This window comes from Camelus dromedarius, chromosome 8 (genome assembly GCF_036321535.1).
Source record: "Camelus dromedarius isolate mCamDro1 chromosome 8, mCamDro1.pat, whole genome shotgun sequence".
In the NCBI taxonomy this organism is placed as follows: domain Eukaryota; kingdom Metazoa; phylum Chordata; class Mammalia; order Artiodactyla; family Camelidae; genus Camelus; species Camelus dromedarius.
Window position 1 is genome coordinate 81,231,024 of NC_087443.1, and position 143,804 is coordinate 81,374,827.

Sequence of the window (143,804 nt, forward strand, 5' to 3'; positions counted from 1 at the left end):
AGGCTTCAATGAGCCCCCTCACATTTGCATTTAAATAGCGGCATCAAGCGCTTCGCGTGCCACACACCAGTGGGCTCCCAGATGTCACGCTGGAGTCAGTCAGATGGCCAGTGCCCAGCTGTCCTCCCCACGTCGTGCCGGAGCAGGCAGTGACCTTAAAGAGACAGCGCCCGCAGCCCCTGGAGCCCCCCTAGGGGAGCGGCGTGCAGGGCGCAGGACCACGGCCGCGCTTGGCCGCTGACCCGCGGCACCATCCGAGGTTGGGCCAGGAGGCACAGGCGCACAGCGCCCGCACCCAGGCCTGGCCCAGCCTGGCCTCCCTGCTGGCCGCTCAGTGCCCCGGCCACCGCGCGCGTCCAGCCCTCCGCCCGCGCCCACTACCCACCCGCGGGAAGGGTGGGGAGAGCTGTTCCGCGCGCTCCAGGCGTGAACTTTCCCCAGCAACTCCCCAGTCCCGGGTCCTCCACTGCTGCGTGGTGCAAGGCCTGGAGAGTGGGAGCCGGGCTGGTGCCGGCCTCCGAGCCATCCAGAAACTTCGGCCAAGTTGGGGTCCCAGGGCGTAAGGCCAGCCGCAGAGTCAGCGCTGGCCCAACGGCCAGGGCACTCTGTGAATGCCCCTTCTTGCTCGCGGCCGAGCCCGGGGAGCCAGCCGCCCTCTCTACCAGCCTTCCAAAGAGTAATAAACTGCATTCATTTCCGGCGTTGAGAAGCCCGAGCCGGGGGTTCCTGGAAGCCGATCACCATGAGGGATCCGGGGCGCGCGGGCGCGGCCAGGGGCGGCTCCCTCGAAGGCCCAGTGTCCTGAGGCCCAGGCTGCGCGGCCATGCCACTCTGAGTCCTCGGGAAGGGGTGGAAGCCTGCGCGCCGAAGGCCGGCGGTCCGCGTTCCCGCCGCCAGTGCTGAGTTGCAGGCGCGGCCCGCCCCCACGTCCTCCGCGCCCGGGGGTCACGCTCAGACCGCGCTGGTGACCTGGCCTCCAGCCCCGCTCCGGCCCGAGGTCCAGGTCTGGCGCCGCATGCAAGCAGAGCCCGGGAAGAGAACCCCAAAGCGGAGACCAGACTGACCTTGGGCCCCGGCGAGGAAGAGGCCGTAGGGGCTGGGAGAGCCAGAGAATAGGGTAATCCCGGGAGGGCACACCCAGAAAGTACAGCAAACTGCCGGATGGGGTGGAACAGCAATGCGCTCGCAAAGCCTGCTCACCGCGGGTCAGTGCTGTGGTCCCTGAGTGCGCCCGGGCTTTGCCTTGCGCCGCCGGTACACGCTCGCCTGTGGGCCTGGGGACACCAAGAAAGGCAGGGCTCCGCACTCAGGCTGCCCCAAACTGTTAAACTATGCACAAAGGGAGCCAGGCCAGAGTCTACTGAGTTTTCCAGGCCCAGAGAAGACTCCTTCGCCCTCTGTGTACAGAGACGGAAGCCGCGGGGCCCTCAGGAGGCGTGTGGCGGCTGAACCCAAGCCAGGACTCGCGTCCCGCCTGCCCTCAGAGGCAAGTAACTGGGCATCTCGCCCCGGACACACGAGGCGCTCCTATGGGCTCCTCTCCCCTGCGCTGGAAGGTGGGGGGCCTGGCTGGATTCACAGCTAAGAAGCGAACACTGAAGGGTCTCAGACTCCTTTCTCAGCACCTTCCCCCCACCCCAACGCCGGTCATTCCTTAAGGCTAAGGTTCCTGAAGCCCGACTCCCCGAGTGCCGAAAAAGGCTCAGTTCTCCAAGTGAAAACGTGCAGGCGCCTCCTGCCGAGGCGGCCAAGTTTGACAAACAGCGCCTCCTGGGGTGAGGAGAGCAGAGTGCCGCAGCGCAGCCGAGAGCCGAGCCGCCGAGGCTCCCACCTACCCCCGGGCAGGTGGCGGCCGTGGCTCCCCGCCCGGCTTCAACAGCTGGGCCGCGGCTCCTGCGCGTCGGGCGCACCTAGGCCTCGCTGACCTCGTGACCCCAGGGGCGCGCGGAAACGTCCACCGGCCGCCTGGTCCTAATTGTCGCTCACGTGTGTCTGCGAGAGTCAGGCCCAGCCGGGCACTGGGAACAAGGCCCAGGCGGCGAGCACCGCGCCCACACCCTTGCTGGAGAGAAACGCCCGCTCCAAGTGCCGGGCCCCGCGGGGGGCAGCGGGCGCCACCCGGAACTCGCTCGATCGTCTCCCTGGAAAACCTAGCTCCACGCGGGGCCGAAAATGCCGGGCGCACCTCGGCGTGCAGCCAGCGAAAGTAGAAAGGAAGTGGTTGATTATTGTCTCCTTGTCCTAACTTTTCTCTGGTCCTTTCAGTCACTTTGGCTAACCCCACGTCCTGAGTCAGCCCTGGGGGCTCCTCAGCCAGAGCGAGACTCCAGAATCAAACACTTGCTTTCTCCGAGCCGGGCTTCTCCCAACGCACCTTGCAACCTTAAAGGCTGCCTCTCCGCCAAAAGCTGGGAAGGCTACCCGAGCTGGGAAAGACGGCTGATGCGTGGCGGGGTACCTCGGATACGAAAACGCACAGTGGTTTAACGAGCTGCGTTCAGCGGCGCCCCAAGGCAATCCGGCAGGATGAGCCAGAGCCGGCGCCCGGGACGCGGATTCCGCGCCCGCCCGCCCCCGCCGGTTTACAGAGCAAACTTTCCCCGGAGTTGTTTCTACATGGAACGGCGCACGGAGTGCGCCAATCAACACCTAAACACACCCAAACTGTAGAAACACGGATCGATCAGATAATTTCAAATATTATAATTGGCTTTAATTAAACACACTGCGTTCTAATTAACTCTGAAATTTTAGCATGCTTTGGGACACTGGTGTCTGATTTGATATTGTCAGTCCAGATGTCCTAATAAAATTCAATCCTCCACTCAAGACTTCAATATTCACTAAGAACAAAATGCAAATTAAATGTAAAACCTAAAGTATCGCCAAAGGTATAATCAAGAAAGGTGTCTCAAAACTTCTCACTTTTTATTACGCAGTAGTTTAAAAATGCAGATTACATCCTAACAAGACCTCTCCAGCACACCATAAATCTTAACTCTTTCCTGGACGGAGATGGAGTGCCCTGTCACTGGCTTAAAGGTAAAGGAGGGGGACAGCCAGACCCCACAATGGAACTGAACATCCTCATCCGGAAGCTAACGGAGCGCAAAAGTTTGCCAATGAAATTCTGGTTTTAAACATGGGTTTGCTAATACGGGCAAAGGAGTTGGGGTGGTAGAGAGCCAAGGGGCGGAGGCAAACGGGATGGCAAGGGATTGACATCCTTCTCTGCCGCGACTCTTGCCCACTCCTTGGTCACACCTTAACGCAGCTTGTACACATCCCTTCCCCCGCGCAAAAGTGGGGAGGTGGGTGGCAGAGGCCAGGCCTGGTCAGTCCGCTTGGGGAATTATCTCAGCTGCGGGGTCTGGGATGTCGAAGCTGGGAGGGAAGAGAGAGCACACTGCCCTTGGACAGAAATGTGTCAAGCCCTCCTCCCCTCCTGCTTGCACAAACCATTTCGCCCACATTCTCGAGACTTCTAAGGGATCCGAGCCGACGGACCGGGTCGGGAGGCGTGTGGCGGCAGGACTGCCCCTCCCGGGAAGCCCGGCGCAGGCTACGCAGGGGGTGAGCCTTTGGCGACACATTTGGCCGAGACTTGATTCTTTACCAATGGGAGGGTCTGATAAATTTACAGTAAAGAATGAGCCCCGTTAAAAGGATGCTATTCTCACATTAAACGTTTATGTTTTCCATACTAATGGAGTCACTTAAAGCTGTTATTAATTTAACTTTTTAAAAAGGCCACACTGTGGAAATTTGCATTTTCTTTAGGATATTGAAATGAAGAGAAAACTCCTGGGCGGCGAGGCTGCCCAGGGCATAGCTGGGGGCCATGCAGAAATAAAAACAGATAAAGAAAAGAAGAAAGAAAGAAACCCGCTTCTCTTCTAGACTATTAATAAGCAATTTGTCCCGCTGAAATTTACATTGCAAAGCACAGTGCACCGGCAACCGTGGCGGCAGAGCGGGCTTGGGCTTGGGCGGTGCATCTCGCGCGGGGCGCGAGCGGCCTCTGGGCCGTCCCGGCCGCCCTCGGGAGTGATCGGTGGGCAGCTTTGAACTTGAGTCCTTGCTGACAAACGGCCGACCCTCACGCGTATCTGCACCCCGGTGCCATGCCTGGGCCGCGCTCCTGGAGAGCCAGAACTGGGGCTGCGCCGTCGCCACCAGGTCAGGGCCGAAGCCAGACTGGGGTCTCTCGAGGAGAACCCCTAGGCTCCCGGGACATCCCGGATTCACGGACCCCCATCTTCCCCCAAATACTGCCCAGGCCTTAAATTTACAATGCCAACAATAAGCTTAAAATTTTTGCCATTGAGCCGTGCGGCCCCGATCCAAGTCCACTGCTAGTGAGGAGCCTTGCGCTCCACGCCCGCCCCGCGCCCCCGCCCGCTCCCCCGCCCGCGCGCGGCCCGGCGGAGCGCGGCTCCCGAGCCTAGCGTGGGGCCAGGGCGCCATCTACGGGCGCCGCGCGGCTCCGTGCGCCGCCGCCTCCTCCCTCTCCCGTTCCAGAGCCCGCTCCTCCTCCCGCCGCCGCCGCCCGCGCTCGCCCCGCGTCCGCACCGCGACGCCTGCCACTTATCACAATTACCCGGCGCTCCCCGTGCCATTTTGCTTATGAAACATTGATTGTTAGATATTCGAACTTTTAAGCACTATATTAAAACTTTGAAATGAAGGCGCTCTTCTGCTTGCGATTTTTAGGCACCCGATTAAAAGACATGAAATGTAAAGATAATGCAATTTGATTTGTTAGTCTAACTCCGATTTGAGACTTGATGTCCCCAAAGACCAGGCAAGCTTTTCCCCTTTATTTTTATTAAAACATCAATCTACGCTGGAGCTGGGTGAACTCGGTTTCACCTGGAGAACATAAAATTCTCCATACCAGAGAAATAAGCACCTTTCATAAATCAGCGGTATTCCTGACACATCGATCAATTTTTGGTTGTTAATCCGAAAGGAGGAGTTTTAATTGCTTCCTGCGTTCTCTTCCAGGCACCTCGGCGTTTCGACCCCTCCCTCCTTCCCTCCAAGGGTCTCACTTTGTATTGGGGGGAGGGGCGGGTTTTGAAAAATCCGGGGTCCTTCCAGTAAATCCCAGAACCCCCAATCTCTGCCCGCGCCCGTGCGCGCCTCCTTCGCGCCGAGGGCCCCCAGCACGCGCTCACCTCCCCTCAGCCCAGCCAGGAAGGCCTCGAGGAGAGGCCACCCGGAGCCCCCGAGGCCGCCCAGGCAGTGCTCGCCGGCCGCCAAGACGCTGGCCAGGGCGCGGCGCAAAAGTTCACTGCGAGGCCAGTCCCGGAGTGCCGCCCACGGTCCCGGGCTCCCGCGTCCCCCAGCTCCGCCGCGCGCCTCCGCCGCAGCCCCGGCCCGCGCTCCCGCAAGGCAAGGGGAACGCACCCCGGCTCGGGGATCCCGCAATGCGCGCACGAGCCCCCTGCACCCACCGCCCGGCGGCCCGCGAAGCGCGAAGTTCAACTTTCCTGGCCCTTGGCCTCCGATGGGGACGGGCTGGGGCGAGGAGCCCCCGACGGGACCCCGAGCAGCCCCCACGCGCTTACCTCCGCCACTCATTCGACGGGCGTCGCGGGGCGCCCTGGCCGCGAGGTGTCGGCGGCGCAGGGCGGCGGGCCGGGAGGGCGTGCGGCGCGGCGCCTTCCCACGTTCCCACCTCCCGCCCTCCCGGGAGAGCCCACGGGCCCGGCCGCGAGCGCGCCAGTGCGCACGCGCCGCGCTGCCTTCCACCGCGGGAGGCGGCGGCGCGGCAGGGGCCGGGCGGGGGCGCGAGGAGGTGCCCGCAGGCGGCCCCGGGGCCGCAGCTGTGCCCCGCGCTCGCCGCCGGGGGCAGGGACCCCCGGGGCGCCCCCTGGCCGGACGCGGGAACCCTCCGTGGGGAGACCCTTTGGCCGGACCGGAGCCCCGCTCGTAACCTGCGTCTCTAACCTGCTTTGGCCAAAAGCGCGCCAGGGCCGGGACACCTGTCCTGAAGCGAGTCCCAGGCCCTGGGAGACCTAAAACCGTCGGTGTGGACGCGTGCACCCTTCCAAGTGGAGGATGGCGCGGGGTCCCTCGGGCCTTTCTGATAATATTGGAGAGGGGACAACTTCCTTGGAGGCTAGATGCTACTAAAAATCTGGTGAGAAGCATTCTTCTGCCTGGTGGTCACAATGAACTGGAGGAGGCAAGAGATATTCCACAAAGGGGGAGAGGGGCCAAGATTCTCCACCGTCAAAGAAAATGCCTGGCCCTCTCCAAGTGAGCTCTGAGCTCAGGGCATCTTCAGCTGACGTGCTTCTGCACCTCTTGGAGAATGAGGCCAGGCAGCCCTGACCATGCTACTTCTGCCTTTGGCATCACCTGGCAAATGACCTGACATGGCCCCTTTGCCATGGACATCTGGAGCTGCTCTGTAGGCAAGAAATGGGGTCAGGCGGGCGTGCTCGCATCCCAGACCCTTTGGCTGGCTCTGGGGTTGGAAGGAGCTGACCTGTAAGGAAAACTCCAGTCCTTCCCTCCCCTCCCACATGGCTGCTTGTTTCTATAATATGCCCCTTGGCCAAAAACCGGGACCTGTCTCCTACTAATTCTTATCTACCTGCTTCCTCAAAACAGAAGTGAAGTGCAATGCAGATACCTAAATAAACACAACTTTCACAGCGCCGAGGCTGTCTCCAAGCACCAGTGCGCTGGAATGTGACCCTCACCCTCCATCATTTATTGCTTTTTCTCGCTTGTTTCTTGCTCCTAGATTTGTTTTGTACTCTTTATTTCAACCTTTTATAGTGAAAGTTGAATGTGCTGAATCATGAAATCTTACTGGAAGGAAAAAGTTATTTTGGGCCATTTATTTAGTAAAAAGCACTCTAGAGAACGCAACCCAGAAACGTGCTTTATTGTGATAGCTTAATGTAAGAAAAGAACTAAATAATATTTCCCCCTTGTCATCTTCACTTGGGAATCATTTTCAGTGTGAGCCAGCATGAAACCATTTAAGCAAATATGCAGTATTTTAAGATATAAAATTACCCATGTTTTTCGTTGCAGCTCATGTGTGTTAGATGTTATGTGCCAGGACCCAAGACAGATAGGCACACACACAGAAAAGTTGGAGGATATGTCCTGGTCACACTGCAACTCCAGCCCTAGTGCCAGACTCCAGAGCTCTGGTCTTCACAAGGTGCCACCACGTGTAGCTTCAGAGGCAAAGGGGGCTGGATTCCAGTATCTTGAACTCACTTTGCAAATGTGGAGCATTGAAATGGCCTTTGCTCAATCAGCATGGCCAGATGGGCTGTGGAATGACATGGAAGAGGCTGAGGGGATAAATCCCATCCTCCAATGATGGCTAGGAGATCCTTCATTGTCCAACCCTCCTCCACACTGTTTCACACCGAGTTCCCACGCCACTGCTCTACAGTCTTGCCTGTTCCCTGCACCCCCGAAGGCTGCCATCGCTGGGCTCCTGTCTCCAAATGTGCCCATGAGCCTCCGCTGCCCCGAAGTACCTGCTGCACCTCTCTCTTCCTGAGCTGCTGCTACAGAATGGAGCCTGGACCTCCCCTTGGTGGTCCCGGAGGGGAGATACAGATAGACAGTTCAGGAATGAGAGACGGATGAAGAGCATTTGGCCACGGAGGTAATGATTCTGGCGTCAGGGGCCTGGGAGAGGAATGGCGTTGGTTAGGTGGGTGCCTGGGGGTAAAGACCTGATCTGATGGGATGGTTGGAGGAAGCCCATCATTTTTATGGGCAAGAGAAACTCAGAGAGCTCAGCCATTGACAGGCCTCATTAACCCACAGCCTCGTTTTCACGTACAAGTAACAGCACAGAGGTCTCCTTAAGTAGAAACGATCAACTACTTTCTCTGCACCTGACTTACCTGTATACAGTCATTGCTGCCCCCTTCACTGCCCTCCCTTCTCCCTCAAATATTCTTTGGGCTGGGCGAGGCTGTGTGTGCGGTGGTGAGCAAGGCCCTGCCCACATGCAGCTGGAGGTTCAGTGTGACAATTAGACAAGTGAGAGTGTGACAGGAAACAGCTTGGTGATGTTTGCATCGGCATAGCCTTCCATAGATCTGACAGTTAAACCCAATTCTCCCAGGCACATAAAAATCAATGTCCATTTCATCTGTCCTGGTCCACATATGTGTGTTTTGTCACTGGCCCCTGTACCTAGAAACGCAAATTCACAAACGTCAATATTCAAACCCGTTCCAATATTTACTTTAGTCTCTTCACCCATAACAAGCAATGTGCCTTATGGCCACTGCTAACCAGCCGGCATGGCAAGTGGGGGACAAGGCGGAGACTTAAATGTACCCAGATAGTACAAGCTAGTCCAAGGGTATGGGGGGTGCAGGGGCTCTGTCCCCAAAACTTTGCAGAGGTGAAACTCGGCCACCCAACCCAGAAGTCAGAACTTGATCCTGGCTGTTCTCGGAGCACCACTCGTTTCAGGGATTGTTTGTTTCATTTGCAGGTGTGACACGTGTCTTCACGCGGATTTCCCCCGAGAGAAACTCCTGAAGCCAGGGCCCACCTGTTCCATCATCTGGTTTATTAGTTCGTAGCATGGAGCTGGGGAGACATGGGGACTCAGTAAATCCTTCCTCAATTAATACTGATGTGATTCCATTGTAGAGCCTTCATATTGTGGAAAGATTCAAACGCACACATATCTTGATAGAACGGGAAGATAGAAACTACTCTCAGAACATTGTCCACTCCTCTTCCTTTCTTACAGGGGAAAATACGTTAATTAAAAAGGCAGCTGCCTTGGTCAAAGATGCTGTGATGCTTTGGGACATCTTTGCCCTTGCCTCTCACTGGAGTGACCTGGGCGAGGGTGACAAAGAAGACAACCCACTGTCTGTATAGGACCACCAGGAAAAGGACCCCTTGTGGGCATTGGGGTGGGGGGAGTGAGGACCCTCAGGGCTGAGTCCTGCCTGGGCAGCGGTGAGCAGCTAGCTGCCCGCAGGACAGTAAGCCAGCCAGGGATGACAGGAACTGCTTTCCAGTGCACTTCCTTCTGGGATGTTGGTTTTGGGATGAGACCCGCTTCTCCAAATTGGGGAGATGCACCTTGGGCTCTTGGGGCAGACCTCCCCAGGAGACCGAAGTCAACTGTGGAGACTGTTTTCAAAGTGTAAAGGGAGGCAATACACCCCTTGCCAAGACATCTCTGCTCCCCCAGCTCCACTGCTGGGGTTTAAGGGAACATAACATGATTCTGTCTAATTGTGATTCATGGGGGAATTCCCAGGGTGGGAGGTGAAGTTTCCAATGAAAGGTGTGGGGACAGCAGAGCGGTCCCTCACTAACTGTCCCGACTCCCCCAGCTCTGGGGCCACTGGAGATGCAGCTGTGGGGTGAGGGGTCCCACTCAGGTGCTGGAATGTAGGAGGAAGAATGTGACAGCTGGCCTCCCAGGGACTGAGCAAATCTGAATCACAGACCAGTGGCAGGATCCCATCAAGCGGACAGAAAACGGTCCCCATTTGCCTCGTCATGGAACAAAGGAGTGGCACGCAAGCGTGGGAACCCTTGAGAGTTAGCTTGGGGCTGGCGGAGCAGCTGGGCTGGCCTTGGTGGGGGCGGAGGATCAGGGTGGGGTGGTAATTAGGGGGACCATGAGAAGAGTCTCCTCTCAATAAAACTCAGGGTCCCCACTGCACGTGTTCTAGAACAGGGCCACAGCCAAGGAGCAGCATAAGAACAAGGAGACTCCTGAATGTGATCACAGCAGATGTAAACCTGCTAAAGAATATTTTCTCTGCGGACATTGAATCCATTTTGCTTGTTTACCAAGTGTATCTCCGCAATGTCTTTTCATACCATGAATTCTACTAAAAAGAAAATAAGCCATTAAAAAAATGTAAATCACGTACTACTTGTATTTAATTTTTAAACTATCAGAAGAACTTTCTAACGTTCCAGTCCTGTGTTCTCATCTCTGACAAGACTGACAGGCATGGGATACTATGGAAGTCAGTTCCTCACCGGGTTGGTAATGGCACAGCCCTGGTGTGGGGGCAGAAGTCTAGAGAGGTCCCGGAGGTTTCAGTCCTGTGGTAATCCAGGTACTGCTGGGAAGAGACTTTGCAGACGGAATTAAGATTCCTAAACAGCTGACTTTGGGAGATTATCCTGGACTCTCAGGGTGTAATCACATGAGCCCTTAAGAGCAGATGGGGAAGGAAGCAAGCCAGCGGGACGCAGCAGGAAGGGAGCCAGAGGAGAGACGGGGCAGAAGAGAGGCCAGAGAGAATCAAAGCATGAACGAACTGGGTCTGCTATTGTTGGAAGGGCCACATGGAAAGCAGGAAGCGGGCGCAGGCAGCTTCTGAGCAAAGCTGACCCCAGCTGACAGCCAGCAAGGAAACAGGACTTCAGTCCTACAACCCCAGGAACTGAATTTAGCCCCAAATCAGAATTATCTTGGATGAGGACCCCAGGTTCCAGATGAGAACACAGCCAGGCTGACAGCTTCATTTATTTAGCCTTATGAGATCCCAGCAGAGGACCCAGTCGAGCCCACCCAGGCATCTGACCTGCAGAACTGTGAGACAGTAAGTGGGGTTGTCCAGATTTGTTGTGATTTGTTACAGCAACAACAATGAATACACCCACCTTTGAAGGTGGATGCTCCTCACACAGTGTATCAGTGGTTGCCATGGTAATGCTGCTAACAAACCTTCCCCAACTCAGCATCTTAAACAATAGCCATGCTCCTCACATGTCCCTGTAGGTCAGCTGGGGCAGCTCTGCTGATGTCAGCCCAGCTGGTTGGTTCTGGCCAGGTGTGGCTTCACCACATGGGGCAGGAGCAGTGGACTCTCCCAGCAACTCTGGGGATGGGCTGCCTTGTTCTCTGTGGGCTCCCTGTTCTCTGTGGCCACAGGCTAGTGTAGATCTGTTCTGAGGGGTGGAGGCCAGGTGGGCATCACCAGCGCCAGGGAAGAAGGCTAACCCAGCCTCCCAGCCACAGAGTGTGGGGAGATGCACATCGTCCCCACTGGGATGCCACAGGTGACGGGGAGGTGGTGACGCAAACCATGGGAAGGAAGAAGCAAACCACAGACACAGGGCTGAATATAAGGTTGCACTTGGATTTTCTGCTGCATGGAGGATCAGCACCCCTAACCCCTGTGGTGCTCAAAGGTCAACTGTACTCTTCTCTATTGTTCCTGCTAAGTACAGCCCAAAACTTGGGATCTTACATGTAAAACAAATATGAAAAGACTGTAAAAGGTGCAAGGAGAAGAAAGACCATCTGGAGATCTTGAGACCCACGGAGCCACATAGTGGTGATTTTCTTCAATTTTTTTTTTGCCTCATATATCTCAGACTTGGAGCTGAAGTTATTGGTGGTCCATAAATACCAATGGTGTGGACTTTTTAAGATGCTGATCCCTCTAACTAAAGGACTGGGAAAGGGGCAGCCTAGTAAGGCAGAGAACTTTTGGACAATCACTGCTCTATTCCAACCAAATACCATGGAAAGCTGTGCCCCATCTCACCCACACCAGCAAGGGCCAAGTGGGGAGCCTAAACTCTCACCCTCAAGAAGCTGTAAGAAGACACCTCAATGGAATGGTGTCAGAAGAGGTTCCCAGTAGGAACAGGGCCCATCCCAATGTGGAGGCCATGTGGAGAGCAGTATGAGGCACTTCTAACCCTCTGAGCTAGGAAGTATCAGTGGGGACTTCATGGGCAGCCAGAACTCCTACCTCCACCTGGAAGTAATGAGTGCCAGTGGCGGCTGAGAGGTAAACCTGGACATCCAGCCCCCACCTGGCAGTAATGAGGTGTGATACCTTCCTCTTCCGTTGCCAGAGCAGTATATGAGGAAGCCGACCAAAACAGAAAGTTTAAAAAAGATTCAGAGTCTTATGACATAACAACCAAATGTCCAGGTTTCAATCGAAAATCACTTGTCATACTAAGAACCAGGAATATCTCAAGCTGATTGAAAAGAGACAATCAATAGTTGCCAACACTGAGATGAGATGCTATAATTATCTGACAGAGATGTACAGTAGCCATCATAAGAGTGCTTCAATAAGCAATTACAAATATGCTCGAAACAAATGAAAAAATGGAAAGTATCAGAAAAGAAATCAAAGGTTTTAGAAAAGAAACTGAAGATACAAAGAACCAAATGAAACTTATTGAAATGAAAATTTGGTAACTGAAATTTAAACCTCAATTGATGGGCTCGATAGCATAACTGAGGAGCCAGATGAAAGACTCAGTAAGCTAAATCAAAGCAACAAAGGAAACAGATTTTAAGAAATAAACAGAGCCTCGGGAACATGTGGAATTATAACTAAAGGTCTAACGTTTGTGTTACTGGAGTCCCCAAGATGAAGAGAATGAGGACAGAGTTGGAAAAGCACTTGGCAAAAGACATAAACTTACAGATTCAACAAAATGAGTGAATCCCAAACAGGATAGACCCAAGGAAATACACACCAAGACACATGACCGTCAAACCTTTGAAAGCTCAAACAAAGAGAAGCACACTGAAAGCAGTGAGAGAAAGACACCTTACCCACAGGGGAAAAGTAAATTTTAATGACAATGGATTTCTCACCAGAAACTATACAAGCCAGAATGTAATGGCAAAAAAATTATTTTAAGTGTTGAAAGAAAAGAACTGTCAATCCAGAATCCTATATTCAGAAAAAAATATCCTTCAGGAATAAAAGGGAGATCAAGACATTCTCAGATGAAAGACACTAAAAAGAATGTCTTGCCTTATACCTACCCCCAAAAATGATTAAAGGAAGTTCTCTAAGTGAGAAAGAAACAGTAAGAGAAGGAACTTTGGAACATACAAAGAGATAAACATAAAAACACAATAGTTCACTCAAAATGGAATTCTAAAAAGTGTTCAAGTCCCAAAAAACAAAAGTCCAAATCCAGACAGCTTCACAAGTGAATCCTACAAAACACTTAAAGAAGAGTTAACACCTATCCTTCTCAAACTGTCCCAAAAAATTGAAGAGGAAGGAATGCTTCTGAACTCATTCTACAAGGCCAGCATCACTCTGATACCAAAACCAAAGATACCACACAAAAAAAGAAAAAATTATAGGCCATTATCACTGATTAACATAGATGCAAAAAGCCTCAACAAAATAGAGGTAGCAAACTGAATTCAACTACACATTGAAAGGATCACATACCGTAATCAAGTAGGATTTGTCCCAGGGATACAAAGAAGGTTCAATATCCAAAAAGCAATCAGTGTGACACACCACGTTAACAAGTTGAAGAATGAAAATCATTAGTTATCTCAATGGATGCAGAAAAAGCTTTTGACACAGTTCAACATTCACTTAGGATAGAAAGTGGGCATAGAGGGAACATACCTCAACATAAAAAAGGCCATAGATGACAAACCTACAGCCAAAATCATACTCAACAGGAAAAGCTGAAAGCACTTCCTCAAAGTTCAAGAAAAAGACAAGTATGCCCACTCTTACCCCCTTTTTTTAACACAGTATTGGAAATCCTAGCCATAGCAATCAGGTAAGGGAAAAAAAGAAATACAAATTTGAGGAAAGAAGCAAAACTGTCCCTGTTTGCAGATGACATGACAGTATATATTGAAAATCCTAAAGCCACTACCAAAAAATATATAGAATTAATAAATGAATTCAGCAAAGTTGCAGGATACAAAATTAAGACACAGAAATCTGTTGCATTTTCACACGCTAATAACAAACCATCAGAAAGAGAAATTAAGAAACAATCCCATTTACACTTGCATCAAAAAGAATAAAATACCTAGGAATAAATCTAACTAAAGAGGTAAAAGACTCTGAAAACTATAAGACATTGATGAAAAAAAGATGAAGATGACACAAACAAATGGGAAGGTATACCATGCCCATGGACTGGAAGAATTAATGTTGTTAAAATGACCATGCTACCAAAGGCAATCTACAAATTCAATGCAATCTCTATCAAAATGGCATTTTTCACAGAAGTAGAACAAATAATTCTAAAATTTATGTGAAAACATAATAGACCCTGTATAGTCAAAGCAATCTTGAGAAAAAAGAACAAAGCTGGAGGTCTCATACTACCTTCCTGATTTCAAACTATATTGCAAAACTACAGTAGTCAAAACAGTATGACTGACACAAATACACATAGACCAATGATACAGAATAGAGAGCCCAGAAATAAACCCACACAATTATGGTCAAGTAACCTAAGACAAAGGGGGCAAGAATACACAATGGAGAAAAGACAGCATCTTCAATAAATGGTGTTGGAAAACCTGGACAGCTACATACAAAAGACTCAAACTGGACTGTATTCTTATATCATATACAAAAATAAATTCAAAATAGATTAAAGACTTAAATGTAAGACCCGAAACCATAAAAATCCTAGAAGAAAACACAGACAGTATGCTCTTTGACATGGGTCTTAGCAATACTTTTTGGGATCTTTCTCTTCAGGCAAGGGAAACAAATGCAAAAATAAACAAATGGAACTAAAGTAAAAAGCTCTTTCACAGTGAAGGAAACAACAAAACAAAATGGCAGCCTACTGAATGACAGAAATATTTGCAAATGATATATGCAATAAGGGGTTAATATCCAAAATTACAAAGAACTCATACAATTAAACATCAAAAAACACAACCTGACTAAAACATGGGCAAAGTATCTGAATAGACATTTTCCCAAAGACATAGAGACGGCCAATCAACACATGAAAAGATATTCAACATCACTAATTATCAAAGAAATGTGAATCAAAACCACCTTGAGATACCACCTCCCACCTGTCAGAATGGCTGTTGTTAAAAAGAAAGCAAATGGCAAGTTTTGGTGAGGATGTGGAGAAAAGGGAACCCTTCTGCATTGTTGGTGGGGATGTAAACTGGTGCAACCATTATGGAAAGCAGTATGGGGATTCCTCAAAAAAACAAAAATAGGACTACCATATGATCCACAATTTCACTTCTGGATATTTATCAGAAGAAAATGAAAACATTACTTTGAAAAGATATGTGCACCCCAGTGTGCACTGCAGCATTATTTATTACAGCCAAGATATGGAAGTAACATAAGTGTCCACTGAAAGACAAATGGACAAAGAAGATGGATATATACACAATGGAATATTAGGAATATTGCTCATTCATAAAAAAGTGAAATCTTGCCATTTGTAACAATATGGATGGATCTAGAGGATATTGTCCTAAGTGAAATAAGTCAGACAGAGAAAGACAAATACCATATGATCTCATTTACACATGGAATCTAAAAAACAAAAGGAAAGCAGAATCGTAGATAGAGAACAAACAGGCGACTGCCAGAGGGGAGGGAAGTGGGGAGCGCAAAACAGGTGAAAGGTGTTAAAAGGTGCAAACTTCCAGCAATAAAATAAATAAGCCACAGGGATATAATAAACAGCATAAGTAAATATAGTCAATAATATTTTAGTAAATTTGTATGAGGACAGAAGGTTACTAGACTTATTGTGGTCATCATTTCATAATGTATGCAAGTGTCAAATCACTATGTAGTAAATCTAAAACTAACATAATATTGTACATCAACTGTATTTCAATAAAATATAAAAAATTAAAATTAACTAACCTATTAATTAAAAGTGTTTAAGTAACCCACAGGAAGATAGAAAAAATAAAAAGCAGAGGGAATAAACTGAAAACAAAATTAAAATGGCAAACTTAAGCCCTGCTATATCAAAAATGACATTAAATGTAAATGGTCTAAGTACACCAGTAAAAAGGCAGAGATTGGCACGTTAGAAAACATGACTCAACAATATGCTGTCTACAGGAAACTCACTTCAAATACAATGATACAGGTAGGTTGAAAGTAGAAGGATGGGAAAAAGATGGATTGTGTGAAAATTAATCAAAAAGAAAGCAGGACTGCCTATATTAATATCAGATAAAGTATATTTCAGAGCAAAGAAAATCACCAGAGATAGAGAGGGACATTATATAGCGATAAAAGAAGACACAGCAACTGATGAAAGAAGACACAGTAATGATGGATGTGTCTGCACCAAAGAAACATCTGCATAACATGTAAAGCAAAGACTGATAAAAACTGAAAGGAGAAATAGGCAAATCTATAATTGCACTTGGAGAGTTTCTCAATGATTAATAGGGCACTTCAACAGAAAATGAGCAAAGGTGATTTTGGACATGGAAGAACTCAACTACACCATCAATCAACAATTCAATCCAATTAGGATCTAATTGACATTTATAGAACATTCCATTCAACAATGGCATTATACACATTCTTTCCAAGTATCCATGAAACATATACCAATAGAGACCCTATATTCTGGAACATAAGACAGAGCTCAACAAATTTAAAGGAATCAAAAACCTACGGTGTTTTGCCTGACCACAAATGAATGAAACTAATATTCAGTAAGAAAATAATCTTCCTACACTTGGAAACGAAACAATGCACTTCTAAATAATCTCATGAGCCAAATAATGTTTTCAGTGAAATTTTAAAAGTAATGCATTGACCTAAATGAAAATGAAAAAAAATTATGTATTAAAATGTGTGGAACACAGCTAAAGCATTGCTGGGGAAAAAAATGCATCGCATTAAATACACACATTAGAAAAGATGCTGGACCAAGCGAATATTCACAGGCAACCGCGAATGGAGGTCTCACATCTCATACAAAAGTGAATTCAAAATGGATCCTGGACTTAGAGTAAGATGGAAACCTACAAAACTTTTAGAAATAAACATGGAGAAAATCTTGGAGATCTAGGGTAGTAAAAACATTCTTAGACTTGTCACAAAAGCACAACCCATAAGTAGAAAAAAATAGGTAAACTGGATTTTTTATATATGTTGGGAAAGGCAGTCTCTTACTTGTAGTCTTTCAACTCCCCGGCCCACTTGGCCACATAAGAATGGGCCTCGGCAACAGGCACATGAAAAAATGCTTGGTATTGCTAATTATCAGAGAAATGCAAATCAAAACTACAATAAAGTATCACCTCACACCAGGCAGAATGGCCATCATCAAAAAGTCTACAAATAATAAATGCTGGAGCGGAAGTGGAGAAAAGGGAACCATTCTACACAGCTGGTGGGAATGTATTTCGGTGCAGCCGTTATGGAAAACAGAATGGAGATTCTTCAAAAAACTAAAAATAGACCTACCATATGATGCAGCAGTCCCACTCCTGGGCATGTACCCAGAGGGAACTCTAATTCAAAAAGATACACACACCCCAGTGTTCATATCAGCACTGTTTACAACAGCCAAGACATGGAAACAACCCAAATGCCCATCAACAGATGACTGGATAATACAGATGTGGTGTGTATACACACACACACACACACACACACACACACACACATACATACATACATACATACATATACATACACTACTCAGCCATAACAGGAATAAAATAATGCCATTTGCAGCAACATGGATGGACCTGCAAATGATCATTCTAAGTGAAGTAAGCCAGAAAGAGAAAGAAAAATACCATATGATATCGCTTATATGTGGAATCTAAAAAAAAAGACAAAAAAGAACTTATTTACAAAACAGAAACAGACTCACAGACATAGAAAACAAACTCATGGTTACCAAGGGTGAAAGGGCGTGGGAAAAGATAAATTGGGAGTTCGAGATTTGCAGATACTAACTACTACATATAAAATAGATAAACAAGTTTCTTCTCTATAGCACGGAACTATATGCAATCTATTGTAGTAACCTTAATGAAAAAGAATATGAAAACGAATATATATATGTTCATGTACGACTGAAGCATTATGCAGAACACCAGAAACGGACACAACGGTGTAAACTGATTATACTTCAATTTTTTTTTAAATGGGCCTTGGACCTGGAACACTTCCTCATCAAGAGACAAAGGGCCTGCACAACCTTGCCAGACTTGCCACCCTGTGTTTCGGACTCAGTGTGTGCTCCTGTGTTCTGCTTAGTTACCTGGCCAGCCCCACTATGGTACTGTCCCCTGCAGGGAGGGGACAGGGCCCTTCCGATGCAGCACAAGAGGGCCGCGTGCAGCCAGTGGCCCTGCATCTGCTGCCGGGAGGAGCCTGCTGGCGTGGGACTGACACCTGCTCCTAAAGCAGATCTGGCTGAGTCTCTTCTCTGTGTCAGAAAAACGCTGTTCCGTGCAGGGCTCATCTGTGCTGTGTCGTCCTTGGTGCCTCTGAGATCAGGATGCACTGGGCAGAGGTGCTCAGACTTCTCCTCCGGGTGGCGGTGCCACTTGCTGGACAAAATGTTTTAAAACTTGGTTTAAGCACTCATCTATTGAAACATCTGCACTGTTTCCTGGTTTTGGCTATTATGAGTGACGCTGCTACCAACATCCATGTGCAGGGTTCTGTGTGAGCATGAGTTTCTGCTCTGCAAAAGATCCTGGTAAGAAAAGGAAAGGATAAGTGACAGACTAGGAGGAAATATTTGCAGACTGAAAATCTGACAAAGGACTAGTTTCTAGACCATACACAGAACCCTCAGAACTCAACAGTAAAAATGCACACCATCTAATGAGAAGATAAACTAAAGCTGTGAAGAAACGTTTCACCAAAGAGGGTCTACAGACAGCAAATGGTCCCATGAAAAGATTGCGACCTCATAGTCATTAGAGAAATGCACATTAAAGCCTCAGGGAGATACCATAACCTCCTATCAGAATGGCCAACGTGACAACCAGTGGCGCACCGAGTGCTGGCGCGCACGCGGGAAAACCGCGTCGCTCACACGCGCAGGTGGGAAGGCGGCACAGCAGCACGCGGCCGCTGCAGGAGACAGTTGGGCGGTTTCTTTAGAAACCCAACATGCACGCGCTCTGCAGGTGGCAGTTGCACCCCGGGCGTCATCCTGGAGAAAGGGAAGCTGACATCCACACAAATATGGGTACACAAATGTGGGGGCATCTCTGTTCACTGTAGCCAAAACCTGGAACAGCTCAGATGACCTTCAGCCAGGGAGCACTTCAGCTCTGCACGCCATACAGATGAAGGGAAGGAGAGACGTGCCGATGCACGTGCCAGCCTGGATGGATCGATGGCCAGAGCATTCTGCTGAGTGAGAAAACCCCAAAGCTCACACACAGGACGATTCCACGTACACGGCATTCTCGACATGACAGTTACAGAACTAGATGACGCGTCAGTGGTCCCCCGGGGTGCGGGCAGGGGAGAAGCGTAGCTGTGAGAGGCACCAGGAGGGCTCCCCGTGCTGGTGGAAATGCTCTGTGCCCGGCCTCCGTCGCCCTGGGTCTCCTGGCCGTGGCGCTGCACCACCGCTGTGCAAGACGTCGTTGCTGGGGGAACCAGGTAGAGCGGATGTGGGGTCTCTCTGGATTATTCTATTATAACTGCATGTGCACCTGCACTGATCTCAACATTAAAAAGCGAGTTAAAAAGCTATAAGGTTCAGTAATGTTTCCTGAGCACCTGCTGTGGCGCCTTCCAGGTCCCACCAGAGCCCTGCAGGGTGTATGTTATTGTCATCTCGTTTTAGATGAGGACAGTGAGGCTTAGCGAGGACAGGCAGCTCCCCAGGGGCACCGGCTAGTGGTGTGGAAGCTGGGGTTCTGGCACAGGAAGCTGGTCAGACCCTTAGGTCCCCCCAACACACACCCCCAACCTCTGCAGCCTGGCCTCACTCAGCCTGCACCCAGCCTTCAGTCTGGGCCCCACGAGGGCCGAACCCTCCCTCCCTGGCCCTGGCCCTGGGCCGTCCACGGATCTCACTCCAGCTTTGTCTGAAACGGCAGCATCCACTGCACTCAGTGACCCGCGCCCTCCTCTCACCCGGGCAGAGCCGTTCCTCCCCCAGCCACGTCCCTCAGCACTTGCCCGGGGCAAGTCCCCCTCCCCGGCATGACTCTGGCCACAGGCACCGCCTCCGCCTGCACGTGGGACAGGCCACTTGTGGGACAGGCCACAGGACCGACTCCTGGGAGTCAACAGGCAGACACCCAGCGTCCTGCCCGGGCATGAGCTCCGAGGCCCGGGGGGACCACGCGCTCGGGCCTCCCGCGCTGAGGCCCTGCCGTTCCCACCTCGCTTACCCACTGCCCTGCGGTGTGTCCCCGGTAAGCCTGCTGTGCTGGTCCACTGGCGGGGACGCCCCTGGATGGGCCCCCAGGAGCCTAATTCACGTCCAGGGCCACCCCCAGGCCCGGAAGGTGGCTGTTTCATGCAAGCTTCCTGCGGCTGCTGTAACGAATGACCACAAGCTGGGAGGCTTAGAACAACAGGGATTTGTTCCCGCACAGTCTGGAGGCCAGAAGTCTGAAATCGGTAGCACCGGGCTGAGGTCGGGGTCAGCAGGGCCAGGCCCCCTCAGGAAACCCCTTGCTTCTCCTGGCTTCTGGAGGCTGCCAGCTTCTTGGGCCTCATCCTCTGATCTCTGCCTCCGAGCTCAGGCGGCTTTCTCCTCATCTGTCTGCAAAAACCTACTGCCTCCACCTGCAGAGAGGCGCGGCCACGTTTAGGGCTCACCTCGACGGCCCAGGACATCTCCCCGTTTCCAGATCTTTAACCGCGTGTGCAGACACCCATGTTCCTTTCAAGGCAAGACGACAGATTCCAGGGGTGAGGACTTGACCTCTCTGGGGCAGCAGCAGTCAGCCCAGCACGCTCCCCCATCCACAGCTCCGGCCAGACTCCCCATCTCCTCCTGTCATCTTAATCTGAACTCACCACTCCCATCCTAAACTTGAACCACCATGAAAATTTTAACCACGGCTGAACCATCTATTCCGTCGTACAGGCCAGAAATCAGGCACTGTCTTCACCCTCACCTCTTCCTCCTCGACCTTCACACTGACTTGGCCCCCAGGCCCATCCTTCTTGGCCCAGAGACCCCGGTGCACCTGTGGGGCGTGAGGTCAGTCGGGGTCATGCCTCGTTGACCAACAACTGCCCGGTGCCCCTGTGGGCTGTGTGCCCCCTCAGCCTCCTGCCAGGGCTCCTTGACTGCAGGTCCCTTCTCCACTCTGAAAAGCCAGTGGTCCCCACGCCGCCTCCCCCAACATCCCCCTACCAGCTTCTGTCCAGGCAATTCCATTCATACCCACCTCCAAAGCACTCTCCTGTCCCCCGAGACACGACTCATGACCCAGTGGTCACCTCAGGCCCGGGCCAAACTCTAAGCGGACCAGAGGACTTTTCTCCTGAATGTTACTTGTCACCTGGCTTCCCCAGGTCTGACGCTCCCATCCCTGTCACAGGCTGGCTTCTTCTGTTACTTTAAAGCACCAAAAAGCAGCCTCTTATAAACGACAGCCCTCTAGGTCCTTCTCTCTGTGTAGAGCCTGTCTGTCTTCTCTGCTGGAATATGTCCCACGACAGGGAAGCAGGTGACTCTGTGGGCCACCACAGCTGTCCCCAGTCTAATACATTGCACTGCATGCAGTAGGCACTTAATAATATCCACTGACTGGCTTTTTCATGTAACACTTTGTGGGCATTTTAATAATTAACATATCTTAACATTTTGATGTCCAGCCAGTTTTGCGCTGCACAGACATGCCCTGGCCCCCAGGGACGGACACACAGACTTTTCCACACCACACACAAAGCTTCAAGGAGCCCCTTGCCTTGAGCCGCTGGCTGTGTCTCTGCGCATTTCCCTGGGCGAGCGAGCCTTCTAGGAAGGCAATTACTGGCCTGAAGAGTTTTTGGTTCAAATCAGTAGCAGCTTCTTCCTAACTCAGCCCAGAGCAGGAAGAGCTGGCTGCCCGGCCTGAGCCTCTGACCCCAGTTCTGATGCTGCGGCCAGACAGCGCCTCCCCTGGCAGAAATGCCCTTGACTTCATAGGTGCACACGTGAGGTGTCATCGGCTTGACCTCACTGTCTGAGCTTCTCCTGGGGAACAGGCCTGGCCCGGCTGCCATCCTCCAGCCTGTGACTTGTCCTGTGTGTGAGTGTGCCAGCGACAGGCAAGTGAGCAGAGTGTGTGGGTGCTGTGATGAAAGGAGGGGCCCCCTGCCACAGGAGATCTCTGCACAAAGGCAAAAATCAGTTTCCTTGGACTTTACAAACAGTGCCTCCTCCTCACTTCTGGGAGCAGCCAGCCCATCAGCCACTCACACCTTAGTATGAACCTGTTGATCCTGTGCAGGCCCTCTCACAGCCTGGCAGCTTAGCAGCCTGCACACATACTTCAGGCCCACCCAGCTCTGCTGGTCCTGGGAGATTCTGGTTCCTCTGCCCAAAAGGAGACCCAGACTCAGTCCCGGCCCTGTGGATTTCCAAGATATCAGGGATCAAGAACAGATCCCTGAAGGACTTAGAGAAAAGAGAGGCTAACTGCAGAAGAATGAGGACCCAGTTAGCACCAGGCTTCTCTCGGTCAGGATGAGCCCAGAGAGCAGCGGGGCCGACCATGGGAGTCATTAGAAGAGCACTTTGAACTCAGAATCCGTCCTCAGCCAAGCCGCCAGTCACGTCTGGGGACAGGGTCTCTGGATATGCAGACTTGGGGGACATACTCTGTTAACTCTCCTTTCATACTCTTCCTGAGAAAAATTTGCTTGAGGATGCACTCCAACAAAGGGATTCAAGGAAGAGGAAGGAGCAGAGTCCAAAAAACCAGCTGCATTAACCCAAGAGAGCAACGTGAAAATAAATTCTACTCTGAGAGCCTAAAACAGCCCCCACAAACTAGCCCTTCCGGAGAGAAGCCGGGTGGCCGCCCTGACGTGGCGGGAAGAGCAGGCTTGTTCCATCGACGTGGAAAAATAAAGGCGGTTAGCAATGCAGGATAAAGTTACAGACGAGTGTCACGCACTCAGATGAAGCATCCTGACGGGGGGCAATTGACAGAGTGCAAAAATCGTATGTCCATCTCAGCGTGGGGCCTGGGCCGTGCTCTTCCAGTAGCCCGGCTTCATGGTGGTGCAGGAAAGGAGTAATGTTTATAAAATCAGAACGTGTGTTTACTAGCATTACAATTATAGGCTCACCGTGTTGGCAATTACAGGGGAGACATAGACAACAGAGTCAGAATGGAGAGGAAGGGCTATAAATTCCCCCCATCCATTTATTAAACTGCAGCCCCTCACCCCTCGTCCTCTTTCCCTGCTTTAGTTTCCTCCGTAGTTCGTATGGCCACCTGATGCCTTGAGATGTCACTGACCGATTTTGTTCAATGTCCACCTCCCCAGACCAGGAAGTCAGCTCCGCGAGACCAGGAGCTTTTGTCTGTAGAGTCTGCTGCCGGTGGGGGGCCAGTCTTTAGCAGGTGCTCACTACTTTTTGTGGAGAAAGGACAGCTGAACTACGTAAATGTCAGGGCATCACTGAGACAGCTGGTGTGGGGGGCGGGGGCGGCGCGGAGAAAGGACCCCTCACTTCTTCACCTGGCACAGAAGGGAGACATAAGGCTGTGTCCCAGGCGGGTCACAGAAGCGGAGGCCCGTGCACTGGAGTCCAAGCTAGTCGTGAAAAAAATGGAAGGGCTAAAAATAATATAACAAAATTAAGAAGCGGGGAATGTGGGAAGGAGAAATGACTTCAACTTCTCTTTCATACTCAGAAGTCAAACAGAAATTGTTTAAAATTGACAAACGCAGAGACAGAAGTGGAAGCCCTTTATTTAGAACGATGGTGGTAGCAGGATCTGAAAACATCAGCTGTTAAAATGCTTCTCTCCTGAGAGCGGGAACCTTTCCTTTTTCATTCAGTATCGGTCTCTGCTGCTCTCATATTTTTACTTTTGTGTGTGTTACTTTTATAATTTTAAAAAATGTGGGGAAAAAGTCATGTACACTGACTTCAATGTCCTCGTTTCCTGTAGAAATGTCTTCACTTGTTTATGACTGAATCTTATGGCCCTGGACTTTATAGAGGGTCAATATGAAAAAATGGCCATCTGAAGAGCATGTCTGTAGTGTTTGAAAACTGCAATAAAAGACATTCATGTCCATTATGTCACCTAATGTCCCTATACGAGGATTCATGCCACAAACCTCTCCTAGAATTTCTCACCTGAAAAAGGTCTGTCTCAACCAGGAAGAAATACCCACAGCAGATACGAAGGACAAAGGGGGTGACATTCTAATAAAGAGAAATTTTCTCAGATTAACAAGAAAAGTTCCTAAATATCTCAACAGAAAAAAAAAGAATAAAGATATAAAGCACCTCACCGAAGAAGAAATGAAAAATAGTCCAGTAAAGCAGCAAATGAACTTTTTTACCTCTCCGCCTGGCAAAACTGAAGAACGAGGAGGAGGGGGACCAAGAGGAGAGGGGAGGAAGAGGAGGTGGGGGGAGGTGGGGCATGAGGAGGGGGAGGAGGACGCGGAGAACAGCCAATATTGATGGGGATGGGAGGCGTGTGGAGCCTGGCTCCCCGGGCTCTGTGGTCGGAGGCACCATTTTCCATGGGCCAATTAGAGAACGTGGTCAAAAGTCCAGCAGTTCTACTTCTAGGAATTGAGGCTAAGGAAATAATTGGCTAAGTGTGCAAAGATGTACTTCAACCCAGTGACAGGTGTCAGAGACACCGGGACACAGGCAGAGGGAGAGGATCGTGTGAGAACAGATGCAGAGACTGGCGTGATGCAAGGAAGGCCAGGGAACACCTAGAACCATCGGAAACCAGAAAGAGGCAGGGAGGGTCCCCTCCTGGGGCCTCCAGAGGGAGCCTGTCCCTGCCGACACCTTGATTTTGAATTTCTGGCCTCCTGGACTCTGAGAGAATACGTTTCTGTGGATTTAAAATTAATTTATGGGACTGGCATAAAACAGACACATAGATCAATGGAACAGGATAGAAAGTCCAGAAAGAAACCCACGCACTTATGATCAATTAATCTACAAAAAAGGAGGCAAGGAGGGAGAAGACAGTCTCTTCGACAAGTGGTGCTGGGGACGCGGGACAGCTGCCGGTAACAGAAGGACATGAAAACATGCTCTAACACCACGTACAAACATAGACTCAAAATGGATTAAAGACCTAAATGGAAGATCAGATACTACAGAACTCCTAGAGGAAAACAGGCAGAACACTCTTTGACATAAATTTCAGCAGTATTTTTTTTGAACCAGCTCCTGGAGTAATGGAAATAAAAGCAAAGATAAACAAACGGGATCTAATTAAACTTAAAAGCTTTTGTACAGCTAAGGAAACCACCAACAAAATGAAAAGACAACCTACAGAATGGGAGGAAATATTTGGAGATGCCGCAACCAACAAGGGGCTGATTTTCAAAGTATACAAACATCTCATACACCTTAATATCAAAAAAACAAACAACCCAATCAAAAAAAAAAATGGACAGAAGACCTAAATAGACATCTCTCCAAAGAAGATATTCAGATGGCCGACAAGCACCTGAAAAGATGCTAAACATCGTTTATTGTTAGAGAAACACAAATCTGAACTACAATGAGCTATCACCTCACACCAGCCAGAATGGCCATCATTAAAACATCCACAAACAATAAATGCTGGAGAGGGTGTGGAGAAAAGGGAGCCCTCCTACACTGCTGGTGGGAATGTAAATTGGTGCAGCCACTGTGGAAAACAGTATGGAGGTTCCTTTAAAAACTAAAAATAGACTTACCATATGATCCAGCAATCCCACTCCTGGGCATGTATCTGGAGAAAAGTATAATTCAAAAATATACACATGCCCCAATGTTCACAGCGGCACCATTTATAAGAGCCAAGACATGGAAACAGCCTACATGTCCATCAACAGAGGACTGGATAAAGAAGACATGGTACAGCTATACAATGGAACACTATTCAGCCATAAAAAAAAATAAAATGATGCCATCTGCAGCAACATGGATGGACCTGGAGATTATCATTCTAAGTGAAGTAACCCAGAAAGAGAAAGAAAAATACCATATGATAGTGCTTATATGTGGAATCTAAAAAAAAGGGACACAAATGAACTCATCTACAAAACAGAAGCAGACTCACAGACATAGAGAACAAACTTAAGGTTACCAGGGAGTAAAGGGGGTGGGAAGGGATAAATTGGGAATTTGAAAACTTCCCCCCTTGGGGAGTGATGGAAATGTTAGCTATCTTGGCAGTGGTGGTGGTTTCATGGGTGGGTACGCGTCTATCAGAATTCATCAAATTGTACACCTGAAATTAGTGTAGTTTACTGTACAGGAATCAGACCACGATAAAGGTGTTTAAATAAATAAATAAATAAATTTGTTTATTTAAGTAAAATAAGCTCGTGGTGGCTCATTGCACGGCCACAGGAAGCGGACAGGTGGATGCAGTGGCGAGGGGTCCTAGTCCACGGGCGCACGGCCCCTTGCTGAGGTCACAGAGTGGGGCCCGCAGCCCTGGACTCACACGCAGGCCTTTCTTGGCTTTTTGGCCCAAGCGTCACTGCCAGGCCACCACGTGAGGGGGTTTCTCCTGCTCTGTCTGCCCCCTGTCGTCCCTTAAACTCCAGGGACACTGCACAGCTTGGAGGCAAGATGGGAGGTGCAGCCTTGGCGTTACGGCTAAGTGTTGACCTGACGTTTTCATTCTCTTCTCAAGATTTCACTCAGGCACACCTGCAGGGCTTGACAGAACCCCAGAAACTCAGGGCTTGAAAGGCCCCTCCGTCTGAGATGCGATCTCAGTCAGGTTCATCACTTGCAAAGGGAGGGCCGTGCATCCACGAGTAACCAGGCAGCACCCGGCTCCCGAGCTGGGCCTTGGCCGGCAGGTGGGAACCGCGGGATGGGAGGGGACACCCCGGCAGCCAGAGGCCACACACCTCCAGCCACTGACCAGCCACGTGGCTGGAAAACAGCAGTAGAAATAACAGCAGCAGATGCTCATGACCTCTGACCTGCTCATGACGGCTGACCTGGAACCAGGCCTGCCAAGTGCTCTGAGGCACCTCCGAGGTGGGGGGCCCCTGTCCCTGTCTCAGAGGTGGGGGGGGCCCTGTCCGCGTTTCAGAGGTGGGGGGGACCTGTCGGCGTTTCAGAGGTCGGGGGGACCCTGTCTGTGTCTCAGAGGTTGGGGTGGACCCTGTCCGCGTCTCAGAGGTAGGGGGACCCTGTCCGTGTCTCAGAGGTGGGAGGCAAAGGCACATGGAGTCTGAGCCGCCCACCCGCCCTGGCACACAGCTGGAACACGCCCCGGTGCCAACTTGAAGAGAGGACTTGACCCCGAAGCTACACTCTCAGCTCCCACCCCACAGAACAATCAGTGGCCCATCTCCTCTCTGTAGGAGTGATGGTCTCCACTCCAGCGTTCAGTTTAAGTCTCTCACACTTACCGACAACCAGAGCAGCACAGGGACCAAACACGCAGGAGACCGTAGCCTGTAATGGATGGAGGCTCCGGGGCAGTCATGGGCCGGGAGCCAGGCACTGGGTCCCGGGGTGGCACCCTGCCCAGGACAGGGCTTTGGGAGAAGTCAGCCACCTTTGGAGAGGTGGGATCCATTTGAAATCGCCTGTCCCTTCCCCCTCATCTGTTACCTTTTCGAAGGGGTTTTGGGTTGGAATCATGGCTGGTGTCTACAAGATTCATTGGTGGCTTTCCTGGGGCAGTTTTGAAAATGCAGAGCAAGAGAGAATTTAGGAACCAGACGGTTCTCATAAAACAAAATAATGAATTCATCCCAAGTATGAGATATTGATTTAGCATCACCTAAGAAGTCATCTTACCACTCTGCGAAGAACATGTTTTCAGTTCTAAAATTTTCTAATGGATACGTCAATTTTAACTGATTTTCCCCCGTTAGGTCTAAATCTTTCCTTTGGATCGTGCCACACGGCTGCCATGAACGCTGATAACATGACAGATGGGGTTAGGATACGCATTTCCATTTTCCAAATGAGCCTTTCCACCGAGGCTGCAGCTGGCCTGCCTCTCTCGGGGCAGGTGAGTCCGAAGGCTCAGGCAGCAACCAGGGTGGGATCCTGAGTGTGGGACGTGGCTCCTTCACGGAAGCTGAGGCGGGGCTGGGCCCCCCTCCCAAGCAGCGTCTAGACCGGGCTCATGCCTTGCAACCCGTCACCGTGTTTAATTGTCTGATGACAAGGCCGGTGTTAACTATTTTGCAGATGAGGACGCAGCAGCCCGGAGAAGAAATGCCCGGGCCGCAGCCCCGCAGCTGCTTTTCCCGTGACCAGGCCCGCAGCGGCCGCACGTGCGCACACGAGGCTTGCTCTGCGCAGGCGCTGTTCCGAGTGCTTCTCCGTGATTAACCCCCTTGATCCTCACAGCAGGTCGTTGTGGGTTCTCCGAGGTTTACAGACGAGGAAACTGAGGCCTGGAGGGCTCCCGATATTCTCCCAGGGCCACGCAGCCGGGAAGCGGGTCCCCGGGCCCAGCCTCCAGTGATGAGACGCAGACTGGACCCTTTCCCGTCGGAGGGTTGTCTACCAGCCCCTCCCGCCCCCCCGCCCGCGCACGGGGCAGGTCACGCTGCCGGGCCGGGGAGGCTCCTTCGCGCCGCACACAGAGCCCTCCGGGGCCGGCGGCTGTCCCCCGGGAGGCGGGGCCTGTCCTGCCGTGTGGCTGGGCCCTGCGCCGGCTTTGGCCTCCGTGGGCCACAGCCGGGGGCCGGGCGGGGAGGGCCGGTCTGTGCGGCCCCCGGGCAGTCTCAGCCGCAGCTCCCGGCAGTCCTTGGTGTCCTTCATCACGTGTGCCACGTGTTGGATTATTTCTTTATTGATTTTGCTGCCTCGCTTTGCGAGGTTTTCCCCAGGACTTCACCATAATAATGTGTTCTAGTCAGGCCGATGATGTCTCCCTTAAGAGGTATTAATACCGGAATAAATTGTTCTTAAGGTGCATCTACTTATGAAATAAACCATAACAAGCACACTGCCGCGTTCCGCGAGCACAGTACACGGTGATACACAGAAAGCTGTCGGGTATTCATAACTTTGTTTTAACTTCCTGAATCAGTCTGCCAGGGACGGGATGCCTTTCTGGAACAATCTCTGTTAAAGAGGAAGACTCACCCAAGGCTTGCTCTGAACGAGGTGGGGTGTTTGGCGGGAGCCGCCTGGGTGGTCAGCTGGGGCAGAGGTGGCCGTTCTGCACAGGAGAAGGTACAGAGAGAGCCCCTTCTAGATCTTCGTCCTTCTCTGGCCCGTCTGGAGAGGTCACTGCCTAAACCCCGAACCTACTGCTTCAGGAGGACATCACTGTGTTGGAAGCTCTTTGCTCTAACGGTGGGTGTCATATGCATTGCCATATCTAAATATTCAATTCATTAAGTATTAAACATCTGTTCTAAATAGCACTGTGAAATGCAGATGACAGCAGCTGTGTTATATCTTAATACAAAATTCATGAAATCCGTAGCCCCAGCTTTCCAACCTCATTATAAAGCTGTGTGCTCACCACTCGCCACCAAAGTTGTGTCTGAGCTCAGCGGCCTCTTCCGGAAGCCGCAGCACCCAGGCGGTGGGCACTAGAGAAGGATGCCGGGGATGGGGTGGGAGGCCGCCGCCGTCGTGGGGAGACCCGCGGACGAAGCCTTGCCTGTTGTATGCATCCTCGCCCCACCCCACCCCCCGCAGCGAAACTACTGACTCAGTTCAAAGAACTCTCGGGTTTTGTCACCAAAGTAAACCCACACGGGTCCATGCCTGAGACCACGATGGCTCCCATGGTCCGGGGCGGGGCAGCGCGTACCACTGCCCATGGGGCCAGTGCCCTGCAGGGTCCACTAGCCCTGTGCAGAGACTGGCAGGTAGCAGGGCCCCCCACTATCCTGGGGCAGCGGGAGACGAGCTCCAGGGGACAACCAAAGCAAAGAGGACACAGGGGCTGGCCAGTCTCGGAGCCGTCCGTTCTGCAGCACAGACACTCAGAACCAACTCCATGGGACCTCCGCTAACCCCAGGGTGCGCCGGTGGGAGCTGGGCACGCAAGACACCTGACCAGATCGTTAGTTACCTAGTTGTTTAGTTAACTAGCCCATTAGGTGTTCTCCCCTCCCTCTGCACAGCGCTGCTTCCGCCTGGGCGTCTCTCTGGAAACGACCTCATCCTCACCGGTGCCTTCAGTCCAGCGATGCGGCACTCACTCCCGGGCCTGGCAGAAGGCTCCAGAACCTGCCACTGCACTTTGGGTTTCCTCCTGTCCCTGTCCGCTGCCAGCCCGTGCCCTGCGCATGGGAGAGGCTCCACAAGGGTTCCTGAACTGTTGAAAGAACAAATGAACAGAATGTGTGGCCTGTGGGATAATTCCCAAGCTTGCGCCCCGCAAGGCCCCCTCCCACCTCCAGCGTTAACCACCAACAGGCCTGCTTGTCACCCTGCCGCCACAACCCACAATAGGAAGCACATTTTATGCTGGACCAATATTCACATCTTTATGAGGATTTGTCCTCATGGGTTGTCTGTTCTAAGATGCACTTGTTCACCTTGTAGCATCTCTGAAATGCACTCAGTCTTACAACCAAAGGCACCCCCTTGCAGGCAGCACTGCCTGCACCCGCCTCAGCTCACTTGAGTTGTCCATCTTTTCGGTACCACGTGGGTTGAATTTCATTTTGGTTAAAATGTCTTCAAAGAGTGTCACTATATTCAGCACTGAAATGAAAGGACTGAGTATGCAAAGAGGTACCAAAGCAGGGCGGCCGATTCCAAGTAGATGCTGAGCACAGAATTCAACGTGAGGGAAGCAAACACTCGTCATGAGGAGAGTGGGAGGCCACCTGGTCTTTGCAAAACAACTTCCAAGTGCTTTGTGAACCTTAAGGAGGGACAATGCCCACAAGTAGATGAGGTTGGGTTGTGTCTGGTGCCCAAGACACGTGCGAAGGGCCTAATGATTCCACATCTGGCAGCGCAGCCCCAGGAGAGGAAATGGCCAGTGGCTTGGAAGGAGGAACTCAAAGCACCAGGAAGCTGCTAGGACTGATCCTGGCGTTTCAAATGCCTGTCATTCAATGCCTTTTATTGTGATTTAATGGGTTGTGTGTTTTCTCTCTTAGTTGTTCATAAAATCATAGTACAGTGGGCCCTTCGAAGCCAAGGGTTTCACATCCATGGATTTGACCATCAGCAAATGGAATCCTCCATTTTATATGAGGACCATGAGCATCCTTGAATCTTGGTGCTCACGGGTCTCCTGGAACCACTCCCCAGCAGACACCCAGGGACACCTGTACATTGTACAACTTCTAGCACTCAGATGGATGAAGTAAAAAATGCGTAACTTTAAAAGGTTTAGCAAACCCACACTCATTTTAGTGTGAAATTCACTGTGAGTGTTTTCTATCTTATTCTACTTAATTTTTCAAAAATTCTGGCTGTGACCTGCTAAACTGATTTCCTGGCCCGTTAACGAGCTGCGATCCGTAATTTGCAAAGATGCTGCTGGCAGCCACTCCCCCTGCCGCATGCAGGAAGCCCACCCAAGAGGTGGGAGAGAGGCGTGGAGGCTAAACCAGCACCGTCTGATAAGAACGCAACGGGGGCCACAGGCACAGTTGTACATTTTCCAGTAGCCACACGAAACGTGCGAAAAGAAGCAGGTGGAATTAATTCTGATACTACAGGTCATTTAACTCAGCATATTAAAAAACATCACCTTAACATGCAAACAATATGCACAAACTCTTCATGAGCTGTTTTACACCCTTTTCTTCATGCTAAGTCTCTGAAAGCCGGTGGGTAATTTGCACTCACAGCTCATCCTAATTTGCACTAGACACGTTTCAGGTGTCACCATGCTGGACCGCACAGCTCCAGAGCTGGGGTCGGCAAGCCTTTGGTGCAAAGGGCCAGGTAATAAATATTTTAGGCTAAGCCAGCCGATGGTCTTTGGCACAGCCACTCACCTCTGCCATTGTGTGAAAGCAGACAGAGGTGACACTTAAGCATCTGTGGTTGTGTTCCAATAGCTACTCATTTACAAGAACAGGCAGCATGGGGGTTGGGGGGAGGGTATATATAGCTCAGTGGTAGAGCGCGTGCTTAGCATGCAAAAGGTCCTGGGTTCAATCCCCAGTACCTCCATTAAAAGACAAATAAATAAATAAACCTAATTACACATACACCCCACCCCCGCCCCCAAAAAAGAACACTCAGCAGAACAGATTTCACTAGAGGGCCAGAGTCTGCCAAACCCTGATGCGGGTCATTGCACGCCTGAAGCCAGCGATGTCTCCAGACTCTCCAGGACAAGCCTCTTTTACCATTTGCTGCAACGGTCATCAGAAAGTCCTGATTAAGATCTACCACCTCAAGCTCTGGCCCTGCTGAGGGCCACTGGGCAGCCTTCAGAGGTCCCCTGGGCCAGTCTCCCAGCTGTCTTGTTCATATCCCCGCCGTGCTGCCCACCACCCTCACCGTCCACTGTTCCTCCTGACAGCTCGGCATCCACCCCTCCTCCCTCCCACCCTCTCCCCTCTCCCTGCCTCTTCTCACAGAGGTGTTGGCTGGGTTCTCCTGCATTTGTAAAGCATGCGGGCATGTGAAGCTGACTTCGAAAGCCGGCATTGTCTCTTATGGACTTGGAACCCCCAGCCAGGGATTAGGGAAAACTGCCGGGCAGGTTCAGGGCAAGCTGGCCAGACAGGCGGGGAAGGTCCCCCCAGTGCAGGGTTTTTCAGAGTCTACAGAAAAGCGTCCCCTCCGTCCCTGGTCACTGCCTCCTGGAGGCCCTGGAGGAGCTGGTGGACCCAGCACAGCAGCGTCTCTACCAGCTCAGCCTTAGCCAAATGGCTCCAACGTCTGATTTTTAGCTCCAGACTAGGTCCTGCCCAGCCCTGCACAGAAAATGATTCCAAATGACAAACACTAGCCTGGTGGCTTCCGAATGCCACCTTGGAGCCAAGTGACCCCCGTGTCATGGTGGTGGGGAGCAGACCTCCCCGGGTTTGCTGGGTTTATCCTTCACCTTTCCATGGGCAATTCCTTGCGCCCAGCTGGCCCCCAATGATGGGAGGGAAGGGAGACCTGGCCAATGAGTCGCTGCCCTGAGGTTTTTGGACCTGCAGCTCTGTTGGCTGAGGCAGACCCACTTGGGGGCTGTTGGCAGCACGTGGAGGAGGCCAGTCTGCAGTGAGAGTGGAGGAAGCCAACAGCCGAGTCGCCAAGTGAAGTGCGTGGGGAGGCAGCCGGAGGGTTGCCCCCGGATCCCTCGTCCAGGCCTGGCTCATTCTTGCTTTTCTAGTGGCTGGTGGCTCTTAGAGATGTCTCCAGATTCTTTCAATAAGCCTCCTTCTGCTTCCAGCTCCCCTTTGTTTCGCCCACTTGCAAATAAATGAATCCTATGAAGCCCTATCAAGTCGATGCGCTCTAACTCGAGTGGTGGGAGGTCCCAGTGAAAGCAGTGAGGCGGGAAGGGGCCAGGGCCAGTCCCGGGGCTGCAGCCTGGCTGAGGCCAGAAGCACTGAGCCTCCCTTTGCACCCATGGTCCTGTGGTCCTGGGCTTGGTTTAGCTGTGCCTTCCTCACCCAGAGGAGAGGCACCTGCTTGTCTTCCATCTCCGGGGCGGCCTGTTCTGCCTGCTCTCCTCCGGGCATCCAAGGAAGATGGCCAGCTGCAGGCAGCAGGTGGCTTGCTGACTCACAGAAGAAGCGGGGTGTCTGGGAGTCGGAGGGCTGGGCCAGCTGGACCTCTGCCCCCTGAGACCATTAACGTGCAGAGAAATCCCCTCCCGAGCCCTTTCTTCAGAAAACACATGTGATTTTGTTAATATCACATGCTTCTTTGGGGTGTCACCAGGCTGAACTGGGGGGTGAATGATAAAGTCACTCCAAGCTGGGGCCAAGGGCGCTGCTCTTTACAGCAAACTTCCTGGACAGGCTGAATGCTGTCCCTTCCAAGTGCACATCCCCTCGCTACGTGCCCCTGCAGAGTATCTCCCTCTGTCCGGCAGTTTCAAGGAAAGTTCATGGAGATTTTCCTCGCTCTTTTGAAATGCATTTAGAAACGGTTGTGTTGCTGAGGCTGGGGGTTCCAAAGGCTCCCAGTTACTGGAAGGTTCTCCCTAATTTGAAATATTTTCCCCTCTAGCTCCCAAGAATTCATGCAAACGTTCCCAGTGTTCAGGTTTGGATCAGAGCTCCAGCGCCAACTGGTGCGGTGGGAGGAAGAGCGGGTGATTTAGGCTTTCCGTTAAGGTGATGAAAACCTCTCCGTGCACACTGAGATATACAAAAGGAGCAGGGACTCGGCAGTCAGCAGCTGAAACCACCTCTTTGCGGGGCTCCAGTGAGAAACAGGCCTGTCCACCCCACGGATGCACGGAGGAGGCCAGGCAGTGACATGCACAGCAGGTGACCACATGGAGCCAGGACTGGGCGCCTGAGGTCCACTGGGCTTCTCTCCTCCTCCAGCCATGCTCCTGGGTTGGGGGAACCACATCTGACGTTCACTGGCCATAGAGGAGGTCCTACGAAGCCCCAGACCACTGAGGATGAACAGTGTTCATGACCAGGACTCCAGCCCTAGTGGTCCAGGGCTCAGCCAACTGGACAGAGGGAGGCAGGGGGCTGGTTGTGGTGGACATTGGCCGACCACATAGCTTGTGCCTCAGAACAGCAGGAGATCGGTGACACCCAGTGTCCTAATGGCTCACAGGACTGAGGGGTATTGAGTGAGGGGATGTCTACATACCCACCAAGCTTACAGCCTTGAGAATTATGAGATCAAAGTAGAATGGTGTCCCACTCCTGGGCACGTGTTGGGAGAAAACTAATATGAAAAGTCACATGCAGCCCAATGTTCACAGCATCACTATTTATAACAGCCAAGACATGGAAGCAACCTAAATGTCCATCGACAGGTGACTGGATAAAGATGTGATAGATTTATACAATGGAATACTACTCAGCCACAAAGAAGAATGAAATAATGACATTGCAGCAACATGGATGAACCTAGAGATGATACTAAGTGAAATGAAAGACAAATATCGTATGATATCACTTATATGAAGAATCTAAAAAATGATACAAATGAATTTATCTACAAATCAGAAAGAAACTCACAGACATAAAAAACAAACTTACGGTTACCAAAGGGGAAAGAGGGGGAGGGATAAATTTGGAGTTTGGGATTTGCAGATACAAAGTACTATATATAAAACAGATAAATTAGCTCCTATGGTACAGCACAGGGAACTGTATTCAATAACTTGTAATAACCTATAATGGAAAAGAACCTGAAAAAGAACATATATATATATGTATATGTATAACTGAACCACTATGTTGTACACCAGAAACTAATACAACATTGTAAATCAACTATACTTCAATTTAAAAAAAAGTAGAATGGTGGTCCCCTGGGGCTGCAGGGTGAGGAAAAACTGGGGAGTTTGTTCATGGCTATAGAGTTCCAGTTCTGTAAGATGAATGGTTCCGGAGGTTGGTTGCACAACAACATGAATATACTTAGCACCACTGAAACGGGTAAATTAAAAGCACTTAAAAACCCTAAATTACACTTAAGATACTGAATTTTATTTTATGTATTTTACCACAATGAAAAATAAATTTAAAAAGAGCAAGGCCCAGCTGTAACAGCTATTTTAAATAAGTTACTTTAAAATAGCTACCCTAGCGGGGAGAGGGTATAGCCCAGTGGTACAGCACATGCTCACCACACACAAGGTTCTGGGTTCAATCCCCGGTCCCTCCACTTAAATAAGTAAATAAATAAACCAAATTACCCCCCCCCCACTTTTTTTTAAATTAAGTTACCTTAAGTATGAAAACTCAGATAGGCTGAGCATAAAGAGATGGGAAAGTACAGAAACCAGTAAGCATAGGAAAGCTGCAGTGGCGACATTAATATCGGACAAAACAGAACTCAAGGCAGCCCTGAAGGAGAGAAGGAGGAACATTTCACAAGGACTGAAAAGTCATTCGTCAGGAACTCTGGACTCTGGGCTCCTCATCGGAGCCCACACACCAGTCACCGGTCCGCAGGTAGTGGCCCTGCTGCCTCTTTTCTCCCGTCCCCGCGCCCCCAGGGCAGGCAGAGTGGTGGCTGTGGTCAGCCACTCCAGGGGGACAGTCTCAGACGAGGACAGAATCGCCCAAGTCACTCTCGCTCTGGCCAGGCAGTGCCTCCAGGAGGGACGGAGGTCCATGCTGTGAGACCTGGCCCTGCCCCCGGGCCCACCACCAGCCTGCCCACTCAGGCCCGCTGCCCATGCTCACAGACAGCATCCCGGGCTGCGATGCCCAGGAGACCCAAGGGGCTGGGCAGCAGCCCCAGGCTTGCCCAAGGAAAGGAGTTCCCGGGAACTGTGCCCTGGGAGGCAGCAAGGAGGAGGAGGGGAGTCTCAGCCCTCGGTCTAGGGTTTTCCTTCCCGTCTGTAGTCATGGCAGATGACGACATGTGAGGAGTGGACAACATCCCAAGAAGCCTGGACTGCGGGGGCAGGGCTGTTATCATGAAAGCACAGTTGTCTGTCGTCAGGGCTCAGTGCTCCAGGGCTCTGAGCGGGGTGGAGGGTGTGTGGACGGCGCCTCCCTCAGCACTAGAGCTGTGATGGAATCACCCTGGCATAATGTCTTCAAGGCTCATCTGTGTGGTAGCTTGTGTCAGAGTTTCCTTTCTTTTTAAAGCTGAATGGTATTTCATCATCATATGTATCCACCACGTTTTGTGTTTCCGTTCATCCATTGATGGACATGTGGGTGGCTGCCACCTTTCGGCTCCGTGCATGATGCCGCTACAAACACAGTGCACAAATGCCCTTCACGCCCCTGCTCTCCATTCTTTTCGGTATTTCCCCAGAAGTGGAGTTGCTGGGTCACATGGAATCTATTTTTAATTTCTGAGTAATTACCATACTTTTTAATACGGCAGTTGCACCATGTTACAGTCCCAGCAATGGTAGACAAGAATTCCAGTTTTTCCACATCCTTGCAACGTGTTATCTTCACATTTTTTGACTGGAGCATCCCGATGGGTATGGGGGGGGGGGGCCTCGCTTTTTAAAATCCGCTCTGACCAACTCTGCCTTGTAGTTGGCATGCTCGGGTCAGTAACGTTCAGTGTGATGTCGATGTGGTGAGCTTTAGGTGCGCTGGTGTATTATTTGTTTCCGGCTTGTCCCCTCTCTTTGGGGCTCCTCTGTTCCTCTTCTTCTGCCTTCTTCTGGATTATTTGAATATTTTTTTAAATCCATCTTAATTATTATATTGTGTCTTAGCTATCCTTTGCATTACACTATCAGCGGTTGCTTAGGGCTTACAATACGCACACTACACGTCCTTCACTTCTCAGTCTCGTTAGAGTTAGCATTGCACCACCACGTGTAAGATGTAGGAACCTTATTACTGTGTAAGTCCATGTGTCCCCCTCCAGGCCTTTCATCTATAGTTGTCCTGGGCATTATATCCACATTCATAATAAACCCCAGAAGACAATGTTATAATTTTTGGCTTACAACCATCTTTTGTATTTTAAAGAAAATAAGATTTTAAAGTTCGTTTCTATTTACCCAAGTATTTCCCAGTTCTGATACGCTTCATTACTTCTTTAAAATCTGAATTTCCTACTGGCATCATTTCCCTTCAAATAATTGCTTTCAGCATTTCTCATAAATAGCAACAACTTCTCTAGGTGTTATTTAATCTGAAAATATTTCCCTTTTTTGAAGTGCAGTGTCCCTGACTATAGACTCCGAGGGTGACAGGAGCACCAAACACACTGTTCCACTGCCTTCTGGCCTCCATAGTTTCTGATGAGAAGTCTGCCGTCGCTCAGATCCTGCTCTTCGTGTACGATGTGTGTGGTGTTTCCTTTGACTGCTCCACGCGTTTCCCTTCTTTTGATTTTCAGCAGCTTGATTATGATGCTTAGACATGGTTTCATTTACATTTATCCTGTTTGGGGTTCACTGAGCTTTTTGAAACTCAAATGTATGTGTCTTACCGAACTTAGGAAATTTCTTGGCTACTATAACTTTGAATACTTTCCCTTCTACATTCTCTGTTTCCTCTCCTCTTGGGACTCAAACCGAGCATGGGTTAGACCTTTTGAGATTGTCCCACAGGCTGCCAGGGCCCTCTTCATTATTTTCAGTCTGTTTTCTCTCTCTTCTTCAGGCTGCGTCACTGATACTCATCTTTATTGAAATTCATGGACTCTTTCGTCTACTTTCTCCAGTCTGGTAATAAGCCAACTCCCCGAATTTTTATTTTCAAATATTGTATTTTTTTAGTTCTAGAATTTCTATTTGGTTCTGATTTTTATAATTTTTATTTCTTAGCTCTTTTTTCACTGCCAGCATATTTTCCTTTACTTAATGGAGTATAGTTACAGTATCTTCTTTGAAATCCTTGTCTTTTAATTCCAGCATCTTGGGGTCATCTCAGGATTGCTCTCAGCCGATGGACTTTTCTCTTGAGACTGGGTCACATTTTCCTAGATTTTTTTTTTTTAATGTCATGCAATTTTTGTTGTTCCCTGAGTATCATGTGTCAGGAATGGCATATTGCAGAGATTCTGGAGTCTGTTCTAATCCTCCAGAGTGTTGACTTCCTGTTTTGGTAGGCAATTAACATGACTGGACTTAAACTGCAAACTCTGTGTCTTCAGTATCAGCTCAAATCACAGTGCAGATCTTTTATTTTAGCTAAATTGCTTTGGGTCTGCCTATAAGCATGTGTAGTTCAGGGATCAGGCAGAGATTTGGGTAGAGGTTTTTCTTTTTGTGCAGAGTTTTTCATTTTTATTTGCAAGAGGACTAGGTCCAGTAGAAGTTTACTTCGCTGTACCCATATACTTACTTCTAATGCACAGGTGCTTTGTTCTTCTATCCCAAAGCTGGGAGGACTCTGAGCAGGTGACTTGGTGACAGGTAGAAGTGCCTTCAGAAGAGATTAAGGAATAAAAGGCCAACTCTCTCTAGGCTGAGGACAGAGGCAGCTCTGAGAAACCCTGCCTGTATTAGTTTGCTCAAGCTGCCACCTCCACGTGGCTTAAACAACAGAAATTTATTTTCTCACAGTTCTAGAGGCTGGAAGTCCAAAAGCAAGGTGTCAGCGGGGTTGGTCTGTCCTGAGGCCTCTCTCTCTGGCACGTAGATGGTGGTCCTCTTCCTGTGTCTTCACACTGTTTTCCTCTGTGTGTGTCTGTGTCCTAACCTCTCCTTACAAGGAAAATAGCCGTATTGGATGGGGACCCACCCTAATGACCTCATTTAACCCTGAACACCTTTAAAGGGTCTATCTCCAAATACAGTCACATTCTGAGTTACTGGCAGTTAGGACCTCAACATGTGAATTTGGCGGGGGGTAGGGGGACAATTCATCGCATAGCACTGCCCTTCAAAGGCTGAGGTCTGCCCTCTCTTAAAAGACTGTAATGAGTTCAGTTGATCCACCCAGTGACGCCCATGTTATTCCCATATTCTGATGAGAAAACTGAGGCTCTGGAAGATGCAGTCATGGACCTATTGAGTGGCACATCTGGTACCCACTTCCCATGTCAGCTTGTCTGACCAGGTGCCCATTTTGGGTTTTGGGCTCTGGTACTCCAAGCCCAGTAGGTCATGGGCACAGACCTCAGGACCTCCCATCATAGGACAGAAGTACTGATTGGGGCAGACCCCATGTTGGATGGAGGGGGTAGTTCTGTGGGCCCTGTCTGCAGCTCAGCACTGCCTCCTGGCAGCCCCAGTAGCAAGACCCAGAGGCAGGCAGCTCTCTCCCCAGGCCCTCAACACCAGGGCCTGGGCATTCCTAAAAGCCCTACCTGGTGCCTCACCTGAGAGGAGGGCTCCTCCCTCATCGCCATGGCTGTGCGGTGCTGCGAGCATCCCACGTTGCAGCGGTGTGCATTTGACAACCTGCCGGAGAAGCAGACATGGCTCCGCGTGGGTATGAATCACCGTAGGGTGTCTGAGTCCCCAGAGTATGGCATGGCTGCCAGGCAGGTGTGCAGCCCACATCAGGGCACCCTGCTCTGTGCCGTTCTCTCCAAGCGGACCGGGTAGGGCTCCCAGAGAACGGTGGTGCCAAGCAGAGTCTACAGTTCTTCCTGGAGCATCCAGCTTCCCATACGTGTCTCTTCCCACCAAGGATTGCCATGGAAATGAAAACTTCTAGGGACACGCCCTGCGTGGCGTGCTGTTGGCTCTTCCGAGAGGTGCAGCTACAAGATGAAGCGACACTTAAAATGAACAGAATTGGAACGTTTGGGAAAACCTGGCTTCAAGGTCATTTTAAAGTACAGTGATACTGAAGAGCATGGCACAGGGAACTGAGGCATGGACCTGCCGGGGCTGCCAGAAAGCCTGGGAGAGTTGGGGGACAGGTAGAAAGGCTGCTGGCTGTGGAGTGCTCCACAGCTATATTGCTGGCTCATCTTAACGACCAAGAACGTTTTTAACGGAGCACTGCTACTTCCTTCCAGCTTGATTCATGCAGTGGTATTGATGCAGTACATTCATGCAATTTGCTGCAATTACACCGTCTAGGGAACAGCGTGGCAACCCACTAATCCCCTGGTAAAGTATTTGATAAACAAACAAATTCAGAGAAGGATCCCTCGCAATCCTCAATTTCACCAGCTCCCCTTTTACAAAAGGAGTCACACCGCTTGACCTCCCACAAAGAGGCGGCTGGCTCTGTCCTCCGCCTGAGAGCCTGCCCTCCCCACTGTCCAGCCATCCCCCACGGGGGGAGGCACCACGCACCTGCACGGGCATCATGCCACCAGGTAACTGCAGCCTGACATGTCGCCCAGTGTGGGGTCACGACAGGGAGATGTGCGATTGAAGGGACAAAAACACCCCAAGGAAATCAACACGGGACTTATTAATACCAGACCCACAGGTGACAGCTGCCAGACAGTCGGTCAACAAGGGGCCCGTGTCTGCGTGATCCCGGCTAACCCGTTACGATCTTTACGAGGCGTCCTTCTGGGGGGCCCGGGCCCGCAGATGCGAGGGCAGCCCCTTCCCTTTATTAGCAGCTAAGCTCTTTATACTGTGGCCGCACTGCAGCAGGTCAGAGGCCTGAGCTTTGTTGCCTTATGTTATTGAAAGCCCGGATTCCGGCAGCCTTCCCCCTCAGGTCGCGCTTTGTCTGCGAATGCATTCTCATTTTTCCACGTACAGAGACCGTCTGGAGAGAGGCAGAAAAAGATTAGGACTGTAATATACTTAAATCCAATTTATTTGCCTGGCCAGAAACTTCCACCTTCCACAATTGCTTCCTGCCCAAGATGTTGTCTTTAATGCTTTGGTGACAGGAAGAAACACGGGGTGTGGGCTCCCAGGCAGGTGCGGGCATAGAGACAGGGCCCGGGTCCTGAGGCGTCCAGGCCAGCGGGGACAGGAGGGCCCAGAGGGGGTGTCCAGCCACAGACTGCAGTTGCTGGTTCAAAACTTCTCCTTGGTTTATGTGGAATAAATCTGCAGCACAGGGTGTTCACCATTAGAGAATGGCACGTCCCGAGAAGCCGGCTGGCTCCCGGTCCCGGCCACAGCCGCTCACTTGCACCTTCTGTCCCCCTGGAGTGGCTGTCTGCTGGCCCGGCGCCCGCCCAGGTGCCCGCCCCAAGCCGGGTGGTCCCCCCAGCCGCAGCTAAGGTCTGTCTGTGGAAGCATGCCCTCCGGACTGTGCCTCTGGACGCAGGCAGGAAGCCAGGGAGGGAAACAAACGATCTGGGGGGATTATTTTGTTAATTAGCGTTTGCTCAGTTTAAATGATGGGACCCTGAGGCCTGGCAGGGCACGGGGAGGGGGGAGGTGCAGGCAGCCTCCTGGAGGGCACCCAACCTCTGCCCAGACCCCTCTCTATCCCCTGCCCAGCAGAATTCGGTCAGGGGCCTGCCTTGGCCTTGGACCACCCAGCTCATGAACTTGGGCCTGGGCTGCCGACCTACATCTGTCCAGTGTGGCTCACAGCGCAACCACTGAACACCGACTGTGTACGCTCTTCCATGTCAGGCCTTGACAAAGGGAGGAAGCAAAGAGGGCAGCCCAGAGAGAAGTGATGAACTGGGGCCTCTGAGCTCAGGGCAGGGAGGCAGGACCCGGGGACAGAGCCCCGGATGGCAGGGAGCACCCAGGGAGGAGCTTGAGAGACACTGCACAGAATGACGAGCTGGGGCCGTTTTGCCTGGAACGTTGTTCCTGTGAGCACTGAAAGTCACAGACGCCAGGACACCCTCAGTTGCAGACAAACCAGGACAGCTGGTCACCGTGGCAGCCAGAGGCCCAGCGCAGTGCTGCTCTGTCGCCCCTGTGTGACGCTGAAAGTCAGCTCATAATCTGTGCCTGTTTCCTCACCTACACACCATGGACGACAAGAAGGGTGCCTTTACCTCTAGGAAACCTCATGGCTTCTCATACACACTTTGGTTTGGGTCCATGGCCTTCCCCAAGGCATCTTGGATGTTTTTAAGGAAGACAGTGGTTACCATCAGTCTGCTGTCCCCAGAGAGCCAATGGGCACGATCCATTCAGAGATGGGGCAAACTGCACTGCATCGATGATGCAGAGTTTGGGGTAAGAAACTGGCTTGCCTGGGGAGGCTGGCTCCAAAGTCAGCAGTAGGAGGCCTGGAAGCTCCAATCTTTTGGCAACTTAGATGGTAAGGGTGCTCCAGGCTGGGACCCCTGTCCTCTGCCTCTCTCCCTTTTCATGGGATGAGCATGAGAGCAGACACATCAGTGGGGACACGAGGAGCTGGTGCTGGAGCAGCCTGAGCCTGGGTGCCACCTCTCTAAGGGAATGCTGGGAAACTCAGCTGCCAGTAGCACCAGCAGGCCTGGGTCCCTGCACCTGCCAGCCTCCAGTCCCTTGTGAGCTAAAGTCACCCCGTGCCTGCTGCCAGGCTGTCCACAAAGAGCTACCGTGACTGTGCCGTGACATCTGCTGGTCCCCGCTGTGCTGCTGTGCAAGGCACAGGGGAATACATGGGTCCCTCTGAGGTGAAGGTCATGTCAAGGCTCCTTTTGCAAAACATCTCAGAAAGTGGGTCATTTGGTTCATGGATATCAAATTCTGTATCGGCATCCAACTCTTTCCCCTTATTGAAATAAGACAGCAATGACAGTCTTTGGTGGTTCTCCCCTGGCCCACCCCCACCCTGCCTGCCTCCGATGGAAGAGCACCTTAATCAAAAGGACAGGAGAAGAGACCACGGGAGTGGAGCTGGAGGCCCAGCGAGAGGGGGCCCCAAGGGCCATGGTGGGGAGGGGGTGCTTTGGGAAACTGCGCCAGCCTCCTCGTCCAGGGCACCGTTCCTGGGTGCAAGCCAACATGCAAAGGGAAGCCTGGGCCCTGGTCAGGACCCACCGCCACTCCCAGACCTCTGGGAGGCCTCCTGGTGGGTGGGGATGCTTCACTGTCCAATATGCCATCACCACCCAAGGGCAGCGTCTGGGAAGTCGGTTCCACTTCGAAGGAGACAAGACTCCCGGGCTGGCATCTTGCCAGGGAGGCACTGAGTTCAACACAGGTCATCCCAAACACAGGTGGCTTCCACGAGCCTGAATCTGAGGGCTGCTGACAAGTGTCACCGTCCCCACACAGGACGTCCAACCCCAGAAGGGAACGAAGACAGTGGTCCCTTTTGGTAGGCTCAGAAGGCAGCTTTGGGCAGAAATCTGTGCACAGAGTTGATTCTTAGGAGGGTTACAAATGCAGCGAAGAGCAGGAACATTTTACAAACAGATTTTGCCAAACTGTCTTCCAAAGTGACCGTAACACTGTTCACTGCTACCAACAGGGACAAAGTGCCTACCTTCCAACATCTTCACCAGCACTGTTAGGTTTTTAAAAAATTCTTACCAACTTGATAGTAAGATTTGATTTGCATTTTTAAACCTACGGGTTTTAGCATTTTTTGCTGCAGCAAAAACTCAAAAGCAACCCAAGTGTCTATCACCAGGGTACCAGCTCTGTGAATTATGGCTCATGTAGTCAGTGTAATCACCCATGGCTCTCAAAACAACGTGCCAGACCCGTGTTGATGAGCTGTGTTCACGGGAAAGACCTCCAAGACGCGGTGTTAGGTGAAATGGAAAGTTAAAATAAATAATGCATATAAACATGTAACTATTGTCTGTAATAATGTAAATAAATATGTAATATAAATATATGTGTATAAAATATAAGTATATATAATAAGTAAATAAATATAAAAATAAATTAGGGATTGGATATTCACAGATACTACCACATATAAAGCAGATAAACAACAAGACCTACTGTAGAACACAGGGAACTACATTCAATGTCTTGTAATAACATATAATAGCAAATAATCTGAAAAGAAAATATACATATGCATGTATATGTGTAAGTGAATTGCTTTGCTAATCACCTGAAACTAACATTGTAGATCAACCACACTTCAATAAAAATTTTTTAAAAAAGGAAAATGGAAGTTGTAGGAATTTTGTGTATGGCTGTAATGGGCTCCGTACGCAGGCACCCCCCCCCACCTGCACCTGCGCTCACGTGTGCACACATGCACACTCACACACCCCTCCCAGGCGGACGCATCCGTGGGCATCAGGCAGGAAGACAGCAGACGGAGCCGGCCCAGCGTGAGGGTGGCTGTGGCTTCCCGGCTCTTAGGGCTGGACTCACAGAGTGCGCGGTGTCCCCGGGTAGATGGGAAGGTCCTCCTGCAAGTGTTAACCCGTAGGGCAGTTTGGATGGAGCTAAGTTAACTGATCGAGGAAATAAATTAGAAAACGCAAAATCTGCTAATCGGATTGAGTTTTTATTCTTAGAAGAGCCCGTAGATGGATGAGTATCGTGATCCTGTCACCGGCCCACGGCGTGGACGTGCTGAGTCCTAGTGCCTGTCCCGCAGGGGGCTGGCCAGGCCTGCGGTCCCCCCCGCCCCCACGCATCAGCCTTTGTCTCTCCTGCGCCTCTTCCCACTGGGCTCCGGGGGTCACTAGGCCGTGGGTGAGGGGGCACTGCCTGTCCAGGTGAACAAGACCCACCCCTGGAGGAAGTTTCGGACCCCCACCCAGAAGGTCTGGTTGTTCAGGAGGGCTGGGGCCAGCTCCGTCCGCCCAGGCCACCTGGCTTGTGGGGGCTCCCACGGCGTCTCCCAGTGGGACGGGCTTTGGGGGAGGCATCTGGCCGTGAAGTGGCCCTCACAGCTTCCGCCCTGCTGCACATCAGGTGACTGATGGGCTCCCAAACCACTGCGATCGTGACTGGCCTCCACGGAGCCAGGCGGCACTGCCAGTGCATCTGAGAGCAGAAGGGAAACTGTACGTGTCAATGTCAGCCTGTCCAACCAGCAGGTAATTCAAACGGCATGGGCCCCACCTGTGCGCACCGACGACAGGGAGCACGACAGCCCTCATGTCCTCCGACACCAGACTCCGCATTTCTGCAGCCCCTCGGGCCGGCATCACTCACTTACAAACCACCACACAACACTGCGGGTAGCAGCGTGAAGACCTTTATTCCAGGAACGTTTTTATTCTGTGGAATTTTCATCTGAAGCAAGAGGCTTCAGAAAAATAAGCACAGACAAGGAGGTGTGATTGGGCGGCCACGGCATGTCCAGTCACACTCACACTAGTGGAGATGAAGTCACAACTCGGAAAGTCACAGCCCGTGACACCGGCAGGGCTCGTGTCCGTCAGCGGCGGGGATCACGGATGCAAAGGCGAGGCGGCCTCCTCTAAGCCTATCGAATGTGCTTCCCCACGCTCCCAGGCAGACTGACACAGCAGTCTGCCACAACTAGGCTGGCGAGTAGATTCTGCAAAACACATTTTCCCGGGAAATCCAGTTGCGCCTGCTTTGTTTGCCCGGGAAGTGCCCATCATTTGCTGACACTACATGCATTGGGCTTAGGCTCTTTGGGCGGAAAGGTTGTGCGCCTTCATCCAACAGGGGTGGGATGAGAGTGCCCCGGGGGATCCGGCGGGGAAGGGGCCGGAGTGGGCACCCTTGGGTCCCATGCTCGCTGGGCGGTGCTGCCTTCCCCCAGGACCCGCCCCAGGGGCCCTGCCTGCAGTCAATACAGCTGAAGGCAGGCGTTCGGGGGTTCCCACCACAATTTATTTTAATTACATGTGACGTAAAAAGACCACCTACGGATGAGATGATGCCGCCGTAAGAGTCTCGAGGTTACTGTGGGGAACACTTCACAACCAAAGTGTGCTTTCCCCAAGGAGTTATACTACCATTTGATTTAATTTTTAATTTTTATATTTTAATCAAAAATAGATCAAATGGTGGTGGTCTCTCCAGGGAAACATACTTCAGATAGGAAGCCGGCCACATGCCTTTTAAATATGTAAAGCTGCCATCCCCGCAGAAGTCACGGATGGCGCCCGCTGCCAGCCGCCCCGCCGCGGGCTGGGCGCGTTTCCGGAGGAGCGAGGCCGCTGCAGCCTCACCTGCTCCCGCCCGCCCTGAGCTCTACACAAAGGACGAGAGGCTCATTTAATCGGTGCGGCTTCACACCGCGTGGGGCCTCAGATCTCCCTGGGAGAGGCCAGGTAGGTCTCCCACAGGAAGCCCCCTTACCTTTCCAAGGTGGGGCGGCGGGCAGCGTGACTCACGTCCCAGGTGGGTGCGTGTGTACACCTGAACCCTTTGATCTGTGTTCTAAACAACAGGTAGCACAACTTTTCATTCTTATCCAGGTGCTTGGGTGGAAGCGGTGTGTCTTCCACCCACGAGGGTCACCTGGCCTGTCACATCACCACCCTGAGGTTGGCCCAGCCTCCTGCTGCTGTCCAGGGGGCCTCCAAGAGCAGCCACCCAACCCCCTGTGTGACCTCAGGTGATGCACGTGTACGTTCTGCGGCTTCTCCGGACTCGATGTTCTCACCTGTAAAGTGGGGGCGACGCTGGGGTGTGCCCGCGGCATCATGTGGGGATCAGAAGTCCATCCAGGGACATGCCGGTGGAGTCCTGGCTGCACATAAGATGTGCGCACTGACGATATACCGTTGACGTCTCACTGTTGCATGGGTGATAAAGGTGATCTGCTGGTTCTCTCTCATCCTGAGTGTCACTCAGGATGCTGGAGGGTCTGTTCAAGGTGTGAGAGGGCTGGGTGCTCAGTGAGGAAACAGCCTGGATAACAGAGGAGACCCGGGGCCTCCAGAAGCCCTGCCCTTCCCAGGGGCTCCCTTAACGCCCCGACAGTGCCCACAGCTCTGCAGCCTGCAGCGGCTTTCTCAAGTACTGGATCTCCCTTCCATAAGTAACCCAAGACACCTGCATTCCAGACTCCAGGCTCCCCCACTGCAAAGCCAGCAGATCCCCATGAAGCTGGGAGGAGGGCAGAGAAAGGGGCAGGACGGGGGGAGCGGGGATAGGGGACAGAGCACCATCCGCTTTCTCTAACTCCTGTCCCTGCGCCAGCTGAGATCAGTGACACCCTGGCCACATCCACCCGGTCCTGGAGACCCGTTTCTCGTACTCATATATTTAACACATCCCTCTGGTGCCCCAAGTCGGGGAGGTGCCCATCAACGTCACTGACATAAAGATCCACTGCAAGTATTTCTTCTGAATTAGCTCCAGGGAACTAACGCAGTTTCTCCTAAAGAACAGGCACACCTTCTGTCTACAGGTCATCGGGGTGCCGGCCAGCTGTCTCTGCACCTCAGAAGCCCAGAGAAACAGTTCATGCTCACATCTGGCGGCCTGGTTCCTGGTCCAGGTGTCCTCTGCTTTGGTCTGTAATTTGTTTTCTGCCCTCATCTCTGTGGCTTATCACAGACGTGCTTGATGCTGGGCTGTCCAGCTCCCTCTAGAAGCTGTAGGACAGCGGAGCAGGTGAAGGCGAGTCTGGCTGTGTCGCCTCCTTGGCCCCACCTGCCAAGGCTGAGGGTGGAGCCTGACTGTGGGCGCCAGGCAGGGGCAGGCACCCCTCTCCCTGGGACCAGCACCCCTTGCACCTGCTACCTCATCACTGCCTTGGCCCATGGCTGGGCTGGACAAGGCTCAGTCCCCAGTGCCCAGTGCTGGGGCCACCATGGCCTCTTCTGTTTGCTCTGGCTGGGACTCTGGGACAGTGGTGTGGGCCCCCAACTCAGGATGCAGGGTAAGTGGATTTGGCTGCTGTTCCAGATCTGGGGGTGGTGGGGAGGGTGCTCAAGGGAGGTGAGGTCTGCAGGGACTTCAGTCAACTTCAGGCTCCAAGGGCCACTCCCTAACCCGCAGTTACACGGGTCCCAGAAGCTCACCACATTTTCTCATAGACCACGCACAGCCCACACATTGCAGAGCAAGCTGTGAGTGCAAGGGAGAGCTGGGGGGACACGTTCTTAATAGACTTCATTCTGAAGGCAGAGGCCTGGGACGTGCAGTGAGGCCACAGGTGGCCCCTGGAGCGCACTGTCCCAGGTGTGTCCCACTGTCCCTAGGACAGCCCCCTGAGGCAATAGAAATAGAAGCAAAAACAAACAAATGGGATCTAATTACACTTATAAGCTTCTACACAGCAAAGGAAACCATAAATAAAATGAAAACCTCAGAATGGGAGAAAATGTTTGTAAATAACGCAACTGACAGGGCTTAATTTCCAGAATATACAAACAGCTCATACAACTCAATGACAAAAAACAATCTAAAAATGGGCAGAAGACCAAGCAAACATGACTCCAGTGAAGACATACAAATGGCCAACAGGCACATGAAAAAATGCTCAGTATCGCTAGTTAGCAGAAAAATGTAAATCAAAACTACAATGAAGTACCACTCACCCCAGTCAGAATGGCCATCATTCAGAAGTCCACAAATGATGAATGCTGGAGAGGCTGTGGAGAAAAGGGAGCCCTCCTACACTGCTGGTGGGAATGCAGTTTGGTGCAGCCACTGTGGATAACAGTACGGAGATTCCTCAAAAAACTAAAAATAGACCTACTACATGGTCCAGCAATCCCAATCCTAGGCATATATCCAGAGGGAACTCAAATTTCGAAAAGATACATAGCAACACTATTTACAATAGCAGCACTATATACAATAGCCAAGACATGGAAGCAACCTAAATGTCCATTGACAGATGACTGCATGAAGAAGCTATGGTGTATATATACACATGGAATAGAATACTACTCAGCCATTAAAAATAATAAAATAATGCCATTTGCTGCAACGTGGATGGGCCTGGAGATTATCATGCTAAGTGAAATAAGCCAGAAAGAGAAAGAAAAAACACCATATCACTTATATGTGGAATCTAAAAAAACAGGACACAAATGAACTTATTTACAAAACAGAGACAGACACACAGACATAGAAAACAAACTTCCAGTTACCGGGGTGGGGGAAAAGGGGATGGGTGGAGGGATAAATTAGAAGTCTGGGATTAGCAGATACAAACTACTATATATAAAATAGATAAACAACATATAGCATAGAGAATTATATCCAATACCTTGTAATGGCCTATAATGGAAAAGACTATGAGAAGGAATACGTATTTACATATGTATACATGAACCAGTATGCTGTACACCAGAAATTAACACAACATTGTAAATCGACTATCCTTCAATTTAGAGAAATCAGCTCGATTGTTGAGTATTCGCTGAACCCGCCTGAGTGCCAGGGAACTCGGCCAGCTCTGGGGCACCGCAGAGCGAAGCGCCGTCTTCGCCTCCACTCGAGCCCATTAAACCTCGAGCAGTGGTGCCTTTCAGTTTCTCTCTTCCTCATCTCCAAAACGATGGCCCCACCTGCCCGGGGGCCACGGAGGTAACTGAGCTACCAGTGCCCGAAAGGAAGCCCCGCCCTCAAGCCAGCCTCCCCCCAGGGCTCTGGGAGGGGACCTGGGAAGACGTGACGGAGTGGCACCCTTGGCTGACAGCCGAGCTAGTGTGACTGGATGGGGGACAACGGCACAGTGACCTGCCGTCTCTAAACTTCACTTAAGCCACCAAATAAAGGCAAGATGGAAGAGCAAATACAGTAATCATAGTAAAACTTTAAAAAGATACTTGAAAATCTACGTGACATTTTCTACCTCAAATAAGACAGGGGACGTGTGAATTCATTTCACATCAGCAAAGAAACATGAGTCCATACTCAGATTCAGTTTAAAATTTTATTCTAAGAGATTATGTTGTGTTAAATGGAACACGTAGCAACCCAAAGAGTGCCTGGACACAGGCAGACGCTCGGGAGCCCCCGGCCTGGGACAGAGCCCGCTCCAGGGCTGAACCGCGGCTGCAGCGTGGCCCCGGCCAGTCTCCTGACTTCCCGGTCCTGGAAGCAGATGGCCGTACCTGCCCCAGGGGACCAACAGGGCTCCTCGAGCTGCTGTGTGCGACGCGCTCAGGACGTGCATGGACGGAGCCAGGGGCAGCTGTGACCACAGACCTTAGGGTGCACTTCTGAGCCGACCTGCTCTTTATTCAGAGTTAACTTTATAAAGTTTTAATACACAACAGGGAAAATACAACGTGCAGTTCTCACCAGAATTAACTGCGAACCCTTGGTCCCATGTGGCTCTGATCTTTTCATTGGTAAAGCATGACGGCGGCCCCTGAAATTGCTTTCATCACGGGTGCCTTGTCCCCCTCTGTCCACCCCCGCCTTGCCTGGCCACCAACCTCCCTTCCAACACTACAGGACATGCTCAGGCCCTGTGGACGGGAGCCGGAGCAGGGGCTCCCGTGTCGGTGAGAGAGTGGACGGGACGCACAGGAGGAAACTGGGGGTGGGGTGGGGTGGGGGCAGGACAGGGTGGGGAGAGCCCAGCCTGATCCCATGGGGAGCACGGAGGACCTGGAGGTGAAGCGGGGGCTCTGTGGACCCCACACCCGTCAGTCATCAGCTCTGGGCCGCCCACCAGCCAGGCAGCCCCCCGACATCCGGGGCTCCCTCTGGGCAGTTAGTGGAACACGTAGCAACCCAAAGAGTGCCTGGACACAGGCAGACGCTCGGGAGAAACTGGTCCTGAAGAAGCTGCCAGGACGGGAGGCATGGATCCTGCCTCTCAGGCCTGGCCTGGCCACGGTGACCAGACCTGAGAGAACACGAGCCTTTGGAGCCCTCTGACCTCACTGTCACGGTCTCACTCAGCCAGTCTACTCAGGCACCACTGTCTGTTCCAATATGGTGCGAGTTCTGGTGAGAATATGGGCTTAATGTGAGAGCTTAGACTGGATGCCTGCGGCTCAGAGGAGGGGCCCGCTCATCTCCATCACTATTCTGTGAGCCCAACAGCCTCGGGGACAAATAAATATTAACATTAAGTTAAATATTGGTGCATTTGAAAATTATTGCACTAACTTTGAGGAGAAAAATACATGTTCTAAGAAAGTTTTCGAAGCCTGTCTGCTAACGCCAGTCCAGCGGTGGTGGAGATCATTTGTATGGTGAACATTGCCACCAAATCTGAATGCCACCCTGAGGACAAACTGGACCTTCTTATACATTTATGTGAATTGTGTCAATGTGCCTTGTTTTCTGCTGTGTTAAGAGCCAGTCTTTCTAAGAGCGATGCAAAACGTGGGAGCTGTAAGTGAAATTCAGCTGCTGAGGGGCTCTGTGAACTGCTGGGCGGGTTTCTGCCGCTCAGAGGCTTTCGGGGACAGAGTCGGATCTTCCAGTTAGGGTCTCTGTGTCCGTGGTGGTGTCTTCCAGACCAGGGCCCAGAGCACACGGGACCACACAGGAGGATGTCCCCTCGTGTCAGCGAGCAGTGGAGGGGCAGCTGGCCGGCTGCGGGAGCTCCGCAGTCTGGGCGGGGACAGCAGCCAACGCGGGCTCCTCCAGAGCCTGAACTTGTGGACCATGGGTCTCGAGCACATCTATCAATTACCCTGGATGCCAGGGAAACCACCACATAAGTGGAACCATCTGGAGGGACAAAGAGTCTTTGTGAAAATCTCCTCCTGCTCCATTAGAGGAGAAACTGCTGAGCACAAGGAGAGGGAGGGAAGGTCCTTCAGCAGCAACCAGGGAACCAAGGACCCTCCTGGGCGGGAGTGGCAGTATCCCAACCCAAGTGCAAAGACAAGAGTCAGTGTAGTAGGCAAGAACAAATCTGACTCCACATGAGATCCGTTCCTTTAACGCTAACCCTGTGCTGCTTCTGTGCTGAGTCATGCTGTTCTGCACCTTTTGTAAAAGAATGTTGCCAATAGCCTGAAATATACAGGAGAGCCCGCTCTCAAGGCTCTGACCTTTCAGGGTAAAACACTTTCCCATTCATATAAAGATAAAAAGTTGCAGACTAGAAAATAACATTTGTCTTGTTGGAGTTTTGCAGGGACACCATGACCTGACCCCCGTGGACAGCTGCAAGAACAAATGATTCCAACACCAAGAAGTTGGCAGTAACCAGCCACACCCCCGTTCCCTTTCTACTATGAAAGGAACCTGAATTCTGACTTGGAGAAGATGGTCCTCCAGGACATTAGTATGCCATCTTCTCGGTATGCCGGCTTTCCGAATAAAGTCACTCTTCCTTGCCCCAACTCCTCGTCTCCTGATTTACTGGCCTGTCGCGCAAGGAGCAGAACAAGTCTGGACTTGATAACACCTGTGCAACCCTTCCTCCCAGGCGCCACTGCAGGCAATGGGTGTTTCTAATTTTATTGTGTTAAGAATACTTAACATGATCTCTAGCCTCTCTGGGATTTCTAAGTGTGCAATGCACACAGTGTTGTTGACACATGTGCTCGGCTGTGCAGCAGAGGCCCAGAGCGTAGCCACCCAGCACACCTGAAACTCTACCCACCGACCCACAACTCCCCATGTGCCCCTCCGCCCAGCCCTGGCAACCACCATTCTGTTCTTTGCTTCTGAGTTTGACTATTTTAGATTCCTCATCTAAGTGGAATCATGCAACATTTATTCTTCTGTGACTGGCTTATCTCACATGGCATAATGTCCTCCAGGTTCATCCATGTTGTCATATAATGCAGGGCTTCCTTCTTTTTTAAGGCTGAATAATATTCCATCGTGTACACAGACCACATTTTCTTTATCCATTTCCCAGTTGATGGACATTTAGGCAGTCTCCATATCTTGGCTCCTGTGACTAGTGCTGCAGTGAACATGGGAGCGCTCACATCCCTTCATGATCCTGATTTCAGTTCCTTTGACTGTATGCCCAGAAGGCGGATTGCTGGATCCTCTGGTAGTTCCATTTCTAATTCTTTGAGGAACCTTCAGACTGTTTTCCATAGCAGCTGCATCATTCTGCATTCTTACCAATAGTGTCCAAGGTTTCGTTTCTCCACACCTTCACCAACACCTGCCATCTTTTGCTTTTTTGGTTATAGCCATCCTGACAGGAGTGTGGTGCTATCTCAGTGTGGTTTTGATTTGTTTCTCCATAACAATTAGTGATGTTGAGCATCTCTTCATATTCCTGTTGAAGGCATCACACTTCCTGGTTTCAAAATATATTACAAAGCTATGAAATCAAAAAAGTAGGTACTAGTATAATGAAAGACATCTAGGCCAATGGAACAGAATGAAGAGCTCAGAAACAAATCCATGCATATGTGGTCAAGTGACCTTTGACAAAGGAGCCAAGAATACACAATGGGGGAAGGATAGTCTCTTCAAATGGTGCTGGGGAAGCTGGATATCCACACGCAAAATAATAAAGTTGGACCCTTATCTTATATCATACACAGAAATCAACTCAAAACGGATTAAAGCTCTGACACTGTAAAAGTTCTAGAGGAAAATATAGAGGAAAGGCTCCAGGGCGTTGATCTTGGCAATGACATGACGGGCGTGTGACATGACACCTAAAGCAAAGGCAACAAAAGCAAAAGCAGACAAGGTGGACCACATCAGACTAAGACGCTTCTGCACAGCAAAGGAAACAGGCAGCAAAGGCAGGGGAGGGTGTAGCTCAGTGGGAGAGCACGCACTCAGCATGCATGAGGTCCTGGGTTCAGTCCCCAGTGCCTCCATTTAAAAATAAATAAATAAACCTAATTACCTCTCCCTCCAAAAGCAAACAAACAAAAAATAAAGTGATTTTTAAAAAAAGTTAAAAGGCAACCTATGGAATTGGAGAAAATATTTGGAAACCATTGCTCTAATAAGAGGTTAATTTCTAAAATATGTGAGAAACTCCCATAACTCAACAGCAAAAAAACCAATGCCCCAGTTTTTAAAGGGGCGAGTGACTTGCATAGACAGAGAAGACACACAAACGGCCACGGATCATTTTCGATGATCAATAACTTTTAGGGACTGGAAAAAGCATTTATGACCCCCGAGATTACATTTCTTTTGCTAATTCAAATTAATTATTAAGAGGCTTGTCAAGAATGTTTGACAATCTATGGTTACTGGGGGGAAGGGGGTGTGAAGGGATAAATTTGGGAGTTCAAGATTTGCAGATACTAACTACTATACATAAAAATAGATTTAAAAAAGAAACTTTTTCTGTATAAACACAAGGAACTATATTCAGTATCTTGTAATAACCTTTTAAAGAAAACGAACATGAAAATGTATGTATATATATATATGCATGACTGGGACATGGTGCTGTACACCAGAAACTGACACTGTAACTGATTACACTTCAGTTAAAGAAAAAGAATGTTTGAAAACATTAAGAGATTTAGATCATCGTTGAGCTGGCTTTCCCAAAACATGAAAACATGAATAAGGTGGTCTCACCAGAAGAGTGACCGGAAAGATCACTTCAGCTGTTACGTATGTTTGTGGTTGACAGTTACTTCTTTTCTTACAATTTGATTCTTAATAAAGATCATAACTAAATGTGATCTAAGTTCGTATTTCTGTAATTATTTTCAACTAAGTAAATTTGGATGTCAGTAAAGAAATCTTGTTGTCCTAAATTGTGCCTAAAAAATCCCTGTGTTTTTAGTCAAAGCTCATTTAGTCCTTACTGACCTGAGCTGGCCCCTGGGAGTGCCTGGGCTCTTGTTCCAGAAGGAAGGGCTGCCCCCGGGCCTCCACGGCTCGGGACCCCAACCACGAGACAGGACAGGAAGTGGGTGTGCTGTCCCCAGCAGGATGAGGAGAGCACCTGGGAGCACACACAGGGTCACAGGTGGCAGGCACCACAATGAGCAAGTAGTGCAGGCACACTGGGCACCCACCCAAGGAGGCCAAGGACGGCGACAATGAGTCTACAAGGAGATACAGCGGAGGAGAACGACGGTCAGACGGGAGCCCCGGCTGAGTCTGGGAGAGCTGGGAGACACAGCCCCACACGCTGCAGTCTGTCCCCACCGGTCACCGAGGGAACCAGGGACGGCCCCCGGGCGTGAGACGCGCGTGGCCTCTCTTTCCCCGACTACCTGGCCTTCCGGCCGCTCGGAGCCGCAGCGCAGGTCAAACCTCCTTGCCATCCGGGAGCCATTCCACGCTGCTCACCCTCAGCCGGACTGGGAGCTGAGGAACTAAGGAACTAAGGAAACTGGATTGGGGACAGATGCTTCTGCCCCTTGCTGGATGGTCACCTGGAGGGCATTCCTGCTTAGTTCTTGGGACAGATGGCTATTTATACTCTATGTAAGCTGTGGGGTAGGCGGTCCAACATGAAGGACGTCAGGTGCTGGCGAGGGCTCGTAGCAGAACTTGACCGGAGAGCTCGGCCCTGACCCCACATCCACCAGGCACTGGGCGCTGAGTCTGGGACTTCCTGGACTGGGAAGTAAAAGGCTCAGTTGTTCCAGAAAAACGGAGTGCCTTCCACCCTGGAACCAGGGAAGGGCCTGCACCTCCATTAAGGTCCCATGTCACGGGATCCTAAGTGACTCGGGGACGCCCCAGTTCTCATTGTGGTCAAAGGCATCTCCCAGGAGCTGCTTCAAAGCACACAGTCCCGGCACCCCTGCTGCCAACCTAGGGCGTCCACCTGTTGACCAGACCCTCCTGCCCGTGACCCAGGAGCCTGGGTCTGGAGGGCAGGTGCTGGGTCTAAGCGTCCTGGGCTGGCTGTGGGTAAGTGACTTGGCCTCGCTGAACCTCCATTCTCAGTACAGGCAGGATAATTCTCCTCTCAAAGGGTTTTCTGAGGATTAAAAATGGTAATTAAGTATAGCGTCTGATCCAGTGTTGCTCACTCACTGAAGACTAGCTTCCTTCGCTTCACATTTGGGGGAAAATGTCCTACTGAGTTTTAAACAGTGAATTTTCAGGAAATGATCCAGTATAACATTTATAATCAGAAAATATTACGGAAAAAAGACTGCCTAGGGCTGAGCTTAAAGTGTAAGACGTATACTAACAAAACAAGACAAACATCAGAAAAAAGAGAAAACTTTTAGATACACACATTAAAAGTGTAAAATGTACACGTACCATGTCTCTAGGTGATAGATCTCAATATAGTGAAGGTACTGCTTATCCTGCAGTTATACACACACACACACACACACACACACACACACACACACACAGTGTTCAGCCACCAGATGAGAAAGACAGATCAAAGAACAGAAGAGAAAGTACAGAAGCAATTCTGTATATGGTAGAAGGGGAATTTACAATCAGTGCAGAAAGATGTGGTTAGAATAACTGGTTAATATTTGGGGGAAAACAGAATTAGACATTCTGCCCTTTGTGCCCCCAAACTTTGTAGCTAGAGTAAAGTTTTACACGTTAAAAATTAAATCAGAATTATGCAAAAATGTAGACGCATAATTTACATGTCAGTTCATATCATGTACACAGTCTTGGGGAAAGGAAGACCTTTTCAATGACTCCAAGACTAGAAACAAACTGAAAAGAGGCTAGCAGGTGTGACAGCTAAACACTTCTAGCAAAGGAGATCACAGACATCACTGAAAAGAAAGTGAAAAATATTAAGTGGGGAAAAATATTTGTAACAAGTGGGAGAAAAACAGCCTTAACGCCTTACTGTTTAAACTCTCAAAAATAAATAACAAAGGCATGCACCCCGACAGGAAAACGGGCAAAAACGGGACGTTCACCAAGGACACGCGGGTGGCAGATACACACGTCAGAAACGCAACGCAGGACCTGCGTGTTAAAACTACAAAGTTGATGCAAAGGTCAGACCGGCAGGGATCAAACAAGAACTTTTGCCAAATAAACCAAAATTGAATCCGATCAAGCTTCTGGATCAAATACCGATGTACAGGAGGCACAGAGTAAGGAGGAGCAGGTAAAACATGACAGAGATGCAGAGAGCAACATCTCGACACGAACTCCTCGAACAAACTGACTTCCTGAAAACACAGCACACAGGGGAAGAGGAGGAAGGGAGACCCGCGGTCAGGAGAGACTCGGACCCAGCAACCCGTCAGGTACAGGGAACTTGTCTGGATCCCGACTCAAACAAGTCGTAAGAAACAAAACAAAATAAAAACAATCGTCTATGAATCTAAGAGGCAAGTAGGAATCTGGTCAAAGACTGGAGACTTCATAATATGAGGAATAATTGTAAACCTTGAGGACTGACAGTCGTATTGTGGGCATGCTTTTTACATGTCCCTTTGGGAGGACAGACTGAAATAATCAGAGATGAACTAAGATTATGTCTGGGACCCGCTTCCAGTGCACAGGGAGGGGAGGCGAGGTGGGCGGTGAGTGAGACCGCTGTTGGAGCTGGTCAGAGGTCAATGGTCAGAGGGCAAGGAGCTCCTTGTCCTGTTCACTCTGCCTAGTTTGTGTGTGTTCAAAACGTTACAAGTTAAAAAAAAAAAAAAAAGTGGGTTCTAGTCAGTGCTGGGGAAATGGAAGGGACAAAAGCTCCTGGGACCACCTTTCCAGACGGCAGAGAACCAGGATGCACCCTCTGACCCAGCAATGCAACTTCTAGAATCTTCTCTCATGAATACAACTGAAAAACTTTATAAAAATGTGTGCAAGAATATTTATCCAGCAATTTTTGTAATAGCAAGTAGATGAATAAACGAATGAATCAATCAATGAAAATAACTTAGATGCACTTTAGGAGGAGAGTGGGCTACCACACCATGTGTTTCCATTTGATGGAATAAATACTCTGCAGCCCTTTAAAATAACAACCTAACACACGTGACTGGCAGGAGATGATGTGCGTGATGTTAAAAGTATTGAAAGTATACATAGGCTTATACGAGGGAGGGTGCAGCTCAGGGGTAGAGCACATGCTTGGCATGCACCAGGTCCTGGGTTCAACCACCAGCACCTCCATTAAAAATAAATAAACCTAATTACCCCCAAAATAAATAAATGAAGTAAAATAAATTGTACTATAAATAAAATAACTGTTCTAAAAGTTTTTTTAAGTACAGGCTTATGGATGTGTGTGCTCAGAAGGAAGTTTTATAAGGATACACGTTGAAACGTTGGCATAAATGATCTGAGCCACGGGATTATGGATGACTTTCACATTTATATTTCATTTTCACTTACCTAGAATTAAAATTTTTTTCTCTAATTAGTATGTATTTGAACTATAATTTTGAAATGTGTTAAAAAATGTGGAAATAAATGTTTTTCAAAAGGAGGCAAAACATTTTGAGTGATGTTAGTATCTCTTCAATAAGTTACGTTTACCATGCTTTTGAATTTTCCAAGAGTTTTGTAATTTGTTCAAAAGTTTGGAAACCATTATAAATTTACTTTGTGAAATGATAAAAGGTATATTCTGGTATTCTTGTCCCTACACAAAAAGCAAATAATGACAGATCAGGATTAAAGAACAAACTGAAAGTTTATCTCATGGAAGTGTACACACACAGATGCCAGCCTGTTTCCTCAGGGTGTGAGAGGAAAGCAAAGATGAAGCGCTGGAAAGGGATAATCACATTTCATGCTCGTCACGGGTGTGTCAACACCCAGCTTCGCGAAGCCCGTGCAGGTTTTGCGAATTAGCTAATCTGTTTCAGGACCTGCGGTGCCGACAAACGAACCTGGCAGGGGGAGGTGGTTCCTGAGCGAGGTCCCCGGGCGGCTCTCCCAGGTGATCCCAGCAGGATCCTGCCTGTCACATCACATCACCTCCCGGCAGACAGAGGAGAGCTGCTCCACACTTACTGAGACACTCTACAGACGGCCCTTCCCAACAAAAGGGCCCAGTTAGTGTCAGTGCCGTCAAAACGATGGCCTGCTATTCCCACGGTGGAAACCCCTGCCACCTCTTAAAATGACGTTTTCCTACAATGACGCAGGAGAACGTTCATGACAGAACCTTCAGTTGGGAATCAGAGATGCCCACACCGGGAGGCAGCCCGCCGGTGGGCCGAGCGTGGTGGTGCGGGGTGGCTGTTTTCCACATTCTTCTACAATGAACAAGTATTTTTATAATCATAAAAAAAGCCAATTAAACAAAAATGTTTTACTGAAATGTCATTTCCCTATATATTTCAGGCTGCAGGGCGCAGAAGGAGGCAGGCTGGGGGTGGGGGTAGGGACAATTCTGGAGCAGGAGGTGAGGCCGCGGGCCAGGAGGGGCTTGGCTGGAGGACGTGCCCCCAGGCTCTGCTGCGCCGTCTCTGCTGGGCCGGAGGGCCGGCGAGCTGGGCTCTGGGTGTAGAGATGGTTCTGGACGCCTAGCTCTCGGTGCGCCCTACTGATGGCCTGTCCTCAGCTGACTGAGAACACGGAGACCACACCTCCCAGGGGGCCCGGGGCGAGCGGTCCCACGCTGCGTTTTCTCCTTACGATCTAAGGGCTGGAGGAAATTGGATAAAACGGCCGGTTCTCACGTGCGGCCGGCGTCACCGCACCCCTCCGGGCATGTTCACGTTAGACGTGTGTCCTGCTCTTGCAGAGAACGCCCGCTCTGGCTGCAGCAGGCCCGAGTGACAGGGCAGGGGACAGGCCCTGAGTGGCGGCTGGGCCCTCGTGCACATCCCAGGATTCACGCTAGCCAGTCCGCAGGTCATCAGACCCCCTCGCGGGCTGGAACGAGGCTGAGGTGCTGGTGACATGGGGAGAGGAGGCCCAAACCCAAGAGGTAACGTGTTCCCCACCAGGCAGGGCGGATCCCGGGGTCTCTTCCACCCCAGAAAAGCTTTCGATTCATTTGAGCAGCTCGGGGTTTGTGCTGCTTCAACTACCAAACCCTCAGCTCAAGTATGTGGACATCTTCTCCCCTTGAATTGGGGGAGGGGGCTTACATACAAAAACAAAATGTTGTCAGTCTAAGAATTTTTGTGTTTTCCATAAAAAATAAGATGTCTATCTCATTCTGAAAAGAGAGGAGCAAACGAAAGCTCTTTAAAAACTGTATTTAAGGCCACAGATCTCAAACACTTTCTCTCGGCCTCAGCTGGCACTTGCTCAAGTCGCAGCTCTGCGATCTTACTTTGGGTTAAATGTCTCATGACCTCCAGAGATGCTGGGGGCAGAAAAGCCAGCTTTCCACCTCGCCACCTGGCAGCGTGTCCTGTGACACTGGATAGCCCATGTCACAAATGGTGTGGCACTAGTTCCCCTTCAGCGCCCTCTCTTCTTCTGTCCTGTCTTCCCAGTGCGACGTGCCCTCCACGACCACACACCGTGATGGCTTATGGACGGGCTCCTCAGGACGTGGGCGCTGTGGGACGGCCACTGGCAGAGGACACAGCCATGAGGACAAGACGAGGGAAACGGAGAGCACAGGGCTCCGTCCGTCCCGGCTCTAGGAGGAAGGACCCCGGAGCAGGTCTAGACCCAGTGGTCTCACCAGGACCCACCTCCAAGGTGACGGGGCATCTCAGGGAGCCTGCAGACCCAGGGAAACAGCGCCGGTCTCCACAGGCAGACGATACACCGGAAACCCGAGAGAAAACGAGAAATCTCCATTTTAATGTCAAAGGGGTTCCGCGCCTGGTAACTTCCGTCGGGGAATCACAGAGAACAGACGGGGAGTAGCATTTAGAAAATTCAGGTTAAGGTTACAAAACATTTTCAATATAAAAATAAGATTTTTAATTAAAAAAGAGTCCACAAGCAGCCCTGGCCGCGTCCACAAGATGACTGAGAAGTTTAAAGTGGGGCTGCATCTGGATGGGGCCCCCTAAGCCACGGGGTTCTCAAACCTCACAGGAAGTCTGACACTGAATCTTTTTTTTAACTTTTAAATAAAGCAGCCGATCTCCTCGAGTAGGATGCACATGAGCAGAGGCTCGGTAAGTGACGGCGCTGAGAGGCTCCTCTGCAGCGTGGGGTCCCCCTGGCCCTGGCGCGGAGGACGGGGAGTCACCTGCTGTGGAGCAGGGGGGCACCCAGCCCCGTCCGGGACAGGTTCACACTCGCCGGCGCACACGGGTTCCAGACCACCGTCGGAATCGTCCTTCCTCACCTCGCATCTTCTACCGATCCCCGGTGTGGTTAAAATGTCCCTGCAATAAACAGCACACCGGGGAATAAATTTACCTTGGCTGTACGTTCACCAACACAAAACACAGCATTTAAAACAACTGAGCTAACCCTTATTTCTGAGGTAAGCACGTATTTACAGAATATATATAAAATGTTACAATTAAGATACTCAAACCACTTCCTACACCTGGTGCATAGAATGTTCTCAATAAATGCTACTTCTCTTCTCTCCCACAGTTCTATGAGGGGGAGGAGAGGGGATAAAAGCATCACTTGCATACTCAGAAACGGAATTTTTTAAAATGATGTTATCTAAATACAGAATGGATGTAACACAAAAGCACCCGCAGGGGGGGCCCTCGCAGGGGGCCAGGGTCTGGAAGAAACCCAGGTTCGGAAGGACCCCCCAGGGCCCTCCGCCCTCCCTGTCTCCGGGCACAGACCTCGTGTCTCCCCAGCCTCACCTGCAGAAGGGGCTGGGAGAACCAGGCGGCCGGGGCGGACCCAGGGCCAGACACTGCGCCACCCCGAGTGAGAGGTCTTGTCCAGCGTCCAGAAATCTTGACCACACTTGGCCTCTGTCCCGGCAGAGAGCAGCGTGGCTCGGTGCCCCCGCCAGGCGGAGGCTGGCAGGGCACCCCTGCTCTCCGAGACCACCAGGGTGGCGACAGGCGCCCTGGGCCAGCTGAGGCGAGGAGTGGAGCAGTGGGCCAGGAAGTGGGGGCACAAAGTGGTCTGGTCCATGATGGCATCCCTGCTTCCTGGAAGGTGGGTGCTGCCCTGAGTCATGGGGACCCAAAAGGGGAGATCCAGGACTCCCTGTTTCACACGGAAGGATCATCTGGGCGGTCAGAACAGGATGCTGTGGTGGCCACAGGTCGACCTGATGAGGGGCCTGGGACGGCGTCACACGAGAGGTCTCTCAGCTGGACCGTGAAGGCACAGCAGAATCTCACAAGGTGGGAGACGGCATCCCAGGCAATGAGAACAGCAGGTGAGAATGTTCCAGAACAACAGAATTGTCTGTGATGATGAGCCAGGGCTCATGGCGCACACAGGCAGGGACCGTCTGAAGGTCTGGCCGCGTGGGACTGAGAGAGACTCCAAACACCATGATGCCCACGCCCTGAGTCCCGGGGCCAGACACTGCACCACCATGAGTGGGAGGTCTTGTCACCCGCCACCTCTGGCAACCACCAATCTGTTCTCTCCATCTATGAGCTTGTTGTTTTGTTTTTTAAGATTCCACATGGAAGCGAGATCATACAATTTTGTCTTTTTCTGTCTGATTTCACTTAGCACAATGCCCCAAAGTCCATCCATCTTGTGGCAAGTGGTAGGATTTCCTCCTTTTTGTGGCTGAGTAATATTCCATTGTGTGTGTACCAGTTTCTCTATCTGCTCATCCATCCTGTTTTTGCATGTTCATCTTAACGTTCAACAACTTTGCTGAACACTAGTTCTACTAGTTTATCAGTAGATTTTCTTTGCAGATAATTAAAGCATCAGGAAACAACAATTTCATTTTTTTCCTTCCCAATTCTTAAAGCCATTGCTTCTTTTTTCTTGTTTAACTATCTGAGTTAGGAACTCTGGTAAGCAGAAGTGGTGACAGTTAGCAAAGTTTTCTCTTCATCAAAGGAAACGCTTCTTGCCGGGATGAACCCTTCTGCTTCTGGTTTGCGGACTCTTTGTCATGAGTGGGATTTGGAGTAACTGAGCACTGTTTCTGTATCTGTCAAGACCATCTTTTTTCTCCCGTCTCCTTTGACCAAACGATGTAGTAGTTCTTCTAATGCCAGTCATTCATGTGTTCCTTCACACAGGATTTCCCTTAACCTATAAAACCATGTGGAATGGTAGCTTTTGAGAACTTTCCCAAATGTTTCCATTGTGATTGGTCCATGTTCTCTCTTCTGAAGTCAATTTTGGTACGTGAATTCCTATGGGGGAAGGGAATTCCCACTGCACTGGCCATCCCAGCTCTAAGCCTCATACAGCCAGCCTGCATGTTCATACAGGACGGTCCCCTTAGCGTTTCAGACAGGATATGCCAAGGTCTGTGGTATCTACTGTTCCTGAAGGAGGTCTGCTGTCAGTCAGACCACTGCTCCTTCCTCGGTACCGGTCCTTCCCCCTGGCAGTCGTCCAGAATTGTTTTATGTCATGTGGTTTCACCAAGATGGACGCGCAGATACGTCACGTCAAGACTCACTGTGACTTTTCAGGAATACAAAAAAGTATAGACAGCAATGTAACTAACACTCGTGAGCCATCACGTAGCTTCAGAGATTAAACAAAACAGATATAACTGAAACACCTGCTGTAACCTGAGCCCTCACTCCCTAAGTAGAAATAACCTCGTTGTGATAAACTTAATGTCTCTCTCAGAAATGTTTCTGTTGTTTTAGTTAATATGTATTTTTTAAACTTTTTTCTTATTTTATTGTTTTTATTTTGGGGGGGGAGGAGGTTTATTATTTACTTTTTTAATGGAGGTACTGGGGATTGAACCCAGGACCTCATGCATGGTAGGTATGCATCCTACCACTGAGCTATACCATCCCCCCATAGTTAACATGTACTGATTTTCACATGTTGAAAATTATATCTAAATGTTATCATTCCATACATATCTTTCTGTAATTTCCTTTTTGAAGTTCCTCCATTTTCACTACTGTGTATATTTCGCTGAATAAATATACACTGCGTCCTTTATCCACTCTCCTACTGATGGACATGCATGTTGTTTCTGGCTTTCTGCTAAGCAAACAGTGCTACAATTACTGTGCACACGTTTCCTTGGGCATCTGTGAGGGTACAGACCTAGGACCGAAACGTCCAGGTCACAGGGATACCCACCATCACCTGTACTAGCCACTGCTCTACAGGTCAACGTGCTGAGCTACACGCCTCCCATGAGGTCGATGATCCGTCAGCGCCACACCCCCACTTACAGCATCACAGTTCTACTTCTGCTAATTTGATGCTTTCCCTTGCAAGCCCTTGGTTACTGGTGAGGTTGAACGTCCAGTGACACCTGCCGGGCCGCCTCCTCTCCGAGCGCCAGTGCACACACTGCCCCCGTTTACCTGCTGCTGTGTCGAGTGTTGCTGTGTGTCGTCCCTGCTTTACCTTCTCAGCCGGTGACGGAGGAATCCTGGTACGCAACTTGTCTTACACGTGGTGGAATGTGTCAGTCCTTACCCTTTGGGCTTACTGGTTTTATCAGTCTTCCCAATGTCACAAACATATTCTCCTGTACTTTCTAGTGTAAGGTTTTAAAGTTTTGTTGTTGCTGTTGCTTTGTTTTTCTCATTTAGGCTCTTACCCTCCCCCACTTTCCAGAACTGACTTCTATGTGAGATAGACCTAATTTTACTTTTCCTCATACACGGAGAGCTGGCTGTCCCAGCACAACTTAGAGAGCACCCCGTCATTCTCGACGGACTTGTGTCACATCCTCTAATATGTCCAGCTGCCACACACGCACGTCGAAAGCCCTCGACTTTATCCCTTGGTCTGCCTGTCTGTCCCAAGGCCAACAACGCTGTCGTAACCAGCACAGCTTTGTAACACACCTGGACCCATGACACGTGGTCCCCCTCACCTCGCTCTTCTGCCTCAAAGCTGTCTGGCGACACGAGCCTTCCCTCCGCCCTGGGCAAGCCCAGCCGCCGTGCTCTGCACTTTCATTTCCTCTCCTGCTCTCGATTCCTCCCTTCTGGATTTCCGGACGGGCCGTCTCATTCCTTCCTCTGCTAGCCAGACTTGCATAGTTCTCATCTCTCCACCTCTTGTTGTGGTCTGAAGGATTTCCCCAGATAAATCCCCTAGTTCACTGACTCTGTCTTGGTGTCTAACCTGACAACTCTTTCTCACTTTAATGACCATATCATTCATTCACTTTTAAAAGTTTTTTTTTTAACCTCCCAATTCCTTTTTCATATTCTTTTTCATTATGGCTTTCTTCCTTTTTCAATCATTAAAATTTTAAAAAACACTTACCTTTATAGCGCACTTTAGGCTCTTTTATTAATTCGATTTTTGCGGGTTTGTGTTCTGCTTGTTATGGTTCCCGATGCCCCACCCCGGCCCCGGCTCCCCCGTGCTGGGTCTGTTTACGGAGCGTACATCTTCCTGCCAGGACCTCCTCTGTGGTGCCAGCTCGTCTGTCCCTGGGGCCTGCATGCTCTGGGTGGGGAAGCGTGCCTCCAGGATGATCCCGCATCTGCCACTATCCAACAGCTTCAGACTTTTAACAGTCTGTGTCTATTTTTGTTTGTTTGTTTTGGGGGGCAGGTAATTAGGTTGATGTATTTATTTTAATGGAGGTGCTGGGGATTGAACCCAGGACCTCAAGCATGGGGGGCACGCACTCCACCACTGAACTGTGCACCACCTCCGATGTCTGTACCTATTTTTATGTTAATACTTCAACTTTTGGTTCTTGCACCATTGAGGCAGAATAAACATGGAGCCCACACCCAAGTATGGCCTGGTATTTTAATTTCTAATCCCCTTTGAAGGGACAGGCAGATCTTCAAAGCAGAGAACTTCATGCAGGGGTCCAAATTCTAGCTCCCACAACTCCACTGGCCAAAGGCACACCTATCTCTGGACATCAGAATTCTAAACCCCAACCGTTCTAGGACCAAACCCAACACAAGCCAGACCTCCTGACACAGCCACAGTGGTGGGTCTGCCTCTGGTCTGCTGCTTTCTTCACTGACACGATCAACTATCATTCAGTGTTCTTATCTGTAGCAGGAGGGGGCACACTTGCATTTGCTTAGACAACATGCTTGCGGAAAATCTAAATAGCATTTTTCTTAAAATGCTAACTTGTCTGTGAAAATTCATTTCACATCTCTTCACAGTATAGCATTTTATCCCTAGAGAAAGACGTTCTAGTTTTGTTCTTCTGGTCACCTGAAGGCTCTCTGTTTCTTCACAGCCTGGAAATCATCTCAACACACAGTTGAAAAAATTTTAAATTACTTTTCTAGTATCCATAGTTCAGAAAAAACATTTGCTGTTAGAAGCTATACCCAAAGATTCTGTCAGCAGGCCCATTTGGACTCATGTTTCGGAATTCCCGTCTGGTTGAGCTGCCATAGCCACCTCCTCTCCTGGCCAGCTCCTTCCTCCATGGTCTGAAAAATCCAGCCCTGTGTCTCAGCAAGAAGCCCTCACTGCGTCCAGGACCCACGGTCTCACTGCTGCATGTCCCAGAGGCTGGAAGAGCGGCTGCTGTGTGCAGTTCGGGGAGGGATGCTGGCACACCGGCCGTGGCACCGGCCAGCCTGGAGGGCAGGAAGGACAGGGCTGTGGCCTGAGCTCTGCAGCCCAGCCTCCCTGTCCACCACGGCGTGTGGCAGGCCTGTCACCTAACCGTTGTGGACCTTATGTCCCTCATCTGTAAACGGACAGGGTAAGACCGATGACTGGGACCCCTGGCAAACCTGGGGGGAAATGCACAGAGTACAGTGTGATTCCTTCAGAATGATCCATGAGATTCACGCTGATCCCCTATGACTGCGTTTCTCTCTCTTGGGATATAAGAATAAAGGACTGACAAGCAGTAGCTGTCGCTGAGATGGGACACAAAGTGCGAACCACTGTGCCTCGGTCCTTCTCAGTCCACGTCAGACTGCTTGCTCCTGGCCTGACACCTGGGCCACCGTCCAGCACAGGCAGCACCCGTGTCCCTGCGGGCACAGGAGAGCAGGAGGACCTCGTTTACACCGGCTTCTGGGTCCGGTCCTGTTTCAGGGCAGTACTTACAGATGCTACAGGGGTAAGAAGCAGTTACTAATGACAGGTAAATAAAATAAAGCAATTGTTTTAAAGGTCGCCCATTTGGAGACAAAAAGAAGTACAAGGGGAAAAATGCATCCATTTAGAATCAGAATAATCACACCCGGGCTCCTCCTGCTGTCCCGACAGGAAAAACTAAACCCAGACAACAGGATGGGCCAAACGCCCCCCACTGCCCCCAGCTGTGGCCCCGCACTGCCGCCTCCTCCCCCCACACACGCTGTCAGGCAGGGCATCTCACTGCCAGAAAGTGAGGAGCAGAGAAACTTACTAACACTCTGTATCTGCCCTCAGCACTAATGACAGGCTGTTACGCAAGATCAGCTTGCTGGGGGCGGGGGCGGGTAGCCCACAATACCCAAAACAATGCTTTGCACGTTGGCTTTTATGTGGCAATTCACTACCAGCTTGGGTAATAAACCCCAGTAACACCAGGTGAACAAAAGCAAAGGAACACCGGTCAGGGGCAACACACAGGGCCTGACTGTCTTTTTCAAGTTCACGCCCAGGCACTCAACTCCACCGCGCCGCCCGGTGGGCCGGCTCTACACGCTCCAGGGTGCGGTGCTCGCTGGGCCAGGAGCCCGCGGCTGCAGCGGGACTGCAAGGACCCAGCGCCTGTGTTTCAGACAGCAATCTGTTTTCAGGTGGTTTTGTCCACTCCTTAGAGGAATGGCCCAGGTAGGTTCAGTCCAAAAAGAGAAACCAAACCACCACCCACCCAAAAAAAAAAAAAAAAGAAATCAATCCAGGTGTTTCAAACAGAGGCCGCTTAGTACAGGATTCAACTGCACAAATGAGCAAGAGAAGAGACGCTACACAGGGGAGGGGGGCAGACATCCCCCAGGAGGGCCCCTCTCTTGGGCGGGAGCAGGTGCCTCCCAGCAGGAGTTGGGACCAAGGCGGACAACTCTGCAGGAGCGAGGACCCTGGAGAGAGGTGCTGAGAGGCTGCTTTGGGTGGGGGAGGGGTGCGGAGTCATGCCCCCTGCCTCCTGACTCCACTCTAGTGTCCACGGTCAGAAACCAGACTTTAGGACACTGAGCAGGGGAGAGAAGGGTGGGGAATGGAGCTGAGAGAAAACAGACAACTTACTGCAGCGCTGAGCCAATAAAATCTGAGGGTGGCCCCTCAGCTGTGGAGCTACAGATTATCAGAGGCCAGGTGAACTTGGAAACCGGGGTGCTAAGGACACGTGAACCCCGCAAATCTGTTCTGCCTGGGCATGCCCACCTGCCTTTTGTGCATCTTTCTGTGGTTACTGTGGAGACGGCCTCGCTAGATTGCTAGGTTTCATTAAACGGGTACAATTTGCAAAGAAAAGCATGACTTGGCTGCCATGGACCCCTGTGCCACGCGGGCTGAGCTGACCAGAGAAGCCGCCGGCTGCATGGCGTGGCCTGGCTTTGGGACAACTCCTGGGAGGAAAGGAGTCTGGGAGACACAGCGACCATCAGCACTGATCCCAGACTTTCAGCACTGGACAGAGAGCCGCTGCCCTGGGGTTACGGGTGGACACCCTGAATACCCGGTCCCACCACGCCAACGGGATGGCTTCATTCCAGCTGTCAGTAATGTGAGCAGGTGACTGAGGGTTAAGAGAAGCTGTTTCTAAATAACACCTTGTACTAGGAGTTGAGCCTTCACAGGGATCACTGAGAAACTGTCAGCAAACAATGAAGCAGTCATCACAGCAACAGTCAGATCCAACCAGCAAGAAGGGAGCACAGAGAGGAGACCCGCGTGCTGACCTGGAAAACGAGTTTGGGAAGGTCTAAGGAAAACGCTCTCACACACGTGAGCAGTGACTCACAATAAAAATAAGGAAGAGCTTCGCAGCAGAAAGACACCAGCAACTCAGAGCGAGCTGAGACCGCCATGTGAGAATTCACAGCAGAACCGATCAGACAGATTGGCGGATGCCCCACTGAGGTCAGAAATACACCAGAGACCCGGGACACAGAGGAGGTTCTCAGGGAAAAGCACCAAATAAGCTGAGAGGCACAGCAAGCAATCCCACACAGCTGCCCAGCAAAACCTTCGCTTCTCTCTGACCCAAGGTCGCCACCCCGGGTCAGCTACTGGAACTGTGGGCCAGGACGGGGCAGGCGTGTGTGAATGGGGTGCACCTGTGAGTGGAGCTGTGTTTAATAAAGTCTTCTGACATGTGGACTTGCTGCCCATCGGTGACTCACGGTGAAGCACTTCTCCCTGGGATCACGCATTTCTAAAAATACTATTTGCTTTTTATTTAACCCTGAGCCCTTTGATGTTCTAGAATGCAAAAATAGTGCCTTATTATTTCAAAAGCTTAAGAGAGAAACTAGCTGTATTATTATTAGAAGATACATGCAGCTACAGTCTGTTCAAATATCAAGAGGTGTGACTTTCCACATTCACATTTCAATCTTTATTTACATAAGACTTTTAGAAATAGTGGGTGTAAATATTAAATCACCCAAGCCTGGGTGAAATTTTATTGAGAATAACTCCAAACAAAGGGAAACTGATTTTTTAAAGTCAGTTTCTGAAATTTAGATGAAAAGAACATTATGCATTAACAAAAAAAATGATGTATTTACACATCAATATAGGTTTCCTGCGTGGCAGATTCATTCCCTACAAAACATACAGAGGCAAGCTTGGGGAATTACAAAGGAAGGAAAACCCTAATCAAACAGGTGCGGTTGTTCAAACAGAATATTAGCTTAAATGATCCAATCAGTTGCTTGAGCCCAAAATTTTTTTCTTTAAGCCATTCATGCCAGAGCACAGCCTCTCAGAACATTAAGAACCCACATTACATCCCAAGTGTCTGCCCAGAAGGTGGGGGATCTGAAGACACGGTCCACAGAAGTGTGACGAGGATAAGGCAGGCTCCTAGTCAGTCACCAGCACTGACATAGTTTACCCACGATGGGGTCATGCTTCTCAAGGTAAGCACTACTTATCCAAGATCCAGGGAACACTGGGCAACTATACGAATCAACTGAAATACAGCAAGTTCACACTGCGGGACCCTTGATTTCACCAGTGCTCAGGATCACGCTGCAGGAGGCAACGTGACCTGTAGAAACCTTCCTGAAGACTGGGCACAAAAAGAAAAGCACATTTTCATGGGGTGGGTCTGCCAACAAGCTCTGCTTTCAGATTTGTCTAAGGACTTCAGATGATCAGAGGTTCACACGAGGGATAACTGACAACAGTTCTAGGTCTTGGTTTAAAACAAAATCATGGCCTCTCACTGTAAAACAGTCACCTGCAATGTGTCAGGTGAATCTCTGTAATTTACTGACTCAATCTTTTGCTTATCAAAAACAGCAATGCTTCTCTAAAAATCTTCAGGGGGCAATCCTAGAAACACTCACACAGTCGCACAAGCACGCACATGTGTGCACACACACACACAGACACTTCTGGTTTCTACATGGAAATTAAACACAACTCTTATTTTATTGCACTATTAAGACTGCAAATTTAAAATTAAAAAAAAAATAACAGAGGTTTCAAAGACATAGTAACCTGTTCTCAGAACAAGTTCAAAATTAGTCACAAGGCATCAAGAGACCACTGCATCAGAGACGGGACCTCTGACCCTGGCAATGTTAAGCCCTCCCTTTCCTTTGAATTAGTGGCGTCAATACTGTGTTGCTCTTTATGAAATCTGTGGTTTACGTGAAGTTGATGCAAACAAAAGAAAAGCTTGAAGAGGGAAAGTTAAAAACAACACTGATTCCTGTTTGGGTAATTGAGGTTATTAGGGCCGTCCTCCAAGATGTCCGCAAATAATCTCTGTTTTAACCACATCCATGGGTCTGAACTCTGTTTAAAGAACTTAAAATGTATTTTTTGAGTTCTATTTCCAACCTGAAGCTGGAAACAAATTAGCTCGCATGTGGCAGAACGCTAAGAAAGGCTTAAATCAACCTGCACCTTGTTATTTACACCTCTCATTCCTTAGAAACGTAACTGCCGTTTTTATTAACTTTGTTTTATGGATCTAATATTTACGAACAAGTCTATCCCTCACGTCACAGCAAGAAGGTGAAGGTACTTACAGATTCCCCTGCAACGCATCTTGGACAAGGCTGGGCCGAGCTCCGTCCGCCGATCTGAGGACTCTGTTCGACAAATCACAGCCACAGATGAATCAGAACAGTGGTTGTTCACACTTTCTATTAAACATTTAAATGCGTGCACAGCTGGTTTGGCAGGAGGAGGAACCTACCCCCACATCTAGTCGCCCCTGGCCGCTGTCGGGCCTCAGTCCAGGGAGGTGACCTCTGGGATGCGGGTCTGGTGACTCAGGGTCCTCGCTGTCCCAGGACCCCAGGGCGCGTGCCTTCCCTGGGGGGCAGCCCCGTTCCTGGGCAGCTGCGTCTAATCTCCTGCACGCCCGTTTCTGCAACAAACAAAATTTCACTTGAGACGGCCTCGTAAAGCACCCAGCGCTCTAACTGAATCTGCTTCCTGAAAAGCTCAGCCGTGAGAACAGGCCTCTGCGGAGCTGGGGAGTTTACAGCACGTTTGAGGAGGTGATTTCAAACTTTATCTTTCAGGAATAACCACCATCCGTTACACTTAACCTCATTATTTCCAGCACTGTCTGATACTTGCTTAGCTTTATAGATTTTAAATAGTCATTTTAAACAATTTTGGCCAAAAGTCTTGTAATAAAGTATTGTGACTGGTTTATTGATATTGAAAATGTAAGAAGACCTATAAATTTTGTTCAAGAAACTAGTTATATGCTTCAATACGTTTTGCCAAGTATTGTTACATACTTTTTAAATATAATATGAATAATTCATGTGTGAATAATTCTTTGTCTTACTGACACCGAAGAGCAAATTAATTTCATTTCAAAAGTTGCACACACAGCCCATAACGGATAACCTCTGGGAAAGTTAGCCCTTAGTTTTTGCTTCCTCGTGAACTAAAGAGGATGAATTACAAAAGCAATCCTCTGTCGCTGAAGGAAAGAGACAGTTCACTCTCCAAGTCCCGGGACTTTGTGTACTGTGCGGGTAATGACGTTTTCCCCGACACAGCTGAGAGGCAGGAGGGTCCGCAGGTGCTCAGGGAGTCCATCCTTCGGCCCAGCCAGCAATGGGTCTCTGGCTCCCAGGGCCAGCCCGCAGCCCCGCTGGAGGACAGCCCCGCCCGAGTCACAAACACTCCTGATACGCGCGGGCCGCTCCACAGCCTCGTCACCGGCACACCATCGTCATGATTTGTTTATTATGCCAAATCTGTTCGTTATGACCTATTATTTATTTATTATTTTCTAAATTTCTAAATTGACTTTTTTTTTTAACTTAATTAATTAATTAAAGAAAGAAACCTTGTATCGTGGGTTTAGATTGCTGGTTTTACTCTCCCCTAACATGCCTTAAAACAGATCCTTAAGGATGAAAAGGGAAAATGCTTAACTCTGAGCCCCTGCACCCACCACCTGGAATAATGTCCTGGGGTGAAGCGCTGACCCTGGGTGGTTGCACAGAACTGCCCTCCTGACAGCCCTTCCCCAAGGACAGGAAATCACAGAGGGTCAGAGTCGCCTCTGCGTCACAACGCACCCTGGGCACGAATGAAGTCGGAGAATGCTGGAATCTGGAAACAAGGCCTGTGAGAGAGAGAAGCCACCAAGCCCGTGTGGGGGTCCCCTCGTGCTCGCAGCCCTCACCCCCCACACGGCTGCACGCCCAGCGGGCAGGAGAAGCTGCGAGCTGGATGGAGCCGGGGCACCTGCGAGGGTGCAAGGGACGTGAACGGCCGGGGGGCGCACTTGACCGGGGACCACGGACACGGTGGCCGGAGGGCCCACTGTGGACCACGGACCACTGACCACAGACACAACAGCCGGGGGAGCCAGAGCGTGGATTCTGGGCTGGGGTTCGGGGTTTCCCTGACAGATGCCGTTTAAATAGGAATTCCTTCCCCACAACCACAGCTCCTGGGAAGGAGACAGGCGACAGAGGAAGGGAGAACGTCCCTGGATGATGGCGGTGAAGATAAAAAGGAGAAAGAGAGGACGTGCAGGTCCTGTAAGTAAGGTGCACCCTAGCATCAGGAGACTTTCGCCTCCCCATCTGTCACCAAAACAGACAGACAGCAGCTGCCCCTGGACTCGCCAAACCGATAGAAGAGGTGCCCTGAAACCAACAATCTTTTAAAAACACTTAATAACATAAAAATTCCTCCTGAATCAAAAGAAAATTGTAATTCAAACACCCTAAAAAATGCAATTAAACATTCAAACAAACATCTGAGGATATAAAAAACCACCTTGAATTAGAAATTGTGAATTCAAAACAGAAAGAAACAAAGAAATGAAGCAAGACGCGAATAAACTCGGGAAAGTACTGGAAGGAACACAATTATCTCAGATGAGGAATAACTTACAAAGCGTGCTAAGGAGAATAAATTCAAATGAAAACCAATAAAGGGCATCAAAGGAAGACAGGAGCACAACCCAAAGACATAAAGAAAAAGCTGAAAGGGTAAGAAAGGCAGCAGCAGGAGTGGAAGCCAAGGAACAGCGATCGTGGCTCAGAGCTCTGATCTAAAGAGGGAGACAAGGTCATGCAGCGAACCTCGCATCTAAAATTACAATCTCAGAAAACTTCCTAGGAACAGAAAAATGACTGAATCTTAAAGGAGAAGGGCTCACAAAGCGCCTGGGAAAATTAACCCAGGGTGATTGACTCTGAGATAAACCCTAACAAAACTATGAGATTTCAAAGACAAAGATAAAACCCTCAAGGCCCCGGGGCCGCAGATTGTGAAAGTGAGGGGGAACTGGAGCAGCACCAGGCTTCTCAAAAGCAGCAGGAGTAAGACAGCAGCAGAGCCCCAAATCCTGGCTGGTTGGTTGGTAGTTTGGTCACTGAGTAGAGGGGTGGTGCTTTACAAAATAGACAGTCCACCACCCAACTTAATCAAGAAAAAAAGGGGAGAGAGCACAATACAGAACATAACACTAGGGAAATAAACAATAAAAGAGAAGAAATTTAAAAAGTCATTAGAGACTACTTTGCAGACTTCTATGCAAATGAATTCAAAAACGCAGCTGAAATGGGTAACTTTCTAAGAAAATTCAAATGACGAAAACTGACCCCATCAGAGTTAGGAAGCTTAAAGGACTGACTGCCATAGGAGGAACACGAAGGGTTACGAGCAAGCACCCCACAAGCAGCAGCAGGACCAGCCGGTTCCGCAGGGGAACTCCACCACACCTTCACAGATGAGGTCTTTCCAGTGCACCACACAGAAGCTCCTGCAGAGCGCCGAGAGGGGAGGAAACTTCCCAGCTCCTTTCCTGAAGCACGAATAACACTGACAAGCCAGCTAAAGAGAGCAAAGAAAGAAAACTGCAGGCCAGCATCACTCATAGATATCAATGCAAAAAATCAAATAAAATATTAACAAACAGAATCCAGTACCATGTTAAGAAATCAGATACCATGACCAAGTAGGATTTTTTCAAGAAATGAAAGCTGGGTTCAATATTAGCAAATCCATTAATATCATTCACCACTGTAATAAACTAAGGGAAAATAATATGATTATCCCCATGGATGCTGAAAAATCCTCTGACAAAATTAAAAACGCACTTATAAAAGTTAAATAAAATAGGAATTGAGTGTTACAGTCTTAACATGATAAAATACATATACCTTAATCCAAAAGCCAGTATCTTATTTATTGGGGAAGGACTAGCAGCATTTCCACTAAGACCAGGAACAGGCAGGCATACCCAGTCTCCACATCTGTTCACCATCGTCCTGGAGGTATTATGTCACCAATAGAATTACAAAAGATACATCCATCAGAAGCATAAGAATGGATACAGAAGTACAGTTACCTCTACTTGTAGATGATGTCATAGTGTGTACCTGGAAACCCCCAGAGAATCAATGATGAAACCAACTCAATAAAATAATCCACTGAATAAGAAACAAAATTAACATACAAAAATCAATAGCCTTCAAATACAAAACAATGAGTAACTAGAGAAAACCCCATTTAAAATAATTGCAACAAAGAAGATTAAATGTTTAGGAATAACTTTAATAAGAATTTGACAAAACCCATACAAGGAAAATTTAAAACATTCTGGAATAACATAAAAGTAGATATCAACAAATAGAGAGGCACCCCCTATTCTTGGATAGGATAACTCAACCCTATAAAAATGACAGTTCTCCCTAATTTAATTTACAAATTCAATGAAATACCAGCAAACAGCAATAAACTACTGTATAGACTTACACAACTTGATACTAAAGGTCACATGGGAAAAAAAAAATGCAAGAATAGCCAGAAAAACCTGGGGGTGGGGAGAAATGCTGGACATTAAAACATACCATAAAGACTGTAATTAAACAGGGTGCTGGACAGCTACATTCAAAATAATGAAATTAGAACATTCCTTCACACCATACACAAAAATAAACTCAAAATGGTTTAAAGACCTAAATGTAAGACAGAACACCATAAAACTAGAAGAGAATGTAGGCAAAACATTCTTTGACATAAACTGCAGCAACATTTTCTCAGATCAGTCTCAAGGCAAAAGAAATCAAAGCAAAAGTAAACAAAAGTAAACAAATAGAACCTAATCAAACTTAGAAGTTTTGGTTATGAAAAAAGTTTTTGTTTGTTTTGAAATCATCAACAAAACGAAAAGATAACCTACAGAGTGGGAGCAAATATTTGCAAATGATGTGACCAACAGGGGGTTAATATCCAAAATGAACAAACAGCTCATACAACTGAAAAAATAACCCAATCAAAAAATGGGCAGAAGACCTAAACAGGTATTTTTCCAAAGAAGATATCCAGATGGCCAACAGGCACGTGAAAAGCCACTCAACACTGCTAATTATTAGAAAAATGCAAATCAAACCTCACACCAGTCAGAATGGCCATCATCAAAAAGTCTACAAATAATAAAAGAAGATGGTGTGGAGAAAAGGAAACCCTTGTCTACTGCTGGTGGGAATGTACACTGGTGCAGCCACTCTGGAAATCAGTATGAAGACTCCTTAAAAAGATAAAAATAGAACTGCTATATGATCCAGCAATCCCATTCCTGAGTATATATTCAGAAAAAAACAAAAACTCTAATGTGAAAAGATACATGCACCCCAATGTCCACAGCAGCACTGTTTACAGTAGCTGAAATATGGGAAGCAACCCAAGTGCCCATCAACAGACAACTGCCTCAAGGAGGGTGGTGTGTATACACACATATACACACATAACGGAATACTGTTCAGCCACAAAAAAGAATGAAATACTACCATTTGCAGCAACATGGATGAACCGAGACAACAGTATGCTTAGTGAAACAAGTCAGACAGAGACAAATACTATATAAGGTATCACCTGTATGTGGAATCTAAAAATAAAACAAACCAATCTGTATACAAACTACAACAGTCTCACAAACACAGAAAACAAACTTCCAGTCATCAAAGGGGAGAGGAAGTGGGGGAGGGACCAATGAGGAGTACAGGATTAGCAGACACAAGCTACCACACAGAAACGGTAAGCAACAGGGATTCACCGAACAGCACTGGAAATTATACCCTAATCTTGTAATCACCTACAGCGGAGTGTCATCTGAAAAAAAAAATTTCACTATGCTATATACCTAAAACTAACACAATATTGTAAATCAACTCTATTTCAGTTGAAAAAAAAAAAAAACCAGTGGTGCTAGAGATAAACAGACAAAGAGACAAATGGGACAGAAGTCCAGAAATAAACCCAAACGTATATGGAAATCTGGCATCTCAAGACACTGGCATAAAGATGAACTCTTTAATACATGGTGCTGGGACAACTGGGTGGCCATGTGGAAAAAGATAAAATTAGACCTGTATCTCATACCATATATAAAAATAAACCACGTAGATTAGGGATGTAAAACAATGAAACTGTAATTCTTGGAAGAAAATGTGCGTGGGTGCTTTTTGAAGCGTGGTGCAGGGAAAGACCTTCTAACTATGACTCAAAATTACCAAAGTCAACAAAACAAAAATTGAAAATCTGACTACATAAAAATTATGTCTGCAGGACAAAACAAAACAATATCTTACAGTAAAGAGATGACTACAAGTTGGAAGAAAATGCTTGCAGCATACACTACAGGAGAAGGGCTAACAGCCTTAATACACGGAACTCTCCCAAAAATTGAGGGACAAAGGACTAAGAACCTGAAAGAAAAATAGGAAAAAGACATGAACATTCAACTGATGAACAAAGTTATAAAAACAGCCTCCAAACACGGGGAAAAAGCTCAAACTCGCACATATTTATAGAACTGCAAATTACCACTGCAAAATACCAGCATCATTTATCAAACTGGCAAAAAATTTTAAATTGTGAGGCAGCCTCTGTTGGTGAGGCTGTGGGAAACAGGCACCTCCTGTGTTGCTGATGGGAATGCAAATTCTGCAGGGAAATTTGGCAATGCCTAACAAAGCTACTTCCTACTTTTTAACCTGGAAATTGGACCTCGAGGAATCTACCCCTCCAGGTCCATCTACAATACTGTGAAAAATAAAAACTGCACAAGGTTACTCACTGCAGCGCTGGTAACCTGCAAGGCACTGGAAACAACCTGAATGCCCAGAGCTGGCGAGCGGCTGGGTACACAGGGCACATCCATGGCCGGGAGCGCCGCGCAGCAGTGAGGGGCAGGAGGAAGGTGTGCGTGCACTGGCAGTGAGGCCAGGTGCAAGGGGGTATCTGTAGCATGCTGTCCTTCACGTGAGAAAGGAGTGCACACCTCTCTGCGTGTTTGTGCAAAAGAAATACAGGAGGATATGTCAGGAGCTGAAGAGACTGGTTTCCTACAGAGAGGTGTGGGAAAGGCTTGGACAGAGGAGGACCGGCAGCAGGGTGAGGAGGGGGCCACACCTCTCTGAGCTGCATGCAGATACTGACGCTAGTGAGTAAATCTGTTTCTCCCAGGGTTAGCAATTTTGAAACTGCTTTAATGGCATACTAGGGTTGAATAAATAAGCAAATGTACTGTAATAATGAGAACCAGGTTTCTACTGTTGAAATGCTACAATAAAAGGGAGAAGTTTACAATGAACCCAGTGGTGCTGATTAGAATTGGAAGCATTAGTATGAAAGCAGTTTTTAATACATAAACAGGAAGAGGTACAGAAATGTGTAGGCATATAAATACAAACATATGTACTTCTATACATTTATATACAGACATAAATACATTAAGTATTCTGTATTTTGTGATATATGTTACAAATATGTATATAATACGTACATTTCCTAGCTGTGCTGCTGACAACAGCGGCATCCTAGCAGGAAGATTACACTGCCCACGTCGACACTGGCTTCTGAACACCCTTGTCCCACTAAAGGAATCTGGGCTCCACGGAGTGGCTGATTCAGGGATGGAGCAAGGAAAATGTAAGATGAGCCTGAAACATTTTGTGGCACCCAAAGTAAGAAAATTTTTTTTAGAGATGAGGCAAAAAGACCTAGGTGCCAAGCTGACGAAGTTCCTCATGGCCAAAGCTGCAACGGCTCAAGCAGTGAAGGCAGTCACAACAGCACTGGGTCGTAGCCCGCAGAGTAAATACCCGTGAGGCTGCCCGCAACATAAACAACTGAATAAATAGCTGCGACAGAAGAGGCGGTTCCTCCTCACAGGTGAAGGCTAATCAAACATAAAAGGAGTGGGGGACATACAAAATCGCCATCAAGTAAACACCGCAGTGAGAACTACTTCAGGCAAGACTTACCAATAGATACTAAATCAGTAGGCAAAGTTTAAGGAGAAACAGGATACTGGCACAAATATTCAAAGAATCTCCCTCAAGGTTTTTTTTTTTTTAATTACAAAGAGAAAAAATAGCAACTTTACAGTGGATGAAAACACGTTCCAGTGACAAGTTTAAGAGACATCTTGACACCATGGACCCCTGATGTGACGCACTGAGAAAGCCCAACGTCACCTCTGTGGTACTCCTGCCACATGCACGCCTTGACCTCATCATAAAAATGCTGGACAACCCAGGCTGGATCTTCTACAAAGTTAACTACCACTCCTCATTAAAAGCATCAAGGTCAGGGAAGACTGAGGAAGTTCAGAAGGGTTTAGGAAAATACAAGGACTAAGTGCAATGTGGGCTCCTGGTTTCAGGTCCTGGATTAGTGGGAAAACTGGTGAAACTGGAGCAAGGCCTGTAGTCTGGTTAACAGGCCTGCACTGATGTTAACTTCGGGGTTTGCTAATTGTACTTCGACTACATGAGCTTTTCAGGTGAAGGGTGTACCCGAATTCTCTATATTGTTTTTTTGCAATCTTCCTGTAAGCTGACAACTATTAAAAAAAAAGTTTTTAAAAATGAAGACAAAAACGTCTCTTGTACCCCTGGTGGTATGTGTACCACACTTCTAGAAATACTGATTTCAGCCAAACTGCCTTCCCATAGTCTCAGCCCACTGATTCTAATTTTTCCCTCTTAAGCGACATAAAGTAAACAGCCTGTGTGTATAAGATAAAGATCCTCTGAGATGTCTGAAGGCGGCCCTCGGGCACTTCGGAGGCTTGTTCTCTCCAGCCACACGTTCCCACTGTCTTTCACTATCCCGTATCTGAGAGGCTTCCCAGAATCTTCCTGTCCGACACAAGCTGCCCTGGAGTTCTTACATCAATATCCCTCTTACAACGAACCATGTGATGCAACAGAATATTGCTCAGCGATAAAAAGAGAAAATATTGCCATTTGCAGCAAGCAACATGGATGGACCCAGAAATTGTCATTTTAAGTGAAGTGAGCCAGAAAGAGAAAAAAAAATATCATATATCATTCATATGTGGAATCTTAAAAAAAAAGAAAAAGAAAAAAGAGGACACTAATGAACTCATCAACAAAACAGAAACAGACTCGCAAACACAGTAAACAATCTTACGGTAACCAGGGGAAAGGGGGTGGGAAGGGATGAAATGGGGAGTTTGAGATTTGCAAATGTTAGCCACTATATATTGAAATAGATTTAAAAAAACAAATTTCTTCTTTTTTTAATTAAATCATGTTGAATATTTTATTTAATAAAATGTGGAGACTTTTTACCTTTCAGAAAAAATTCAGAAATGATTAGAATAAAAAGTCAGTCATCAAAGTAATAAACTTCTCTTTTGGAAAATTTACTTTTGTTGAATGTATTTCAACAATGTTAATAAATCAAGTGTTAATGTAATCTAATAATTTAATTTGAATATGTGTTAATTTCAATACACAACAACTACTGCAATGCCTCTTTGTGTTAAATAGGCAAATTTGAAGTTGGGTGTTCTATCGAAAACCACTTATATAACAATGAAAATTAAAGTCACAGTGTAGTTGAGGATTTTTTCCAGAGTTTTCCCTAATAGTATTCATTATTATAGGGTTTAGTTATTTAAAGAGAGCAAAGGTATTAACTTCTTTGATTCATTTTGAGCAATTAAATAAGAAAAATTTTTTTTCCTGCAATTGAAACATAGGTAATTCAGCTGATTATGTGCTAGCTTATGTTTAAAAAAAGTAAATTTCTTCTATGCAGCACAGGGAACTATATTCAATATCTTGTAATAAGCTTTAATAAAAAATAATATGAAGATGAATATAGGTATGTATATGCACGACTGGGACACTGTGCTGGACACCAGAAATTGACACATTGTAACGGATTGTACTTTAATAAAAAAAAAAAATTTTTAAATAACGAACCATGTGAAATACTTCCAACGCGCCGTCGCCACCAGACAGCAGAATGCCCAGCTCCACGACGTGACCACTGAGCCTGCACGGACGAGACCTCCCCGAGCCGGGGGGTTTCAGCAGCCACGTCACCCGGGTCCACGAGAGGCTGGCGCCCTCCACAGCCCCTGTGTCTTCTCTGCAGGAGGCCCCATCCTGTCCCTGGAGGCTCCTGAGGGTCCTTCTTTGAATTAACTGTAGGCTCTCCTACGGACACTTGTTAAGTTTAATTTGGTGTCTGTGTTGTTTCTCAGTGTATTAAAATACTGCCAAACATTGCAGTGATCAGATTAATCTTCATGACTTGCAAATAATGTAACCTGTGTTCTCACCTAAGTCAGATGAAAGTAGTGAAGAAAAGACCAAGGACCTAGATCTCTGGCTTTTCAGGATCCACTCAACCTTCGCACTGCAAAAAGAGGCACCATATGTAAGATGGGTTTACAGCCCACTTCCAATACTCTGGCAAAGGGAAAAAGCGGAGATAGGAAATACATCCCATGGCTTTTTTGCTTTTTAATTGAAGTATACTCGGTTTACGATGCTGTGTTCACTCCTGGTGGACAGCACAGTGACTCAGTCATACACACACATACACTCCTCTTCATAGTCTTTTTCATTATAGGCTGTTACAAGGTACTGGAGACCGTTCTCTTTGCTATAGAGCTCCATGTCTTTTCATCCATAGCTTTCGACGTTCCTCCATCAGTAACATCATGGTTGGTGAGCAGCAGTAATATTTCCTTTGCTCCTTTCTGAGGAACATCACTTGCCAAAAAGGGAAGCAAAGGGGCATGGATGGATGACCATGAGCTGGAAGCCATACTTCCGGATGAAATCTGAAACACTCTGGAACTACATTCTACACCATCCTCTGTGGCGTCAAATACCATTTGGCACATTAAGGTCAGCAGACTGTGATCATCCACAGTGACAGGCTGATGTTCTCTGAGTGACTCAGGTGGCCCGAGGTCCCCACACCCTGTGGCAGGCAGAAGGGGGCCACACTTATAATCCACTGAGGTGGTCGGTGAGGGCGGGGCTCCTCCAGGGAGTGTGGGGTTACCTGCTTGGGGGCCCTCAGCCAGCTGAGTGGATTAAACGATTCACATTTTCTGCTAGTGACTGTGGATTATTGAAAGCTGACTGCCTATGACATAGACCGGTAAGCTTCCTCGGCAAACAGTCCAGTTATGGGGGGTTGGCCTGGACCAGAGGAAAATGAAGGCCACGGGGGCATTTAGCTCCAAGATGCTTGTGTTCCGCAGTATGCTCTCTCACTCCCTTCTGGAGAGGATCTGTCAGCCTTCATAAAGGCAGAGGAAGATTTACCACCCAACTAAAAAAAACTCTTGCACCGAATAAACAAAATTAAAATCCTGAGTATATGCAAAGACCCCACTGCTTAATAATTGAACAGCAACCTCACTAGAGAACAGCTGAAACAGGAACGTGGTTGAGAGAAGACACTGAGAAGACGCGTAAATCAAAATATAAACTACGTTTCATGTTCCCACAACCACGGGACACACACAGCTGGCAGGTCTCCACTGGAGGCGCGGGTCAGGCCTTTGCTGCCAGAGACGTTTGCCTTTGTTGGAAAAGAGGGGGCCCCAGCGAGCTCGAGGGGTGGGGAGAATAATGGGAGGTGGGGGTAAAGGTTTCACAATTGGGCAGAAATAAAATTCGAAGCCCCGGCTTCCACGCTGGTGAGACTGAGCCGTCGTGGAAAGTGGACTGAGGCCGCTCTCCCGCGGCTCCAGGGACGTGCTGTGACCCCGGGCACAGGCCCAGCCTGGGCCAGCCCCACCCTGGACAGAGCTCAGATGTGTGGCCGCCTCTGGAAACCCATTTCTCCACTCCACGCTCGAGAGGACTGTGGAGAACAAAAAAAAAAGAATCCAACTTCCTTGAACGCCTTAACAGAAAAGCACTGTGTATTCTCTTTAATCAGCACAGAAATGCAAATCAAAACTGCGATGAGGTATCTATCACCTCACACCACCCAGAAAGGCCATCGTTCAAAAGTCAACAAATGACAAATGCTGCAGAGGCTATGGACAAAGGGGATCCTTCCTACACTGCTGGTGGGAATGCAGTTTGGTGCAGCCACTGTGGAAAAGAGTATGGAGATTCCTCAAATGACTAGGAATAGACTTACCGTATGACCCAGGAATCCCGCTCCTGGGCATATACCCAGAAGGAACCCTACTTCAAAAAGACACCTGCACCCCCATGTGCATAGCAGCACTATTTACAACAGCCAAGACATGGAAACAGCCCAAATGTCCATCGACAGATGACTGGATAAAGAAGAGGTGGTATATTTATACAATGGAATACTTCTCAGCCATAAAAACCGACTACATAACGCCACTTGCAGCAACATGGATGTCCCTGGAGAATGTCATTCTAAGTGAAGTGAGCCAGAAAGAGAAAGAAAAATACCATATGAGATGGCTCATATGTGGAATCTAAAAAAAAAAAAGGAACATAAATACAAAACAGAAACAGTCTCAGACACAGAATACAAACTTGTGGTTGCCAAGAGGGCGGGGGGTGGGAAGGGACAGACTGGGATTTCAAAATTTGTAGATACTGACAGGCGTATGTAGAATAGATAAACAAGATTGTACTGTATAGCACAGGGAAATATATACAAGATCTTGTGGTAGCTCACAGCGAAAAAAATGTGACAATGAATATATGCATGTTCATGTACAACTGAAAAATTGTGCTCTACACTGGAATTTGACACAACATTGCAAACTGACTATAACTCAATAAAAAAAATCTTAAAAAAAATCAGCACAGCACGACAGTGGCACATTCTCAAAACTTACCTTAAATCAAGCACACGGCACACTCGGCGCGAGAATACCCATGGAAATCGTTAGACATCAGTAATGCAATTACAGGTAATTCTCTACACACACACTAATGTCACCTTTCATTTTGAAGGTATTTCGAGGATTTTTATTGACTAATGGGCTTTATTCTAAAGATCATTTGTATTATAAATGTGTAATGCTGGAGTCCTAGTTACCAGAAAGTTTGCTGAGTGAGGTTTTACAGTTTAGTTTTACTTCTACTATAATGAAGAAAGCTTGCTTTGGCTGGAGCAGCTGACACGGACGTCCACCAGCCCTGAATACAGACCTGCTAGTGCTGGCCGAGCTGGAGTAACAAGGCCTCCGCACTGCTGTTGAGAAAGAAAGCATGGTCTTCATCAGGCAGAGACTCCTCCTCCAGGACGTTTCCACGTGGAAGTGACCCTGTGCTCTTGGGAGGGCTGCTCTCCACATACAGTGCAGGGACCAGAAGCGAGGACCCCTCCCTAACTCGCGTGTTATCAGGGCATCCCAGGACTTCAGCCACGTCTGGGCGCTGTGCTGTTTTTAGAAGACTCCTCACTTGCTGGGCGTGGGCTGCATCCACACCCATGACCGAGCCTGGCTTGGCAAAGAGAAGGCAGCGGAGGAGGAGGCGAGCGAGGCAGGCCAGCGGCAGGAGTGGGGGTACCAGCTTCACCATGAGAGCTGGTTACCTGCAGGAGAGCAGCGGAGAAGAAACACCACTCCTTCACTTCCAGGCAAAATTAAAGCCATAAATGCACACTCTAGGCTGAGGGTTGACTGCCTGCATGATTTACCGAGGATGCTGTAAACCTAAATTATAAAAGATCTACCTACCACAAGTGGAACCTAGTAAACGTCCCTTGCAATGACAAAAAATCATAGTTCAGAGTGTTTCCGAGTTTGTAATCTCATTAACAAACAAAAATCCTGTGACATAGAAAAATAGAAGGTTTTACTTCTGTTTTGTCCCAAAAGTCCAAAATGAAGAAAATGAAGATGAAGAAAAAGAAGTCCCAAACGTCCAAAATGCTCAACTAATTTGCCTGAAGTCTGGTGATTTGAAATGGGAGAGCTGCGGCTCAGTGTGCGTTCAGTCTAACTGGGGAGACAAGGCTGAAACACACACCAGAGAAGCATTAAAAGCCATCTAATGTATGAAGAATGTTTCAAAACTCAATGTAAACCTAATACACAGCTAAAATGGTCAAGACCGTGTGGTACCGGCAGGGGGTGAACACACGGATCAATGGAACGGAACTGAGAGTCCAGAAAAAACCCTTACATTTGTGGTCAACTGACCTTTGACAAAGGTGCCAAGACAATTCAGTGGAGAAAGAACAATCTTTGTAAGAAGTGGTGCTGGTAAAATAGATAAACAAGAAGCTTCTACCGCAGAGCACAGGGAAGTATTCAGTATCTTGTCGTAACCTGTAATGAAAAGAGACGTGAAAAGGAACACATGTGTATGACTGACTGAAACATGACGCTGTGCACCAGAAACTGACACAACAGTGTAAACTGACCGTACGTCAGCTAAAAAAACAGTGGTGCTGGCATGATTCGACATCCACAAAAATTAACTCAAAACGGATCAGAGAGCTAAATGTAAGAGCTAAAAGCATTACATTTTTAGAGGAGAACACAGGAGAAAATCTCTGTGACCTGGGGTTAGGCAAAGGTTTTCTAGATATGACACCAAAAGCAAGACCCATAAAAGAAACAAATTGTAAACTAGATTTCATCAATATCCAAAACTTTTAGGCTTCAAGAGACACTATAAGTAAAAAAAAAAAAAAAAAAAAAGCCAAATTCTTGGGAGAAAATGTTTACACATCATATCTATGTTAAAGGACCTGTCTCCAGAATATATAAAGTGTTTCAATTCAACAAATAATACAACTTTTTAATGCGCAAAGAATTTGAATAGTAATTCTTCCAACAAACATACACATACGGTCAACAAGTACATAAAAAGATATTCGACAAAATTAGTCATTAGAAAAATGCAAATCAAAAACTCAGTGGGATACCACTGGGTCCAGGAACCCATTTAAAATTATACATAAATAAAGGTATTTTTTCAAATGGGCAAAACATTTGAGTAGACTGTCAACCAAAAAGATATGAATGATTAATAAGCACATAAAAGATGTTCAACATCATTAGTCATTAGGGAAATGCAAATTTAAATTGCTGTGAGTACCTAACTTCACATCTACTGGAATGACTACCATCAAAACCACAGATAATTTGGGGGTGGGGGTACAGCTCAGTGGTAGAGCACGTACTTGGCCTGCACTAGGTCCTGGGTTCAATCCCCAGTGCCTCTGTTAAGAAGAAAAAACAGACAAAAAATGAAAAACAGAAAAACCCACACACAGACCATGTGAGGATGTGGACAAACAAGAACCTTCACAAGATGCAGGCAGGGAGCAGAATGCTGCTGCCCCCACTTTGGGAAACAGTTTGGCAGTTTCTAGAAAGTTCAACATAGAGCTACCATCAGAACTAGACATTCTAGTCATGGGTGTCTGCACAGGGGATGTGAAAACACCCGTCCACACAGCGACCGCTACACGAGCCTCCCAGCGCTCAGCACTCTGCATAAAACCCAGAACGGAAACACAGCCCAACGTCCTCCACGTGGCGGATAAACAAACAACGTGGTGTGTCTACACAATCGAGTGTCACTCAGCGATGAAAAGGGACAAGCCTGACATGTGCTTCATCGTTGAGAAACCTCAAAGACGTTGCGCTAAGTAAGAGAAGTCAGCTGCAAAACCACGCACTGTACGATTCGGTTTATATGAAACGTCCAGAAAAGGCAAACCTAGAGAAACAGAAAGCAGGTTACAGATTGCCTGGGGGCGGGAACGGGCTGGGCCGCAAACGGGCGCAAGGATCTTTCTGAGGTGAAGAAAATACTCTCAGACTGGGTGGTGATGGTTATGCGACTGTAAACTTATGAAGAGCCACTTCACTGTTTCACGGTACGCTTAAAAAATTTTTAAACCCCTAACAACATGGGCCTGATGGTAAGTGCAAAGGGGAAATCTAAGAAATGGGCGCAAGGGCGCACTCGCGAGCGGGGGGGGGGGGGCACACGGCGCCAGGCCCATTATGAGCTTCCCCAAATAGATGAACTTTGAAAATGCCAGCAACTTTATGCATCAGTGTCACCCTCCCTGCGTTTCTCTTCAGTTAAACGCACACACAGCCTTACATGTTGAACAATCACGAACGATCTGCTGAACACCTACTGCGTGCCCCGCTCGCTTCTGGTAATTAGAGAAGCAGCTGCCAAGTCACCGTCCTTCCTGGGTCACCGCCAAGCACATGGACGCCTAACAGGGCCCCAAACCATGGAAACTACCTCCTGACTAACCTACCCTCATTCTGACTTTTCTGTGTCACATACAAAGAAACCTGCAGAAAACTAGAAATGGCGAGGCTTGTGCAGCTGGCAGCAGGAAGACCTGTACTAGAGTCAAAACCGAAGACGATTTCTTGCTGATAAATTGCCTTTTTCTAGATGGGGGATGGCTGAATACAACTAAACTGAGTGGACCAGACAGTACAAAGCAGCTCAGAAGACAATTTTCACACTAAAAAATGGGAGAGAGAAGTAAGTAACTTGTCTCTTGAGGAGTGGGTCACCATTATTTAGAATGAAAAGGGTGACCGGAGACAGGCAGAACAAAAGGGTCTGGCCAGGGGTCCGCAGCACCAGCTACTGCTCATTAGGCTTTCTCGGTGGGGATCTTGCTCAGCAGATGAGCCATAAAGCCTACATCCTACGGCTGAAACACGCAAATTTAACTCTGAATTTTCTCGCTTTGTAAGTTAGACTCCACAGGGCTACTTGAACGGAGTTAAAGCCATCAATACGTTTAAGTGGTATTGCTGACAAGGACTACAAGCTCTACTGGATAGTTTTTCACACGTTAGCAAAGGCAGGTCTCAAAGGCACCCACAGAAAGAGTGGACATGAAACCCCCTCAGCCCTCCAGTTTAGGGCAGCTATTTATAACACCAAGAATTGGTGAAAATGGCAGATTGGAACTTCACAATTTGCTCACGTCCAAATTTCAGTGGCTGCATCAAAAGCATTTCAGACTGCAAAGCTCAAGCTTGCTCATCCCCAGACTGAAGGCACAACCTGTGTGCAGGTGTAAACGAAAGGAAAAACGTGTCTGCTGATGGACTGTGCACCGGACCGCTGCCCGACCTGCACAAGAACCCACACAGCACAGCTAAACAGAGCCACATCAAGGCTGACAAACTAAATTCCGTGCAGAAAACATGCACGTGGATAGTGGTTTTAGTTGGTAGTGACGTTACTGCTACGGTGCACAACGGACTCGAATGCTACAGTATTCTAAATCCAAACAGGCTGGAAAGCATTTAGAATGAACGTTCCTGAACTGGTTAAGGAGCCCCTCAAACTTAACTTTGTTGATACACATGCGTGCGGGTGTGTGTGTTTCAACTTCCTTTTGCAAACCTTGAATCAATAATCCAAGAAGCCCTCCAGGCCAAGGTGGAGCAACAGCAACCAGGTTCATTCTCCTGAATGAAACCAAAGGTGGACAGAAGAAATGAAACAACAGGTCTCAGACACTGACCAGCAAGTAACAAAGAACAGTGGCCCCTGCGATGGGGCCCCAAGCAGGCTGAGCCTGACACCGCTCCCACCCACCCCCCGCCTTGAGTTCCCAGGGAGGGGAACCGAGGCAGAGCCAGGTGGGCTCCCTGAGTCATGAACACTTTGCTGAGTGTGTGGGAGGCTCACAGGCCAGAGCCCTGGAGAGAACAGGCAGCCCAGAGAGAAGCACAACAATCCACACACGTGTGATCAGCGCCCATGTGTGAAGAAAGTACCCAGGGCAGGAAAAGAGCCACTCAAAAGGATTAGAAGGAGCAGTGCCTGGTGCCTGGACATGGCTGGGAACACTGTCGGACCCTACCAGCAAAACCGGAAAGCCCCCAGACTCGTGACACAGAAGGCAGCACACACAGAAGGATCAAGAGTCTGGCCCTAGACTAAGCCCTGCTCTAGCCTCACCTAACAGACCTTAAAAGCAAGATCCAAAGGCTCAAACTTTTCCTAAGTAACTTCTCTGTGATCCAGAACAAAGTTCAAGGAATGTTTATAGGAATCTAAAAATATTCAACACCCCATATGGTAAAATTTACAGTATCTGACATCCTGCCAAAAGTTACTAGGCCAGCAAAGCAGCAGAAAAATGTGATCCATAATGAAGAGAACAACCTATCAAAACCAGTCCAGAGCTGACACAGACGCAAAAATCAGCAGCGAAGGACATTTAGAATGTTATTATAACTGTATCCCATATATTCAAAATGTTAAACGGAGATATGGAAGACGGTTTCAAAGAGATCCAAATCAAGTATTATGAGTTGAAATCTATAATGTCTGAGATAAAAACTGGAAGTATCTGACAGATTAGACACTGCAGAAGAAAACATTAGTGAACTTAAAGGCACAACAATAGAAACTATCTGAAATTAAACAAAGAAAGAAAAGAAAAACATTTTTTAAATGAACAGATCATCGGTGGTATGACTTAAATAAGTTTAAATGACACATATTTGGAGTCCCAGTAGGAGAGGAGAAAAGGGGAAGAGAAAAAATATTTGAAGATATAATGGCTGAAAAGGACCCAAATTTGAGGAACACTATAAATCCATAGATTCAACAATATCAATAACCCCAAGCACAAAAAACTGAAGCACATCATGAGCAAATTGCTCAAAGCCACTGAAAAGAGAAAACTAAAAGGAGCCAGAGACCAAAGACACATTACGTCCTGAGGAACAAAGACAGGGTGACAGCAGATTCTCACTGGGAACAATCCAATCGTGAAGACAGCAGAGAAACAGTGGAGCTTTGAATTGCTCAAAGAAAAAGCTGCCAGTTTAGAATTCCATATATAGTGGAAATATCTTTCAATAATAAGGGTGAAATAAAGACATTTAAAAAGGTGAAAAAATGTACCACCAGCAGGTTTGTCCTATACAAAATGTTAAAGGAATTCCTTTAGGAAAAAAAAAAAACCAAAAAAATGAAACCAGATGGAAATATGAAGCCACACAAAAGAATGAACTAAACCAGAAATAGTAACTCTGTGGGTAAAAGATAAGTTTTTGCTTGTTACTGAAACTTCTTTGAAAGATGACTGTTCAAACAGAAATAGTAACAATCTAGTATGGGGTTGACAGCATGTGTTAAGGTAAAATGTAGGACAACACAAAAGTGGAGAGGAGAGGGATGGAAGTGTAAACTGTAAGGTTCTTACATGTACACTGGATAGTATCGCCTGATGACAGACTGTAATTTGAAGATGTACATTCTAAGTCATAAAGCAAAAATCAAAGTTACAGTGAATAAATCAACAAGGGAAATAACATGAAACCACACACACAAAAAATCCCACTATGCCAAAAAGGAGAAAAAGTAAATAAAGAATAATAGGACAAACAGAAAACAAAAAGAAAGATTATAGATTTTAATCTATCAACAATAACATTAAATGTAAACAGATGAAATACTCTAATAAACAGGCAGAGACTGTCAGATTAAATAACAAAAATAACCCAAGACTCAATCTATAGGCTGCCTACAAGAAACTCACTTTAATACAAAGATACATCTAGATTAAAAGTAAAAGGATGAAAAAAGATATACAAAGCTAGCACTAATCAAAAGAAAGCTGGGGTTGCTATATTAATACTAGACAAAGTACATTTCAGAGTGAGGAATGTTACCAGGAATACAAAAAGTGACTTCATAATGACAAAGGAGTCAGTTAAGAGGACATACAATTCATAAATGCATATGCACATAACAGAGCTTCAAATTACACAAAGCAAAACTGACAGAACTGCAAGGAGAAAAGACAAACCTCCAATTATGTTGAGATTGCAACACCTTCTTACAAAAGCTGATAGAACATACAAAAAAAAAAAAAAAGACAGAACATGAAGAAAATTGTTAAGGACACAGAAGACATAAACCAAGCTATCACCCAGCTTGACTTGAGTGGCACTTACAGAACACTTCACTCAACAGCAGAATACACATTTCCCAAGACTGTTCCTATATTGAGTCATAAAAGAAGTCATATCATACGAAAAACAGTATGAAGTTTCCTCATAAAATTAAGAATAGAACTACCATACAATCTGGCAATCCTACTTCTGGGTATTTATCCAAAAGAAACGAAATCAACATCTCAAAGAGGTATTTAGCATGCCCACGTTCACTGCAGCACTATTCACAACAGCTAAGATGTAGAAACCAGCCACATGTCCACTGGCAGAAGAACAGAGAAAACGTGGTGTATTCACATGGTGGAATCCGTGCTGAAGAACTTAGGGGAGATGTACGCTAAGTGCCTACACTAGAAAACGTGAAAGGCCTCCACACAGTGACCTCAGCATCCCCCTTCAGTCACTGGAAACAAAAGAACCAGTGAATCCAACACAAGAAGAAAGGAAATAATGAAGATCAGAGTGAAAACTACTAACAGAGTAAACAGAGAAGCAACAGAGAAAAATCAGTGAAGCTTAGAAAGGCATCACATGTCCGTAGATCGAAGACTTAGTATTAAGCTGGCCACATTCCTCAAATTGACCTGTAGAGTCAACACAATTCCTAACAACATTCCAGCTGACTTCTTTGCAGAAATGAACAAGCTGACACTAAAATTCATATGGAAATGCAAGGGACCCAGAATAGCCAAAAGAACAAAGTTAGGAGACTCTCTCTTACAGGTTTCAAAACTTACTGTAAAGCTACAGTAATCAAGACAGGGTGGTACTGATGTTAAGGACAGACATACAGATCAATGGAATGGAACTGAAAATCTAGGAAAAAAACAAACCCCCTCACATTTACAGTGGATTGGATTGCAACAAAGGTGCCGAGGCAATTAAATGGGGGATGAGGGCGGGGATAGTCTTCTCAACAGATGGTGCTTGGACAACTTAAAACTTCATGCAAGAGAATAAAGGCGGAACCCTATCCTATACCATATATAAAAATTAACTTGAAATCGAACGTAGATCTAAATATAAGAGCTAAAAATATAACTTTTAGAAGAAAACTGGGGTACAGAATAGAATAATTTTGCAAATTACGGCTCCAATATGGGAGTGATGTTTAGACTATATAAGGAACTACTACAATTCAACAATAAAAAGACAACAACCCAATTAAAAATGGACAAAGGATCTGATAGACTTTCTCTAAAGAAGACACACAAATGGCCAAGAAGCACATGAAAAGATGCTCATCATTAGCTATCAGGAAAATGCTAATCAAAGCCCCACAAAGAGAGAGCACTTCACATCCACTTAGGATGGCTGTATTCTATAAAGCAGGGAAGGGTTGGAGAGGATGCAGAGAAACTGAAACCCTGTATATAGCTGGGGGAGTATAAAATGAGGCAGCTAAATTGGAAAACAACTTAGCAAAACAATTCCTCAAATGGTTAAAGACAGTTACCATACAAGCCAGAAATTCCAATATACCCAAAAGAAATGAAAATATATCTGTACAGAAATTTGAACACGAATGTGCATAAAAGCATTATTTTAATAGCCAAACCGTAAGCTTCAAATACATGTAGTTTGTTACACCCCATGATGGTATTAAAAAGTAAAGATAGAAAAATGATAATCAAAACAACCTGGAATAGCCAATGAACTAATGCAGCCTTCTATTTTATTTCTAAAGGACAGTGACCAAGAATGGAAAGAAATTACAACAGAGGAAATGGCCGCTTATCCCTAAGAATCAGAAGCTGGAAAAGGAGATCTTGGATCAACCCAGATGAAGCCAGAAAAGATACCCATCGGATCATGAGCCCAGACGCTCGGGTGTGCTCTGCCCAGAGAACTCGCTCTTGATTTTTTGCAAGGAGAGTCTTCTCGGGGATAAAAGGCTGAGCAGACATGAATCTTCAGGTGTTCTGGGCAATTTTATTCTGAAGCACGTGGTGCAATGGGCAGGGGGACTGAACCAGACACTGGACCCGCCTGAGTCACACGGACAACCTAACCAAGGACTTCATTTCTCCTTTCTTGTTCCAGAGCCTAGAATAGTGCTTGGTATACAACAGGTGCTACCCAAGGGAAATGACAAACACCACTGATGTTTAACTGCCTCATGTGTTAGGCCATCAGCTAACCTCACCACAACCAGGACACTCACAAGACCCCAGGGGAGGCATCCGACGCTGGCTCGGCATGAGAACCACCTGAGAGGCTGTTCCAGCGGTGGGTCCGGGCAGCTGCAGCCCCTGAAACTCCACTGGTGGTTTTAATGCACAGGGTTCAGAGGCACGAGGTTGTCAACAGAGCTAGGAAAGGAGCTGCCCCTCCCGAGTAACCAAATTCAGCAGGGAGAGGGGGGTTGTGAGACAGAAAGAACAGAAAACTTGGGACAAGAGCTTGGATACTTCATTGAACTCAATCTGGATTATTAGATCAAAGACTAGGACAGAATACAACATAAACAAGAACTCTACCAAATTAGGAGGCAATATACACTACAGCAGTAAGATGCCACCTCACCCTTCTTTCAGAACAGACAGGAAGTGTGGTAGCCTCAAACTGAGCACTTAACTTCATCAATCCCAACCTGAAAGATCATTCAAGGTTTCTTCCGTTAAGCCTTTCCTGTTTTCTCTGACCAGTAACGACCCCTGGCTCCCCGTCCCTGACAGCCCGTGGCATCACACTTCTCATCATTTTATGACCAATCGAGGGCTTCATTTCAAAGCCTCATGTTTTAGTGCCGCCAGCCCCACGTGGGAAGCAGTGCGGCCTAGTGGTTAAGAGCACAGGGTCTGGAGGCGGACAGTGAGGTTGAAGACCAGCTGCCACCACCTGCCAGCTGTGTGCCCTTAGGCCAGTTGAGTAAAGCCCGCTATACCTCAGTTTCCTTACTGGTAATGTGGGCTTAATGACAGGCTGTTGTGAAATTCAGATAATCTACGCGGTAACCACTCAACGGCTAGCAGCATCTGCCACGTCTCTGCTAAATGTCTCAAAGACACCACACTCAGTATGGCCTAGCAGGGGCGCCTCGTTTTCCCCTGAAGTCACACACGGGTCCTCCCTCAAGAACACCACCCAGGTGCTCAAGTCACAACCCTGGGACTCAGCCGGTCTGCCCTTTGCACTTCCTTCTAGGTCCGCTCCCCCGGCAAGACCTGCCAGTTCCTCCTCCCAGACACACAGCCCAGTCTGTCCACCATCAGCATCTCACTCTCCACTCTGAGCCTCTGTCACCTCTCATGATCTGTATATTCCTTGCTGCCCTGCCCTCCCTCTAACCACCATCCCTTTCATCTTCCACAAACCTGCTCTATGGAAAGTAAGCTCTTAAAGTGTCAGTATGATCGTGTCACTTCACTATTTACCTTCCACTGTTTGAAGGACAACAAGCAGGGAGAGGAGGAGCCATCAGACAGAGGAAACTGGGGGGGGGGGGTTCCCCTGGATGTCTTCCATTTGGGTACCACCAGCCCCATACTTAGGGACTCTGTTTCACCACCGTGGAGCTGACCTCCATACTGTTATGTATGGGAGAATCAAACTTTCATCTGGTTTGAGCCAATGTAGTCTGAAGTCTCTACAGAAGCTTAATCTATACCCCGTAACAGGGCACCAGAAAGTGGGGTGCTACGGGGACAGAACATTAAGTGGCACTGCCTTGGTGGTGAGGAAACAGACGCTGCAGGGTAGAAGCTAGTCACTCTTGATATGCTGTGCAAAACATTTGAGAAAAACATTGCCTGCATTAACTCAGAAGACACATCCTGTGCTTACGGAGCCTGTAGGTCTAGGAGCAGCAGACAGAAAATATTCAGATGCTGGTATGGTGGCAGCTCGCTGCTGCTCTTAGGAAAGAACCAGGCGTAAACGAGATGGAGTGAGAACCAGCCAATTCGCAGGCAGAGGTGTTGGGTAAGGGCGCTGCTCAGAGGCTCTACCTTCGTGCTCCAATCGCACAGGTCTCCTTTCAGTTTTCTAGAAGCCTAAGTAAGCTCTTTCCTAACTCCTATACTGTCTCCCCTTGAAGCCTCACACAGACCGCATTACCCACCCACTGCGGTCTTGATCAAAGCCCCCCATTACCAATCACCTCTTACCCTGTTCTCTCCAGCAAAGGACCGGTGTTGTCTGCTCACCTGGCACCCATACCACACCCAGCCCAGCGCCTGCACATGGAGGGGTGGCTGCGGAACAGCAGCGTGCAGAACACGGGAGACCCCCTGCACTAGACACCGAGCCCTCCAGGCCTGGCAGGGAGCCCCGTGCTTGTTTGAGGAATCCTGACTCTCCAGTCTTCGGGAGCACCCGGGCCCGCACCTCTGCGCAGGCGCGGCCCCGCCCACCACGCCCCGCCCCAGCAGGTGCCCGCGGCCCGCTCAGGCCAGGCTCCTCACAGGGAGGGTGCCCGGAGACGTGAGGCCCGGTGGGGACACGCCCAGGGGCGCCGCTTCCCCTTCCTAATACCTAGGCCCCGGGGGCTCACCGCGTCCCCTGGAACCTGCAGCTCCTCTGGCCTCCGCCGTCGCCACCGGCCCAGCAGCAGGGTGTCCATGCGGCCCCAGGCCCGAACCCGCCCGGCCTCTCATCCTGGCCGGCCGCAGGCCACGCCCTCCTCGCCCACGTGCCCTGAGGGAGCCAATGAGGGCCTGGGGGCGGGGCGCCGCCGGGAACTCGTGAGACCCGGCGGGCCGGGGCGGCAGGCAGGAGTAGTGGAGGCCAGAACCTGGTGAGACGAAGGGATGTCTGCTCCAGGTCGTCGTTTCGGGAAGAGAGCTGGCCTGTCACTTCTCCAATCACTGAGTCGGCCTCGGGGGTCCATGTACCCTACTCTTAGGGTCCCGCCACGATTCGACTGCAGACCTCGGTCCGGCTGGAGGAGCGCCCGCCTCCTCTCTCTTGTGACTGGTCGCTGAGCCCGGTGTGAGGCCGTCTTCCTGCGGCTGATTGGCTGATAGATGGCGCCGCGGGCCTATCAGCATGAGAGAGGCCTTGGCGTCTCTGGGAGTTGTAGTCCCGGGAGGCCGCCTCACTTCAGGCGGGTACCGCTGTGCGGCGACGCAGGGAGTGCTGCAGCCAGGTTTTGCCCGGTGCACGGTGGCTTCTTGTCCGGAAGCCCCAAGAGCGCCCTGCTTTTCTGAGGCTGCAGGCCTGAGCTGCCAGGGCCCTCGGGCTGCGCCATCGGGGATGGGATTCCGGCTGTGCGCCTTCCCCAAACCGCGGGCATCGTCCCAACTCTGTGCCGAGCTCACTGCGCTCATCGCAGGGAGCCAAGGGCCAGGAGTCGGCCAACTGCCCGAGCTGGAGCGTGCCCAGGTTCGGCCGGCCCCCGCACCCCACCGCGAAGCTCCCGCCCCGTTCTGCGCCAAAGCGCTGAGCCCGAGTTCTTTCCTGGTTAATGAAAATTGGTGTAAGTCAGCCCTTTGCCAGTGATTGGTTAGTGGATCTGTTGAGGGCAGGGCTCTGGGAGAAGAGATTCCTTACTGTTTAGAAGAGTGGTTGGGGTCTGCGTTCTTTCCTGCTGTTGTTGCCAGTGTAAGCTTCCTTGAGCTCCTGCAGCCTTCTCATCACCATGAGGGCAGCTGGCGGGAAACCTAGTGGCAAGTAGGAAAGCATCTAGGCCCGAACATGAGCGTCTGAAGAAAAAAAACATAAATACAGAACAGAAACAGACTCATAGACATAGAATACAAACGTGTGGTTTCCAAGAGGGTAGGGGGTGGGAAAGGACAGACTGGGATTTTAAAATGCAGAATAGATAAACAAGATCATACTGTATAGCACAATGAAATATATACAAGATCTTGCGGTAGCTCACAGAGAAAAAAAATGTGACAATGAATATGTATATATGTTCATGTATAACTGAAAAATTGTGCTCTACACTAGAATTTAACACAACATTGTAAAATGACTATAACTCAATAAAAAAATGCAAAATAAAATAAAGGGTTATTTGACAACCAGGAAAAAAAAAGAGTTCTGGACATGGGTGGTGGTGATGGTTGCAAAACAAGGGAATGTGTTTAATGCTGATGAACTGTACCTTTAAGAATGGTTAAAATGGTCAATTTACGTTATGTGCATTTAACCGCAAAAAAAATAAACAAATGTGTTAACTACTAAAAGAAAAGTTGTATCTCCATGCACCATTTCCAGTCATCTTGCACACCACCTCCAGGGAAAGTGGCTCTCAGGAGGAAGGCACCTGAGTTACAATTCCACCCTCTAACTTCCAGCACCTAGACAAGCTGCTTTGACCTTTCAGTATTTTTTTTAATTTAACATTTTTTATTGATTTATAATCATTTTACAATGTTGTGTCAAATTCCAGTGTAGAGCACAATTTTTCAGTTATACATGAACATATATATATATACATTGTCACATTTTTTTCTCTGTGAGCTACCGCAAGATCTTGTGTATATTTCCCTGTGCTATACAGTATAATCTTGTTTACCTATTCTACAATTTTGAAATCCCATCTATCCCTTCCCACCCTCCGCCCCCTTGGCAACCACAAGTTTGTATTCTATGTCTATGAGTCTGTTTCTGTTTTGTATTTATGCTTTCTTTGTTTTTGTTTTGTTTTTTTTTAGATTCCTCATATGAGCGATCTCATATGGTATTTTTCTTTCTCTTTCTGGCTTACTTCACTTAGAATGACATTCCCCAGGAGCATCCATGTTGCTGCAAATGGCGTTATGTTGTCAGTTTTTATGGCTGAGTAGTATTCCATTGTATAAATATACCACTTCTTCTTTATCCAGTCATCTGTTGATGAACACTTAGGCTGTCTCCATGTCTTGGCTATTGTAAATAGTGCAGCTATGAACATTGGGGTGCAGGTGTCATCCTGAAGTAGAGTTCCTTCTGGATATATGCCCAGTAGCGGGATTCCTGGGTCATACGGTAAGTCTATTCCTAGTCTTTTGAGGAATCTCCATACTGTTTTCCACAGTGGCTGCACCAAACTGCATTCCCACCAGCAGTGTAGGAGGGATCCCCTTTCTCCACAGCCTCTCCAGCATTTGTCATTTGTGGATTTTTGAATGATGGCCGTTCTGACTGGTGTGAGGTGATACCTCATCGTAGTTTCGATTTGCATTTCTCTGATAATTAGTGACATTGAGCATTTTTTCATGTGCCTATTGATCATTTGTGTGTCTTCCTTGGAGAATTGCTTGTTTTAGGTCTTTTGCCCATTTTTGGATTGGGTTGTTTGGTTGTTTCTTATTAAGTCATATGAGCTGCTTATATATTCTGGAGATCAAGCCTTTGTCGGTTTCATTTGCAAAAATTTTCTCAGTATTCTTAAACATATATATTTATCAGTGGGATGCTCTGAGTTTTCAGTGAGGTACCATCTGTACAGTGCCAAGCATGATGCCTGGTACGCAGCAGGCTCACTGCAGCTGGCCTGGCTACCTCTAGTCTTTCCCCACCCAGCACTGGGTCATTGGGATTCCAGGAAGTTTCTAGGGAGGTTTTGTTTGCTTAACTAGTGAGGTGTGCTTGGGGTAGGTGTTCACTCCTGAGCCTCAGTTCCCTCATCTATAAAATAGGAATAAACCTTCCAGGGAAGTCAGAGCTTCAAGGAGTAGCTGTGGGTTGCCTTGAATATCATGCTCAGCTCAGCCTCCCAACGGGGAGGCTGTGTGTGTGTGTGTGTGTGTGTGTGTTATGAGAAGGGGGTGAGAAACAGTTTTGATTCAACTGCTCCAAAGCCATTACGTCTACTCATCCATTGACCTAACTTTCCTCCTGTCCATCTTTAAAGGCCTCTTTAAAAAACTGCTTCCTCTGCTTATCTTGTTGGAGAATATGTAGACACACACATACATAACCTGTCGCACAGAGCCTGGCACATAGTAAGTGTTTAATAAATGCTCTTTCCTTTCCTTCTTGCCCTTTTGTTTAAAAAAAAAAATCCCAGAATTTCCTTGGGCACTAGTAGAGGTCATGTTTTTTTTGAAACGCACAATTTCTTTAGATATTGTATCAGAACGTTGGGCCTCATCTTTGCCTGGAGACGTTTCCCCAAACAGCAACGGCTGTCTCCTCATTTTTCGGATGTTGAGAGCACAGCTCCTCCCCGAGAGAAGCCTTGTGACGCCTACCTCCATCTGCCCGGTTCCGGTCCTCCAGGGCCCTCGTGGCTGGCGGCAGCCTTCTTCTTGATTGACTGATGTCCCATATCCCCTCCAGGAGGGCTGTTCTCCCCGGGGCAGAGCCAGGCCTGCAGCCAGCACTCAAGAAATGACTGTCCACCGGGCCTTAACAGACTTCAGGGGTCAGTTTTTCTCCACTGATTTCCCTTCATCCTCACAGCCACGCTGCGGGGCTCTCTTCGTGTTCAGATAAACAGGGAAACAAACGTCAGGCTGGGAGAGGTCTCCCCGGCGCCCGGGTCTGCAGGGCTGGAGCGGCAGACCTGAGCGCGGACACGGCGCTGCCCGGATCTCCAGCCCTTCTGCTGCCTCTGCGTTTGGTTCCGGTGGAAGGCCCCCATGCTGAGCTGCCGGGCCTCCTGAAACCCGGCGAGTTTGATCAAACAAATAACAACAACACTTCCAGCTCCGCCAGGTGCCCCCAGGGCCTGAGTCTCACAGCACGAGTTTCTCGGAGAGTGCAAAGCCCCAGTCCGCTGTCTCAAGGTGAGCCTCTGCTGTACTGGGCAGGAGTCATCCTTACTCTAAACACCCGCCTTTGCATTTGAAGTGGCTTATGCATGGAAGTGTGCGGCCAAAAAGAAAAATCTGTATTCCCAGGCCCCAGTGCCCAGGTTGGGTACTCAGCGCAAAGTGGTGAGTGAACGAGTTCAGCAAGTTAGGTGTGTGGCATCCGCTCCAGCCACGGCCTGGGGAGGCCTCCAAGTTGGGGCCCCTGCCCTCCTGCCTCCTCTGGGCTGTCGTCAGCTAAAGACGTCTAACATCTCTGGGATGTGATGGAAAATGAAACAGTGGGAAAGCACAAGCCCCTCACTGGTCCACCTCTTGTCTTTGTAATTACATCTTACGTTTCCAAGCTCCAATCGGAGTGTTACTATTACAGATGCACACTACTATATATAAAATAGATAAACAGCAAGTTTCTACTGTACAGCACTGGGAACTATATTCAGTACCTTGTAGCCACCTATAATGAAAGCGAATATGAAAACGAACGTATGTATGTGTATGTATGACTGAAACATGATGCTGTGCACCAGAAACTAACACAACATTGTCAACTGACTCTACTTCAATAAAAAAAAAATGTTACTCAAGAGTGGCTGGTCAGGACTGCCCACAGGACCGCACCCTCATCTTCTACCTCCGTCTTCATCTCTGTGGCACACGGTGACTCGAGGTGGGGGGGCACTCGCTGTGCACAGGTGCTCTGTTCCTAGGGGCTGAGAATCTGAGGGATGCCTGTCTCTCTGGAAGGTCAGCGCATGTTTGTCTTGCTGACGGTGGTGGTTTTAATCCAATGTCAATTTAGCTCAGGGTATTTTTTCTTAAGGTAAGACTCAGTATAAGATTTTTCTAAATACAATTCTTATAATGATCCAGGGATATTTCATTAAGGCAAATAATAATCATAACAATAACCCATCATTTTCAACTTTCAAAATAACATCTCTACATGGAGACCTTTGTGGTCTAAGCCATTTCCCTAAATTATTTCTTGACATTGTAAACACGCTCTTCAGGGATGACTAAAAGTAGATGATTCTTTAAAAGACTTTATGACCAGTGCAAATTAGAGATTTGTGTGAAACTGTATAATGTATGTGCCCCCATCCATTCCACAATGTGACTGTAAACACTTGCTATATACAGTAGGCAAGGATTTTATTTGTGTTGTTTTGGGGGGGGTGGTAATTAGGTATATCTATGCATTTATTCTAATGGAGGTACTGGGGATTGAACCCTGAACCTCAAGCATGCTGGACATGCACTCCACCACTAAGCTATACCCCCCCCCAGGCAAGGACTTTAGAGACTGTCATTTTGCATTTTCTACATAGGTGCTGTAGAAAAATTAAAATCTTAATAAAGCACAAATGTGCGTTCTAAAATCTTTAAGGGGGAGGGCATAGCTCAGTGGTAGCGTGCATGCCTAACATGCAGGAGGTCCTGGATTCCATCTCCAGTACCTCCATTAAACAAATAAACCTAATTACCCCCCCGCCCCTGTAAAAATCAGTAGCTTGAGATTTGAATAGAAAATATTCATTGTATTCCATTTTACCTCACCCCTGCTTCTGATCGCGTGGTAATGATTGCTAAATGCCAGGCACCTGTGTACTTTCCATGCTATGCTATGTCTGTTTCCACAATAGGTTGGAATTTTAGCATGATGTTTTATATTTCATCCTACAGTTTTTTCATTTGCAAGTGTATGAAGTCACACTGGCTATGTCTGAGCATCTGTTTTTGGCAGTATATTTTCATGTAAATTATAGTGTATTTTGCCTCTTGGTTCTCACGACATAGCAAGGAGAAACCCTCAGCATGTGGAAATACGACTGATGCTGCGTTAGTGTGTGGGTTGGAAATAATAAGGATTATAAATGACTCGGCAGGTAGAGAAAATGAGGGGAGAAGACTTACCGGGAAGAGGTAAAAAAGCTGGCTTCTTTACGCGCAGCTGAAAGAAGCCACCATGAAAGATGTATTACTAGTCATCTTTTTATTTCTGAGGCGTTTCTATTAACCCCTTTTTGTCAATCAAAAGAAACCGATGGCCAGTGGATGCCCTATTTTCTGACTATTTGAGGTTATAAAACAAAAGGCAAGGCACACAAACTCACATCCTACACTTTCTGGTAAATAAGAGACAAACCCCTCCAAAGAGACTGCTAAATAGTGGTAAAGACTTTTACGGCCACCCCTTAAAGCAACGTTTCATTTAAGGACAGGAGCAGGCCTGGGGCTTGCTTGGACTTGGCTTCCCTCTGCTGCGCGAGCAGGTATTCCAGAACGCTGTTATTTCATATTTATGTCCCATCATAAAAGGACGTCTTTCTGTAGGGTGAGTACAGTTACGCCCAACAATAACTCGGCCCTGGGTAAGGAATGATGTGATAAAAACTGAGCCAAGGGGAGGAAACAGCGGGTGGCCAGGAGTCCATGGGAAGTGCGTCCAGTCTTTTCTAGCTGTGATGCGGTGACGGAGTATGTGCGGAAACTGGAAAATCAATGCGGCATCCAGATGGGCCAGAGCATCCTCCTGGTCCTCCCCAGTCTGGGAGAAGGCCGGAGAGCTTGAGACAACAAGAATAAAACACTGCAGTTTAGAAGATGGGGCCAAGAAGGGCTTCCCCGTGGAGGGGCTGGGGATGCGAGGGGAGCCCACTGAAGCTCTCCCTGACGCCGGGAGACTTGTCCTGAGGGCGGCTGTGGCCTGACTTCTGGCCAGCTGGGCACCTGGCCGAGCTGTTCGCTCGGGTTGTGGGGAGTCAGCCAGACGGGCTGCTTTGTGCCTCAGACCCAGGCTGCAAAGGGGTTCTCATTTTAGGGCCCCCCACTTCTGCCTCTTATCAGAGGAAGGAGCCGACTTTCCCCCCTGTTATTCATTTCTTTCTTTATTTATTTTGGGGGGAGGTAATTAGGTTTACTTATTTATTTCCAGAGGAGGCACTGGGGATTGAACCCAGGACCTTGTGTATGCTAAGCATGCACTCTACCACTTGAGCTGTACCCTCCCCCTATTTCTTAGTTCAACAGCTATGAACTGAAAAAAGACTGTATTGTCATGTTGGCAATTCTAAAGGCAGTGCTGGCATCGACATTTTTAAATGAGATATTTGTTCTAATTAAAATAGTTAAGCGTATTTCATACAAATGAGTGAATAACAGATACTAATTTAAACAGGCTACTAATGGAGTCACCAAGTTCCTGCTTTACTCTGGTGAAAAGACACAACCACAGAGTTTTGAACTTTAGCTACTTTATCATGAGAACATGAAATACTGACCCTTCATTTTGTATCCATCCTACAGGGCAAGAGAGCCATTTAAAAATCAGTGGTTTGCTCTTTTCCTTTCCTGTGTGTTTGCTTCTAGAGGAAGGAATTTAAAGTCAGCAGTCAGAAAGATCATCCCAGCCATCGTAATCCGAGGTGGGCGAGCCAATTTGGAGACCATCAGAACTGGAAATGCTTTTAGAATTTGAAGCAAATCCAAATCTGTTCACAGCATCCAGGGTTACATTATTATTTCACCACCTTCCCAGAATTGCCCCGAGATTCCCTGAGAGCAACTGCAGACCCGCGGGCATGGGGCTCCCAGCTGCCTGAGAGGGTTGCTGAGAGCACCCCCATCCCTGCCCCATCCTGCCCACTGGACTCCAGCTGGGGACGCTGTGGCCAGACTGTTCTGGAAGAGGTTCAAGAATACAGGTTTCAAATGGTTAAAAAAAAACCAAATCAAACCAAACCTGGTGTTTCTAGGGGAAAATGTCATCACGGTATTTTGGAAGATAGTGAGGCTGGTAAGGGAGTCACTGTAGGTGTGGCAGACTTCTGAGGCATTTTGTCGAACGTAAGATGATCGTGGTTGTCGATTTAAAGTTAAACCAGTCAGCTGTCCCAGCTGGGATGACTTCTGCCTCGTGTGAGAGAACCACAGGTTGACCAGGACTGGGTGTATTCGTTAAGGGATGTGAGTTCTCAGCGTTCCCAGATCTCTGTACCCTGAATTCCACAGGCAGGCAGGGCCAGCCCTGCTCACTGTGACCGCTGGACACTTCAGACGTCCACTCTGGGAGGTCACATCTCCAGGCAGAAGCAGGACGGTGGGACGGAGGGGCCGTGAGCGCCAAGGAGGCAGCGTGGGGGGGAGGGTCCTCTGAGACGTGAAGTCTTGGAGCCACACAGCCTGAGAGAACTTCTCAGCTCTCTTAAGAATTCTCTCATATTTTTACAAGGGATGTTGTTTGTGACACCAAGGCCAACTTGTTTGTATCCTTAGTATCTCAAATTTGAAACAAGAGTTTTACAAATAGGAGCAGAAAATTAACTCCAAATGGACCTGGAGAATAAATACACAGACACACAGGCGCACACACGTACACAACCCTGTTTATATGCAAAACGTTTGACTCAAGACGACATGCAGCTGCGGACACACAGTGACTATGATGCTTGTGATCCACAAAGCACCATCGAAAGTGCGTCTGGGGGATCGCGTGGGGACTGAAGCTTCGGTAGACAAAGGTGCGTGTGGCAGGGTGTGTGCAAGCTCTCCTCTCTGTCTGCACGTCCTCCCCCAGTGCTCACGGCTGTCACACGTACAGTGCAGACTCCGTACATTTTTAGCACCCCAGCACACTCCCGACTGAACAAAGGAGGTGGGAGAAGGTGTTAAAAATTGGCAGGTCAGGGGTGGGGCATGTTTTCGGGGGGTCAGCACAGCCTTTGCAGATGCAGCACAGATTGTGTTAATTCTGAACTGTGGGGTCTCTAGCTCGAATAAAGAAACCGCTGGACAAAGGATGCGCCTTCCCCAGCCTGGAGAGGCGGCTAATGCCACCTACAGCCTGTGAACTGGCTCTACAACCGGCACCTGCAGCCCTGGCTGGTCCTCGTTGGGACAGATGAGAATTGATGCAGGGGATGGAAGACCGGCAGTCAACTCTCAGGATGAATTGTTCTCTGATAAACTGTAAGCAACTAGAAATGTGCTTAAAAATTATTTTGCCTAAAGGGTTTTTGAAGATTGTAGCAATTGGATCAAAACTTGTGAAATACATTTCTTACAAATATATTTCTTCTAGAGAGGACCTTATGGGATGTGGTTATATCTTTTTTTTTTTTTAACGTATAGCAGCCCCCAAACATTCAGCACTGCTGGATTAGGTCAGTGGGTACGTGCTCATCCGCGTGGTCTTATCTTCTTAGGGGAAACGGGATTACTGTGAAATCATCAGGTGACACACACTTCTGAAAAGAAATTAAATGTACTTTTATTGGTGAGGCCAAGATGAAGTATGTCTTCAAATCTGTTTTACAAATAAACTTGCACATAAATTGTCCATTCATGGCTTCGAAATCTTTGTTCACATTTGAGGAGCTGTCAGAGGTCCCTAATAAACATGAGTCTTATTTAGTTTACAGGATATGCAATTCTTCTTTTCTCTGAAAATTATTATTTTTCAAGCAAGTGCAGCAAAAATACAACCAATAAAAATCCAGCTATGGCAGCATAAACAACCTTTACAGCCAGCATATACATAGAGTTCTTCCAATAAAAGCAGTTCCAGGTAAGGAAGGGAACAAGCGCAGGGCCTCTAAGGGCTGAGCAAGGAAGCTAACAGCCCGTCCCCACTTCCCTACCGCGGACTCATCTTGCTCTCTGGGCGCCAGGGGAGCAGCGCATTTGCAGGGAGGCCCTTGGGCCAAGGAGAACAAGGGCTGGTTGCTTGGTCGGATCCAGACTCCAGTTTATCTCAACCTGATTTGTGAGGCAACCCCCCAAAGCCCATCCTTGGGGTCACCAAAACTGATGGATAGTGGGGTAAAGTTCCCTGGAGAGCTCTCGAGGGGCAGAACACAGACCGGCCACCTCTCCGGTCCCCCATGCTCGGTCCAGGCTGGTGGTCCCTCAGCAGGGCTGTGCCAAGGTGGGTGGCAGGGCTGGGGGGGCCCCATGGGGGTGGACTTAGGAGGATCTGGCCCAGGGATTCCGCTCTGGGCTTGTGGTCAACCGTTGGGGCTCCCAGGAAGGGGCGATTGTTTTAGTGCCCAGCCATGGTCACGTGACCACGACCCCGGCTCCAGACCACTTGCATGGACAGAGCCCAAGCCGGCAGCACAGGGCTCCGGGCGACCCCAGCCCGGCGTGGACTCCCCCCTGGCAGCTGCGTTCACAAGTTCTCAGCAGACGAGCGGGTGTTCATTTATGCCTTTTATAGTAGCTCGAAAGATGTTATCGCAGCTTGAGAACAGAAATTAAAATATGTATCCTTCAGGTGCAAATCTACTGTACTTACAGTTTTACTGTTTCTCTGCAGGGGGGCTCCATTAATCTTGTAACAGTGGAATTCCTGAGGAAATTAATTCCCTCCAGTTGGGGTTATTTTCAACTAGTCTTTAGGGGCGGAGTAATTGGGATTTAGGAGTCTCTCTTAAAAGGAAGGAAGAATTGGCCATTTTACTTGAGTAACAACACTTTTTAACGCCATGCTTTGCCCATTAAAAACCCCCCGTGGGCCTCTCCGCTCCTGGAAGGTAGACCCAGACAGGTGGGAATTCAATCCCAAGTCTTCATCTACAGTGACCAGGTGTTTTTCTCCACGTGGGTTACCTGTGCCCCCTCGTACTCAGCACTGTGCCCTGCCAGCACTGTGGCCAGGAACATTTGGGTCAGGAGGGCATGATGCGTCATTAAAATGCATGGCTAAAATATTTCCTCACCTATTCAGGAGAGGTAAAATGTTAGCTGTTGTTAAAAATAATTACACCCCAATCACATACACACACATGCACACACACCCTCTTTAAAGTGGGGTCACTTCACGGATACAGGGTGCAGCTCCTGTCACCCAGGAGGCCCCCACTGCAGTCCGATTTGGAGCTTTGGCTCTGCCAGGCCAGAACATCAGCCTCCAGGAACCAGAGCCCCAGCTTCCTGGTCCCCATGCTCCCAGCCTGTGAAGTACCACGTAGTACCCTCTGCAAAACCTGTCTGTCCCATCCTTCTCAGGGCTGTGCTGTTGGGACGACTATTCCTGGTTCCTGACCAAGCAGGCCTGGGAGCCCAGGAGAGACCTCTGCCCAGAGGGCACCAAGGGTCACTGGGTTCCCTAGAGGGATGGATCCCCCACCTCCAAGAGGGAATAGGACACAGCTAAAGGATGCTTACATATTGGGGTGGCAGAATGTCACTGTCTGGGATTCATCCACACTGGGGACAAGGGCCAAAATCACCCCAAACGTCTTGCTTTTCCGTTTTCAGTCGTCACGCACTAAGTTCAAGATGATAATGCTGAATTTTTCCCTCTGGGCCTGCACATGTTCAGAGAAACATAGGGCTGGGCTCTGAAGTAGCAGCAGCATGCCGGTTGGGGTGTGGTGGTGCAGCAGGAGGAGCGCGTGAGGCGGTGCAGGAGGGAGTGCTGGCATGGCCCCGTCTCCACTGTGGGTCCGGGCAGTCTCCTTAGCTGTCAAGTGGGGGCAGGCACTGATGGTTTTGCATCATCAGCTGGAAGGAGCATGGAATGACAGATACAGACACGTGCGTGCGGGGGCTTTGGGAGGCTGGAAGGCACTATATAGCTGTGTATACCCTTACATACGTGTAACTCAGGTGTGACAGCCCCCCAAAATGTGGCTTGGGCTCAGGGCTGAGTGGAGTCGTCTTTGCTGCCGAAGTCAGAGCATCTTAAAGCTCAGAGATTCACCTGCTGAACGTCAGGCCTGTTGACATCAATAGTGATGACTGTAAAAAGGCAAGGAGGTAGAAATGGAAATGTTAGCTGGGAGTTTTCCCAGCATCTCTTTTTTAACGTAGGGAGTGTGCTCTGTAGCTGGTGTATCCTGCTTTCAGCAAATTCCATTTAAAGGAAAAATCAGGATTTCTAAAACAGTCCCATTTAAGGGATAATTACTGCATTTTGAGTGGGGGCAGGTGGGTAATTAGGTTATTTATTTATTTATTTTTAATGGAGGTACTGGGGATTGAACCTAGCACCTGTACATGCTAAGCATGTGCTCTACCACTGAGCTACACCCTCCCTCCAATTACTGCATTTTTAAAAAAAGTTTTACTATAGCATATTTCCCTAGTGTATTACAATTCTGTTATTTTTAAATTACAAAGTCAGTCATATTCTTTGAAAAAATGCAAACGACACTAGGAAGTGTATAAGGTAAACACTCCCTTTAAAACTCCTCTATTTTCACCTTCTGGGAGCAAGTTCTCCTAACACTTTGGGGCGCATGCTTCCAAAGACCCTTTTTGATGCTACCTTCAGCCATGTAGTTACATGTTTTATTTGCATATGATTCTGTCTAATGATCTTCAGAGTATACATCCTGCTTTGCAACATGCTATTTTCTCCTCTCCTGCTGCATGTTTTCATAGGAATCTCTAGGCTTTATTTACTTAAAGAAAACTAACCTTTTTATTTTTAAATAATTGTAGGGTCACATGCAGTCTTAAGAAATAACAGAGATAGTCCATGTACGCTTTCCCCCGAGATAGCATCTTCAAACTGCAGTGCAATATCAGGACTAGGATGTTGACATTCATATCATCGGCTCATCTTCTTCCATTTCCCCAGTTTTACTTTTGTTCTGTGCAATTTTGATCACCTTTAGGTTTGTGTATCTATCACCACAGCCAGGACACAAAACAGTTTCTTATCACTCTCTTATTGCATTTTAAATAATGTAACTTAACCACCTTCAGTAACATCTACGTCTCAGAGGGAGGCACACATGTACTGGCCTCCTAAAAGCCACTTTCAGTCATTGGAGCTGTGAGAAAATACAAAGTGAGTCATAAATGAAAGTCATCTATGTAATTTAAAAATTTCTAATAACCACATTTAAAAGGGAAAAAGAGGTAAATGTAATACTATGTTTCACAAAACCCAGTGTATCGGAAATAGTATTTCAACATGTAATCTATATAAAAATTATTAATGAGATATATCACACGGTTTACTTTTTGTGTGTGATTGATCTTTGAACTCCACAAGCCCACCGCTCCACCAGCTGCAGGTACTGAGCATGAACCGAGCACCTACCATGCGCCTGGCTCTAACTCTGGCATGGGGACAGAGACACAGTTCCTGCCCCTGATGAGAATTGGGGCTGGTGGAGACCACAAGCAACGCTCTAACTTGGCGAGCGAGATGTGCACATGGTCAAAGGGCGCACAGGTGCCCTGAACACCCTGGGGAGGCTCCATGCAACGTGCACTCAAGCTCAGTCCAGAGCCGGAGGACCCTAGGAGGAGCTCCAGTGTCTGGTTGAAAGCAATGGCTATTGGGATGGAACTACAGCAGGAGGGGAGCTTTGGAGACAAGGCCGGGTGCGGTTTGGGGACAAGACAAAAAGATACGCCCTCTCCCCTTTCCAGGTTAAATGAATGCCTGGCTCTGGAGGCAGGGGAGAGCTCTTGGCTGGGGGCTGAGGATACTAGGAACATGGACAAGATTCCCCAGGCCCGAGAATGCGTGGGAAACATTGGAATGGGAGGTGGAAAGGTGGTGAGAGGGCACTACCTGGAGTGTTCACATTAGGAGGATGCCAGGGAAGGCCCCGAGGTTAGAGGGGCGCGGGTCCTGGAGGCCTGAGGAAGAGGTCCTGGAGCTGGGAGCGTGGTGCCGGGAGGCGGCGCCTCTGCCCAGGCGGTGCTGCCCGGAGGTCACAATGGTGATGGGTGTGCGCGCTGGCTGCGCCCAGGGGTGGCACCGCCTGGGGCGAGTGTGCCGGGACTCGCCGTGGCACGGGTTCGGGTCCTTCAGGACCGAGTTCGAAGCTCCTGTCAGTACTGAGGTTCAGAGATGGCGCAATCTCCCTTTCCCTGACCTCCCGTTCCATCCCCACCTTTCATTTCAGATCAAGACCTCAGGTTGTTAAATACACAACTCACATCACACACGCGCGCACACCCTTCTCCCAGGTGCTGTACGGAGCGCCGGGGCCCAGAAGCCGCAGGAATCTGCACTCCGACCTCCGGGAGCCCCGGGAGTCTGGAGCCCCAGCGCACGTTTCTGACCCTCAGGAGCCGGGGTCGGGAGCCGCGCGCTCCCTCCGGCCGCTGAGGAAGCCCCGCCCCCCGGAGTCGCCGTCTGGGCGCGGGCGGGCCCAGGGGGCGGGGCTTCCGCGCGCAGCCGCCCCGAGGCCCCGCCCCCGCTGGCCGCCCGCGCTCGATTGCTCCTGTCTGGCGGCTGCAGCATGGCGGCGGGGGCGGCTGAGGCGGCGGCGGCCGTGGTGGAAGTCGGTTCCGCGGGGCAGTTTGAGGAGTTGCTGCGCCTCAGAGCCAAGTAAGCGGGGCGGCGGGCGGCAGCGGTGAGGGGACACGCGGGGGCCGGCCTCGCGGGCGAAGGCGGGCGGCCCGGCTCGGCCCGGCCTGGGCGGAGCGGCCGGCGCGGCCCCGGCCCCCGAGCCCTGGCCTCCGCCCCGGAAGGGGAGCGGGGTCCGGCCGCAGACTCGCCGCCCGCCGGGCGCCCGAGGCCCGGGTCCCCACCCGCCGCCGGGCGCGGCGACGCGGTGACTCAGCCCCGGGCCGGGAGGGGCGCGGAGACCCCGGCCCCTTCCCGCCTGGCGGCGGGCGGGCCTGGCTGGGTCGGTGGTGCTGCCTCCTTTACGAGGGGCGTTAAAGGTGGTGGGGAGCCGGCGAGCTGCCTTGGTCAGCTGGCGCGGCCGTAGGCGAGGGTTTCCTGTTTCATGAATGGGCTCAGCCGCGGTCTGTTCAGTTGGGCGCACGTGCCCCTCGCCCTTGGGAAGGCATCGGAAGGAGGCCGCGGGGATGCGGGGACTCTGGGGATAGGGGGAGCCCCGAACAGTGTGGGTTGTCGCGAGTCGGCGCTGGCGGGCGCGCAGGGGGGCTTCCCCGGTATGGCCTCGAGGGGCTGGGCAGTCTCCCGGGGCGTTACCGGTGGGGACGGTGGAGCTCCAGCCTGGGAGCCGGGCCCCGGCTCAGCCCCCCGCTAGCCCTGTAACCCCTGCGCAGGTTTCATACCCGGGCCTTTTTGCGGTGCGATGGGTTAGGACGGCGCCCGCCGGGGGGTGCGGCGTGAGCGTGCCGCGGTGCCCTGCCGGCCGGAGCACTCGCAGGACCCGAGCCCTCAGTCCTTTAAGTGTGGGACGGAGTGCCTGTGTGGCGTTCACGGGCACGAATGCTTATTGATCTCCGTTCGGTACCGAATTTGAATTCGAGGCAGGCAGTAAGTACTGTGGGAGAGTGGCGGAGATGCAGGGTGCAGGTGAGGGGGAGAGTTGCCTCTTGAAAATGGGAAAGGGTGAGTTCCTGTCTTACTAGTGGTTGGCCCAGCCTTACAGTGGTGAGGTTGAAAGTGGTAACCGAAACAGCTCTGTCGGCGTGGGAATTGTTAAAAAAGAAAAAGTGGGGGGTGACGTTGACTCATTGATGAAAGGTGATTCATCCTACACTTCACACATCTTAATAGCAGCCCGTTTGTGGAGTTCTCCAGAGTGACCTCTTGTAAAGAGCAGGACTTGTGTGGACCTGCCCTTACTAAGTGTTCATCTTACTGTCACCTGGAAGACTATTTTGCTTTTTATGTGTTTCACGTTTTTGTTTTTATGTTTCACTTTTTAAATACAAAAGCCCTTAAAATTATCACAATGGGTAGAAGTTTAAATGTTAATACCATTTCGATGTGTTCTTGCCACTGGCCTGTGCTTGAAATGAGCCAGAAAACGGTTTACCTTTTCCTTGGTGCTTAGTTTAAATGGGCATATGGGAAGCAATGTGGAGAAGGAACAGATCTCTGCCACTTTTTTGTGAAAATGGAAGCATGTAAGAATATTAAATAGTACTTGTTAATGTAATCATTTAAAGTCTACAAATAATTTCTCAATTTTAAAACTTCATGTGAATTGAAAATTATTTTACTTAAGTCATCTAATCAGTTGTTTATGTTACTGAAACCTTAGCTGGTTTATACAGTGGGGATATGCGTACCAATTTGCAGAGTAATTATGGTTTTGCCTATTTGTAGAATACTTAACAGTCTACTACTTTATGATTTTAATAAATGGTGTTATCTGCAGGGGAATAACTGTAGGAGCACAACACTTGTAATAATAGAGAAAACAACCATTTATTGAACACTAATTATTTTACTGATGAAGAACCCAGGTTCATCCCATTGTTTAAAATCACATTAGTTAGGGTTTGAACCTCGTGTTTCTCTAAAGGTTCTCCTTAAACATTATGTACCCTGCCTATTGGGCCACCATGAAGGTGGAGAGAACACTATCACATGTAATCCCAGAGTGGGTGACAGCATTTGTATTTGTTTCAGGTTTATGTCCTTATGATGCTTGGCATCGTGTACTTAATTGGAAAGTGGACTTAAGCATCTACCTCTTAGAATGTTGTGCGTAATTTAAAATAATAGCATTAATATCATCATCGTGTTTTCAGAGTGCTTACGTGTTTTTGTTGGTATTCCCAGCATCCCATGGTGTTAGTTATTGCTGTTTTATAGATGTGGAAGTTAAGTTAAATTACTCTTCAAAGCCTCATTAGTAGTAATGGAATTTAAGTTGTGTATGTGTACTTTTTTCTTTTTTACATACGTTGGCTGATACTGTGAAGAGGTTTGGCACCCTATCTGTGTTAATTTTTTTAAAATGTAGTCATATTGTGAGCATCTTCCCATGTCATTAAACAGTCTTTGATATGACTTCTAATGGCTTCATAATATTTTATTGCATGACCATTAAAAACTATATTGTTGAACAGTGGATGTTTTACAGTTATTTGATATGTAAAATACTGGGAAAGTATTCATAAACATAAATCTTTGCCTCTTTAATTTCTTCCTTAGGATAGGCATTTAAAAGTGTGTAAGAAGTTTCTGAAGGTTTCCAATTTAATTTTTACCAGCAGGATATGAAAGTGCTGTCTCACTTTATCCTTTTTTATCATCGAATATTATTTTAAAAATCTTTTTTTCAGTCTGGTAAAAGTGGCATCCTACTTTTAAGAAATTGAGGTATTACATACTGTAATAAAATGTGCAGAGCTTAACTTAACCCTCAGGTATGGTGAATTTTAACATTTGTATAAACACAAAATAATCATCATTCAAAGCAAGAATAATTCTTAGGCTCTTTCTGGTCGTCAGCCCCTCACCAGTGATCTGCTTTCTGTCGCTGTAGGTTAGTTCTGCCTGTTCTTGGACTTCATGTAAATGGAGTCACAAAGCACCTAGTCTTCCACGTCTGGCCTGTTCTGCGCAGTATGTTTTGGGGGCCCATCCGTGTTGCTGCATGTATCTATAGTCGGTTTCTTTTTTATTGCTGAGCGGTGTTCCATTGTATTAATATTTAGCAGTTTTCTAGTTTGTGGGCATTTGGGTTATTTGCAGCTTTTGGCTGTTGTGTCCTAGGCTGCCATGAACATTCTCTGGCACAGCCCTTGTGTGGGCCTGTTTTCCTGCGCACCATCCTTCAGGCCTTGGAGCCTCCCCTGCCTCCTCTGCAGAAGCTCTGTGTAGGAAGAGGTTCACACTGGGGGGTCTTGAGGGGCCAGGCCAGGCCAGGACTCAGTTCCAGGGCCCCAACCAGCTGCAAGGAAGACTAAGAAATGTATTCTGGCCGTGTGCTCAAGAGGAAGAGGAAGCAGTGATTGGTGAACTACTCCGTGGTCTCTGCCCACCTGTGCACACACTGAAGCTTCTGAGTTCCGGATACAATGAGAACCGTAGAGTGGGGGCCCTCCCACGAGTCCTTTCCCATCTCCACCTCCCAGGGTCTTCCTTTAGAGCCGCCTGCTTTCCTCTCCTGTGCCCCTGGGCAGCTCTCCCTTCTTCCTCAGTCCTGTCTGTAACCCTGTCCATTTTCCTTGGTTTCAGCAAATGACCTTGCTTCCTGCCTGGGACAACGGGACTTCCAGAAGCATCTTCCTGAGCTTTCCCTCTTCTTGCCCCAGCCTCCGCACCTACGCATTTGTTTGTTTGTAGTTTATGAATCCTTGACTCTTTTGCTCCTGACCCAGAGGAGACTGTCCATCTTCTCCAGGCGAGCTTTTCTCTCTAGATTTCCCTCTCCTGCTACCTCCAAGGCCCAGAATCCTCAGCTGTCTCTCGTGTCTTCAGCTTCTCCCTCTCCATGTGCTCTGTCTCCCCACAGAATAAACTATGAACATTTCTTGTATTGAAAAAAGCCCATTCCTCGATCCTGCCTCGATCCTTGGCCCCTCTGTTCACAGCCGAATCCCTTCAAGAGTAGGTGTCCAGCAGTCTCTGCTTTCTCGTCCTTGGTTGTCGGCCACGTGCTGCAGCCCAACTTGCTCACCTGCATCCACTGCAGCTGCTCTCACTGTTGCCGGTCGCCCTTCCTGCTGCATTGGATGCTTGTCTCCTTCCTTCTTGACTTTTGTGCGACCCTCGCCCTTGCTGTACCCTCTTAGGCCCCTCCTCTGGGCTGCCACCTGGGCTCCTTTTCCACCGTCTCTCCTGACTGAAGGTTGATGAGCCCCAGAGGCTGTGCCCTCAGCCACTGCATTATCCTCCGGCAGGGGTGAGAGTGGTGCCAGCACTGCTGATTTCTTGACTCCCAGACCTGTAGGTCAAGCATGGACTTCTTTCCTCAGCTCCAGACCATCACTGATGGCCCCCTGGACGTCCTTTCCTCTCAGCTGGCAGCTTCTGTACAGTGATTCACGGCTAGTGCACCACTAGCTGTCAGCCACTGAGCCCGAAACCTACTGTGCCCCAGTGTCACCAGGTCCTGCCCCTCCTGCCTCCGAGGTCTGCGTTGCCTCCCTTGGCTTCCAGTCCCGAGACTGCGCTGTCAGCTCCTTCTTGGCTCACCTGTATGATTGTAATGGGTTACACTTTGGTGCTGCTTTCCTGGCCCAAGAGTAGTTGGCCTTACTTCCTTTTTCCGTGTAACATGTAAACTGTGTTTTCTTCCTGAGTTTTCAGAGTTTTTGTGGTTGAGGGAGATTGTATTTGAACTTAGAATTCTGTAAAGCTGAAGGGTTTTTCAGTTGAGCATGAAGGTAGACTTAAAGATCTCTTGCTAAGATAATTTTATATGAAAACGGTTGATAGATATACACCGAGGTTCCTAAGCATTTCATCAACAGTTTATTAATCCCCTAGTCTGTTCATACTATTCATTTTTAGGAAATCTTTTGTAGCATAATATAAAAAAGTGTGTCTGTAAAGAGTGCTTCCATTTTCCCCTTTTTTCCTGCTTGCACACCTTCATCTGCAACATCTCATTCCTGTCCCTGCGGTCACCTCGTCACAGTACCACATTTAAAAAGTAAATACTAGCATTAATAGTAACAACACATCTGCAGTCATTTTTCACTAATATTGTGCCTTGACTGCAGAAATCTAGTTTCCGTCTTTCCTAAGGGTCTGAAAACATAGTTGATTTACATGGCTAGTAGTTGAGGTGGATAAATAATCAGAAACACTTCATATGAGGTAAGTATTGACTCAAGGAGTACCACTAATTTGAAAATTCATCCAAAAGACTCTCAAGACCTTGCAAGTCATCATATTTCAGTCTGTGTTTAATACAACAAAATTCTAGCAGTACAAAAACAATTCAGACAGTTCTTTTTAAAGATTTCTTTGCTAATGGAATCTAATCTATATCAATATTTGCTTGTTTCTAAAGCTACTGTAATTTTTTCAATCTGTAACTTTATGGATTTACAGGTCTCTCGTTGTGGTCCATTTTTGGGCACCATGGGCCCCGCAGTGCACCCAGATGAATGGCGTGATGGCAGAGTTAGCCAAAGAGCAGCCTCAGGTTTCATTTGTGAAGGTACTGTATTTTCAGTGTCATACCTTTTATGAGTTTAATTCTGACTTACGGGTTAGAGTACATTTTGTTAACTAATGTAAGGGAGGAGTGGTGTGGAATTCTGCATGTTTATAGTTGGTGTTGGGATCTGTTATTTTCATAGTAGCTTATTCTTAAAAACCTTAAAGTGGTTTTGCACATCTCAAGTACTAAGTGGTGTAAGACTCACCACACTTTCCCCAACACATGCTCGCGCGGGAGGACAAGGATGGGTGGGTGGAGGCGGGGGAGTGTTTGTGAGCAAAAGCGGACGAGATCATTAATTGTGGATAGTTGTGGTTTTAATATAGTAAAAATATTAACAAGACTTATTTCATTGAAAAACTAGGTGTCATGTGGAAAGTGATTAAAGGAAGTGTGTGTAAAGGCTGCTAGGAGGCAGGGGGCAGGAAGAGGTTGCTGTTTGGGACTGGGTGAACGCAGCCTGCGGGAGAGCCGGAGAGTTCTCCTAGCCTGCTGGGCAGAGGACAGGCGAGCCTGTCCTCTCTTGCTGCCTTTGTTTTACTTCGTTTTGCATGTTGCCTTCTTTGTTTTGCCTCTGGTTTTCCATACTCTTGAGTTCCTAGTATCTGTCTATCTTGGGTGGGTAGGTACTAGGACAGTGAGCCTTGTGACTGGGTTAGCTCGCTGGGGTTTAGCACATGTATTGTTGTCAATTAGGACTTAGTACTAGCTTAGGCAACTGGGCCAAAACGTGAGTTGAATTATCTTAGAAATGAATTTTTATGAAGAGAAACCCACCCTGTGTTCAGAAGCTGAATCCTTAGGATTAAAAAAACCAAAAAACAAAACCCAAAAAAACCCAAAAGGCTTTTTTTTTTTTAAACCAGAGCCTGTGGGTTCAGAGGGTGTTGGCAGGTGTACCTGGATAAGAGGGTAAAAGTGACATCAACTGTGTCTGTATGTGTACACTTTTTATGTGAACTAAAACCACAGAATTCTGACATTAATTCATTTCTATACATTTTCAGACAGTCTGTGTGTAGACAAGGGTGCTTTGAATAGGCATTACACTTGGATGGTTCAAAATCAAAACAGCGTAAAAAGGTGTACGTTGAGAAGGCTCACCCTGCTCCTCCCCGGCAGCCTGGTTGTCCCATCCCATAAGTAACTGCTAGTACTAATTCTGTATGAATCCTTCCCGTGTTTTCTTTATGCAGACAGAGCAAGTATGAATGTAATAGTTAGCTTTTTAAAATTTAAGGACTTATTTAAAATTCCAGTGAAATGTGTAATGTAACCTTAGAATGTAACCCTAAAATGTCCAGTATAAATAATAGAAGGGGACATTAAAACTGCATGTTTGGTTAGTGATAGAAGATAATGATTACAAGTGAAATGAATGATTAAACATTTCAATCATAAGATTAATCAAGATGATGGTAATTGTTGTAAGTCTGCTTTTGTGTGTATAATGTTACTGGTTTGGGTGACACATTGTCCTTAGCTTCCATTTGAATGATTTATTTAAAGTGACTATAGAATTACTTCTCACACTGGTACCAAACTTGGCAGGGAGATTTTAAGTTGTTCAAGTGCTTAAGTGTCTCAGCAAGCCAACGGTTGGGAAGCTTACCTGCTGGGGACACCTGAACCCGACTGCACCTGCCCTTCACGGGGCGGGCCACTGTGCCAGGCGCGCAGTCTGTCCAGGTGTCTTTCCTTTCTGGAATTCACTCTGTGAATAGTTTTTCTTTCGGAGACAGACAGGCTGTGTGGGGTTTGTTAGGTAGGTAACTTCAAAGGCCACAGCGCTGAGCAACAGTGAGCCAGTGAGAGGCAGAGTATGTGAGAGGCCGCTGGCATTTCCCCGCCAGAGAGGAGTGCGGCTCACTTAAAACAGCTTTCTTAGAGCTTTTTGAAACTTCTGGGGTATGGAACTGAGATTCTACCACCTTAATACCCTCTGTTTTTTTAATTTGATTTCTTGGTTTTTTTTTTAGTGACTGCAATTGATCGGCATTTTTGACTTATGAAGTGTACCAATTGTTCATTCTACGACTTAGATTTACAGAATCGTAACATAAGTGATCTTACACACTATGTTTTTAGTATTATGATTGTAAAGCTTCGTGATCGTCAATTCCCTGTTTTGTAGAAGATGGTGAAATACCCTAGAAAAGCGAGCATACGTTTTTGGTCCCAGTAGTTTGCGCTCATTGGAATGGTTTGCTGAAAGGCAGGCTGTCGCATTTCCTGCATCTGAATCCCCTCATTTCCTGGCCTGATGATGTGATAAGTACACCCGTGCTCCTTCCGGTGCCACCTGTTGCGCTCACCTGCGTGGGCTGCCGTGTCTGCTCAGGTCCTGAGGCTGTGTCCCCGTGTTTTCACACCTCCAGGGGCTTAGAGGAAACACATAGGTTACTTCTGTTGGTAAAGTCTCACAGAAACCTTACATTTATTAAGAATAAAATTAAATAGCTAATTAAAACGTCAAGTGCCTTTGCTTTTCAGGTTACATAAAGTCAGCTTGTTAGCACTTTAAAATGGAAATACATGTTTATTATTAAATCATACTGTTCGGTAGGTGGAGTCTTTCAAGACACAGTGTGATGGAGAGGTGGGGAGGAGGAAGAACGGCATTGGGTGATGAAATTTGGTACCTGAGTCGTTCTCATGGCCAAGTCAAATCTGCTTTTTATAGCAGTGGCATTTATTATTTTTAAAATTTTACATTTGATTTTGTTATTAATTTTATTTTTTAATAAAAAGTTGGGTATATTTAAGGTGTACAACATGTTGATTTAAGCCGTCTCTTGTGTGTGAAGTCTTCCCTGTGTCTCTCTATAGCTTTTTTTTTCCTTTTGCTCTGAACTTAGTCTGTGTCGTTGGTTGGACTCTTAGTCAGGGACTGTCCTGTGTTTTCATCTGCTCTGCCATTGTGTTCGCGTTGTTTGACTCCTTGACTAGATGGTGGTGCACTAGAGGTAGGGGCCTTTACTTTAGCATGTTTTCTTTTTTTTTTAAATTGCTTCCTTTAATGCCAGTGGCTCCTGCCTCCCCCACTTCCCCCACCCCTCATCCCAGCTTAATGCCTCAGTCCTCTGAGGCCGTGGTGCTCATTTGACCATGTAGTGCACTTTGGTACAAAAACTCTCCAAGTCAGACTTACCAGCCACCTGGTTGGTAAGATTTTATATCGCTGTATTTCATTTAGTATTAATCATGTTTGTATGGTAGCTGCTGTACTTGATTTTATGCCCATATTAACTTCAGATTTAAGGTCAAGGGAACAGAAGGAATTATATACTTAAATTTGTATTTTTTGATTCCTTCAAAAGTAGAAATCTTTATAGTTTGATTTATTCTTAAATGTGTGGCCATCTTAAAGATACAGCTCATACTATTTAATTTCTGAAGGTTTATATGATTAGTATCTGTAGCTTACACTGTTTAATTCTAAATACCTGTACAATTAGTATGTGTAAGCAGACAGTGTAGGGCGATCTCCAGAAGGGTACCAGCCAGCTGTATAAACTAGGTGCTAACCAGCTGAGTTCCTGTCTTGTTGGTGTCAGAATATTTGTCAGTTTATTTGGCATCTTAGCATATGTGGGATTCCTGTTGTAGAAACTCTAAAAATGTCTCTCAGATAATTCTAGTAGAATTGTTAAATCTTAAAAATATCCTACTTTTAATCTATGCTGTCTTGGTAATAAAAAAAAACCCCACAATTAACATAGTTTATTAACTTACTGGGTTAAATTTGGCAAGTCTTAGAACAGGTTATCAGAAATGTTAATTTAAATACCATTTTGATATTTATACTTGAATATTTGACAAATAAAGAATTTGATTTTGAAAATTTTTCCTTTTGTATCATGTCACAGAGTAGAAAGAAGCCTCTGTATGAGGTATAACAGAATGCCCCAGAATGGCAGGTGTTTTGTTTGCTTGTTTTCCTGTTGAAGTGTAGCTGATTACACTGGAATGTTAGGTTTAATCATTCTCACCTTAACCTTGGAACCTCAGTGCCACCACTGGCAAGTGGCCATTCCCCTTTTCTGGTTTAGGCATGGTAATAACCACCGTTAGCTCAATATTCTGTCAAAATTATTGAACACTTAATTATATGCTACAAATGATGCTAGTCACTGGGAATACGGAACAGTGAGGATATAGATAATAAATGATAACATATTGCCAAGGTAATTTCAGATGGTATTAAGTTCTGCAAGAGAAATAAACAGGCAGGCTAGGAAAGATGGGGACTCGGGTGAGTGGGGGCTTTATTTGAGGTTGGGCTGCGAGGGTGTATCTAATAAGTCAGAGTTAAAAATGAAAGGTGACAGTCAGTGGAAGAGCCAGGGGAGAGCTTTTAGGCAGAGGGTTAGCAAGTGCAAACTTCAGAGGAGCAGCAGGCCGGTGGGGCTGGAGGGTAGTGAGGGAGGGGAGGCTCTGACATGAGGTTGCTGAGGTGGGCAAGGGCCAGGCGGCCTTGTGTTGGCTTATTCTAAGTGCAGTGACAGTGACGCAGTCCAGTTCCTGAGTCGATTTCTCTGGCAGCTGCGTGGAGAATGGTTTGAAGAGGTAGGAGTGCAGACAAGGAGTGGGGATGCCAGTTGGGAGGCTGTTTCACTCCGCCAGACGTGAGGTGCCCTGGGCACTCGTGGGGAGAACACTGAAATGACATCATGGTCTGAGTCGGCTTATATTTTGGAGGGGGAACCCAGAAGACCTGTTGATGGATTGGATGTCGAGGGTGAAGGAACTAGATTCATTAAGGTTGTCTCCTTTCTGATTTGAGCAACTAGGTGGATTAAATGAGATAGAGGTGCCCTGGGGGGGAACAGGTTTAGTGGGAGACATTAGTAGGGATCTGGGTGCAGATGTCCAGTGTGTGGCTTGGAGGTGAGGGGAGAGTCTGGCCTAGATAGAACTTGGGTGTCGGTGCCATATCATAGCCTAGATCCATGGGCTTGCGTGAGACCACTCTGGGAAAATGAGCGTAGATGACAGAAGTGGACCCAGAAGCATGTCCTGGGACATGCAGCCCTGTGGCGGCTGGCCGGAGGTGATGGAGGAAGTCAGAGGCTCAGTCGAAGAGTTAGGGCGAAAGAAAACACAGAAAGCCAAGGGCAGGGTATCAGAGGAGGTGGGTGTGGTCATGCGTACTGAATGGCACTGAAAGGTCAGTACAGTGAGGAAAAAAGCAGTGACCGTTGGGTTTGGTGAAAAGGCAACAGGGCGTGTGGAGTGGAGCGTGGCTCTGGAGTCAGACTGCCTTGCTCCACCACGCAGCAGGGTTGTGATCTTGACCAAGGTTATCTGGCCTCTTTCAGTTCCAGTTTCTTCCGGTGATGACAGCACGTGGTGTGAGGTTAAATGAAGTGAGCACGTGATGTGCAGTTGGAGTGGTGTCTGGCCTAGAGTGCGTCATGACTGTAGCCCCTGTTCTCACAGTGGCCTCTGGTGACCCCTGGTAATTGAAGATGATGGAGAATTCCTCACCTCTGGATTCATCTTGCTGCAGGAACACCTCCCTGCCCTCCTCACCCCTCTCCCTGCGTGGGAAGGGTCTGAGGTTGGCATGCACGATACAGGAAGCCTGTGTTTCCCCCAGAGGCATTCTGGCTTGGAGTCCATTCTGGAAATGTTCATATTTGTTTGGTCCTGAAGTCATGTATAAAGCCTATCTTTGAAATTTGATCTTTTTGTTGTTGTTGTTGTTGTTGTTGTTAAGAGTAGAAAAGTTAACCATAGTATGGTGAAAAAAAGCTCAGGCTTTGTAGCCGCATGAACATGGGTTTGTTTCACAGCCCTGCTGCTTGTCACCAGTGCCTGGACAGGCGGCCCCTTTACCTCGCCCCGTGCGGTCGAGGTGCTAGCACGGCCCGCGTGGTGCAGTCTGTGGAAAGTTGAGGCGCTCTAGGAGCTAAGTAAAGACCGTCGTGGTTTACGGCACAGTGAACGCCTCCGTGGAAGATAGCTCTTCTGACCATCTTTGGTCTCATCTAAATGCACATCATTTTTTAATATTTATACACGTATTTTTTGCTTTCCCTGTTATAACTTGTGTTGTTTCATATCCAACAGCAGTATTTCCGAACAGCCTTAGTGCTGCGGAAGTTCCCGCCTTCAGATGCCCTTGATGTGCTGGGCAACGGCTTTGCCTTTAATGGTCCTCCTGGTCTGGGCTCAGGAGGATTTGTCTGTCACCACTGCCTTTGTCTGACTAAGATCTTGTCTTCTGGGAGCTCATTTGAGGGGCGCACGTGTACTGATCCTCCTGGCTTCAGCAGGATTTTCAAGAGCATCATTTGCCTCCCAGAAGAGCAGACAGTAAGGGACCCCACTGGGATGCAGCAGGGATATGAACTCAGCTTTTAAAAGCAGATAGGATTTTGTTTTTAAGAGTCAGGATGCTACCTGTTTTGTTCTGGTTGGTTGAGACTGTATTATCTTGTTTCTAGTTAGTGTTGCCCGTTGTTTTTGATTTGTGTGACTTTTCTGTTAGAATCCAGGAGTTCTGGGATGGGGATCTTGACTGAGCTGGCCCAGCGCCTAGTGTGTGGTGGGCACCAACTGGATGTTAGTCGGAAGACAGACAGCAACCAACTGCCTTTGTCATCACCTTTCTGCTCCTCTTAGGTCTGAGTGTGGGACTGAATGAAAGAACATAGCACAAAAGTTTCTCCACCCTGAGAAGTTAGCGTCTGTTCTAAACAGCTATCTCTGCTGCTTTCCCTTCTCTCTGTTCTTTTTTTCAGTTTTATTGGACAGCTGACATTAATTTTAAAATGTATATAGTTTTTCACATAAATACATTAAAAATGAAAATAATGAAAAATAATGTTTCAAAATAAAGAAAAAAGAATTAAAGTGGCAGAGGATCACCCAAGAATATGTGCGATGGAGGATGCAGGCCAAAGACAGACTACTGCCTCCCGCTTTATCATCCTCGTTCATTTGAGTAGAAACACTGCATTGGTTAAAGCTCTAGATAAAAATAGTATCTCAAGCCCAGTGGAAATCTTTCATGCTTGGAAAAATACAGTGTATATATTTTAAAAATTCTTAACAATATGACATCAATAAATTTTATTTCCTACAGGTATATTGTGAATACAGATTTTTATTGGTTTTAAAAAGTTTATATTACATGGAGAGTCCTGTGAAGGAAATATACATTATGTCAGTTTTTCCCACAAATTATACTGTTTATGAAGTCCTACATAAAAAGCTTACAGTAATTGTGTTCTAATTATTTAGAAAGTGTGTTACTAAATACGTTTAAATCCATGTATTGGATACCACATCATGTCTTGTTGAACTGCTTCAAGGAAATTATCAAACAGAATGCGGTCATCTTATTTAAAATGCATTTAAAAGTGTGAGTAGACCCAGAAGTAAGTAATTTAGCAAGATATCTGCTTAGTGTCCAGCAGCCTTGCAGGAGTTAAAAGTAAAATTTATCAGACATCAATAGTTTATTGAAGAAATACTCCTTTTTGCTTCATAATTTGCAGAAGGCTGCAACTGTCAGTCATGATGTACTGCCTCTTGAAATTAGTCAATAGAGCAAACAGCAAGAATTGCTGTGGGCAGAAAATAAGCACTGTAATCATGACATAACTGGGGTCAGTGATTTATGGATTTCAATATAGTAGTAGCTGCATATGATTGAAAATTTACTAGGTCACTAGTGCACCAAAAATTTTATTCACAGCCTCCAGGCGTCTTTTGAAATGTGCAGCAAAATAAAAACCTCTGAACCTGTTTTGACACCACAGACTCAGTGGATGACATGCCAGCCCAGTGAGTCTCATTTAAATGTAAATGTGTCATAAACTTCTGTACCATACTCTTTAAAAAAAAGTCAGCTACTTGAAAGGATAATGCCTGTGGAACTGATTTACATATTGAAGTAGTAAAAGGGACCTTTTTATAATCAAGCTTAAATTCTTTTATTTTAAAGTTGGAAGCCGAGGCTGTTCCTGAAGTATCTGAAAAATATGAAATTAGTTCTGTTCCCACCTTTCTGTTTTTCAAGGTAAGGATAAAGATGGCAGAAGAGACTGTCTCTGCAGGGGGCCGCGGGGCTCTCTGTCTTGGTTCCTTCACCTGCTCCCCTGACCCTTGAACGTTAGGCGTTTGGTTACTCCTGGCCTTGCCCTTTCTTCTTGTAGTGTCATTGTTTGCTTGCCCTGGGGGTCCTGGAAAAGTGACCCGGACTGTGGGGGTCTAGCGATCAAAATTAGAGAAAAATCCAGATGCATGGCTGTAAAATAAACCCAAAATGTCCCCTGAGTTGGGTTAGAATTTGGTTGTTTGGGGCATGTGCCAGGACATAATGAAACATCTGGCTGGTTCTGGTTTGATTAATGACTCTTTTAGGAAGTGAGTGCAAATCTGTGCTTCAGGGCACCCTGGGGTGTTACCATAGTTTCCCAAATACCTCATTTATACTTAATAATAGATTGATCCCTGCAAGGGTGGGGAAGTCCTTTTTGTTTTAGGTTAGACTCTGCTCTGGTCTGAGTTTGAGATGTAGCAATGCGTTCCTACCACGTTCCCAAAAAGGAAAAAAAAGACAACATTTATTTATTTCTAAAATTGAGATGCGTGGCTGACAATTTATAATCAGATATTTTAGAAACTTCTCCAGTAATAGTGCTGACCTCTTCAAAAGTCGGCTAGAACTGTGGATTTGTGCTTGTTATGATCTTGGAGCCTAAAATACAGAGATGATGAAGGAATGCGTATGTATTCTAAATGCCTTTTTTAACTTTAGAATTCTCAGAAAATCGACCGATTAGATGGCGCGCATGCCCCAGAGTTGACCAAAAAAGTTCAGCGACACGCATCCAGTGGCTCCTTCCCACCCAGCGGTAACGAGCACCCGAAGGAAGACCTGAGCCTTCGCCTGAAGAAGCTGATTCACGCCGCTCCTTGCATGTTGTTCATGAAGGGGACCCCTCAGGAGCCACGCTGCGGTAAGAGCTGCTGCTGGTCCGGGCGCCGTGAACAGACGAGCGCCCTCCCAGGCCGGCGAGCCCTTTGCAGGCTGCCCATCCGCTTTGCACTTGGGTCAGGCACCCTTGGAAGAGCGGAAAGGCTGTAATTCCCAGTGGGTTCTCTAATTAGGTGATGACTAGTTTGCAGTATAGACTCAGAGAATGCTGGAACCGAAAGGCATCTTGGAGATCATCTAAATGAAGATCTTTGCCGTGTGCTTCAGTCCCAGGGACATAGAGGCAGCCTTGTAGCAGTGGGACTAGGTTCCAGCCACCGTGCTGCTGCCTCCATTAATGGGCTTTGGACTTGTTCAGTTAATTTTGCTCTAACGCTCATCCTCTCTCACAGCACCCTCCTTTTCCTCACATAGTCCCCTCCAGCAGCTCACACGTCTGTTCGGGTTGCGGTAGTGTTCCTGTGTCTGCCCTGCGCACTTTCCCTTCCCTGTTGTCTCAGCGTCTGGTGCTGCGTTACTCGCCCAGTGCTGTCATTTCCAGTTTACAGCTGCTTGTGATGTAAAGATTCCTAATTCTGTGGCTTATAGTCACTCTTACTGCCTTACCACTATATGTTTGTGATTTCGTCTTTAAGTAAGTTTAAGAGTTGCTTGACCCTTCTGGTATTGGGTTTATGTTGTTTTCTTTTTGCTAAGCCTCATGCAACATTATTATGCTGCTTAACTGAGCGTCTAATGCCTTTTGATGCTGTTGCTGAGACTCTTAAGAGTCTCTGTTTCAGCTGCGCAGGAGGGAATGAGATCGGTGGCAGTGAAGTTGAGTGTGCTGTTGATACGATTATTGCATGTCCAGTGTGACGTTGTAGAAATAGCCAAGCTCCAATATAAACTTAATTATAAATTCTTCCTTATATAGTGAACAAATTACATATTAAATTATGAAAAGTTCTAGTTTAACAAATAAAGTTTCACCACAAATTCTATCTTAGAAAAATAAAGAAATTTATCTCTCAGTTCTGCTTGAAAATTTTCCTGGCCAGAATTTGCATGTCAGATGCCTGCTGTTTATGTATGGAAGGCTCACAGTCTACACGAGAGTGAACCAAAGATGGCAACAGAGTCTGTGTTTTGGTTGCTTGTTTTTAATGGACACTGAGGCTGGTTCACTTTCTGCCATCAGGTATGAAAATCATTCCTGATACTTTGTGTGGAGACCTGATAACAAGGACTTAACAGTGTCAGCCCAGTGGGTTTATCCAGTACCTTCAGTCAGGTCTGCAGTGCTGTGGAGCTGGCTGTGAAATGTGCACGAACCCGCAGGACAGGTTGTATGTAGTTAACCTGTGGTAAAGCCAGTGCAATAGTATCTTCTTGGGATGCAACAGTGGTGTTCTCTGAATCTTTTCTGAATGGTGACCTAGTGAAACTGGCAGGCGGTGAGAACTGAAGCTTGGGGAAGGTGTGCTAAGACGCCAGAGGGAAGGTGAGGTACTGGAAAGCATTGCTGACTAGGAGTCACGACAGGTGGGCTGCAGTCCTGACTGCCCCACGCCACCTGCCTCAGTAGCTTGAGGCACAAGTCAGTTACCTTCCTTGTGCCTTCAGGTCTTCCTTGGTGGTTTTGGAGGTTGGAGCCAATCTCAGAGATCCTTTCCAATTCAGATGTTGTATGGCTGTTCAGATAAATTAGAATTATACTTAGAAATAATCATTTTTCTGCTTACCTTTTACTTCATTAGACTGAATTTATGACATATTTTAGCCACTTTTATATTAACTGAGTGTCATTTAGAAGACTGTATAAATATCAAGTAGACTAAAAGAGCTTTGAAACATTTCAGAGCAACGTGAAAAACACTATTATAGACATTTAGATAATAATTAGGAAATTTAAAAAAGATTATTAGATACACATGATAAAGTTTCACTCTGTACAAATACCTATTTTATTTTTTATAATTTTTATAACTACATTTTTACAGGCTTTTCTGTTTTCCACTACTTCGGTTTCTGTTGCATCTCCTTCTATCACGTGTAGTGAACAGATCGTTTTAGAGTGTTACTCTTTAAAAAAGCGTCTGCTTAAGGAGGAATTGGAAGAGTCTTATTGTGACTGCCCTGCCGCTCCCTTCACTGACTGTTCTGCATGCCCTTCTCGGGGGGCAGTGCCACACAAACGTCTTATCTTTAGACTGTTCTCTTATGAGAACACATGTGACTTTCACCCTCTTCCTGTTTAGGGGAAAACTGTTTTTGCTTTCCTGGTGTTACGTTAGAGATGAGGTGTGGGCAGAGCCTCCTTTCTGAAAGGATGGCCATCGGCTCTGATGAACTCCAGCGGCCGGTGTTTCTCTATTTTGCACAGAATTCACTTTGAAAGCACTGCCATCTCCTTTTGACTCCCTTTGTGGAATAGAGCTATGCTTGATTTTTGGTTAGTGGGCCCCCACCTTGTTTTCAGTTAATCAGAAAAACATGGATGAATAACATTTAAATTTCCTATCAGGGAAACCTTGAGAGCCATTTCACGGTCTGCCCTGGAGTCTACTTTGGCTTCAGCCCAGCCTCTGCGCTCATCACGACTCTGTCTTCTTAACCTTTGCTTCTGGGCTCTGCCTACAGAATTGTGTAGTGTGTTATGAGCCTGACATATTGATAGGGTCTCAGTCGTTAAAGAATGAGATTATCCTTATTCTCTGCTCCTCGGGAGGACAGGAAAGCAGGCTCTTGTGTTTTAGGACGATTTCCAAGAAGCACTGAGATGCCCGTCTTTTTAAACAGAATGTCAAACCCTTGAATATGCAGGTTAATTAAGTTATTTGGGAACTCTTGTATCTATTTCCATTAACAAAGCTTTTAGCAAAGCAAAAGGTGTTTGAACTACAGTATAGAAATTTCTCCTGCAGTGAGAGTCCTCTAACTGAGTTTTTACTTTTTAAATCAGACACAAAAGCATTGCAGGTTCCAAGGGTTTTACTGTTGTCAGATAGTGATGAAATGTGGCGGTTAGGCCCCTTATTCATGTCTTCTGTCATGAGTAGAAATGATTGTGGATAGAAGTGTTTCTGTGACAGTTAATTTAAACATGGTTTTTTTACTTTTAAATATTTTTATTACATGCATGCATTTTTCTTCAAAAAAAAAGTGTGTAAACATTTTGTTATTAGAATAAAGCCTTCTCACTATTTTATCCTTAAGCATAACATTTCCAGTCTGCCACTTTAACCCTTAAAAATGAAACACTACCAATCAATCTTTCTAGTCTGCATGTAATTGCCTAAAGCTAAAATAAAGCTTTTCCTCAGCCAGTTACAGTAGAAATGAGTTAATATATTGGCAACAGAATAACCATCAGCAATCAGCCGTTAGCTGTTTACTAATGAACTCCCAGATGAATGAAAAAATTTCAGAATCAGTGTTTTACTTCAGGCTGTACATGAACGCAACACTTGTAGGAAAAGCAGCTCATACGCTACACAAATAAATACTGGTGCTTCATCTCAATGAACGGCAGATCTAAAAATGTCTGGAGCTCAGGAATAGATCCATGTTTTAATAGTAAAAGTGCTTTTGCATGATGTCAGGTAAAACCTATTTGTACAGTTAATCTTACACTGAATTTTATGATTTGATTTTATTTGAAAATAATTGCAGATGCTGTTAAGTGTTACGGAATTTTGAACCTGAAGAATAGGTTATTCTCCAGTGAATTACGGCTGTATTTGAAAAGAATGATGGAATGTGAAAGAGTACAGTACATACTATTGAAAAACAATCAGGAAGAATTAGCTTATGGAAAGAAAAATAACCTCTTTTCAAACAAAACTAATAGATTTATGAAAGGCTGATATTCACACTTACGCTTCAGTACTAAGGTCATAATAGGAAAATGATGTCAAAAAAGTACAGAACAGAAATGTGTCACAAAGTATAATAAAATCATGGAACATAAGATTGTCACTACAGTGCAGTAAAAAAAATCACATTACATACTACTTTGGGGAATATAAATAGTTTTAAAAAGGAAACTGTCAAGTTATGACACAAGATGAGAGAGAGTACCGTCAGTCTGTTGACAGTTCATATACAACAGCAGAGAAGATAGCTTTGAAATTCAATGTGCTACATCCATTTTAGACTAAAAGAGAACACATTTCTTCTTTATTTTTAATTTATTCTATTGAGGGATGGTAAAAATTGAGAACTACTGAAATGGATACTCAGAAAGTAATAAAAGGCTGTGGAAACCAAACAGAATTGGATTCCAAGCATGGTCAAGTAGTAGTTAAAAATAACTCATGGAGTTTATTTCGTTCACCCGGTGTGGATTCTCGTGGGCACACAGAGCAGCAGTCCCTGGCGGATGGAAGTGCAGGCGCGGAGGTGGCTGTCCAGGGCTCACCTGAGCCTCCCCTCGGTGGGTGGGACAGGGGCCCAGGCTCCAGGTCTCCGCTTTTTGGCCAGTACTGTTTCTCCTGCAATAAAACTGCCCCTGATACTGAAGAGGAACTCCAATAAATACACACACACTTTTGTTTTAGTGTGTTAAAAGGTTAAGCCATACCTGAACATGTGGTATGGTTCTAGGTCAGAGAAGGGTTCTTGGAGTTTGTTTTCTCTTTACATACTATTCAGCCACGTTAATTAAGTCACTAGTGAAACACAGGCAGACATCTATGTTTAGCAGATAATATGTACTCTAAATTAATTTTAAATTGTGTGTATGTGAGAGAAGTAAGCTCTTTATTTTCTTTTTCTGTACACAGGTTTCAGCAAGCAGATGGTGGAAATCCTTAACAAACACAATATTCAGTTTAGCAGTTTTGATATCTTCTCAGATGAAGAAGTCCGTCAGGGCCTCAAGACCTATTCCAGTTGGCCCACCTACCCCCAGCTCTACGTTTCTGGAGAGCTCATAGGAGGACTCGACATAGTTAAGGTTAGGCCTGAGAAGTCTGTACCTTGCAAAGAGTTTTCCTTTTAAGTGTGCTTTTTGTTAAGCGCTGTGATAAATGTATAGTGTGAATTTCTTAATCTATATTTATGAATATGAATCTGAAATAAATACAAAGTATTTCTGATGACATTCACTGATATTCTGTATTCTGGTATGACCAAGGAGATTTACGTTATAATAAATATTGTCTTAAACTTACACGTGCATTTGTCTTAGGAGCTGGAAGCGTCTGAAGAACTAGATACGATTTGCCCCAAAGCTCCCAAATTAGAGGAAAGGTAAGTGTTTCAAAAGTGTCAGTCTATTTATTATTTTAAAAATATTTTTAAATTTTCAGTTTTTGCATTCCTCTCTCTGTATAGAAATCAGAGATTTGTTTTTGTATGCCACGGTCATACTGTGTCGTTTGCAAACTTGGGGGGGGGTCTGATTTGGACTGGAGAAAGTTTTGCATCAGTTTAATGATTATGTGGAGGATGTTCTTTGTTTTCATAGAAATTTTATTATCTCTGCATTACGGAGCTGGGATCCACTGTCTTGGTGTCCAGGTTTAGTCACTGTCCCTGCTCGTGGCATAAGCTGGGCTTACTCGTGTTTTCCTTCATGGAGCCCTGCTGCCCCTTGCTGTCACCAACTTGTGGGGACGCTGGGGAAAGTGCCATGTGGGAAGCAAATGCCTTCCCTGGAACTCATGTGTAAACATTTTGGGGAATTTTCATTGCCTTTCTAAGAACTGTGATTGCTTAAAATTCAAGGAGGTTTTGGAGCTGTAAAATCTGTTTTACGAAGAGATTTTATCTTACAGGACTTTTAGAATTTGGCCTGTAGGAAGACTTAAAGTTAGGATTTTAATTGTAGTAGATATTAATATAGAGGATTAAAAAGCAGTTTATTTTGAAATACAGCAGTGTATCAGCCATTCACAGTTGGGGCTTTGAGTTTGTAAGGTAAATCGTACTCTTGTAATTTTCTTGTCATTTAACACTTCGAGATTTTCTAAAAGCATTTAATAATAAACACATTTATCTGTTTTTGATTAATAAAGTAATCCTCGTAAATAGTTTGCATGTATGTTTAGCTGACCTCTTAGTGCCACATTCTCTCAAATGGTTTGCATACTTCACTGTCTTTTTGATAAGAAAGGGACGCCCTGGCCCTGGGACACTCGGCACCCTCGTCGGGTCCCACTGCTCAGCAGGGCCTGGTGGCGCACGGGGGCTTGTGTGGCCTCGGAAGACTGCTGCGCTTTTTCTGATTTCTTTTTACAAATATGCTTGTATTTGCTTTCAGTTCATTTTCCTCTGTGTTGAATACACTCTTGCGTTGTCTATGTCCCTGTCTTCATCAGACTTTCTCTCTCTCTTCAGAATATGCTGCCTTTATATCTCCTGTGATTTCAGACATCAGAAGATAACTGGCTAGAATTGTATAGAAAGTAAAATTCAATGTATTTTGAGTAATAATTGAAAGGGCTCCAGGAAAGCAGAGTCAGGAGCCCGCATTCCTGGGCTTGCCAGCGTCTGTGTGGGTGGGCAAAGGTACCTCTCGGTTCCCTGGATGCAGGTAGCTAGGTCAGCAGGTGAGTGAGCGGGAGCTTTCTGAGAATTAGCAGGTCTCACCCTGTGACGGCTTTGTGCGTGAGCTGTGTGTTCCATTTGTGACGCCTTTGTTCTCTGAGGAGGTGTTGATTCGTCAGTGGTCCAGAGCATGTGGGAGGAGGTGCTGTGACCACCCTCAGGCCCAGAGGCCCTTCAGCAGCCTGTGGTCCTGATGTGGACTCCTCCTGAGAGTCGCTCCTGGACTGTAAGCTGTATACAGACAGTTAGCATTCCTGACAGCGAGTTAGATCGTGAGGTTTGAAAGATGGTACAAAATACCAAACATCAAGTTAGGATGAGCGCATTTGGTTTTAGCAGCTGGTATTGGCTGGTGTTCCAAGATTTAGTGCTTCCCCTCCAGGTAGGACCTTTTGGGCATTAAGAGCATAGAGCTCTGCACGGTCTCGTGGTGGAAGAGGGAACACGCATGGCTAGTTCCGAAGAATCTGGGTGGGCTCAGTGTGTAGGTCCCTTACTGAGCAATTCCTTATTGAGTTGGTTATTACTACTTTTTTAGTTCTGTGAGTTGATGGGCTTGAATTGCAACTTGAAGACACATTCGTTGCCTTAAAAAGCCATATTGTGTTTTACAGTGGCTTGGGGAGCCAGTGAGATAAGGGAAGACATCAGTGCGTTTGCTTGTTTAATACACTCAAAGCTGTGAACTCTCATCCCGCTGTCCCTCAAAGCTGCGTGTTACTCGTGAAGCGGAGCGAAGTGATGTTTAATAATTGAGCTGAGCCATTTTATGTCAATTTTCTCTCTTTAGGCTCAAAGTACTGACAAATAAAGCTTCTGTGATGCTCTTTATGAAAGGAAACAAACAGGTAAAGAACTCAAAAATGGTTTTATTTGTAATTTCTTTTGATGTTAACATCTGCAACAAGGGGACACTTAAATCTTTTTTTCCAGCTTCAGCTAATGAAGCTGTAGTGGTATCAGGAAGTTATCCAGGCCTTAATTGGTGCTTATGGAGATCAAACAGAGTAATCTACATTTTGTTTGACTTTATCATCAACATCTCAGTGGGGTGCATTTCTTTCTGCTGCCAAACTGTCAGCTAACGTGGTCAGCACTGTTAACACCGGACTGGCTCTGTGAGCTGTGGTCCCTTAGCTCCCTTAGTGTGTGACACAGTCAACCCCTGGAGTGCATTTGTGTTCTGTACTTCCCGAGTTCTGGGAACCTCCTCGTTCTAGGTTTGCAGCTCTGGACTATCCTTTAGAAGAGTCGATGATGGAGAAAGAAACCAGGGCTGCATCCTGGGGGCTCAGAACCTGTTTGATTGAATGAGTGAAACAGTTTGGCAGTTTTTATTTGTAAAGGGATGGTTCTTGAAGCTTTGATGAACATCATGTTGATTGTGCATCATTCTGAACATCAAGTTTGATAGATCACCCCACTAATAGTTCGAGCAAAGTTATCCTTTTTATTTGGATTAGAATGGTGGTCTCCAAAAACCAGCCTGTTACCTTACTTTTTTCTCAACCAGTAGTTAAGGTGGGCAGGGATGGACAGAGTCTGGCTTGTTCCAGAGATGAGGACAGAAGGCTCTGGAGGCAAAGCTGATGCAGTAAAGAAACTGCAGGGATATTCTGTCTGCCTCACATGGTGACGGGGCTGTCGGGCGGGCCACTCAGCTTCCCCTTTTGTGACCAGACAGCGTGATCCCTCACAGTATCACTTCGAGAATAAGCTTGCCATAAGTGGTGTGAAAGTTACTGTAATGTAACTGATTAGTTAATACAGCTGTTACAACGGAAGTAATAATAACTAGGAAGATGGTAATGTGAATTTCAGCACGTTGGGATCTCTAGATTAGGGCCTAGATTCTTTGACTGGTTCCGTGTATTTATTAAAACAGAGGAAGTTAATCATTCCCAGTCATCTGTTTTTTTCCTTCTTGGTGATTACTTAAAGCAAATTTTTATTCTCAAAGATTTTTTTTTTTGGAAGCCCAGGAAGTATTGATACATTTGGGGGACATAATTACTGGCACTGTTAAGATGTTTTTATGGTGCGAAATCTTTGCTACAGGATTGCTGGGATTTGGAATCCTGTGGCATGAAAAAACTAAGATTTCCCCATAACCTCAAGAAAGTTTGGCATTTATAACGTAAAGATGAATTTAAAAAGTGGGAGTGGAAGTCCCACTGGGAATAGGAAAACAATGATCCCAGCTATCGCAGAAAGGTGGTGCTGTGATCATCTGTGTGAGAGAAGAGGAGACGGGGCTGAGGTCCCAGCAGAGCATCAGGGTTTGACTCCGGAGCACTTGACCACAAAGATTGTAATGTTGGACGGACACACGGCCTCTCCATGGTTTCAAACTGAAGTAAGACTGTACATCTGGGACGATGTCTGGACGGCCAAGGTCTCCTCGTCTGACTGCTCTTGTTGTGAAGGGGCCCCGGGAGGCTGGCTGGTCGTGGTGGTGGCTGCCTTCTGCAGGTGCTGTCCCCATTGACAAAGCGTTAGATACGAGCATGCTAGTGGGCTTTGTGTGTGGAAGATGCAGTACGTCTTAAAAATGTATTTTTTTCTAAATTTAGGAAGCTAAGTGTGGCTTCAGCAAACAAATTCTGGAAATACTAAATAGTACTGGGTAAGTAAATCTTATTTTCCAAAGGCATATTTAAGAAACTCCAACTTATCATTTATGCCACTGATGCTTTTTAGTTTAAATCTATATCTGTTCATGTGTTTTTATCTTTTTATTTTTGCTATGATGTTCTGTGAATGCTTTAACTTAGACCATGATAGAATTTTCTGGCCAATGTCAACCTATCAGTAACATGAAGGAGGCATTTTGGCAACCACTGAGATGACTATCTGCCTGCTTCCTCAGGAGAGTTCATAGCGGAGTTCTTACCATGCGTAAAGGTATTTTAGGGGAAGTGTATTACAGGTTTCTAATTTTCTTGAGACAAATATTCTAGTTTCTAAATAGTTCATGAAATGGCCAGGGCACACATCAAGGTCCCTTGTCTGTGTCTGAGCAGCAGGAAGGTGACCGCAGTGCTCCTGCTTCAGGTCTCCGCAGGTTCTGGCGCTGCCACGTCAGAACAGGACCAGTGATTTTTGTGGTTAAAAACAAAGCCACTTATTTGGAGATATTTAGCACATGTTCTATGGAGTTGTCAAATGTTTTTTGTTTATTTCTTCCTTATTATTTCACAACTGCTTCTTTTTAATATTATAAAGATGCTAACTGTAGCTTTAAATAAATTAGCCAACCCTATGAAGTTACAGGGAACGTAATCTTCAAAATGTTTAGGCGTTCTTGAGCAGGGCTGAGTTGCACAGGTTCAGATACAACTTTAGGAACAAGAGAAGAGACACAGTTACCTTCAGATGACCGAGACGATTCAGAGAGCCAGTCGGTCTTGTCCTGTGGCCCGGTGGGGAGGAGGGGCTGGCTGGCTTTTGCTCATCATTTTCTCCGGCCCCTTTTCTCTGTTTCCTCTGCCACAGCTCCCAGTGGGTCACCCTCAGTCCCCCTCTTCCTAGCCCCAGCGTGTCCCCACGGGTACTGAGGCCAGGATGGGACAACGCTGGGCCCGTCACAGCTCAAGTATTTGATGGAAAGTCTCCATAACTTTGCTCCCCCCCCCCAATCTAATCCTGATTGGATGGGAGGTACCGTTTGCCCCAGAGCAGAGGCCCTTCTTGGGGGACAGAATGCCCTCCTGGCTCCAGACTTGCTAAACACCTCCCAGGGTCCTTTAACTTGAAGGGACCACGGTCTCGCTGGAGCCACTGGAATGTGGGGGGAGCTCCTGGTGCTTTGTTCCTTTCCTCCTTTCCCGCACCTGTTCCTTCCCGCCCTGGCCAAGCACGCGTGCCTTGAGGGGCGGAGTACCACGTGTTGAGGTGTGCAAGGCACCCTTCCCAGCCAGCTTTAGGAGATGTCTTGGCTGCTGTGATTACACATCTGTGTACTCTTGGGCCCAGGACTTCTCGGAGCCCATTTCATAGGGCGCTCTTATGTGTGGATTAGGAGATCTGCCTCTTCAGCTCAATCTGAAGGGAGACCTACATTGTGTGGGTTTTAATCTTTTTGCTCTTCTTTCACACATTCCTTTTCTGGTACTTGCTGCCGATTTATCCTGACAAGTTATGTTTTTGACTGTTTCCTGCACCATGGGCAATTTTCTTGGGAGCTTGTTTACTAAGCAAACAAGATTTCCCTATGAAGATGATTTTGGTTTTATGGAATTCGAGATTTGGTTTTTTTGTATGTGGTATTTTCTTTGGCCAGTTTTTGGAACTGCACATACACCCACTGTCTCCCTGCAGGGCTTCAGTCATACATTCATACTAATTCCTTGATCACCTCTTAATTTCATTCATTTATACAAGTAGTGTTCATTACACAGCTTCCAGCCACAGCGCTTTCCTGGTTTTATGTGTACTGTAAATAGCATGTGCGTTCTGAAGGAAGCCTGTTTCTGTCTGGACAGTGCATCTCCCTAGGGTGGAGGTGGCTGGCAGTGTGGCTGCCCCAGCCGGTGAGCCCCCTGCCAGCCAGTGCTTCCCAGCTTCCACCCAGGGGCGCCCGCAGGCTGCTCCGTCCTGCGCCCTCGGCAGCTTCCGAGAGGTTCGTAAGCAGCAGTCCCGAGGGGGCTGGGGATGGAGCGAGGGTGTTAACTGGTGAGTATGAGTCAAACTGCACTCAGTGAATAAAGTTTCATTGGAACCGGCCATTCAGTCCGCCTTGTCTGGCTGCTTCAAGCCTCACAGCAGAGGTGAGCAGCTGGAGCAGAGACTGGCCAGCGGAGCTGAAATGTTTACCACCTCACCCTTCAGAAAAGGTTCGCCGACCCTGATGTTGTCTAGAGAAGAATCCTGATAAGTCTGTGTCTTGGGGTGCCGTGCAGCACCCGACAGACTGAAAAGTAAAAGCATTTCCATTTTCCACCGCAAATTTTGTTAGCAGCGAAATAGTCTTACTTTTCTTGACTGTTTTTGAAACACCAATTAGGTTTTACCATTTTTGTTTAAAACTGTATTTCTCATTAAAACATATTCTCCTATTTGCAGTGTTGACTATGAGACATTTGATATATTGGAGGATGAAGAGGTAAGTTCTGCGTTTTGTGTTCCGTCCTGTGCCTTAGCTTTAATCCTTAGGGTCTGATAGGAGGCTTCAGGGTTCTGTTGTTTCTGTAGGTTCGGCAAGGATTGAAAACGTACTCCAACTGGCCCACGTACCCTCAGCTGTACGTGAAAGGGGAGCTTGTTGGAGGACTGGACATCGTTAAGGTAAGGCCGAGCTCCTCTTATGTCCAGGGGCACTGAAACTTGGGCCTGTTGGAAACTATCGTTTCATTGGGGTTGTCCTTGATGCCTTTGTTTTTTGGTCTCACATCTGATCACTTCCAGACCAGCATCACCATCTCCATGACCACAACATCTCGTTACTCTCACTGTGGTTGCCGGGACGGGCTGTTCTTACCTCTCACCTGAGTGGGCCAAGTCACCTCCCTTACTGTGCAGCCTTTCCTGCTGCTCTGGGTTCCCTGAGAACCTCCTCCAGCTCTCGAGGGGCTAAGGTCCCAAGTGTAACTTGGGGTTCAGAGAAGCTTTGGGTGTGGCCAAGCCCCAAATGTGATTTTACTTACCCTGTACTCAGTTTTTCCATGTTTCAGCTCTCCCTCACACCACCTCAGCTTTGGGCTTCCTTGCACAGTCCACATTTAAATATGCTTTCTGTTCCCTCAAGGCCCCCTCCTAATCACCTACAGATTTTTTGCCAGCCAGAAATGTTTGTTGTGGCCCTGCTCTTGAAGTTCTGTTCTTTTATATTCACACTATCAAATCATTTTCTGGTGTCGTCTTACTTTGCCTTGCTCGGGTGCGCTCACTGGCAGGGTGAAGAGCAGCAGGCTGGGGCCAGGGCTGCCGGCTGCGCCCCTGAGGCTTGAGGCCGTTGGCCTCGGTTTCCTAGAAGACACGTGCAGAACTGCAGGAGATCTCTCCAAGTCCCTCTTTGGCTCTCAGATACTAGAAAACCGGAGAGCTGTCAGATTGTAGGCATGTTTCAGGACGACACCGTGTCTTCTGTGTCTTTGATGATTAATTTCCTTCTTTGGTTCGCTTTAAGTAAATTCTAGTTGAAGTTTAAATGGACATGACTTTTCCTACAGGACTGGAAGTCCAGAGCTGTGGGCCACCCCTTCCCCCCCAGCCCGGTGTGCTCCGTGCCGGCCTGGCTAGCTGGGGGACAGCAGGGGGCTGCTGGGCTCCGACAGACCCAGACCCTGCACCGGAACCCAGGCCGTGCCCCCCCGCCACCCCGCCCCCGGCTGCACCGTGTCGCGGGGAGGGCGGCGGGAGGGCGGCGGGAGGCCTGGCCGGCCTGGGGGAGGGTCCGGGCCTGGGGGAGGGTCCGGGCGGGGAGGCGGCTGCGCGCTGCGCCAGGGCCCAGACCCTTCCCCTCTGCCCTCGCGGTTAGCGAGTTTTCTCTGTCAGACCTCCGACTTCTTAAGTGGAAAACAAGTAGTACCGCCTCTGGTTACCTCGTAAAGTGCCGGTTTCTAAGGTGCGCTTCCCGCGGTGAGAGGAGAGCGCGGGGCCGTCAGGTCTGCGCGCGCCAGGCGGGGGGGGGGGGGGGGGGGGCGCTGACCTGGCCTGTCACGTGACCCCGCGGCCCCGCCCACGCCGGGCCGCCAGCTGGCACTCCTGGGGTCCTGGGTGTCCTTGATGGGGGAAGAAAAAGCTTTCACACAGTAGCTTTTGAATAGCCCTGAAGCGACAAAAGTAGATCTGCATTTGTTATTTTATATGTATTTTTATTTTTGTAAGACAGTCTTCAAACCCCAAATACTCTTGAGCCCGCTCTTGTCTGGATATTTTACAGCCGGTACCTTAGCCATTGGTGACTCTTGGGAAGATACAATCAATAAATCTCATGTAATTCTAGAGCTGAGCTGCGGGGGCAACTTCCTTTTAGGTATATAACAGGGTGTTATATGACTTTCTGTGTTCACCTGCCAAGAACTCATGCATTTGGAAATTTGTGATATTGTTAACATTTTTCTTTGAGCAGGTGACTGGGAATAGCTGTTGCAGTGCTGGTTTGGTCTGTCGCTGGCAGAGTGCCTTCTTCATCTCTGGGTCTCTCAGACCCTCAGCTGTGTGACCGGCGGGGGTGACTCTGGTTGGCCTCCGCAGGAGCGCTTTTTTGGTTGAATGGGTGATTGACTAAATGAATTACTCTGTAACTCAACGACTCGGTTGGTCTAATGTCCTGAGAAAAATGTCTCCTAACTGATTCGTACACAGTGAATTAATGTTACCTCTAAAGAGTGAGCAGCGCTTCACCACCACAGAATGTTTGGACTCAAAAACAGTTTAGAGACAGTATTTAGAGCAGGATGCCGTCTAACCTGCTGGCTCTTGGTAACCGCGTGTGAAGGACCTGCACTGTGCCAGGCAGTCCGCTCTGGCTGCGTGGCGGTCCCTGCGTGTCACCTCCCGGCGGGAGAGCACAGACTGAGAAGTCAGCCTATGACGGCCAGCCAGTCGCTGGGTCCTCTTCCCCCGGGGCCGGCCGTCCCCTACGCTGCATGGCCCGCAGCCCCTGAGTCCTGCACTCAGAAGGGTCCTGCTTGGCCTTTTGGTGCAGCTGGGGTCTGCTTGTTAAATGAGTAGAGGACCCCAGCCCTCCTGTCTGGGTTTGTGTGACAAAATCACGCCTGTTTGGGCTTAATCCTGGGGGCAGCGCGGGAGGGTTTTAGTGGTTTGTTGATTGATGTTCATGCAGCTTTGTAACAGCCTGAAACGTTCTATCAAATTAAATGTTTATCTTAAACTAGAAAATCTTATCTTCATTGTCACATTTTACACTTGATGGCTGCATTCCAAACTTTACATCTGGAGGATAGGCAGAGACATTTCTGAGTGACTGTCTTTTAAGTGGTTCTGCCTTTGCCTTTACACTTCCGTGCCAGTGCCGTGGCTTTTCCAGGTCAGGGTGACGTAGGGGCGCCTGTTCACTGCGCGGAGGGTGGCAGGTGTCACGTGTGCCGTGCCCAAGTGGACCTTGCTGTCGCGTTGCTTCTCTTTTCACTCAGAGACTCTTCCCTGTGCATTGCTGTTGTTTACCTAGGAGGCTTCATTGTCTTGCTCCAATTGCTGTGTATGCTAAAGCTAGAAAAAAGCGTTGGTTTTAGAATACCTTTTAGTTTTAATTTTGTAACGGGACCGTGTGCTCAGTTTTTTGGCCTGATCCTTACTTTGAGTGTTGGTGGACTGGAGTTTTAATTCAATAAGATGTTTCTTTGGGTTCTCTGATACAGATGCAGCCGCTCATTGTTTTGATGTTTTCAACTCTTACACACATGCATGATGTTACTGTTTCCTTTCTTACTTTTAGGAACTGAAAGAAAATGGCGAGTTGCTGTCTGTACTGAAAGGAGAAAATTAATAAACGTTAGACTTGGTGCCCGATGACTGCCGGGAAGACCTCACCACCAGGGAGCAGTTCATGACGTGGTCCTCAGACGTGGACGAGGAGCAGAAAGCACTCAGTTGTGCTTTATTTCACAAGGTTGTGCTAAATAAACGTGTATGACGTTTTTTTCCACCAAAAATAGAACACAATAAACATCTTCAATTAAAAATGTATAAAAAATGTGTCTTTACAGTGATGCTAGGCATATAGTTACGGTAATTAACCCACTTTTAATCTTTTTCATCATATGTGGGCATTTTGAAGCAGTTGAGAAGTAGTCTTCAGAGAGTGGAGAAGGGTGACCGATCACAGCAGCATTTCGAACAGCTCACAGAGCAAGCCAACGGCTCCCCTCACTGGCCGAAGATCTCCTTACAGCTCGGGGAAACCCAGCCGCAGACCTTTCTCTGAGAGCATCCCCGAGCACGCGCTGGCGGGATCCAGCGGCGGTGCCGGGCGCCCGCAGATTCGGGGACCCGTCTCCCAAAGCCCCGGGAGGCTAGTCCCGGGACACGGTTCTCAGTGGGGGTGTCACGGCAGGGCTTCTTGATTTGTAGGAGGATGGGGAGCCTGCAGACGAGTGTGTCAGGGTGTGTTAAGCACCACAGCTTACTTTAATTTTTGTATTAAAAGTATGGATTTAGCTCTTCAATGTTGAGAACACCCAGAATTGCATGAAAACTTAAACAACATTTTTGATCCTGAATCTCACATGTTTAAAAGATGGCTGCTCCGCAGGCCTCTGTTGTGCAGACCTTAAGCGGGATGGCTGAGTTCACCGCCACGGTTCTTTGACTTTTGCGTTGCCTGCTGCAAGGTTATCTTCATTAAATCTTCCCCGCCTGTTGATCTGGGCAGTTAAGGCTCCGAAAGTTGTCTGGTGGTAGTAAGGAAAGGGGTGGGGGACTCAGCAATGTTGGTGAGAGAAACGAGGAAATGCGGGCCTTCTGATGAGGGTCAGGCCTCCCCGGGCGGTGTTTCCTCTCCGGAGCCACAGGCTGAGTCCCTGCTCTGACAGTGTGGGGAGGGAGGGCTGATGCATCGCTGTTACCAAGGGCGTCCTGCACGAGCTTGTGAAGGTGGACATGGCCTGGCTGCCTGCTCGGAGCGGCGTTTTCTTGCCGCTGTGTGTAATTAGATGGGGCTCTTTTGGGCGTTAGTCCATGAACTGTTTTTTTCCATTTAAAATACTGAAAATAATTGTATAAACAAAACCTTTAAAATGCAGATGGGAATGGAATTTTGAAATTTTATTAAGCCATAGCCTTCAGGGATGTGTATGAACCACGGCGGGGGGGTTGGTCCATAATTTTCTTGAATACTTTATCCCAGCCTTTCGTCATCTGTGTGCTGCTTTCCTGAGTTTTGTTCTCCACAAGTGCTGCCTGCCCTGTTACGTTTCCTGCTGAGTCACATTGAACCTCACCTTACCCCAGGCAGCAGTACCTTTGCTGCCACAAGTGTCTGTGCTAGATTTTTCTCCTCTTGCATGTTCAGATAAACAAAACGCGTAACTTCTCACAAAAATGCCAACCTCCAGTTTGGGAGCCACCGTCCTGGCTGAGAGTGTCGCCCTGATAACAAGGTTCGGCTGCGCCGTGGGACAGCCCTTGCCCTGGGGGACTTGTGCGTGATGGAGCAGCTTTGGGGTTACGGTTTGAGTTGGGTTTAGTGTTCAGAGTTTTCGGGGAGCTGTCCCTGTGTTGAACGTGAGTTTCTCTCTTATATTCTGTTCGGTCTTGGCTCTGTTGGCTCCAAGGACATTGGAGAGTTCTGTTTTACAGGTGTTTCCTGCTAGATGCTGGGAACGCCGACATCTTCATGCAAACCCAGCCATTCCTAATTAATTTTATTGGGCATATTTTAGGAGTTAGGTAGGTAATTCTTGGGCCCAACTGAACTTCAAATTCCGTAGGCAATTCCTGATCAAGTTTTTTAACAGTCGGGCTTGCCCTTGAAGTAACGTTTTGTCAAAATTGTGATCCTCTCTCCGGTCCACAAACCCTAGAGACAGAGCGGTTCCCAGCACCCCGGAGACTGAGCAGGGCAGCGTATCACTTGGATGTTGCCCGAGTCTGAGCTTTGCTGGGGGCAGGTGCGGTGGTGGGGGCTGTAGAGAGTTGGGATGTTTGGGGGAGCAGGGGTGCGTGTGTGGACAGAAGTGCTGAGTTGTGCTGCAGGCCTGAGAAGGGCTGACCTGCTGTCGGGGAGCAGGGGGGCCCTCTGCACCACCCAGCTCTGCCTGGGCTCGCCTCCAGCTCCTTGTGCTTGAATTTATTTGTGACATGGAGCTTGTCGTGGGCCCTGGGGTTGGGGGGTGTGGCAGGTCACCATGCAGGGGGCTGAGGACACGTGGCACTGTCCAGCCTCTTGGGCACGGGCGGCAGCCAGGATGACTCTTAACCCTCGGGACCCGAGCCTCCCGTTGTGCGGGCTGCCCCTGGCTTCCTCGTGAGGGGAGGGATCTTAGGAAATTGGTGTCCACTTGGGGAAACAGCCTGTGGGGATGGACTCTTTTAAACTCTGATTTTGCTTTGTCACCGGAAGTGGGAAGAGAAAATAAAACCAATGAAAGGAGTTAGGGGTTCGGGTGGGGAACTTGCTCAAGGCCACAGCTGCAGAGTCGGGCTGGGCTTTCCATCTGGGGTTACCTGACTTCCCAAACCTGAGGCCACCCGTCAAGGTGTGGAATTAAATTGCCTTTATGTCTGAAAGGAGGAACATGGGGTGACTGGCCAGGACCCTCGCTCTGGCTCTGGCTGGAGTCTGTCCCTCTCCTGGGCCTTGGGAGGGCAGTTGCGCCCCCCTCTGCCCGGCCAGTGGCTCCTGCTCAGGACCCGCTACTGCAGCCCCGCGACCGGCGGGAAGAAGGCCGAGTAGGTAGGCGTGTAGAAGCTGCTATAGACTGTGAGTGGCCCTTGTGAAGATGGCAGGATGGGGGTGGCCTTGCCCCCTGGTGACGTCCGTGTGTGGACAGTGGAGCCCGGCAGCGTGGCCATGCTGTGGTTGGCTTGTCAGGAACTTCAGGCCCTGTCCATCTTGACTGATCATTAACTTGCTCAAGAAGAAGAAAAAAATGATTTTCCATTTCAATTTTACAAAAAAACCTACTGATGAGTTTGAAATAGAGACTAATTTTATTTTTAAATAGTAAGCCTATTTTTATAATTAGAAAATCTCATTTTTTTTTTTTTCTTAAAACTACATTCTGGGCATGCAAAGTTGAGTTGACCTCTGCAACAGCTGTAGTGTATTTGAAGTGCTTGGCACAGGTAATCATTACCAGCCTCACTGGAGGGAATTACATAACTGGCCTATCCCACGGCCAAATCAGAAGTAAATATGAAAAGTGATTTCTGACTTAATTTTCAATTAAAATCATTCTCTTAAACTTGCCAATAGCACTTGTTACCAAAATTCAAATTTTCTTTCCTAAATAAAAGTAATTTGGTTCTTTGCAGGTAAATTCATTTTTTAGACCACATTTCAGATGCTGAGTTCTAGGAACGGGTACAAGTTGATGCCTCCTTCACCAAAATGGGTGATCTCAAAGACAAGGTTTTATAAGTAGGAACCCCACTCTGGTTCAGGATTCTAGGGGCTTTTTCATAGAGCTTTTGTCCGATATTTACAGATTTGGAAGACGTGAGAGTCCAGTCGGCTTCAGGGGCAGTCAGGGACCCAGCGTGGAGGGCGTGTGCGCGTGGTCGCCTCTTCCCGGCTCACCTGAGGTCGCAGCGTGCACTGAGGAAGCTCCGGTGCATTTAAGTCACTTTGCAAGGTTCCTGGGCTGGCAGCTGGGGTTTGAACCAGGAAGGACACCTGCCGCCTGCCCTGGATACTGTGCTTTGGGCACCTTGACAGCTCCAGCCAGAGCGCCACCAGAGGCTGGGCTTCTAAAACGACAGGATTTCTACATCCGAGTCAGAAGCCTTGTGGGTTTTTAAAAATTAAGTGGCAGGACTCAGCACTAATGACTAAAAGGGCCTCTCCTGTGCTCCTCCACCTTTATCTAAATGGTTATCATTTGTAGATGGTTAGTTTTTTAAACCGTCTCCTAAACACAATTTGAGTAAGTTGTAAATTTCCCATATGAACCCCTCGAGAGAAAGCCTGACCTTTTTCGGGGTCGTCTGGGGGATGCTGCCACATGGCCTGTCTCCAGGAGCCAGTGCTCCACGCAGGTGCAGCCCAGCCTTCGAGCCAGGGCCTTGAACCTGGTCGTGGAAGTCTCTTCAGGAGGAAGAGAAGCTTGATATTTTTGTAGGAGCTGAAATAGTGTTTTATGCTATTGCTCTGTGTTTTGCATTTTAAAGAAAAGCCATGACGTAAAACAGGAGCTTGAATGCCCTTGGAGGGCCCCTGCCCCCCTCCTCCCTCTAAAGGAAGATTCCAGGGCATTTGGCCTCTGTGGATGCAGGTGGGGAGGAAGCCCAGGCCGGTTCTGGGCCTGCAGTGGAGGTCTGGCTGGGACTGGAGCAATCCAGGGCACTTGGCCTTCGAGTTTCCAGAGGGTCTCACCCAAGAATCATTGGGTCCTGCTGGGCAGGGCGTGTCCCACCCTGCAGGGCACCTCTGGCTGTCAGCTCGGTGGAGGGGGAGCAG

At 47.9% G+C, this 143,804-nt stretch overlaps 2 protein-coding genes and 1 non-coding gene across 5 annotated transcripts; 1 reads left to right on the forward strand and 2 right to left on the reverse strand.

The window, feature by feature from the left end:
* Window positions 1–29,796: 29,796 nt before the first annotated feature.
* Window positions 29,797–95,350, reverse strand: C8H10orf143 (chromosome 8 C10orf143 homolog). Of its 2 annotated transcripts, none has more exons than XM_031462011.2 (4): window positions 95,236–95,350; window positions 71,247–71,420; window positions 71,077–71,139; window positions 29,797–30,199 (listed from the first exon to the last, which is right to left on the reverse strand). In XM_031462011.2, exons 1-4 carry the CDS (start codon window positions 95,302–95,304, stop codon window positions 30,080–30,082), a joined length of 426 nt encoding a protein of 141 aa, XP_031317871.1. In that variant the 5' UTR covers window positions 95,305–95,350; the 3' UTR covers window positions 29,797–30,079. The 2 variants fall into 2 exon arrangements, with proteins under 2 accessions (XP_031317871.1, XP_031317872.1); XM_031462012.2 differs by lacking the exon at window positions 29,797–30,199 and adding an exon at window positions 60,661–61,218.
* On the reverse strand, window positions 63,692–63,764 carry TRNAG-ACC (transfer RNA glycine (anticodon ACC)). Its single transcript has one exon. It is a non-coding gene; the product is annotated as a tRNA-Gly (tRNA).
* Window positions 95,351–109,618: 14,268 nt separating the features above from the next.
* GLRX3 (glutaredoxin 3) lies at window positions 109,619–139,379 on the forward strand. 2 transcript variants are annotated; one of them, XM_031462013.2, is made up of 11 exons: window positions 109,619–109,733; window positions 115,122–115,230; window positions 123,191–123,265; window positions 124,007–124,208; window positions 128,953–129,125; window positions 129,360–129,421; window positions 131,511–131,568; window positions 133,294–133,346; window positions 135,785–135,824; window positions 135,914–136,006; window positions 139,122–139,379. In XM_031462013.2, exons 1-11 carry the CDS (start codon window positions 109,645–109,647, stop codon window positions 139,170–139,172), a joined length of 1,005 nt encoding a protein of 334 aa, XP_031317873.2. In that variant the 5' UTR covers window positions 109,619–109,644; the 3' UTR covers window positions 139,173–139,379. The 2 variants fall into 2 exon arrangements, with proteins under 2 accessions (XP_031317873.2, XP_031317874.2); XM_031462014.2 differs by lacking the exon at window positions 123,191–123,265 and having other exon boundaries at window positions 109,620–109,733.
* Window positions 139,380–143,804: the final 4,425 nt, after the last annotated feature.

Coding starts and splice junctions, on each gene's coding strand:
- GLRX3 (XM_031462013.2), top strand. CDS start 109,645: ATGGCGGCGGGGGCGGCTGAGGCGGCGGCGGCCGTGGTGGAAGTCGGT. Junction 129,422..131,510: donor GCTCCCAAATTAGAGGAAAG/GTAAGTGTTTCA, acceptor TTCTCTCTTTAG/GCTCAAAGTACTGACAAATA. Junction 136,007..139,121: donor GAGGACTGGACATCGTTAAG/GTAAGGCCGAGC, acceptor TCTTACTTTTAG/GAACTGAAAGAAAATGGCGA.
- C8H10orf143 (XM_031462011.2), bottom strand. CDS start 95,304: ATGGACACCCTGCTGCTGGGCCGGTGGCGACGGCGGAGGCCAGAGGAG. Junction 71,421..95,235: donor TGCAGGTTCCAGGGGACGCG/GTGAGCCCCCGG, acceptor TGTTTGTTGCAG/AAACGGGCGTGCAGGAGATT. Junction 30,200..71,076: donor GATGCGTTGCAGGGGAATCT/GTAAGTACCTTC, acceptor TTCTTTCAACAG/TTCAGGAACCCTTGTGGAGC.